We start from the raw sequence: 144,179 nt of genomic DNA, 5'->3' as shown, positions 1-144,179 counted from the left end.
GCACCCCTGAGACTAGGTGCTACAGGGTATTGTATTTTATGTATTTATATGTATTTTATAATGTCCGTACACCATGAGCAGGAAGGATTTAAAGCCTGGTAAGTTTCGTTTTTGCTCACACAGCCTCACACACACACGGACAGAGGGAACATTCCTTAGGTTGGGGCATGTGCAGGAGGGAGTTGCAAAACAGACAGTTTAGTTTCACTTTACTTCAGAACGCTTGGGAGACCAGAGAGAGTGGATGCAGTGACCAACTCATCTAAGAACTCTCTCAGGGAGGCAGAGCAGAGGAACTACCAGGTCCAGACCAGTTCATACACCCTTTCCTTACCTGGGACCGAGCGAGTGGATGGTTGAGAACCCCTAAGCTGAGAGAGATGCCAGTTAGGAGGCTCCAGGTCCATTAGCCGGCAGAGACTTGGAATGGGAGAGGTGGCTAGCCCGGAATGAGTTGAGAGCCTGGGACCGGTAGTCGTGTGGCATGGAGAAAAAGAGGGTTACAGAGCCCCGCAGCTTCGGGTGGCAGAGTAGTGGGTCCCAAGAGCTCCAGAGACCAAGAGGGGACCACTACACGAGTGCACAAAAAGGAGAAAGTCCACAGGCTGCTCTACCAGACTTTGACCTCTGCCGTGCCTGGGAACGACCGGAGTCATTGCAGTAAAGAAAAAACTGTGAGTAAACAAAATCTGAAACCCGCAACCCAGTGACTCTTACTCTGTTTGTCATCACCTTGTGATCAAGCGATTCCCAGTTCCCCATTCTCCCTCCTGGGGGATGCTTCGCCTGTGGGGGGCGATATCATCCCGGCTGCACTCCAACATCTCCCCCGGCAAGGTACCCTGCAGCGGCGGCCTTATCCCTGGCCGCACAACACAAGTGGCGAAGTCGACATCATCCGTTCCACTCCTGGAGGGGGAAAGGTTGGAGGAAGGGTCCGCAGTGGAGGAGGCAGGGACCCCAATCACCACTGTAACCGGTGATGACCTCTCCAGGGACAATCCTTGCTAACCCTTTTTTACTGTGCACCATGGGGCCACGGAACCGGGTCAGGCCACAACTTCTACAAAACACTGGCCCTGCGATGGGTATACAAGGTACGGACCATGGGGTGTCACAGCGGCCACATCCCCCTTTCTTAAAGGGCCAGAATACCCGGAAGTGCCTCTCAGGTCAGCTGAGAGCCTGCAGCTATTTAAGGTATTTTTTTCCTTCATAAAGTGCCTGGGCAACGAGTCCTATACGTTGCCAGTTCTCAGGTCCTCTAGCACTGTGCTGCTGCTGTTACATTGTCCCTAGTTTCTGTTGCTGGTTTATGTTTGTGTTCCAGTGTGCTGCTGCCGTTATCCCTAACCTTCAATGCTGGAGAGTCGTATTTGCAGTTCTAAACGCATCCTGTGGCAGAAATTGCTTTTGCCAAAGTTGCTTTTGACCCCAAAATCGCGGTAAATACACGTGCGTTTTTAACCGCGTTTTAGCCGCGTTTTAGCGCTTTTTACCCGCGTTTCCATTGCTTAAAGTCAGATGCGTTTTGATTACAAAGACACTACTAAATAAAGTTTTGACATACAAACACTATGAAAAAAGGGTAAAAAAAAATTACAAAAAATATAATTATTTAAATCATAACGAAAATAGTTATATTTAATATAATTATAGCGGTTTTATACTATTTATCGCTACAATGCCAATAAATTAATATTTTTCATTCATTTAATTGTCGGACTATGTGTGTGTGTAAAGGGACATATCATTCCATTATTTTGATGTCAGAAACACATGCGTTTATGTAGTTCAAAACGCATCTTTTCTGCAGCTAAAAAGCAGGTAAAACGCTGGAATTTTGATGTTTGTTGCTTTTTACAACTTCTTATTGTCTTCAATGTTAGCAAAACGCAGCCCAAATGGCAAAAACAATTGACATGCTGCTTCTTTGAACGCAGAGTTTTTGACCAAAATTATGCAAATTTAACGCAGCGTTTTGAACTGCAAAGTGCGGACAGGAAATCCCCATTTCCCATAGGCTTTGCTGGAAAAGCAAAACGCATGCATTTTGGCATGAAAATGCAAAGTGCGGACACAGCCAAACACGTAGACCTGTAAAATAAAGAAGAATTGATTAAATCAACAGTCCATTACTTCAGCAGCAGTGCGGTATTAACCCCGTTTCTCCTCTCCAGCATTGAAGTGTCACCTACCTGGGGCTGCAGCAGCCGCCATTATCTCAGGCCTGCATAGGGGTTGTGACTTACACAACCTCTTTAGGTGAGTGTCTCTTTATGTACATCTTCCTATAATATCTGGTAAGACCCTATTTGTGCTCTTTTTCCTTCAGCTGTCATTTGGTTATCCCTAACCTGACGTTGCTGTTACAAGCTGCTACGCCGGTCGCCAACCACGATATCCGCTGCCTCAAAGTATCCTCACTACCTAATGCCAAAAGCATTGCTGCGCAGGGAAACACAATAATAATAATAGAGTAACAATACTTTGCTATGTCTTTGGCACCTTGACCCTAGATATTGATAGAGGTCTTGGCAGTTGAACCCCTCCAATAGTAGGAAGACACCATAGTGAGACATAGCAGAATCGCTTTACTACACTTTAGACATTTTTCACAGATGGAAAAAAATATTTGTTTTTTTGGTCTATTACTTCGACAATGAGAAAGCTTTAAAACTAAAAAAAAAAACAATTTAACTATATGTTGTACTTAGGCATACAGCCAGTATGCATTATCTCCGATTGAGTTTATTCTGGTGTAAATGGCCAAATATAATGCTTTCTCAGAGTAGAATGAGCGATTGAGCGATAAACAACAAAATTATCATTTCTCATTCAAATTGATCTTGCTCCATGAAAAGTAATTGTTCTCATTTGTGTGATACAATCTAATTCTCTAATGTAAATTGTTGCCTTCGTATCCTTACCATTATATAAGTAATGTAAGATTTTAACACACAGAGGTGGAAATTTCTTAGGCAAAACTTTGTCATTACTTGCACTAGACACTAAACTATCTAAAGATGTGCCAATTTATCAAAACAGCATTGATCATTATGATAAATCTGGAGGATTTTAATATTGTCCCGTGTAAGCTTTAGGCCTCCGACACACATCCATGAAAAACACGCACGTGTGTTACGTTTTTCGGGTCCGTTTTCCGTTTTTAAGTCCGTGTTTATGGTACGTGTGGTATCCGTGTGAATTGCGTATGCTAGCCGTGTGTGCGTGTTGAATGTCCGTGTGTGCGTGAGATACGTAAGTGACATGTCCGTGTGTTGCCCGTGTGAAATGTTCCGTGTGTGATGCACAATGTCATTGATACATACCCGCTGACAGCAGACAGCGACGCGCGATGAGAATGAACTCGGGTGATCTTCACCCGACTTCATTGTAATAACGTGGCTTTGTCTGTGTCGCGTACTGATTAGCGGTCACCCGTGAAAGACTCACCGGTGACCGCTAATCCCCTGAGTGACTGAAGTGAGCAGCGCGATTAGCGCTGCCGTCACTCAGGTTACCCGCGGCTAGCTGGATCCTCCACCCGTGACCGCAACTCACCTGTGACTTCATCGCTGTCACTCGGGAGACTTGCTGTCACAGTTGGAGGATCCAGTGGTGGCCGCGAGTAACCTCAGTGACAGCACAGCTGATCGCGCGGCTCACCTCAGTTGCTGTGTGGAGCTGACAGGAGCGGCGGTGTTCTTCTGCAGCTCTTGTCACCTTCATGTTTCAGGGCTGGAAGCGACGCGGGACCTCCGTGAATTACACCGGACATGGATGGCTTTTTCGGGCTTAATAAAGTGGTGAACGAGGGTTTTGTTAGTGTTTATTATTCCAAATAAAGGATTTCTTCGGGTGTGTGTGTTTATTTACTGTAACTCACAGCTTAATCATGGAAGGTATCTCCTGGAGACGCCTGACATGATTAATCTTGGACTTAGTGGCAGCTATGGGCTGCTGCCATTAACTCCTTATTACCCCGATTGCCAACGCACCAGGGCAAATCGGGAAGAGCCAGGTAGAATCCCAGAACTGTCGCATCTAATGGATGCGGCTATTCTGGGCGGCTGCTGGCTGATATTGTTAGGCTGGGGAGCTCCCCATAATGTGGGGCTCCCCATCATGAGAATACCAGCCTTCAGCCGTTTGACTTTACCCTGGCTGGTATCAAAATGAGGGGAACCGCACGTCGTTTTTTGAAAATTAATTATTTATTTATTTTACTGCTTGATATTGACACACCCACCGGCGGCTGTGATTGGTTGCAGTGAGACAGCTGTCACTCAGCGTGGGGGGCGTGTCTCACTACAACCAATCATAGGCACCGGTGGGCGGGGAAAGCAGGGAATACGAGATTGATTAATGAGCGACCGGCTTTTTCAAAATAGTAAAAGCCGCCGGAGTTTTTTTAACAGGTGTGCAGCGCCACGCCGGTGATCGGGGAACGGTGAGTATGAGAGAGGGGGTAGACTGACCGACAGACTGAGAGAGGGACAGACAAGACAGAGAGACCGACCGACGGACTGAGAGAGATTGACCGACATACACAGAAAAAGAAAGAATGACCAACATCGCTAGAAAAAAGAACAAAACGTACACGGAGCATACGGAGATGCATCCGTGTCACGTACGTGTGCTCACGGACCCATAGACTTCCATTGGGTCCGTGTGTGCGTGTTCCGTGCAGAAAACGGACATGCTTCTGTGGAAAACGGATACACATACATATCACGGACACACGGACCGTATGGAATAACGCACATGTGACCTCAAACATAGCATAACATTGGTGCACGTTTGTCCGTGTCTCCGGTATATACGGAAACGGACCAAACACGCACGTGTTTCACGGATGTGTGTTTGAGGCCTTAGATAGTTAAAGGGAACCTGTCAGGTCCCATTTGCATTCTGAGCTATAAGCAGGGTGTTGTGTGGCCTAATAACCCCTTCCAATTCACCCCTGTTTTGTAATATTGCGGAATATGAAACTAATAAAAAAGTTTTATAACTTACATATTCCCTATGTAAATAAGCAGAGGGGCTAGTCCCATGGGCGTCACATTGCCCTGTAGGCGTTTGCATACTATGGATATACATGTGCGACGTCACCATCATTGTCTTCAGATCCCGCGCGTGCGCACTTGCCATTCCCACAGTCGTTATCTGGGTGCTCGTTTCTCTGCTTCAGATGCACTCTGCGCATGCTCAAAAGACTCCTGCGATTCGGACCATGCACAGAATGAATCTGAAGCAGAGAAGTGAGCACCCTAATAACAGCTGCGGGAATCGCAAGCGCGCACACGCGGGATCTGAAGATGCTAATGGTGATGCCGTACATGTAAATCCATGGTATCACGCACACAGGTGCGTGATACCACGGAAAGTATGCAAACGCCCACAGGGCGATGTGACGCCCATGGGGCTACAGCCTCTGATCATTTACATATGGAACATGTCAGTAATAAAACGTTTTTTATTACTGTCATATTCTATAATATTACAACACAGGGATGGGTAGGAAGGGGTTACTAGGCCACACAACACCCTGCTTGTAGCTCAGAATGCATATGGGACCTGACAGGACAGTATTCACATATACGCCCCACTGCTGATCCTTTTTTCAGAACAGTGCTGTAAAACCTTTTTTAAGTATCAAGTGACAATTTCATAAGCTCCTTTTCACGTTTTGTAGGTGGTTCTGTGTATGTAATGCATAGTTATGCATTTTCCTTTCAAGAATAATCACATAAAGTAGTGATTTTATTATTATTACGAGAAGGTGGCCCGATTCTACGCATCGGGTATTCTAGAATTTATGTATTGTGTAGTTAATGTATGATTTTTGTTATATATATAGATGTTGTTGTGTGTAGTTACCAAGTGTTTGTGTAGGACGCTGTACATGTTCTGGGTGTTGTCTGGGTGTGGGGGGGGTGAGAGCGGTGTTGTTTGTGTGTTGCGTTGTGTGTGTTGCGTTGTTTGTGGAGCGCTGTGTGTGTTGCGCGGTTTGTGTGGGTGTGGGATGTGTGTGTGTGTGTTTTGGTGGGAGGTATGTTTTGTGCAATGTGTGTGTTGTGCGGCATGTGCGTATATTTGTGTGTGCCGCGCTGTTTGTGTGTTGGGTGTCTGTGTAGGGCGGTGTTTGTGGTTCCCAGTGTGTGTGTGGTGTGTTGTGCAGTGCGTGTGTGGTGGTGTGTGTGTGTTTTAGGGGGAGGTGTGCACCCCTCATCGTGCTCCATCCCCCATGCTGCGCACCCCCCATCGTGCTCCATCCCCCATGCTGCGCACCCCCCCATCGTGCTCCATCCCCAATGCTGCGCACTCCCCATCGTGCTCCATCCCCCATGCTGTGCACTCCCCATCGTGCTCCATCCCCCATGCTGCGCACCCCCCCATCGTGCTCCATCCCCCATGCTGCGCACCCCCCATCGTGCTCCATCCCCCATGCTGCACACTCCCCATCGTTCTCCATCCCCCATGCTGCGCACTCCCCATCGTGCTCCATCCCCCATGCTGCTCACTCCCCATCGTGCTCCATCCCCTATGCTGCGCACCCCCCATCGTGCTCCATACCCCATGCTGCGCACCCCCCATCGTGCTCCATCCCCCATGCTGCCCACTCCCCATCGTGCTCCATCCCCCATGCTGCCCACCCCCCATCGTGCTCCATCCCCCATGCTGCGCACCCCCCATCATGCTCCATCCCCCATGCAGCACACTCCCCATCGTGCTCCATCCCCCATGCTGCACACTCCCCATCGTGCTCCATCCCCCATGCTGCGCACTCCCCATCGTGCTACATCCCCCATGCTGCGCACCCCCCATCGTGCTCCATCCCCCATGCTGCGCACCCCCATCGTGCTCCATCCCCCATGCTGCACACTCCCCATCATGCTCCATCCCCCATGCTGCGCATTCCCCATCGTGCTACATCCCCCATGCTGCGCACCCCCCATCGTGCTACATCCCCCATGCTGCGCACCCCATCCTGCTCCATCCCTCATGCTGCGCACTCCCCATCATGCTCCATCCCCCATGCTATAATAGTTCTCCTATTATACTCAGAGAGGAGTATAATAGGAGGACTATAATAGGAGGAGTAGTCCTGGGGGGAGAGGAGTATAATGCCGGCTCCCTGCACATGTATACCGGGAGCCGGTGGACGCTGGTAACTATGATACACATCGGGTAACTAAGGGACCTTAGTTACCCGATGTGTATAATGGTTACCAGCGTTCACCGGCTACGTCACGATCCCAGCATTGCAAGGGTATGTGTGGCGCTGCTGGGATCGTGACGGAGCCGGTGTACGCTGGTAACTATGATACACATCGGGTAACTAAGGGACCTTAGTTACCCGATGTGTATAATGGTTACCAGCATTCACCGGCTCCGTCACGATCCCAGCAGCGCAAGGTTATGTCTGGCGATGCGTGCGGAGGGCCGGGGCGAGCGGCCAATCCGTGCGGGGGGGCGGGGCCAGGCCGAGGCGAGCGACCAATCCGTGGGGGGGCGTGGCCAGGCTGAGCCAGCGGCCAATCAGACGGTTGTCACCGTAAGGACACAATTTTGGAGCAAGACAGACAGACAGAAAGACAGACAGACAGACAGAATAAGGCAATTATATATATAGACTAGAAGGTGGCCCGATTCTACGCATCGGGTATTCTAGAATTTACGTATTGTGTAGTTCATGTATGATTTTTGTTATATATATATATATATATAGATGTTGTTGTGTGTAGTTACCAAGTCTTTGTGTAGGGCGCTGTACATGTTCTGGGTGTTGTCTGGGTGTGATGGGGGGTGAGAGCAGTGTTGTTTGTGTGTTGCGTTGTTTGTGGAGCGCTGTGTGTGTAGCGTTGTGTGTGTGTGTTGCGCGGTTTGTGTGTGTGTGGTGTGTTTTGGGGGGAGGTATGTTTTGTGCAATGTGTGTGTTGTGCGGTATGTGTGTATATTTGTGTGTGCAGCATTGTCTGTGTGTGGGTGTCTGTGTAGGGCAGTTGTTTGTGGTTCCCAGTGTGTGTGTGTGGTGTGTTGTGCAGTGCGCGCGCGCGTGTGTGTGTGTGTTGGGGGGAGGTGTGCACTTCCCATCGTGCTCCATCCCCCATGCAGCGCACTCCCCATCGTGCTCCATCCCCCATGCAGCGCATTCCCTATCGTGCTCCATCCCCTATGCTGCGCACCCCCCATCATGCTCCATCTCCCATCCTGCGCACTCCCAAACGTGCTCCATCCGCCATGCTGCGCACTCCGAAACGTGCTCCATCCGCCATGCTGCGCACTCCCAAACGTGCTCCATCCGCCATGCTGCGCACTCCCCATCGTGCTCCATCTCCCATGCTGCGCACTCCCAAACGTGCTCCATCCGCCATGCTGCGCACTCCCAAACGTGCTCCATCCCCTATGCTGCGCACCCTCCATCGTGCTCCATCTCCCATCCTGCGCACTCCCAAACGTGCTCCATCCGCCATGCTGCGCACTCCCAAACGTGCTTCATCCGCCATACTCCGCACTCCCCATCGTACTCCATCCCCCATGCAGCGCACTCCCCATCGTGCTCCATCCCCTATGCTGCGCACCCCCCATCGTGCTCCATCTCCCATGCTGCGCACTCCCAAACGTGCTCCATCCGCCATACTCCGCACTCCCCATCGTGCTGAATCCCCCATGCTGCGCACTCCCAAACGTGCTCCATCCGCCATGCTGCGCACTCCCAAACATGCTCCATCCGCCATGCTGCGCACTCCCAAACGTGCTCCATCCGCCATGCTGCGCACTCCCAAACGTGCTCCATCCGCCATGCTGCGCACTCCCAAACGTGCTCCATCTGCCATGCTGCGCACTCCCAAACGTGCTCCATCCGCCATGCTGCGCACTTCCAAACGTGCTCCATCCGCCATGCTGCGCACTCCCAAACGTGCTCCATCCGCCATGCTGCGCCAGCATCAGCCTCTCTACCCGCAGCATCAGCCTCTCTGCCCGCAGCATCAGCCTCTCTGTCCCCAGCATCAGCCTCTCTGTCCCCAGCATCAGCCTCTCTGTCCCTAGCATCAGCCTCTCTGTCCCCAGCATCAGCCTCTCTGTCCCCAGCATCAGCCTCTCTGTCCCCAGCATCAGCCTCTCTTCTCCCAGCATCAGCCTCTCTCATCCCAGCATCAGCCTCTCTGTCCCCAGAATCAGCCTCTCTGTCCCCAGCATCAGCCTCTCTGTCCCCAGCATCAGCCTCTCCTCTCTGTCCCCAGCATCAGCCTCTCTCCTCCCAGCCTTCCCCAGCATCAGCCTCTCTCCTCCCAGCCTCCCCCAGCATCAGCCTCCCCCAGCATCAGCCTCTCTTCTTCCAGCCTCCCCCAGCATCAGCCTCTCTCCTTCCAGCCTCCCCCAGCATCAGCCTCCCTCTCCCAGCCTTCCCCAGCATCAGCTTTCCCCTCCCAGCCTCCCTCAGCATCAGCCTTCCCCAGCATCAGCCTCTCTCCTCCCAGCCTCAGCCTCTCTCCTTCCAGCCTCCCCCAGCATCAGCCTCCCCTTCCCAGCCTTCCCCAGGATCAGCCTCTCTCCTCCCAGCCTCATTCCTCCCAGCCTCCTCCTCCCAGCCTCCTTAAGCATCAGCCTTCCCCTCCCAGTCTCCCCCAGCATCAGCCTCCCCCTCCCAGCCTTCCCCAAGATCAGCCTCTCTGCTCCCAGCCTCCTCCAGCACGCCGTGCTCCTCTGCCGACACTCACACACACGATCGCATACACTCACACACACCCGATCCCGACACTCATATACACCCGATCCCGATACTCACACACACCCGATCGCATACACTCACACACACAGACACTGACAATATCGCACATACGCGCTCACAGTCACAACATCCGGAGATACCACATGCTTCTGGCCATGTGATCCTCCGTCAGGTCCTGGAAGGTCACAACAGCACAGTATCGAGGCCGAGAAGCAAGCGATATCGCCGGATGCTGTGAGTGTGTGGATGCGATGTGATGTGTGTGTGATGTGTGTGTGAGGTGTGTGTGTGAGAGTGAGTGTGATCTGATGTGTGTGTATGTGTGTGTGTGTGCTGTTATGTGTGTGCGTGTGGATCTTCCGCCGCTGCAGGACCTTGATGCGCTTGTAACCATGCCAACGTATCCCGTCCCCCGCTCGCACGGGAGCCCACACCACTCCCGTGCGAGCGGGGGATGGGGGACGGGGGGGGGAGTACAGTACTCACCTCCGTGACAGCCGTGTCAGTTCGGGGAATGCGCGGGGGGTAGAGGGGGGGGTGAGTACAGTACTCACCTCCGTGACAGCCGTGTCAGTTCGGGGAATGCGCGGGGGGAGGTGGGCGGGGCCAGAGCTAGCGTGCGTTGCGTGAGGGGGGCGGGGTGTGGCGTGGCCGAATTGCCAATGCCTGCAGGGTGCCGGGGCGAGAGGCCAATCTGTGGGGGGGGCGGAGCCTGGGCGAGCAACTGGCCAATCCGTGTGGGGGCGCAGCCTGGGCGAGCGGCCAATCGGTGTGGGGGGGGGGCGGGGCCATGGCGAGCCCAGCGGCCAATCAGCTTTGTGTCACCGTAAGGACACAATGTCACCGGAAGGACACAATTTTGAAGCATGACAGACAGACAGACAGACAGACAGAATAAGGCAATTATATATATAGATTATTATTCTTCACTTCTTCACAAGGAGGCACTTGCGCTTGATAGCTGCAAAGGCTCAGATTGGCAAACATCACCCAGGGCCAGGGGCGTTGTGATACTTCAGTGATCCACTAATGCGGGCGTCACACGATACGATCTATTGTGCGATCGCACGATAGATCATACCCGCCCCCGTCGTTTGTGCGTCACAAGTAATTAGTTGCCCATGCCGCACAAAGTCGTTAAACCGCCATCACACGTACTTACCTGCTGAGTGATGTCGCTGTGGGCGACGAACATCCACATCCTGAAGGGGGTGGGACGTTCAGCATCACAGCGACGTCACACAGCGGCCGGCCAATAGAAGCGGAGGGGCGGAGATGAGCGGGACGTAAACATCCCGCCCACCTCCTTCCTTCCGCATAGCCGGTGGGAGCCGCGGGACGCAGGTAAGCTGTGTTTGTCGTTCCCAGGGTGTCACACGGAGCGATGTGTGCTGCCCCGGGTTCGATGAACAACCAGCGCAAAGAAAAATAAATGACTTTTTAAAAATGAGCGATGTGTCAACGATACACGATTTGCAAACATTCTTCGTCGCTCGTAGGTGTCACGCGGGATGACATCGTAAACGATGCCGGAAGTGCGTCACGAAAACCGTGACCCCGACGACATATCGCACGATAGATCGTCTCGTGTGACGCCCGCATAACAGTCACGTTATGCCCATCCCTTAGTACCATTTTGAGTACTCGGGGAGGCTACCCTCTACATTCAGCATGATACACCTTTGAAGCATTCTTGGGGATGCACCAGACATTCCATATTTCTTCTCTAACCACTTCTGATGGTTCTCATGACTTCATAACTACCAGCTAAGAAATTTCCTACTAACCTGTGGCAGTGAGGGTGCACATTGTCGGATCTCATTTGCATTTGTATTCAGCCCCCCTGCGTCAATATTTTGCAGGAACACTTTTCACTGCAATTACTGCTGCAAGGTTGTTGTGGTATGTTTTTACCAACTTTGCACATCTAGAGACTGACATTTTTACCCATTCTTCTTTAGATCAGTGAGATTGGATGGAGGGCATCTGTGAGCAACAATTTTCAAGTCTTGTCACAGATTCTCAATGGGATTTAGGTTTGGACTGTGACTAGGCCATTCACACACATGAATATGCTTTGATCTAAACCATTTCATTGTAGCTCTGGCAGTATGTTTAGGGTTGATATCCTGCTGGAAGGTGAACTACAACCCAGTCTCAAGTCTCAAGCCACTTTCACGTTTTCCTCCAGAATTGCCCTGTATTTGGCTCCATCCATCTTCCCATCAACTTTTTTGCCATCTTCCCTGTGCCTGCTGAAGAAAAGCAGGCCCAAACCATGATGCTGTCACCACCATGTTTGACAGAGGGGATGGTGTTTTCAGGTTGATGTCCATTGTTAGTTTTACTTCATACACATCATTTTGCATTTAACCCCAAAAGTTCTACTTTGGTCTCATCAAAACAGAGCACCTTATTCCACTTGCTAGTAGTGTCTCCTACATAGCTTTTTGCAAACTGCAAAGAGACTTCTTAATGGCTTTCTTTTTGCCACTCAAATTTGTGGATTATATGACAAATAGCTGTCCTGTGGACAGATTCTCCCACCTGATCTATAGATCTCTGTAGCTTCTCCAAAGTGACCATGGGCCTATTTGTTTGTTCATCTAATAAGTGCTCTCCTTGCTTGCAGTTGTGTTGTGCAGAAGTCTGGTGGAATAGACTACTGAATAGACTGTTAGAATTTGTATTATGGCAAGAAAAAAGCAGCTAAGTAAAGAAAAATGAGTGGCCATCATTACTTTAAGAATGAAGGTCAGTCAGTCCGAAAAATTGGGAAAACTTTGAAAGTGTCCCCAAGTGCAGTGGCAAAAACCATCAAATGCTACATGCTCACATGAGGACCACCCCAGGAAAGGAAGACCAAGAGTCACCTCTGCTGTGGAGGATAAGCTTATCCGAGTCACCAGCCTCAGAAATCGCAGGTTAATAGCAGCTCAGATTAGAGACCAGGTCAATGCCACACAGAGTTCTAGCAGCAGACACATCTCTAGAACAACTGTTAAGAGGAGACTTTGTGCAGCAGGCCTTAATGGTAAAATAGATGCTAGGAAACCAGTGCTAAGGACAGGCAACAAGCAGAAGAGACTTGTTTGGGCTAAAGAACACAAGGAATGGACATTAGACCAGTTGAAATCTGTGCTTTGGTCTGATGACTCCAAATTTGAGATCTTTGGATCCAACCACCATGTCTTTGTGCGACGCAGAAAAAGTGAATGGATGGACTCTACATGCCTGGTTCCCACCGTGAAGCATGGAGGAGGAGGTGTGATGGTATGGGGGTGCTTTGCTGGTGACACTGTTGGGGATTTATTCAAAATTGAAGGCATACTGAACCAGCATGGCTACCACAGCATCTTGCAGTGGCATACTAGTCCATCCAGTTTGTGTTTAGTTGGACCATCATTTATTTTTCAAAAGGACAATGACCCCAAACACACCTCCAGGCTGTGTAAGGGCTATTTGACTAAGAAGGCGAGTGATTTGGTGCTACGCCCGATGACCTGGTCTCCACCGTCACCAGACCTGAACCCAATCGAGATGGTTTGGGGTGAGCTGGACCGCAGAGTGAAGACAAAAGGACCAACAAGTGCTAAGCATCTCTGGGAACTCCTTCAAGACTATTGGAAGACCATTTCCAGTGACTACCTCTTGAAGCTTATCAAGAGAATACCAAGAGTGTGAAAAACATTAATCAAAGCAAAAGGTGGTTACTTTGAAGAACCTAGAATATAAGACACATTTTCAGTTGTTTCACACTTTTTTGTTAAGTATTTCATTCCACATATATTAATTCATAGTTTTGATGCCTTCAATGTGAATCTACAATTTTCAGAGTCATGAAAATAAAGAAAACGCTTTGAATGAGAAGATAAGTCCAAACTTATCTTTTGGACATTTTATTGAGGACTAGCTGTACTACTAGATATACAGCATAAATGGAGAAGTAACATTTAATCAATATCTCACTGAATGCTAGAAAATTTCCAAAATTTTGAGAGGAGAGTTTCATAGAACATTTTTTAAATCCATAATGTGACAGTAAGGTTAGTGAATTATAACTTTCATTACAAAATCTTCAGTTTTACTCAGATTAGTTCATTCCAAAGTAAAAATCTACTACATCTAGTATTTTGTACATGACAGCTATGATTTTTGAGGGCAGCACAAAGTTTTCTAAGCATGGAATAAACAAATTGATCATATTGCAACATCTTTCTTTTTTCATTCTTCAAGAATGACCTCCACTGGATGGATAGTGATGTTCAACTGTCTGTTTAGAATTTCCCACAGATGTCCGAATGGGTTCAGGTCAGGAGACATGCTTGGCACTGAATCATGTTATCTTGTTCTTCATCATAAATGCAACAGTGGCCAAATAGGTGTGTTTTAGATGTTGGAATAGTTGTCATGTTGGAAAAGTTCAGATCTACCATGGGCACAGAGTGATGGTAGCATCTTGTCTTTCACTATAGAGTAGTACATTGGTGAATTCATGATAACATCAATGAAATGTAGCGCCGCAGCAGCAGCACACATACAGCCCCACATAAGGACACCTCCACCGCTGTGGGAACCATGCATTTTTCTTTGTGCTCCTTCGTTTGCAACACTATATAGTTTTCAAGCCATCAGTTCCAAAAACATTTGTTTTGGTCTCATTACCCCAGCGTATAGAGGTCCAGTAGCCATCATATTTTTCAGCATTGGCCCTGGCAAATAATAGGCATTTTTTTTGTGCATAGGCTTTAGGAGAGACTTGCTTCATGGACAACATCCATACATGCCATTACTCTGCAGTGTAGACCATATTATGTCCCAGGAAATACCTCGGTCTGGCTTTCTACTTCTTCAGCTAACTGCAGTGAACTTGCATGATAATTTTCTTAAACTCTTCTCATAAGAAGATCCCCATCACAGCCAGCCCGTTTTCACCTTCATGACCAGGGCAATTTTTTCCATTCTGACCCGTGTCATTTTATGTGTAATAACTCTGGAACGCTTCAAAGGTTCCCAGTGATTCTGAGATTGTTTTTTTTTTCATGCCATATTGTGCTTCATGTTAGTGGTAAAGTTAGGATAATATTTTTTGCATTCATTTGTAAAAATATCAGAAATTTGGCAAAAAGTTTGAAAATTTTGCAATTTTCAAACTTTGAATTTTTTTGCCCATAAACCCGAGAGTTATGTCACACAAAATAGTTACTGAATGATATTTACCACATGTCTACTTTACATCAGCACAATTTTTTGAAACATTCTTTTGTTAGGAAGTTAGAACGGTTAAATGTTCATCAACAATTTCTAATTTTTCCAACAAAATTTACAAAACCATTTTTTTAGGGACCACATCACATTTGAAGTGACTTTGAGAGACCTAGGTGACAGAAAATACCCAAAAGTGACACCATTCTGAAAACTGCACCCCTCAAACTGCTCAAAACCACATCCAAAAAGTTTATTAACCCTTTAGGTGCTTAACAGGAACTAAAGCAATGTAGAATAAAAAAATGAAAGTTACGTTTTTCCCACAAAAATGTTACTTTTGCACCAAATTTTGCTTTTTCACAAGGTTAACATGAGAAAATGCACGGTGCAAATGGTTGTTCAATTTCTCCTGAGTGCACAGAAACCCCTGTGTGATGGAAATATACTGTTTAGGTGCACGGCAGGGCTCAGAAATATTGGCGCATCATTTGAATTTAAGAGCGTTAAATTGTCTGGAATAGATAGGGGATGCCATGTTGCGTTTGGAGAGCCCCTGATGTACCTAAATGACAGAAACCCCCATCAAGTGACCCCATTTTGGAAACTAGATCCCTCAAGTAATTTATCTAGATGTTTGGTGAGTACCTTGAACCCCCAGGTGCTTCACAGAATTTATAACGGTGAGCCGTGAAATTGAACAGAAAATACATTTTTATCACAAGAATGTCACTTTAACCTCAAATCTTTCATTTTCACAAGGGCAACAGGAGAAAATGGATCATTCATTTTGCTGTGCAATAGCTCCTGAATACACCAATACTCATATGTGGTGGAAAACTACTGTTGGGTGCACAGCAGGGCTTAGTAAAGAGAACGCCATTTGACTTTTTAAACACAAAATTGTCGGGAATCGTTAGCGGACGCCATGTCGCGTTTGGAGATCCCCCTAATGTGGCTAAACAGTGGAGTTCCCCCACAAGTGACCCCATTTTGGAAACTAGACCCCTCAAAAAATGTGGTCTTTAATATTGTCTTCGGAAGTAATAAGTTATGTGCCAGACCTTTGTAGTGGCATAACTAAAGTTCGATGGGCCCCGATGCAAAATTTGGACCTGAACTCCCCCCATCCCCCTCACCTCCCCTCTTCCTCGGGGTACAGGATAGTTACACTGACACTTGGCTCTTTCCCTCAGCACCTAGCTTTTCCATAAACTATTATCCCTCTTTCCATGAGCACCAAGCTTTCCTATGTTCTGATATCTAGAGATGAGTGAACCTGAGGTTCGATGTTCTGAGTTCGGGTTCAGAAACAGACTTCCAAAAAACCAAACTTCGGGTTTGAAGTTTGAGTGAGTTATGAGTGTAAACCACTCAAGCGAGCAGTGCAGTGCTTGGGTGTGAGTGATGCTCAGCCCTGTGCGAGTTGCTTGCAGTGTTTGAACGGTTTGCATTTGGGGTAACATCAGATGCAGTGTGGACACACAAACAAAAACATTTTTTTTTTAAAAACCCCGTCCACTCTCTCCCGGAAGTGTTCTGCTTATGGCTGGCAGCATGTGGGTGGAGATATAAAATGCCCAAGTACTGATTTCCATTGAGGCTCAAAACAAGTCAGGGTGAAACTGAACTTTTTTAAGGTTGGAATATACCTGGCGAACCGAACTTCCAAAGGTTTGCTCATCTCTAATGCTATCCATCTTGTCCTCAGCACCAAGTTTTCCTATACTCTGCTATACCTCTTTCCCTCAACACCCAGCTTGACCTTGATATCACAGCATGACAAAGCTGGATCCTGAGGGAAAGATGTGTAGCAGAGCATGGGAAAGTTGGGTGCAGAGGCAAAGATGTATAGCAGAGCATGGAAACTCTGGGTGCTGAGGGAAAGGATATCAGAGCATGGAAAAATTGGGTGCTGATGGAAAGATGTATAGCAGAGCATTGAGGACAAGATCGATATCAGGACATAGGAAAGCTATGTGCTGAGGGAAAGAGGGATATCAGAGTATGGGAAAAATGGGTACTTAGAGAAAGATGTATGGCAGAACATGGAAAAGTTGAGTGCTGTGGGAAAGATTTATAGCAGAGCATGGGAAAGCTGGGTGCTGAGGGAAAGAGCCTTTCCTGGTCTCCTATTTCCATCCTTCTTACAGCAGCCGTTTTCCTGGTTGATAGGAACAACGTTCTGCTGTAGTGATCCTAGTACTGAGCTTGCATCCCTAATATCAGCCAAACAAGCATATTTACTAGGTTGGGCCAGGTCAGGTCTGGGCTCCCTGACACTTTTCCTTCAGCCCCTTCTTCAAGCTGTTATCCAGCTACCTAATTCTGGGTCCTGACCTTCCACACCTCCAACCACTCCCATATCACTGGCCCCAGCCAGAGCATGCTCAGTGAGCTCTAAACTCCTCTCCAGGTTTTCTATCCATTACCTAAGCTTCCAAATATGTAACATGCTCACATCGAGATAAGACATATTTACCCTCGAACGGCTGTTTGAGGCATGAATATATCCCACAAGATACACACTGGAAAAAGACTTTTCAGTGAGAACTGTCCCTTCCACAGACAACAAAGCATCCACTTCCAGGAAGAACTCTTTAAGGACCTCATACCTAATTAGCACGGGAGCAGAGAAAAAAGCTTATTTCAGGGAAAGAAATGCAGACTCGGCCTCCAGAGTCCAAACCTTTGGATTTGATCCCTTGTGGATCATAGCAAAAATTGGAGAGATCCGAGATGAAAAATGAGGTATGAACTGCCCATAGTAGTTAGCAAATCTAAAACTCACTGAATTGCAGACTATCGTACTGACATGATCACAGTAACCAGGAACCTAATTGCTCAGGCATCACCCTACATACGAAGGTGCCTTTAATACTCAGAGCCCCCAGCCTTCAGAGTGTGCGCGCTGCCCCTTTAAAGGTGAGGGAGCGCACATGCCCTATAGATGTTGCCAGGAGACCTTATGCGACATGCAGAAATTCTGAAACGTGGAGAACGTAGAGGGAGCAGGGAAATGAGCAGGGTTGCAAGGACAGTGGTGTGTCAGCATCTCTGGCAAGTGAAGGAAGCGGGACAGTTCAGGGATACCGGCATTACATAAACTAAAGATTATCTGACAAATCTGTTGTGGTGTATTTGTGGTGCCCCTGGGGCTTCAGTCGCCACAGGGCATTGCATTTCATTTGGGGTACAATGCTTGGACTCGGGTGATGAAGGAGTTAATCACTGGTGTTGTTTGTTTCACTTACACAAAGCATCTAGCTATGAGTCACCACTTATACAGGAAGCTGGACAGTCTGGGGAAATCCAGGTTACCAGGGCAACAGCCACTAAGAGTCATCCCAAGGGTGGGGGCAGGGAGTGAGTAAAGGCTGCTTTACACGCAGCAACATCGCTAGCGATGTCGCTCGTGAAAACACCCGCCCCCGTCATTTGTGCGTTACGGGAAAATCGCTGCCCGTGGCGCAGAATATTGTTAGTCCCCGTCACACGTACTTACCTGCCTCGCGACGTCGCTGTGGCTGGCGTACTGCCTCTTTTCTAAGGGGTCGGTTCGTGCGGCATCACAGCGACATCCCACAGCAGGCGGCCAATAGAAGCGGAGGGGCGGAGAGCAGCCAAAGGAAAGACACGCCCACCTATTTGCCGGAGGACGCAGGTACGGTGTTTGTCGTTCCTGGAGTGTCACACGTAGCGATGTGTGCTGCTTCAGGAACGACAAACAACCTGCGTCCTGCCCCAGCAACAATATTTGGGATTCGAACAACGTTTCAACGATCAACGATGTGGTGAGTATTTTTGATCGTTAGCGGTCGTTCACACGTTTCACACGCAACGACGTCGCTAACGAGGCCGGATGTGCGTCATGAATTCCGTGAGCCCAACGACATCACGTTAGCGATGTTGTTGCGTGTAAAGCCCCCTTAAGAGAAACACAAACCTTTTTGGCTTCAGGACAGTGTGAGACAGCAAAGGAACCACAGGTCCCCTGGGGGGAGTGCTACACTCAGCTTGCCTCAGGAGGACTGCCCGGGATGTGTGCTTAGGAGCTATCTCGGGGAAGGAGGAGAGAGTGCCAGAACATCATGGAACTTGTAGTACCACGGCTACTATAGAGACTGCTTCACAGAACATCTATAGCTATGACCGACCAGATTGGAAGAGAGAGAGACAGAGGCGACCGGTGGAGATGGTGAGACAGAGGAGACATGGCAGCTGGGGGAGAGCTTAACTGTTTCCACAGTGACAGCGCAGTCGGGTTGCAGAACACTCGGTTGGGGACACCTTCACGAACTCTAAAAAATCTGCAGGGGCTGGGGATTTCATGTCCCATCGCCCACCACCCACTTTCCTGGAGCACAGTGACATATAGGATCCAGGGTCCGGTTTACAGACAGGCCCACGGCGAGGACCCGCGTCACCCGCATACAGGACGGGACACTTAACACGGACAGCGGAGTCCTCAAGTTGCTTCAGGTCACGGGGAGCCACGAGTCAGCGCAAGGAGGAAGGTCTCACACATTTCCACAGACACTGGTGCTTGCCTCCGATTCACCCGGGACTGGCTGGAGACCATCCATGGCAGTGGAAAGCAGCACCTCCAGGGAACTTTAAGTAAAAAGAACTTTGAACCGCAGCCCCGGTGTTGTCCTTGTCATTGCTGGTGCATTGTTGTTCTTATCCTCCCTGGGGCTCGGGCTATCTATGGGGAGCTGGACTATCTGGGCTGCGTTAACATTGTTATGGACAAGATTATGAATTATTATGAGTATATAAGAGTTACATGGAGATATCCATAAAGAACAGGATTTAAGATGGTGTTTGAACTGTACCACACATCCTGCTGAACTTCTCCCTCTTCCAAGGGGGGAGTGTCCCACCTCTGACACCTTGGTGGAAGAGGTAGTCGACTCTGGCATAGCTAAAACTCTGGATTCGATACAGTGACGGATACGTCTTTGAACCCTGACTTAACCCCTTTGCGGATGGATCAAGATGTGCATCAAGAAGACGGTTCCACATGGGTATGGTGCTGGTAGCAGAAGACGCTGTGCTGATAGAGCAGTCGCTACCCGCATGCCTGTCTGTGAAGAAGCAGATGTATGTGCTCTCGCTGAAGCCTGCAAGATGCCAGCCAGCATCTACTCTGTATGGAGGACAAGAGACTTGATCACTGCCAATGGAACTGTAAACCGCCATGAGGCCATAGAAGAACGGATGGAAGCTTTGCTATTGCCAGACAGTCGCGGTGAGCAGGGTTGAGGCCTACATTGGAGGAGTCAAGGGAAGCAGTAAGAAGTGCCCTCACTGACAGAACATCCAAAGAAGCCCCAAGACCACTTACCAGAGAAACAGTCAGTCAATCTGTGCTTTTTGAATGACCCCGATGTGAAGAAGAAAGGAAAGATGGAAAGTCTTGAGAAAACGTTGTCCTGACCCTACAAGAGCAAGTCTCAGAAGAAGAAGAGGACTGAGATAGAGTGCAGCTGTGGGCTCCCGGAGACCATGCAAAGTGGCTAGTGACCTGCTTTCACTGCCAGCCAAAGAGATATGGCAGGCCTTAGACACAGAACTGACTCTACACACCCCATACCAGCCACAGAATAGAGGGAAGGTTGGGAGGATGGGGCAGTGTAGAAGGCAAGGGCATGAGAGTCTTCCCCTTGAATTGTTCAGTGTCAGACACACCCCAGCAGGGACCACTAGGTTGAGACCCTATGAAATCCTGTTTAGAAGTACTCCCAGATACTTCAACTAAGCTTGTTGTTTTTTTAAACATTTGCCTAATACACGTTTGAGTTTTCTCCTCCAGATCCAGCCAGATCTAGATTTTTTCTCTTTTCTCTTTCTCTCTCTCTCTCTCTTTCTCTCTCTTCCTCTCTTCTCTCTCTTCTCTCACTCTTTTTCTTTCAGACGAAGATCCATGCATTCCACTACAAAGAGATGTCGGACCTGCCTGAGACCAGGAGATGGCTGTCTTCCCTCTTCTACCCGATACTTTGTGCCAGGACGATGATATCTAAGCAGGTGGACCAGAAGACGACTGTGCATCCCACCTTTGATGATGTCCCACCATTACCCCCTGAGGACTGAGGAGCATGAGACTTCGAGTGAAACCAACCCTGATAAATATTAGCCAATTAGAGGACTACTGCCACGTTCCCCCTTCCTGAATAACGTGTGCCAGCGGAACATAGCCATGAGGACAGTCTAGAGAATACGGTCAGGATCTGGCTTCCTATGCATAGTCTGTTGGGTGGGAAGATTCATCCACAAGGGATGGGGTATCTCGTATGTGAGTGAGGTAACCATCGGCATTAGGACAGATCAATAGACCTGGAAAAGTAAGGAAAGACTTTTTGGCTATCTCCAAAGGGGGGACTGTTATGGACAAGATTATGAATTATTATGAGTATATAAGAGTTACATGGAGATATCCATAAAGAACAGGATTTAAGATGGTGTTTGAACTGTACCACACATATCTCTTGGCATAAGACTCAGACAGACAGTCTGGGCTATTCTTGTGACAAGTGAATCATGCTGACATTGCTTAATATAAATGAGGAACCAAGCACATTACAGTAAATTGTATATCACAGAATAAGCTGTTCTACTTTATCCAATAGGAGACGTGTTACATATTCTTGGCACCTAGCCAATAAGCCCGGTTATATATATCTGTACAAACTTCCGGAATAAAGAAGTCTTACTTTCTATTCATATCTGAGCACGTCTCTGGTGTGGGTGAAAGAGAGTGGAATGCATGCTACCACAAGTGACTCATAATTTGGACTGCAGACAGTTTAAGAGGGATGCATGACTGAATGGCATCAACCTAAATTAAGGCCTTATCAACATCAGCCCCGGAGGGGAGCAACATCTCGCGGCAGCGGCCGATTCCTGGCTGTGCACCACGGGTGGCGCTGCAAAGCATCCCCCATTCCCATTCAACATCGCTCCTGGAAGAGGAAAAGTCACAGGAAGGGTCCGTGGCAGAGGAGGCCGGGACCCCCGTCGCCATTGCAACCGGTGACACGCTTCCCAGGAACCCTTCACCCTCCTTCCACCCCCCTTTACGCCGGGCACCCGTTCGTCTGTCCTTTACTTGTAGTCGACAGAGCCACGGAGCCGGGTCAGGCCAGTCACAGCAACCCCACAAAACCACTGGCCCGGTGACGAGTAACCCCTGAGGCCCCGTGGGGCACTACATATTCATTCATGCTGAGCACTGTAATTATATATATATATATATATATATATATATATATATATATACATATATACTGTATATATATGGCTAGACCATACACGACAAGCACATGCTACATTTTGTTTCCCCTATTTCCTCATAAATTGTAAGCTTGCGAGCAGGGTTCTTACTCCTCTTGTTTGAATTGTTTACTAATTTATTCCTGTGTAATATCTTATATAGTTCATACTGTACAGTTCCCCTCTGATTTGTAAAGTGCTGTGGAATAAGTTAGCGCTATAGAAATAAAATGATTACTATTTATTTTGTCATGCACAAACAATGATAAGGATAAAAAAGATAGCAAAATGCACTGATTGTTCTTAAAGAAACCGTTGGAAGCATAGTTCTGAAAATAAAAATTTAAGGAACTCTGGCTACACTACATGGAAGTGAGAAAGAGGAAACTATCACTGGCTGCCATCAGATTCCAGAGGAGGCAGATGGTTAATAGCTCTCAAGTGACTGAAAAAAAGCCACAGTAAGATTTGGTGGCACTGAAGTTTCAGTTTGCACAGTGAGGCGCATATTAAATGGGGAGGATGTCCAATCCCAAACTCCAAAACATACATCTTTACTTGCCCAAATGCATGATTCGCCAATTCCAAAATACTGTATTAAATATCATAGAAATAAGCCACATTAGTTTTGGAATTCTATTATTTGGAGTAATGAAGCAAAATTGGAACTTTTGGGGCTTAAATGGAACCTGTCAGGTCCAATATGCAAGAAACCAAAAAAACTCAAAATTACCTAAAAACAATTTTTATTACATATATGCCACAAACAAGGTACACATATTAAAATAAGTGATGAGAAGAAAGGTGAGAATCAATGCACTCTACTCCTCACCCTTCCTGTCATACAGGGGTCGGCGTTCTAAAGTTTACTGACGCCCCCGTTCCTCGTCGGCTTGAGCCCTATACAGGCACTCCACTCACACTAAGAGAACACCGTGTGCCCTAATTTAGAAGTGGGTAAGATAAAACACCCAAGAACAGACCCATACGGACAGTATGTGACATTCAATTTCAGTCAACAATAACTTTCTGTCAATAGATGTCATAAATTTATGTATGGGGGAGGTTCTGACTCAGTCGACTATTGGTCAAGAGGAAAACAAAGGATCATAAAAACTATTGTTGCATTTGTCCAGGATGCACCCTACGCGTTTCGCCCTTTAAGTCAATAGGGCTCATCAGGGGTATGGCAGCATAGATCCTTGACATTTATAGCACAGCTACAACCTAGAACATAAACATAATATAGAATAAGCACACTGTTACCAACTCAGAAGGTCCATAGTTACATAAAATGAATATGGATACAGAACACGGACAATACTGACCAGTAGTAGTGGATCAATACCAAAGAATTTTACTGTCAGTAAAAAACCCTCCTCCAGGAATAAGACCAAGATAAATTATCTAATAATACAAACAATACAAAAATTATAAATATACATGCATACAAGCAGGAGGAATCAATAAACCCATCCCTTCAGGACATATAATCAGCCCAACATATCTAAGTAGACATATCTACCTGTTTTAGATAGGACCGAGGGTATGTGTATATCCCTCACCATATTTGGGGGCAATCCCGAGGTCCAAGCACAGTCATATATGCAGCTGAAGTCTACAAAAAAGTTCAACAAGGTGTATATATCAGGGCTGCATGCCCATTCTAAGAAGCAAAAACAATGCATATCCAAACAGGTACCTGGTGTAAATCAGGGTAGATGTCTTCACACCTGAGGACACATCCCGCAGTGCAGGCTCATTTGCATGTGTGATAATACATATGTCCACAGGAACAATATCCCTTTGAAAAAAAAAAATATATATATATATACACATATATGCATAGTATAAAAGTGACGCGGCTGGTGCCTAAATCTATCATATGGCATTCTGCATTGGATTCCAGCACACGCGCATAGTGACTGGATCGCGCGTGCGCAGTTATTATTAGCCTCCACTCTGTCTTACCGCTCTGTGAGTTGTGATTGAGGTTATGCGCATGCGCGACTTGCGCATGCGCAGTGACTAGGAACGTTCGGTCATGCGGAACTATTCTTCTCTGCCGCGTACCCGGGTGAAATTTTTCCTTGCCGCGATCCCCGGAAATGACGGTGGGGGAGTGGCTGAATAGCTGCATCGTTGGCGCGAAATTGGATATTTAAAAGCCGGCTGGGGCAGATAGTATTCAAGCAGACACCCGTACTGGATACACATCGCTACCCAGGTGATACCAACTAACCAGGTAATTTACAGGAAAGCGTTTTACTTGCCATGTTGTTGTGTTTAGCTATACATTGTTAATAGCTGATATTAGAGGATTGAGCCGGGCTATACCTCTCTCCTTAGGCATTGCGGAGGTGTTTTGCCTCTTCCAGGATCAGGATTTTCATGAGGTATGTGTGGCACTTGTGATGGGGTGTAAGGGTGTCTTCCTTACTGTGCTGATGGCCCCTGTTTTTTTGGGGCGGTGGTATTTATACACTTTTATACTATGCATATATGTGTATATATATATATATATATTTTTTCAAAGGGATATTGTTCCTGTGGACATATGTATTATCACACATGCAAATGAGCCTGCACTGCGGGATGTGTCCTCAGGTGTGAAGACATCTACCCTGATTTAGACCAGGTACCTGTTTGGATATGCATTGTTTTTGCTTCTTAGAATGGGCATGGAGCCCTGATATATACACCTTGTTGAACTTTTTTGTAGACTTCAGCTGCATATATGACTGTGCTTGGACCTCGGGATTGCCCCCAGATATGGTGAGGGATATACACATACCCTCGGTCCTATCTAAAACAGGTAGATATGTCTACTTAGATATGTTGGGCTGATTATATGTCCTGAAGGGATGGGTTTATTGATTCCTCCTGCTTGTATGCATGTATATTTATAATTTTTGTATTGTTTGTATTATTAGATAATTTATCTTGGTCTTATTCCTGGAGGAGGGTTTTTTACTGACAGTAAAATTCTTTGGTATTGATCCACTACTACTGGTCAGTATTGTCCGTGTTCTGTATCCATATTCATTTTATGTAACTATGGACCTTCTGAGTTGGTAACAGTGTGCTTATTCTATATTATGTTTATGTTCTAGGTTGTAGCTGTGCTATAAATGTCAAGGATCTATGCTGCCATACCCCTGATGAGCCCTATTGACTTAAAGGGCGAAACGCGTAGGGTGCATCCTGGACAAATGCAACAATAGTTTTTATGATCCTTTGTTTTCCTCTTGACCAATAGTCGACTGAGTCAGAACCTCCCCCATACATACATTTATGACATCTATTGACAGAAAGTTATTGTTGACTGAAATTGAATGTCACATACTGTCCGTATGGGTCTGTTCTTGGGTGTTTCACCTTACCCACTTCTAAATTAGGGCACACGGTGTTCTCTTAGTGTGAGTGGAGGGCCTGTATAGGGCTCAAGCCGACGAGGAACGGGGGCGTCAGTAAACTTTAGGACGCCGACCCCTGTATGACAGGAAGGGTGAGGAGTAGAGTTCATTTATTCTCACCTTTCTTCTCATCACTTATTTTAATATGTGTACCTTGTTTGTGGCATATATGTAATAAAAATTGTTTTTAGGTAATTTTGAGTTTTTTTGGTTTCTGGTTTAATATAATTACCTTGATATCATTTTCGGTGTTTGGTTAATTCCCTTGGTATGGCTGGATTTTTATCAGGGCCTATTAATGATCAGTCTTGGCTTGACGATGCACGTGAAGCCTTCTCAGAATTATCCACAGACGAATGTAGTAATCATCAACCCTCTCTTAAAACCAGATTTGAACAACTGTATGTAGCCTATAAAAATAATATTAAGTCGTGGTGGGAGGTTCAATCTTTAGAGAATTATATCAAGCAGAGGGTAGTCCCCAGGGGTTTACGTATACAAATCACCCCGGCCAGTAGGTGTAGATCACCAGAACTCTTAAAGAAGTGGGAAGAGGAATCTATTGCTTCCTCAGTCCGATTTATGACCATACTTAGGGACGAGGAAAAGGTAACACTGGAAAAAACTTCAGGGAAGCTACAGGAACTAAATGATGAGACACTGAAGTCGAAAAACGAAACTGACTTCAAAACGAGGGAGTTATCACTGAAGACCGCTGTGGAAAAGTTTAGAACCACGATTAAGGACAGAAAACATAAGAGGTTCATAAGAGACCTAGCGGACTTCCGTGATAAGCAGGCGTATGCGTTCCTGAATAAGGAACCTGTTGATATATCATCTACTGACGGAGAGACCTCTGACACAGAGGGTAGGGACAATAGTTTTCTTAAACAGAGAGAATATTATAAGAAGAAATGGAGGGGTCAAGGCAACTGGAGAAGGGGGAGGTACCAAGGATATCAAAATCAAGGGTACAGAACCCATGTGGAGACAGATACCCCAAAGTCCTCAGCATCATCATCATCGGCCTCATCTACCTCTTCCTCTTTTTTAGAACAAACAAATATGAATACATACAATCTGAGAAGTGGGGGAGAGCATCGAGTAAAAGAGAGATCAACAACACAGTAGATTATGACATGCAAATTATTAATTTATCTAAATATCAACTGTCTAAGATTGAGGAAAAGGTACTAAGAACAGGCCTGTCCTTTGTCCCTACGACAAAATTTGATGCCTTCAGTTGGGTTAAGGATATTAATTTATTTGTTAGGAAGTTAAAATGGAGGAAGTATTTTTCTATATCAGATAAGAAGAGATGTTTTGAACTTGGGGTCACACCTGATATGTTGGAAGATGTGGACATATTAGTGGAGCTTGAAAATGAGGGGACTAGAACTCAAGGCGAAGGCCCTTTTACGGACTTGAGAAGTAAAAGTAAAAAATCCCCCCCCCCATTGGAGATTATACGGCCATTGATATCTTTTGTAAAATGGTGACGGACAAGATTAGGAATATCCATCCTAAGAGAAATGCTTCCTTACCAAACTTGACTGAACAAGAGAGAAAAGCTTTACAGTCCCTTGAATCAAACAAATCGGTGATAATTAAACCCTCCGATAAAGGAGGAAATGTGGTGCTTATGGACCACGATATGTACACAGGAATGTGTGAGAGCCTGATTAAGGATAGGTCTAGCTATGAATGTTTGAGGGACAATCCAACTGTTGTTTATCAAAAACAACTGAAAGAAATTTTGTCCAGGGCCAAGGACAATAAAATAATTTCCTTAACTGAATTTGAATTCCTCTATCCCAGATTCCCAAAGATAGCAACGTTTTATGCTCTACCTAAAGTCCACAAGGGGACGAACCCGATTAAGGGGAGACCAATTGTGTCGGGTATCGACTCCCTTACCCAGAATTGTAGCACGTACGTGGACCGCGTCCTTAGATCCTTTGTTACCTCGTTACCCTTGTATACTAGGGATACTTTGGATCTCTTAACTAAACTGGAAGGGATTGTACTCGATAACGATATGATTCTTACGTCTATTGACGTTGAATCTCTATACACCAGTATTCCGCATTCTGCCGGATTACATGCAGTAGAGTACTTCCTGAAAACACGAGGGAACCAGTTTGAAGCCCATAATAAGTTTGTATTGGAGCTTATGGAATTTATTCTTACTAGGAACATCTTCCTCTTTGGATCCAAATTCTACCACCAGCTGAGGGGCACAGCAATGGGGAGCCCTTGTGCCCCCACTTACGCTAACTTGCTCCTGGGCTGGTGGGAGAATACGGTAGTTTTTGGTGATGAGGTAACTGAGCGGTCCCCCCGGATAGTGTTCTGGGGGAGATACATCAACGATGTATTTATCATCTGGTCTGGAAGTGCTCAGTCTTTTGAAGACTTTGTGAGACGACTCAATATTAACAATCTGGGGTTAAAATTTACATGTGAAGTTGGTATTGACAAAATATCCTTTTTGGACATCTTTATAAAAAAGGGGACAAATGGCCTGCTGGATACCACACTTTTTAGGAAGCCAAGTGCCACCAATAGTTTTTTGAGATGGGAAAGCCATCATCCCTTAAATTTGAGAAAAGGGATCCCGAAGGGACAATTTTTGCGTATACGCAGAAATTGTTCGAATGAGGAGGAATTCAATAGACAAGCAGTACAACTTGGTAAGCGTTTTTCTGATCAGGGATACCCGAAAAAAACTATTGATTTAGTCTTTTCCCAAGCAGCCCAGACTGAGAGACATAGTCTATTAAATATGACTAAAAATAAGGAGGCAGAGAACAAGACTCGCCTCATTGCAACGTATGATGATCAGCACTCTGAAATAATGAGGATCCTAAGGAATCATTGGGGTATCCTCAGACAAGATAAAGAATTAGAAGATACAATTCATTCTTTTCCCTCGGTGACATTTAGGAGGGGTTGCAACATTCGGGACTGTTTGGTTAAAAGCCACTATGTTCCTCCAGACATGGGTGGGACTAGTTGGCTGATACAAAGAGAGCATGGTACTTTTAAGTGCCGCTCTTGCAAATTCTGTAACTATATCGATCCATCTAAGGAGTTTAAAAGTGTGACAACTGGCAGGGTATACAGGAATCATACTTTTGCGAATTGTCGTACCCAGGGGGTCATATACCTCTTTACCTGTAGCTGCCCGAAAAATTATGTGGGTAAAACGAAACGACAACTGCGAGTTAGAATAGGAGAGCATTTGGGGGATATTAGTAATAAAAGGGATACGCCAATAGCTAGGCACATGAATGAGGAGCATAATGGCAGATATGATGATGTGAGGTTTAAATCTATTGAATCTGTCCCAGAACCAGAGAGGAAAGGTGACTGGGACAAGATTTTGTTACAGAGAGAGGCTAGGTGGATTTTTTGGATGGAGTCCGTGTATCCGGATGGCCTGAATGAACATATTAGCTACACTTGCTTCATTTAATTTGATAAAAGTATTTCCTACCATACCTTAAAATACATCTGGCCCGTAGTAGGCCTGGATTGAATTCATTGCCCACCATAATTTTGGAGATTGGACAGTACTATCGATGGTTATAAAATATGACACAATCAGGTAGCCTGTGTTTAACTGTGACTATCTTTGATTGTTGCTTCTGGGTGTAGAGCACTGTTACCTTCTTTTTGGTCTATGACTGCGTGGTATGGACATGGTTAATTAACTTATATTTTTTCTGTAATGCCCCAAAAATTATGGCTATATTATCAGTCCCTTTCTATTTAGATAGTGATGAGTACCTGGTCAATATGATGGTTTGCTTTTTGCTTACATATGCCTTGTTTATATACGTCAGGTTCTGTATATCCTCTCCCACCTGTGGGATCGTATGCCCCCTGGATACTAGTAGGACGCGGCTGGTGCCTAAATCTATCATATGGCATTCTGCATTGGATTCCAGCACACGCGCATAGTGACTGGATCGCGCGTGCGCAGTTATTATTAGCCTCCGCTCTGTCTTACCGCTCTGTGAGTTGTGATTGAGGTTATGCGCATGCGCGACTTGCGCATGCGCAGTGACTAGGAACGTTCGGTCATGCGGAACTATTCTTCTCTGCCGCGTACCCGGGTGAAATTTTTCCTTGCCGCGATCCCCGGAAATGACGGTGGGGGAGTGGCTGAATAGCTGCATCGTTGGCGCGAAATTGGATATTTAAAAGCCGGCTGGGGCAGATAGTATTCAAGCAGACACCCATACTGGATACACATCGCTACCCAGGTGATACCAACTAACCAGGTAATTTACAGGAAAGCGTTTTACTTGCCATGTTGTTGTGTTTAGCTATACATTGTTAATAGCTGATATTAGAGGATTGAGCCGGGCTATACCTCTCTCCTTAGGCATTGCGGAGGTGTTTTGCCTCTTCCAGGATCAGGATTTTCATGAGGTATGTGTGGCACTTGTGATGGGGTGTAAGGGTGTCTTCCTTACTGTGCTGATGGCCCCTGTTTTTTTGGGGCGGTGGTATTTATACACTTTTATACTATGCATATATGTGTATATATATATATATTTTCAAAGGGATATTGTTCCTGTGGACATATGAATTATCACACATGCAAATGAGCCTGCACTGCGGGATGTGTCCTCAGGTGTGAAGACATCTACCCTGATTTAGACCAGGTACCTGTTTGGATATGCATTGTTTTTGCTTCTTAGAATGGGCATGGAGCCCTGATATATACACCTTGTTGAACTTTTTTGTAGACTTCAGCTGCATATATGACTGTGCTTGGACCTCGGGATTGCCCCCAGATATGGTGAGGGACATACACATACCCTCGGTCCTATCTAAAACAAGTAGATATGTCTACTTAGATATGTTGGGCTGATTATATGTCCTGAAGGGATGGGTTTATTGATTCCTCCTGCTTGTATGCATGTATATTTATAATTTTTGTATTGTTTGTATTATTAGATAATTTATCTTGGTCTTATTCCTGGAGGAGGGTTTTTTACTGACTGTAAAATTCTTTGGTATTGATCCACTACTACTGGTCAGTATTGTCCGTGTTCTGTATCCATATTCATTTTATGTAACTATGGACCTTCTGAGTTGGTAACAGTGTGCTTATTCTATATTATGTTTATGTTCTAGGTTGTAGCTGTGCTATAAATGTCAAGGATCTATGCTGCCATACCCCTGATGAGCCCTATTGACTTAAAGGGCGAAACGCGTAGGGTGCATCCTGGACAAATGCAACAATAGTTTTTATGATCCTTTGTTTTCCTCTTGACCAATAGTCGACTGAGTCAGAACCTCCCCATACATAAATTTATGACATCTATTGACAGAAAGTTATTGTTGACTGAAATTGAATGTCACATACTGTCCGTATGGGTCTGTTCTTGGGTGTTTCACCTTACCCACTTCTAAATTAGGGCACATGGTGTTCTCTTAGTGTGAGTGGAGGGCCTGTATAGGGCTCAAGCCGACGAGGAACGGGGGCGTCAGTAAACTTTAGGACGCCGACCCCTGTATGACAGGAAGGGTGAGGAGTAAAGTGCATTGATTCTCACCTTTCTTCTCATCACTTATTTTAATATGTGTACCTTGTTTGTGACATATATGTAATAAAAATTGTTTTTAGGTAATTTTGAGTTTTTTTGGTTTCTGGTTTAATATAATTACCTTGATATCATTTTCGGTGTTTGGTCAGGTCCAATATGCACCCAGAACCACGAGCAGTTCTGGGTGATATTGCCATTCCGCGCCTAACCGTCCCTGTATCTACTGTAGTGGCATAGATAAAGAGATTGAACCTGACAGGTTCCCTTTAAATATTAGCGGGATGCAAATGAAGCATACCCTGAAAAGAATCTGCTTACAGTGAAGCATGGCTGTGGCTTGGTGATGCTCTGTGGCTGTTTTGTTTCGTCTGGCAGTGGACACTTGTGGTTTGTGAAGAGTAGCATGTATTCAATTAATTATAAAGAAATCTTAGGAGAAAACGTCATGCCTTTTATGAAGAATCTGAACATTTGGCATCATTAGGCCTTCCAACAGGTCAAGGAGCCCAAGAATACCTCAAAGTTCTACAAGGCTTGGTTTTAGATGAAATCCTGGAAAGATTCTGGAGTGCCTGTCAAAGTCAGGTACCTTAAACCTCATAGAACATGTTCAGCAAGACTTGAAGAAGGTGGTTGCAGAACACAAAGTCAAGAATATTAAAGAACTATAGGCCTTTGCTCGTGAACAATGAATGAAAGATTCCTCTGCGAGAAGCTGGTGTTTGACTATGCATCACGCTTGCATCAGTAGCAAAGATTAGTCTCGCTCACTGTCTTCTAATATGAGTGCTTAGAAGAAAAAATATCTGTCACGCTGCACTCTAAGATGTACAATAGCAGTACAGCGCAGTAATGTGGGACTGAGAGGATTCCTGAAACTACCTGAGAAGGTAGTTAGCTGGTAAAACACTAGGGGGCGTAAAAGTGGAGGAAACGTATGAGCAGGGAATTCCCTAGCAGAGGTAATACTAGTCAAGCCCACCAGATGGCATTAGAATCGTCAGAAAGCCGTGTCACAACATGAGGTCTTGTAAATACACAAGGGCAAAGTCTAAACATAGTCAGAGGGAAGCAAATAGTCAGTAGCCGGAAATCAGAGCCTAGAAGCGAGGGGGAGTGGGAAGACAAGACAGAATTAAGGTAAACAGATAAGGAACAAACAGGGAGACAGCGGGAGAGACACTGATGGAAACAGACAACGGAGGAGGTTAACAGGTCAGGTGAACACGGAGGTCAGGAGGGGGCAAGGCAGACAACAGGTCACTCAAGAGCAGAACACAGCAGAGCCAGAAGTATCACTGGCGAAGTCCACGAGAAACAGTGCCCTAATAAAGCAGCCTGACCTCCAGAATGAGGCAGAAAGGATTAACCCCTAACGTGACTTGAATCAAAAGTGAAACTAAAAAAAAGGCTCAGCTCCAGCTGAGCCAGGAGTCAATCATGGCAATATCACTAGAATATATAGAGTAATTCTGGCACTCCAAATAAGAAAAAAGGGGAAATACTGTGCATTCCAAAGATTCTTATTTATTACTCAATGACTCAAAAAGAAAATAGACATCCAATGTTTTGGGAACTTGTGCCTTTCTCAAGGTAAGTCTAGGGCAGCTGAGTCATGGTATATGAGCACATAATTCAAAGGTTTGATGAAACAATATACTGTTAGACCAAGGTAAATATGGCAGAGGTGTGCGCACCATGAACGCTATGGCGCCTGTATCAAGCGTGCCAGGAGGAAAGGGAGACCGTACTGCAACGTTGGATGTCTATTTTCTTTTTGAGTCATTGACTAATCAATAAAAGAATCTTTGGAATGCACAGTATTTTCCCCTTTTTTGTTATTTGAAGTGCCAGAGTTATTTATTCTATATATTCACGCTTGCATCAGGTCATAACAGTAAGGCTATGTTCACATTTCCGTTTTTTTGCATCAGTCACCTGCGTTGTTTGACGCTTGTGACTAATGCACTGTACAACGCGTGACAAGAATTGTCATGAGAAAGCGGATTCCGTTGGTGAAATGCTTTCAGTATAAAAAAAGAGAGCCGGCCGCCAGGAGATCAGCTGATCGCTCTCAAAAGCAGGAGGCCGGCTATTGTGAACGATTAGCTGATCTCCCGGCGGCCGGCTTTTGAGAGCGATCAGCTAATCTCCCGGCAGCCGGCTTTTATGAGAGTGATCGTTCACAATAGCTGGCCGCCGGGCGATTAGCTGATCGCTCACAGAAGCCGGCCGCCGGGCGATCAGCTGATCATTCACAGAAGCCAGCTGATCGTTCAGAGAAGCCAGCCGCCGGAAGATCAGCTGATCGTTCGGCCGCCGAGAGAGAGACATTGGTTTGAATGATTAAACACAAGATCTGAGCATGCGCAGTGAAAACAAAAGGATTACGCTGCTCAAAAAACGTTACATACTGCGTTCCTGTCGCCCGAAGGTCAGTCGTTCCACGAGTGATCAGTCAGGCGGCGGATGCAATGCAAGGGTATCAGTCGCAATCCGCCACTCATACAAGTCTATGGGAACAACGGAATCTGCTAAACAGATAGTGTTGGTTATCAGAGCGGCGGATTGTGACTGATCATAAACAACGGAAATGTGAACATAGCCTAAAGCAGTTAAGAAATGTTCTATTTTGTACTAAAGACGCTTGTCACCAAGGGTTTGGATGATTCTGTGACTAGAGTAGTTAATAAAACTGCCACTTTGTGTTGAATTTGGAGAAAGCACTCGTTATATTACAACCACAATTTTAAAATTTGGAACTCTGTGTAAACTGGGAAAGTAATGATTATTAAATCTCTTTATCCATATATTATTTAAACTATGGACCAAAATGTCACCACGTGGGCCATTAAAGTCCTATATTATTTTTGGAGTGCTGCTTCCATTTTTTGTTTCTACTATTCAGGTTAGGCTTATGCCTATTTCTTTTTTTATATACAACTGGAGCCGCTTTTTTTTTACTTTTTCCATGTATTATTCATAACAGAAAATATAAATCACATATCTGAAAGTTAGATATGTTTATGAAATTATCTTTAAACCCATGAGCAATAATAAAAATAAAGATCCTGTGATATGCCAATATGTAAGGAGATCACATTGGTGGAATCTATGATCTGAACCACTCATGAGTAGAGATGAGCGAACCAGCCGCGGTTCGGCTCGAGCTCGGTTCACCGAACCAAGGTCCCGTTCGAGTTTGGTTCGGCGAACGTTCAACGAACCGAACTCGAACCAATAGGAAATAATGGGAGGCAATCACAAACACATAAAAAGGCATTATAAATGTACACATACAGTTAATAAACATTGCCATAACACTTACCGGTGCCCGCGCTGCATCCTGCACTCTGTCTCCTGTCACTATTCCTTCCGATGATCGCTGCGTCCTCCCGATAACCAGCACTGACAGGACCTTCCGTGACATCGTTAAAATAGCCATGTGACCAGTCACGTGGCTATTATCTCATTGGCTACAGACTGGTCACATGGCTTTGACGTCATGTCCTGTCCTAGGTCCTGTCATTGCACTCTCCGGTACACGGTGCACATTTGTGTATCGCCGTGTACCGGCGACATGCTCTAGCAAACGGTCGACTCCCCGCTCCGTTAGGGACCGGCTGACACAGCCGGTCATTAACGGAGATCACCGTTGCCATAGCAACGCAGTTAGCGGTGACGTCACCGCTAACCGCGGCTCCGGGAATCACATGATCGGAGCACCGTTGCTATGGTAACGCGTCTGTCAGTGTTACCGCTGTTACCGCTAACAGCCAGCAGCACTGATCTCTCACGGAGTGAAGGCTGCACGGGAAGCAGCGTCTTCCCCCATGCAGCAGTGATGGAGCAGAGCTGCATTTGTTGAACGAGAAAGACAGAAGACCATGGATCGTGGAGGGCTGACAAGGAGTAATAAAGATGGAGTCTCTAATGTGTCTGTGTATTTATTTCTATTAAAGTATTTTTTCTCTGTGTGGTGTCTTTTTTTTAACCCTTTATTGGAGATTCTTAATGGCCGGGTCAAACGTGCCTGACATTAAGAATCTCTGGCTTAATACTAGCTAGTAAAACAAAGCTAGTATTAACTCATTATTACCCAGCAAGCCACCCGGCTTCAGGGCTGTTGGAAGAGTTGGATACAGTGCCAGATGATGGCGCTTCTATGAAAGCGCCATTTTCTGGGGCGGCTGCGGACTGAAATTCGCAGCAGAGGCGCCCAAAAACCTCGGGCTAACCTGTGCTGCAGATTCCAATCCCCAGCTGCCTAGTTGTACCTGGCTGGACACAAAAATGGGGCGAAGCCCACGTCATTAGTTTTTTAATTATTTCATGAAATAAGTGAAATAATTAAAAAAAACGGGCTTCCCTATATTTTTGGTTCCCAGCCGGGTACAAATAGGCAACTGGGGGTTGGAGGCAGCCCGTGGCTGCCTGCTGTACCTGGCTAGCATACAAAAATATGGCGAAGCCCACGTCATTTTTTTGGTGGGCAAAAAACTTCTGCATACAGTCCTGGATGGAGTATGCTGAGCCTTGTAGTTCTGCAGCTGCTGTCTGCTCTTCTCCATACAGACAGACAACAGCTGCAGAACTACAAGGCTCAGCATACTCCATCCAGGACTGTATGCAGAAGTTTTTTGCCCCCTGAAAAAATTATGTGGGCTTCGCCATATTTTTGTATGCTAGCCAGGTACAGCAGGCAGGTATGGCTGCCCCCAACCCCCAGTTGCCTATTTGTACCCGGCTGGGAACCAAAAATAAAGGGAAGCCCTTTTTTTATTATTTCATGAATTTCATGAAATAATTAGAAAACAAATGACGTAGGCTTCGCCCCATTTTTGTGTCCAGCCAGGTACAACTAGGCAGCTGGGGATTGGAATCCGCAGCACAGGTTGGCCTGAGCTTTCTGGGCCCCACTGCTGCGAATTGCAGTCTGCAGCCGCCTCAGAAAATGGCACTTTCATAGAAGCGCCATCTTCTGGCGCTGTATCCAACTCTTCCAGCACCTGCCTGCTATACCTGGCTAGCATACAAAAATATGGCGAAGCTCACGTTCTTTTTTTGTAGTTTTTTGGCAAAAAAAATAAAAAATGCTTCCCTGGATTTTCCATTGCCAGTGAAGGTAACACCAAGCAGTGGGGGTTAGCAGCCAGTAGCTGCTTGGAATACCCTTAGCTAGCAATACAAAAAATGCAGCGGGAGCCCATATATTTTTTTTTTTAATTATTTATTTAAATAACTAAAAACAAAATGGGCTTCCCTGTATTTTGATTGCTGGACATCACAGTGCTGTAAAAATAAATCTTTAAAAAAAATGACGTAGCGCTCCGCGGTATTTTTGATTCTCAGCGCAGATAAAGCAGACAGCTATGGATTGCCACCCCTATCTGCCTGCCGTTACCTCGGTTGGCAATCAAAATACAGGGAAGCCCATTAATTTTTTCTATTTAAAAAATAGTTAAAAAAAAATGACGTTGGGTCCCCCCATTTTTGATAGCCAGCTAGGGTAAAGCAGACGGCTGTAGCCTGAAAACCACAGCTGGCAGCTTTACCGTGGTTGGGGATCCAATGTGGAGGCCCCCCCAGGCTCTTTTTTTATAATTATTTTATAAATATTAATAATTACACAAAAAAAGTAGGGTCCCCCCCAAATTGGATCACCAGCCAAGGTAAAGCGGACAGCTGTGGTCTGGTATTTTCAGGGTGGGAAGGTCCATAGTTATTGGGCCTTCACAGCCTAAAAATAGCAGGCCGCAGGCACCCCAGACGTGGCGCATCCACTAGATGCGCCAATCCTGGCGCTTCACCCCAGCTCATCCCGTGCCCTGGTGCAGTGGCAAACGGGGTAATAAATCGGGTTGATACTAGCTGTAAAGTCACCTGAGATCAAGCCCAGCAGTTTGTGATGTCATGGCGTCTATTATATACCCAACATCATAAACTGTCAGTACTAACAAAAAAAAAATCGACAAAAGAAATTTATTTGAAAAAACAGTCCCCAAAACATTCCCTCTTTCACCAATTTATTGTAAGAAAAAAAATAAAGGGGTCCCACGACGACTCTGGACCGTCTAGAATATGGGGGGGAGACACTCAGGGAACGTATCCCCCATTTTCTAGGAGTGCAGACCCATCATGTGAGGAGTGTGGGTGCAATGAATCTGCACTCACTCTCCCCGGGTCCACAGCAGCAGAGTCCATGTCGTAATGGTTGCTACCAAAGCTACAATGCCCTGCTCATGAGGTAAGGGCATGCCTAATCAGGAGAACTATTCTACATTTCCAAATATTGGTATTTGCTGATATTATTGCTATTCAACCTACTATATATTGGGGATAGGATCTTGGAGATGGAATACCCCTTTAAGTCCAGTTATCCAGCTGAATGAATACTTAACAACAGAGCTCGCTATTTAGATGTGTTTTCTTGTGGCGTATAACGGACTCTCATGTTTGGTAGTCGTTCAGCAGGGAAACTATAAAAGCAAATCCCTCCATTTGGAAATGTAGTATATAGCTCTCTTGATCAATTATGTTCCTTACCTCATGAGCAGGGCATTGCAGTAATAATAATAATTTATTCATTTATATAGCGTTATTAATTTCATAGCGCTGTATGTCTTTGGAGTGTGGGAGGAAACCCACGCAAACACGGGGAGAACATACAAACTCCTTGCAGATGGTGTCCTTGGTGGGAATTGAACCCAGGACCTCAGCGCTCCAAGACTGCAGTGCTAACCACTGAGCCACCGTGCCGCCCATTTAGCTTACAGATGCATAACCACCACTCACTGTGTCTGAACACAGGAAGCTGAGCTGACAGCCGCTCTGTGCATGCGGCAGCGTCTATTGTGAAGGAGAGGGCTGTGGGGGGATCAACGCTGCACAGGTACCGTGGGACACCGGGGAACACCGGTGGGGTTATAGGGGGTGACCTGGCAGGGCCTGGGGAGGAGTTTTCTGTCGCATGTGTCATGGCACATGTGACAGAAATCAGAGGAGTAGGGTGAATGCGGCCGGCACGCTGCTGTGCACGCGGCCATCTTGGATTTCTGGGAGGGCATCAGGGGGGGCACTTTGGCGACACCGGGGGACCGGAGGGGACCGGGTAGGAGATTTATCATGTTTGTTCATGCCAGATGGGAGATAAATAATTTTTTACCGACACTGTCATTTACTGTAACGTGATCATCGGTATACGGTGTATACCTGTGATCACGTGAGCGGGGACAGGAAAAACCGTCCTGAATCATGATCTCAAGGGTCTCAGCTAGCCCTGAAACCCCGGAGATTTTCTGACGCTGGGGGGCGTTATTCACTTATTTCTGCCTGCTGTTTATAAACGGCAGATCAGAATAAGGCTACATTAACACGACCGATCCATTTTTGTGGTCTGCAAAAAACAGTCCGCTTTTTTTTCACGGGTGCATCCGTGTGGCATCCGTTTCCGTTCTGTAGACGGTCCGTATGTCATCTGTTTGTCATCCGTGTGCCTTCCGTTTTTTTTGTGTACTGCAAAAAAACTGAAGGAGGGAAAATACATAAATTTACCCAGGATCCATAGCTTCAACCTACATGAGACGGTCACATGTTCACTCCACTGCCATTTTCTACTGCTTTTCACAGCGTAGAGCGCTCTGGTGATTTTCCTGTGCTTGTACACTTCATATCAGTCTTTTCTGTCATTATAATGGCAGAAAGACACATAATGTCCCACTCTCCTGCATTTTGTAATTTTGCACCCTTTGGTGCCTTTCATGTGGCACTAAGGGGTGCTTAGCTTTGTATTTAGCCAAAAAAATGAAAAAAAAATGACGTGGGGTTTCCCCTATTTTTGTAGCCAGCTAGGGTAAAGCAGACAGCTGCAGCCTGCAGACCACAGCTGGCAGCCTCACTTTGGCTGGTAATCCAAAACTGAGGGCACCCCACGCTGTTATTTTAAATTAAATAATTAAGAAAAAAAAACACGTAGGGGTCCCCCCAAAATTGGATCACCAGCCAAGGTAAAGCAGACAGCTGGGGTCTGATATTCTCAGACTAGGGAGGTCCATGGTTATTGGACTCTCCCCAGCCTAAAAATAGCAGGTCGCAGCCGCCCCAGAAATGGCGCATCTATTAGATGCGCCAATCCTGGTGCTTCGCCCCAGCTCATCCCGTGCCCTGGTGCGGTGGCAAACGGGGTAATATATGGTGTTAATACCAGATGTGTAATGTCACCTGGCATCAAGCCCTGGGGTTGGTGAGGTCAGGCGTCTATCAGATACCCGACATCACCAACCCAGTCAGTAATAAAAAAAAATAGACGACAAACACATTTTTATTTGAAAAAACACTCCCCAATGCATTCCCTCTTTAACCAATTTATTAGAAAGAAAAACAAATCCAGGTCTGGTGTAATCCAAGGGGTTGCCATGACGATCCACACTGTCCCAGTCAATGAAGAGCAGGATGTTCCCCATTGGCTGGGAGAGCAATGCAGTGACTTCAGCTAACATCAATGGGTCAGCCCAGGTCACTGCAGGGGATGACAAGTGCTGCTGTCAGCGAGGTACATTACCTGCACTGGTCTCCTGCATTGCTGACAGCACCTGTCACTGAGTTCAATGACCGCCGCCTTCACAGCCAAGTATCTCGAGAGGCCCGTGACGTCACCGCTAGTCAGTCTCGGGTCGGAAGCGAGAGAAGGTGATGTGACAAGCGGCGGCCATGGAGGGCAGTGACAGCGCTGAGGTCGGGACTTCATCACCGCAGGTAAGCCGAGCGGGACCATGTGTGCAGAGTGCCAGGTGGGCGGAGCCTAGCGGGTTAAAGTGTGCAGAGTGCCAGGTGGGCGGAGCCTAGCGGGGTAATGTGTGCAGAGTGCCAGGTGGGCGGAGCCTAGCGGAACCATGTGTGCAGAGTGCCAGGTGGGCGGAGCCTAGCGGGACCATGTGTGCAGAGTGCCAGGTGGGCGGAGCCTAGCGGGGTAATGTGTGCAGAGTGCCAGGTGGGCGGAGCCTAGCGGGACCATGTGTGCAGAGTGCCAGGTGGGCGGAGCCTAGCGTTGTAATGTGTGCAGAGTGCCAGGTGGGCGGAGCCTAGCGGGACCATGTGTGCAGAGTGTCAGGTGGGCGGAGCCTAGCGGGACCATGTGTGCAGAGTGCCAGGTGGGCGGAGCCATGTGTGCTGACGGTGGAGTGCGAAGTGGGTGGAGCCTAGCGGGGTCATGTGGCTCTGAGGACGTCAGTGTCGTGGACTGCATGGCTGGGGACAGGTGAGTGTGAGTGTGTGTGTGTGTGTGTGTGTGTGTGTATGTATGTGTACATGCCGCGTGCAGGAGGGGGGCGGAGCGAGCTGAGCGGGGAAGTGTCGGCTTCCTGCACACGTAACTAGGATAAATATCGGGTTACTAACCAAAGCGCTTTGCTTGGATACCCGATGTTTATCTTGGTTACCAGCTTCTGGCAGACTGCCAGCAATGGCTCCTGCACACTGTAGCTGTAAAAAGCCCTGCTTTTTGCTGCTAGAACCGTTCTCGAACGTAACTAGAACTATCGAACTTTAGCAAAAAGCTCGAGTTCTAGTTCGATCTAGAACAGCCCCCAAAATCACTCGAACCGCGAACTGGAGAACCACGAACCGCGAACCGCGCTCAACTCTACTCATGAGTTCCAGAGGTAAAGGACTCTCTATAGCTCTTTAAGGCACTTTCCCAGATGATATTTGCCTATAGACTGGAAACGTGTAAGCAAACTGCAATTCATCTAATGGTCCTTTTCTTAAAGTGATGTTGAGGGAGGTTAAGAGCTCTTCAGGGATTTTATGTTCTGAAAATCAGTCCGATATAGGCTTTTATACTTGTCTGAATGGCATACAGTATGATTAACATATAAATATATCCTTATCTCATGCATATCATACAATGGTTACAAATAGCACACGAAAAAACATTTGCCCAGTGTTTAAGGGAATGATATGCTTTCCATTAAAGTCAATAGAAATCCTTTTATGCTCTTTTGATCAAAATAGTGTTAACTAAGTACCCTGTTTTTTATATGTATTAATACCACTTACTGCAGACTATCTATTCATTGTTTTCATTCTAGGTTTTGTCCTTTAATGGCCACAGTGTGAATATGAACCTAAAAGGAATGCTGGTGTAGCGCCCCTGAAGCCATCAGGGAGCTACAAGGTTCTGCATCCTCACCAGGATGCAGGGCCTACCCCCTAGGGTCTGGAAGACAAGTGCCGGTCATACACAAACTCTCCAGGTAATCCCAGTTTTCCCCAACAATCCCCCATACAATGGTGCAAAGCTAGGGCCAAACCAATGGATGGCCACCTAGAGGTGGAGCCAGTCCAGTCTACTAGTTGACCAGGTGGGAGGGGCAGACAGTGGACAGTGAGTCAGACGGAGTCGAGCAGTGAAGGTGGACAGGAGAAGACGCACTGACCAGGAGTTGACAGTAACCTGGTGCCCAGGAGGGTAGCTGCCGGTGGAGTACGGTGGAGTACTCCCGGAACTACGCACCAATGGGGTACAGGACCCTAGGACAGGCGGAAGCTCCAGGCAGGCCTGTTAACACCTGCACAGCGAGGGGACTATCAAGGACCTCGCTGACCCTAAAAAAAATCCGAGACTCAGTAGCAAAGAGAGAACCGGCAACAGGACCAGAGACTCCAACCCCACCGGGTTCATGCTACCGTCAGGCAGACATCAGTGGAAAAATCACCGGACGGGGACACCTAGTTGCTCTACGCCACAGGGACCCACCAACCAGAGACAGGTGCAGGGGAAGAAGGTACCAGATTACTAAACTGGCACTGGAACAAAGGGGACCTGAAGGTGAAACCAGCCGGCCTCGGGTGACCAGTTAGCACCAGCAGAAGTGAATAAAAACCCAGTTGCACTAATCCTTTGTGTGGACTGACTTCTTCCGACACCCTTCATTTCACCTACCCTCTGGGGCCCGGCCCTGCTTGTGGAGCCTACCATCCAGGCTGCAATTAATACCATCCCCAGTAGTGGACATTGTGCAGTGGCGGCTCCATCCATATAGCCGCAACACCGCAAGTGGCGTCATGTGTGAACACTATTCAATAACTAACCCTGTAAATACTTCCCCTTAACAAAAAGGGCCCAGGCCACGGAACCGGGCAATGGCCACCAAAGTGACATTCCCCAGATATACACCTCCCGGAACCGAGTACCCCATAACCCTGGGCGACACACTGGCTCATGGTTTTAGTTCAATAGAAATCCTTATAGTTCCGATGTGACTGCAGGACAGGAAGGGACAGGGGGCTCCTATACTGTCCCTCACGCTAGAGGACCCTAGGCTATTCCTGACCTCTGGATTACCCCTGAAGGTGGAGATGCCGGAGTCCCGTGCCTTACTATTCTAAAGACCAGATCTAATCTGTTACTTCAGCCAGGAAAGTGAGAGGCAGGAGTGTAATGGAAGCACAGATTAAGACAGAAAGAGGAAAACACAACTCAGACACAAATCAGACACACTGCAAACTCACAGAAATAAACAATAAGGGAATGTGCGCATGTTGCGTTTTTTCATGCATTTCCGCAGCGTTTTGAACTGCAGCGTTTCAATGCCAAAAAGCTTGCGTTTTGATTTCCAAGCAAAGTCTATGGGAATTTAGCAAAATTCGTGTGCACGATGCTTTTTTAAATGCAGCGTTTTGTGTGACAAAATTTTGTCAAAATCTCTGCGTTTATAAAAGCAGCATGTCACTTCTTTTTTTGCGTTTTGGCAGCGTTTAGCTAACATTGAAGTCAATGACAGTTTTGAAAACGCATCCAAAATCAAAATCCAAGCGTTTTACATGCATTTTTGATGCTAAACGCCTGCTTTTTTGTCAAAATTGAAGCATGCGTTTTTGGCATTATAGTGAGGTCAAGAGGTTTTCTTTTGCCCTCACATCCAGCCCGACTAAAAAAAAAGAGTCAAACAATAAGTTAAATGTATTTTTAACATAAATATTAAATCTCAATAATCATTTTATGAAAATTATCATTATAGTGTATGATTTAAAGCATTTTTTTTTTCACTTTTTTCCTAGTGTTTGAATGTTGAAACTTTATTTATTAGTGCCTTTGTATTGAAAACGCATCCCATTTTTAAGCACTGAAAATGCATGTAAAACGAGGTCAAAACGCGGCAAATACGCTAGAAAACGCATGCGTATTTCCTGTGCTTATGTGGTCAAAACCAAATTTGACAATGACAAATTCTGCCAGAGGATGCGTTCATTTCTGCAAGTTACAGAGCGCAACGTGCGCACATGGCCTAAGAGAAAAGAAAGAGCAGGAAGACAGCAACAAAAAGACAAAAAGGGTTAACACCACAACCACTCACAGCAATAATGCATAACAACCACCAGTAAGTCTGGATCACAACACTTCACCAGACCAGTATAGGTAAGCTATAGCTGTCATTAATGGAATAGTCCAGCCAGCATACTGTATATAGGAGGGGAGTGAATGTGACTGACTCCCGCACAGCATGTGATCAAAGAGACTAAGGCGGGCTTTACATACTACGACATCGCAGGTGCGATGTCGGTGGGGTCAAATTGAAAATGACGTACTTCCGGCATCGCATGCGACATCGTAGTATGTAAAAGCTCGATGATACGATTAACGAGCGCAAAAGCATCGTAATCGTATCATCGGTGCAGCGTCGGCGTAATCCATAATTACGCTGACGCGACGGTCCGATGTTTTTCCTCGTTCCTGCAGCAGCACACATCGCTGTGTGTGAAGTCGCAGGAGCAAGGAACATCTCCTACCGGCGTCACCGCGGCTTCCATAGAATATGTGGAAGGAAGGAGGTGGGCGGGATGTTTACATCCCACTCATCTCCGCCCCTCCACTCCGATTGGCCGCCTGCCGTGTGACGTCGCAGTGACGCTGCACGACCCGCCCCCTTAACAAGGAGGCGGGTCGCCGGCCAGAGCGACGGTCGCAGGGCAGGTGAGTGCATGTGAAGCTGGCGTAGCGATAATTTTCACTACGCCAGCTATCGCAACATATCGTACCTGCGACTAGGGGCGGGGACTATCACGTGCAACATCGCAGCATCGGCTTGCGATGTCGCAACGTGCAAAGCCCGCCCAACAGAGATTAACTCTTGCTAGCCTGCCTAAGTCTGTGGGTTGGCACCTGCGTCTCCCTGCAGTGATCACAGACATCAGGGAAGTTAGTGGGCAGAGTGCCAGAATTTAGTTTCCACAGATCCTGATGCCACCATGACAGTTGGCGATCCCTGCAAAAATCTCCTGCTGACACTTCTATGGCCCAATATTCTCCTCTTTGGAATCCTATGACAGGGTCACATCAAGGTTTCAAATATCTTTCACCTTCTGATGAACCGTTGAGGAATTGTCTTATAAACATTTTACTTTTGTATGACAGTTCCAGCTAAGTTGCATTGTGCAACAAGTCATTGCCTAAATAAGCAATCCAGCTGTCAGATATAACATGTAGCTAATGAAATAATGGTCTCTATGACGCATTACTTTTTATATGGTCCAATAGCTGGGCCAGGACTTCTTCAGCTGCATATAGTAATGGGTCGATCTGTCCCAGGAGCACAGCCTTATTTAGTAAGGATGACTATAGAAATCCTGACCCCGACACCGGAGTGATTATTCTGCTATTTAATAAGCAATGGATAGATGTGGTGGTTACGTCATTTGGAGATGCATTTTAGGACACTGAGATAGTAACCCATGTGTGAGCTGCTGTAATTGTGACCCTACTGGTCATCACCGAGCTTTCCTGGGAACATTGAACAAGGCTCCTTGTACAGCAATCTTGTAAAATCTTCTCTTGAGAATTCCCCTTTAAAAACATTCATAAGTATGAAAATTATCCCTATCCATGGGATAAGGAATAACTTCCCCATCGCTTGGGGTTCGACCGCTGGGACCCCCACTGATACTCAATTCATTAATAGAACCGCCAGGGATAGCTGAGTGCTGTGCTTGGCTGGCCTTTGGTACTTCCATAAGAATGAATGGAACGGCAGTGAGCGTGATCGACCACCTCTCCATTCACACAGGGCTGTTCAGAGCCCAGTTCTCGGGATCAGTGGGGATTGTAGTGGTCGGGAAGTTATCCCCTATCCCATCAATACATTTCAGGCTTGAGGATATCCCTTTAAATCAAAGGAGGATCACATTTTGACATAAAAGGAAAGCAATCTAAAAGGGGAGTTGATCCTATTTATAAGACAGAAGATAGATCTCACCTACATAGGCCTCAATTCATAATTTGAGTTTGTCAATCTTTTTTCCCTTCCGTGCTGGTGAGCACAATGCTTGGTGAATTGGCACAATGTCAAAGATGCTTATATTTTTGGCTTGGCTCATTTGTCATCAGATTACAATTCGATCAACAAACTTTAAACCCTTCACCACTTGGCGATAACTTTAAAGCCTGCTTTACACGTTACAATTAATCGTGCGATCGCACCCGCCCCCATCGTTTGTGCGGCACTGGCAATTTCTTGCTTGTGTCGCACAATGCTGTAACCCCTCGTCACACGTACTTACCTTCCAAACGACCTCGCTGTGGGTGGTGAACATCCACTTCCTGAAGAGGGAGGGACGTTCGGTGTCACAGCGACGTCACACAGCGGCCGGCTAATAGAAGCGGAGGGACGATGATGAGCGGGACGTAAACATCCCACCCACCTCCTTCCTTCAGCATAGCCAGCGGCCACAGGTAAGCGGCAGTTCATCGTTCCCCGGGTGTCACACGGAGCGATGTGTGCTGCCCCGAGTACGATGAACAACAGGACGTGCGATTTTTAGAAAATGAGCGTCGTGTCAGCGATGAACGAGAAGGTGAGTATTTCTGCTCCTTCATAGCTGTCACACGCTACGATATCACTAACGATGCCGGATGTGCGTCACTTACGACGTGACCCCGCCGACATCTCGTTAGATATATCGTAGCGTGTAAAGCCCGCTTTAGATTTTTCTGTCAACATAGCTCTATGAGGGTGCTTTATGCGGGTCGAGTTGCACTTTTGAAGGACACCATTCATCTTACCATATAGTGTACTGGAAAAAAGGTAAAAAATCGTGGTAAAATTGCAAAAAACAAAAAGTGCAATTCCACAATTTATTTTATTCTTTAGCATGTTCTGACCTGGTAATATGATTCTCCAGGTCAGTATGAGTATGTAGATACCATATATATATATATATATATATATATATATATATATATATATATATATATATATATATATATATATATAGTGCCTACAAGTAGTATTCAACCCCCTGCAGATTTAGCAGGCTTGATAAGATGCAAATAAGTTAGAGCCTGCAAGCTTCAAACAAGAGCAGGATTTATTAACAGAAGCATAAATCTTACAAACCAACAAGTTATGTTGCTCAGTTAAATTTTAATACATTTTCAACATAAAAGTGTGGGTCAATTATTATTCAACCCCTAGGTTTAATATTTTGTGGAATAACCCTTGTTTGCAATTACAGCTAATAATCGTCTTTTATAAGACCTGATCAGGCCGGCACAGGTCTCTGGAGTTATCTTGGCCCACTCCTCCATGCAGATCTTCTCCAAGTTATCTAGGTTCTTTGGGTGTCTCATGTGGACTTTAATCTTGAGCTCCTTCCACAAGTTTTCAATTGGGTTAAGGTCAGGAGACTGACTAGGCCACTGCAACACCTTGATTTTTTCCCTCTTGAACCAGGCCTTGGTTTTCTTGGCTGTGTGCTTTGGGTCGTTGTCTTGTTGGAAGATGAAATGACGACCCATCTTAAGATCCTTGATGGAGGAGCGGAGGTTCTTGGCCAAAATCTCCAGGTAGGCCGTGCTATCCATCTTCCCATGGATGCGGACCAGATGGCCAGGCCCCTTGGCTGAGAAACAGCCCCACAGCATGATGCTGCCACCACCATGCTTGACTGTAGGGATTGTATTCTTGGGGTCGTATGCAGTGCCATCCAGTCTCCAAATGTCACGTGTGTGGTTGGCACCAAAGATCTCGATCTTGGTCTCATCAGACCAGAGAACCTTGAACCAGTCTGTCTCAGAGTCCTCCAAGTGATCATGAGCAAACTGTAGACGAGCCTTGACATGACGCTTTGAAAGTAAAGGTACCTTACGGGCTCGTTTGGAACGGAGACCATTGCGGTGGAGTACGTTACTTATGGTATTGACTGAAACCAATGTCCCCACTGCCATGAGATCTTCCCGGAGCTCCTTCCTTGTTGTCCTTGGGTTAGCCTTGACTCTTCGGACAAGTCTGGCCTCGGCACGGGTGGAAACTTTCAAAGGCTGTCCAGGCCGTGGAAGGCTAACAGTAGTTCCATAAGCCTTCCACTTCCGGATGATGCTCCCAACAGTGGAGACAGATAGGCCCAACTCCTTGGAAAGGGTTTTGTACCCCTTGCCAGCCTTGTGACCATCCAGGATCTTGTCTCTGATGGTCTTGGAATGCTCCTTTGTCTTTCCCATGTTGACCAAGTATGAGTGCTGTTCACAAGTTTGGGGAGGGTCTTAATTAGTCAGAAAAGGCTGAAAAAAGAGATAATTAATCCAAACATGTGAAGCTCATTGTTCTTTGTGCCTGAAATACTTCTTAATACTTTAGGGGAACCAAACAGAATTCTGGTGGTTTGAGGGGTTGAATAATAAATGACCCTCTGAATAAACTTTTCACAATTTAAAAAAAAAAAAATAAAAAAAGAAATAACACTCTTTTTTGCTGCAGTGCATTTCACACTTCCAGGCTGATCTACAGTCCAAATGTCACAATGCCAAGTTAATTCCGAATGTGTAAACCTGCTAAATCTGCAGGGGGTTGAATACTACTTGTAGGCACTGTATGTATATATATATATATATATATATATATATATAATTTTTTTTATTTTTTTATTTTGCATTTTTATTTAATATAAAATTCTCATTTTTCAGAATCTGGGGTGTGATGGCTTATTTTTTCCACCTAAAGATTTAATTTTAACTGATACTATTTTGGGGTATAGATGATGTTTTAATCACCACCTATTTTATTTTATTGCAATGTTGTGGTGGTGAATAAAAACATAATTCTGGTGCTTTTAATTTTTGTTTTCATTACGTTGTTTACCGATTGGATTAATTTATTTCATATTTTGATAGATTGGACATTTTTGAATGCAGTGATATAAAAAATGTGTATTTTTCATTGTTTTAAATTGATTTATCTTCATTGGGGCAAAAGGGGGGTGATTTAAACTTGTGGGTGGTGGGGGATTTCCATATTTTTTTAAAACTTTTGTTTAAAAGCTTTCTATAGTATTTACTAAGGGACTTGAAGCTGCAATTGTCCGATTGCTTGTGCTGTACAGGGCAGTTCCTCAGTACTGCTGCCCTGTATAGCTGAAATACAGAGTTCCTATGAACACTGGCTTGCAGGCAGCGTTCACAGGAGGATAGTAATGGCAGAGATCAAGGTTATCAGCTGACCCCTGGCTGTCATGAAAATCCATCGGCACGCCGCGATCACGTCATGGACACAAAGATTTGGCGCGGAGAATGATTAGCTCCCCGCCGGCACATGTTAAATTCCACTGTCAGAGATTGACAGCTGCATATAACTGTTTAACTGTCATGGGAGGATCTCTGATTACATTAGCCATCATATGCAGGGGAAGATGCGGACTCAGCGTGTGAACTCGCATCAAAGCAAGGGACACGGCGCATGATGTAAATATACATCATATGTCGTGAAGGGGTTAAAAAACTAGATAATAAAAATAACATGTTAGACTTCAACTGCGCAAAACAAGCAAATAGATTTTCCACTCCACCAGGGTACTGGAGTACAACTATGCAAAAATTTTGCAACTCATCAAAGTTGCAAATGACAAATTAGTCTAAAGTGGGCTTTACACGCAGCGATATCGCTAGCGTGGGTACCCGCCCCCATCGGTTGTGCGTCATGGGCAAATCGCTGCCTGTGGCGCACAACATCGCTGTGAAGATGTAATTTACCCTCTAACTGTATATGCTGTGATACTATGTCATGATATGTATATTTCCCTGGTTGTATTAGTTGTAATTCATGTATTTTCTTGGGGGAGCTACTGGTCTCAATGTGTCTCTCTCATACAATTGTAGTCTTGGCATCTAATGTGATTATGTAAATAGCCTGTCATCTTCTATCCAGAGTTGTGTATCTAGTCTGTAATTGCATTGGCCAGTGAAGGAATAGTCATTGTTCTGCACAGCAGGGGATCCCTTCATCTACTGTGGCTGGCAGACATATCAGAGCCCTGTGATGGACCAAACCATTGATGATAGGATGTGTGACCCCCACCCACTGAACATGGTGGGCTGGTCAAGGAGCACAGACAATGCATTTCCCTTTTTGTAACTTCGGAGTGAGCTGAAACTTGGAAAGAGAAGGAGCCCCAGCCTGGGTGGCTGTGGACACGGACGGAGCTAGGCCTGTGTGGCGGCCCGTGGGATTGTGTGGAACTCTTTGGACTACTGTAAGGACGATTGCTTTGTTATCCGGTCCGAGGATTGTCGGGAAGGGCCTCCGAATCTGTTTTACGTGGACTAATCGTGTGCTGTTCCTGTATTCCTGTTAATAAACCTGTTGGATCGTCCCTCGGCCTCGTCCATCCTTTGCTCTGTTGTACACTCCCATCACAAACTGGTTGGCAGCGCTGGGATCAGAGCAGAAGGAATGGAGGACAATGGCTCAACATCAGGAACCAGCACTGCAGAGTACAAGACCTGGACTTTGGGGAGCCCTCAATCAAAGGCCCGTGAAGTAGGAGTTCGTTTCAAAGGACTCTCCAAGGAGCAGCTGATTGAGGCGCTAGAAGGAGTCTGCTCGCAAAATGACGTGGAGGAAGGATCCTCACAGCAAACGGAAGAAAGACGGCAGCCGGAGGTAAATACCCAAAAAAGTCAGTGGGTTGTGTGGTACGAGGAAGAGATGGCCTTGCTGGGAGAGGAGACCACCATAGAATATAAGATGGAGGTCATGCGTGGAGCTAAAGAGAAGGAGCGCAGGATGGAGGAGATGGCACTGCTGGATAAGCAGCTCGCTGTGGAAGCCGCGAGAGGTTCCAGACAGACTGTAACCCCAGCACCCAACATGAGGGAACTTCCCAGGGTGTCCCGCAAAGACTTTAAGCCGTTTAATGAGGCTGCAGGCGACATTGAGGGCTTCTTCCAGGACTTTGAGCATCAGTGTCGATTAATGGAAGTCCCGGACAGGGAGCGTGTCCGGCATCTGGTTGGGCTCCTAGAGGGGGGAGCTGCTGAAGCCTATAGAGCTATGGACCCTCGGTGGAACTGTGAGTATGCGGATATTAAACAGACTATTCTAGAACATTATGCTGTAACGCCAGACACTTACAGGACTCAGTTCCGTGCTTTAGCCTGTGATGGGGAAGTGTCTTTTAAGATATATGCTCAGAGACTCAAACAAATTTGTAATCGCTGGCTGGAGGCAGAGGAGGCCTTATCTTGGGAGACCTTCCTGCAGGTCATCCTAAAAGAACAATTCTTTGCCCAGTGCCCCGCTGAGATCCGGGAATGGGTGCGTGAGAGAAAGCCGTCAACTGTGGAACAAGCTGCTGCTCTAGCTGATGAGGTGCTCACCATCAAGCCTCAGTGGAGGGTTCTGTTGGAGGATGGAGAGACGCCTAACAGCTCCACAACACCGGATGCCCCCAGTTATTCTGTCCCCATTGTTCCCCGTTCCTCTAAGCCACCACATGTTGATACCCGTGTTAATGTTCTTCCAGTTGCTTCTACTGCACTTTCTGGAATACGCCGGGGAGAGGAAGTAACAGAGCGCAGGTGTTATGTTTGTAGGCATCCCGGGCATTTGCAGGCCTCATGCCCAGCCAGCCCATGGAGGAATCATCCTCAAACCCCTACAGCACCTTCAGGTGGGAGCCGGCCTCCAAGTTCCCCTACCCCTTACCCAAGAGGACGCCTTGGATGGAGGGAGACCCAGCTCAGATGCTATCAATGTGGACAGCCAGGGCATCGGCAAGTCTCCTGCCCAGCTGTTCAAATGAGGACTGATCCTGCACCCAATCGGATTGTTAATTATTTACAGCCCAGTGCCATGGAGGAAGATGGGGCACTGCTAAGTGAGGACTGGCCTAGTGACTCAGCCCCCCATGTTGCACCACCAGGAGTTTACGGGGTGCGACCCGCAGTTATGACGACTTCTGCTCATCAAGGTAAGCACTTGCAGGAGGTTGTACTGGATGGACAGACACTTGTTGGATTTTGTGACTCGGGTGCTTTCCTCACACTGGCTGATCCTCGAGTGGTTCGGCCTGAGGCAATCCATAGAGGACCTGGGATTGTCATTGAACTGGCTGGTGGACAATGGAGGACTATTCCCACAGCCACTGTGGATCTGAACTTTGGTTTTGGGGTCAGGCGATGTGTGGTTGGGGTGATGGGTGGTCTGCCTGTAGCTGTTCTCCTGGGCAATGATGTGGGAGAGCTACGATGCCAATTCGTGGCTGCATGAAGCCATATGTAAGTAACGCTCTGCCAGTGTGTACTTAACCAGTGACCTGTAGAGGTCCCTAGTACGTACAGAAGTTGGGAGGGGGAGGGATTGTGAAGATGTAATTTACCCTCTAACTGTATATGCTGTGATACTATGTCATGATATGTATATTTCCCTGTCATTTATTTTGTATAATATGTCATGATATGTATATTTCCCTGGTTGTATTAGTTGTAATTCATGTATTTTCTTGGGGGAGCTACTGGTCTCAATGTGTCTCTCTCATACAATTGTAGTCTTGGCATCTAATGTGATTATGTAAATAGCCTGTCATCTTCTATCCAGAGTTGTGTATCTAGTCTGTAATTGCATTGGCCAGTGAAGGAATAGTCATTGTTCTGCACAGCAGGGGATCCCTTCATCTACTGTGGCTGGCAGACATATCAGAGCCCTGTGATGGACCAAACCATTGATGATAGGATGTGTGACCCCCACCCACTGAACATGGTGGGCTGGTCAAGGAGCACAGACAATGCATTTCCCTTTTTGTAACTTCGGAGTGAGCTGAAACTTGGAAAGAGAAGGAGCCCCAGCCTGGGTGGCTGTGGACACGGACGGAGCTAGGCCTGTGTGGCGGCCCGTGGGATTGTGTGGAACTCTTTGGACTACTGTAAGGACGATTGCTTTGTTATCCGGTCCGAGGATTGTCGGGAAGGGCCTCCGAATCTGTTTTACGTGGACTAATCGTGTGCTGTTCCTGTATTCCTGTTAATAAACCTGTTGGATCGTCCCTCGGCCTCGTCCATCCTTTGCTCTGTTGTACACTCCCGTCACAATCGCTAACACCCGTCACACTATACTTAACTGCCTAGCGACGTCGCTGTGGCCGGCGAACCGCCTCCTTTCTAAGGGGGCGGTTTGTTCGGCGTCACAGCGGCTGCCCAATAGAAGCGTAGGGGCGAAGATGAGCGGGACGAACATCCCGCCCATCTCCTTCCTTCCTTCCTCATTGCATGCCGCAGGTACGATGTTGTTTCTCGTGCCTGCGGTGTCACACGTAGCGATGTGTGCTGCCGCAGGAACGACGAACAACATCGTACCTATGTGACGCCCTGGACCCCAGGGATCACAGGTAACAACACCTACCACATAACACACACACCCCCACCCCCTGTGAGGACACACAACAGTCACCCGAAAGGGAGACCTGATGCCTCCCTCAGGGCCAGTAGGGCACACCAGGTGGGCGGAGTCAGGCGGAAAGACACGCCCACCAAGGAGACTACTGTCCTGAGGCAGGAAGTTCAAACAGAACAGTTCTAGAGTTGATAGTGAGTGGGAGTAGAGCAGCTGTCAGGGACCCGGGTAGGAGCCTGGGACCCTTGAAATGTCAGGCAGGCAGACGGTGGTGGCCGTCTGCAGGAGTACCGGTACAGCAACCGGCGGAACCGTAGGGACCGGGCCTGAGTTGGAGCCCGCCGGTCCTGAACGGGGAGTCAACCGTATACTGGAGCACCAGAAACCGGGTACTCAGACCCCGTCCTAGCTTAGATGCCACTGAGTTTAGGCAAATTGACTGATTGCTGGCTGGACCTCACGGGTTTATCCACACCCAAAGTCCCGAAAGAAGGCAAAAGCCCACCGATACCGGGTGAGTGCCACCGCCAAGGGCCAAACACCCGATGGGCCAGCGCCTGCGGGCAACTGAGGGCTCCTCCGGCAGCTCAACGCCGGGGAGCGGGCTACCACTGTCCAGGCAGGGGAGCCAAAAAACCACAACAAGAGGTGCAAGGGAAAGGGGCCACCATCAGCCTCACAGGGGACATCAGCAGCCGGCTGCGGGACCCGACCATACCCGAACTTTGGTTTACCAGTGACTCTGAGTGTGAATTAATCGTGAGTACACCAGTGCCATCCGGGCACAACACTGCACCGCAGCACAGCACCCTGCACCCTGACAACATCAGCGCTCCAGTCCCCTCACCACCGGGCCCCGGGACACACCACCCCTACCCACGGAGGGGCTAACATCTAGGCTGCAGCCGCAACACCGATCCCGGACGAGCCCCCCTTCTCCCTCCAGCCGCAGCGGTGGTGCATCCCGTCACCACGACCCGTGGGTGGCGTCACGACCCGTTAGACAACCGCGCGGCCCTCCCCGGATGCGCGCCTCGTCCCACCTCACCACCCCCACTGCCTCCCCTTTAACAGAGCGGCGTGGCCCCCGGTCCGGAGGCGATCGTGCCACCGACAACCCGGGCCCGGACCTCGAGCGGCTCGGCCCAAGCAGCGGAGAAGCGGCCGGGCCCCTCTCAGGGCGGTACACCTGCAGCAGCAACGATAATCGGGACAGGAACGACTGGACAACGATCAACGATATGGTGAGTATTTTTGATTGCTACCGGTCATTCCTGCGGTGTCACACGCAACGACGTCGCTAACGAGGCCGGATGTGCGTCACGAACTCTGTGACCCCACCGACATCTCGTTAGCGATGTCATTGCGTGTAAAGCCCGCTTAATACATCGGAATAACCAAAACCACTCTCGAGATGCTGAACACAAAAAAATACAAAACCAAGTAAAGTTATAGTAAACAAAATATAAACACGCAAATAAAAAAGTCAACATAAAAACCATTTTTATTACAAATAAAAGGCGCAAATACTGTGATGGAGCGGCCCCGTAATGTACAAGCAGCCTAAGCAGAATGAGAAATGAAGCAACTCTAGAGGAAATACACTAGGAGATCGGATTCATCAGGAAGCTGATGGCACCAAAATGAGGACAAAGGTTGATCATAAAAGAAACCCACACACCTGCTATTGTTCCATCAGCGCCCTCTAATAAGGGACACGTGAACCCACTTTGGCAAATCATAGCAACATTATTAAGGACAGAGGATCGGGCCACCTTTATACCTATGTGGCCTTGTAGAAGGCAGAGGCGTAACCTGAAGCTCATGGGCCCCAATGCAAAAGCTTCATTGGGCCCCAATGGGCAAAGGGACTTTCTGGGCTTTTTAGGCTCCAAGGCACGGGTGGGATTGCAGCCCCTGCACCTATTGTAGTTACACCTCTGGTAGAGGCTACAAAAGTCACCATGAAGCTGACCTAGGAAACAAGCCACAGCTCACTTTGTTCCTATTGAGCCCGCTCCTCTTTCTGTTATTAAATGTTATTAAACATTCAAAGAGTTGGTCCACTACACTGTATAGTGGCCACATTGACTAAAAGCTGAAAAAGAAGGCTGTTCCAAATACCTTCTGTTGACAATTATGACTGTCCCCATTATGTGACCCGAGCTGCTGCAGCCTCTTATGTCCAGTGATGTCACATCAAGTTCCAGAATTGGAAGTTGACCCAGCATCACCAAGGCGGGATCCAGTCTCCCTAAGTGAATGGGCTGTGGGCAGAGTTTCACCGTACGTCTCAGTCCAGCATTGTGCATGCTTGCAACGCTCTGTTAATGAACGCAGATTGTGCACGATGCTGGGCTGTGACATGCAGTGAACCTCTGCGTTTGGCTGCAGAAAATGCTCCCTGACTTTCTATTATTCTTGCTATTGGTATTCAGTGTACTAGGTATCTCCTCTGCTGAGTTTTCATCCTTTTCCCTTTAGAACTCTGCAGAGCTTCTTTTCCCTTCATCTGCTAATTTTATTTATTTCCCCTTGGGTTTAAATACTCTCAATTTCCATGGTCTTGTGCTGGTGATATTCAGTTCCTTCACAAGCTCTGGATGCAAGCAGGCGGCTTGCACTCATCTTTAGGATTGTTGCCACCCTTTGCTGAACTTTCTGGGCTATCTGGAGATAAGTTATTCATGCGCTTTTCCATGTGTGTGCTCCCAGTATCTTCTTTAGAGTTTAGTGGGGTTGATGAAGAGCTCATCCCAACAGTTTCCTATTTTGGGCCCAGCTCTAGGGTCATCCTAGGGTCAGTTATCCAGCTTGGCGTACCTATCTAGGGTGGTGACAGACCCCAAGAGCCAGCGGTAGGTTTGTCAGGGGTAACCATCTCCTCCTTCCCTAGATGCAGGATTTCCCTTCCCTTTTGCCATTCGCTTGGTACTCTCCTTTACCTAGTATGACACTATCACCAAAACCTAAAAAAACCTGACACACTTTTTTTTTTAATGTTTGTTTTGTTTTCATGGATCCCTGTCTTGGCTGAGCAGCTGTAGGGTCTGTCCCTGGAGGTAGCAGACCTTCAGACAGCTGTTCAGCAGCAACAGCGGTCGCAGACTCCTAATGTTGGGGATTCTACGGGTAGGTAGCCCAAAATTGCTCTCCCAGACAGGTTTGCAGGGGGTAGAGACACATTTTTTTGTATTTAAAGAAGCCTGTAAACTGTACTTTAGGCTTCGGCCTTACTCCTCTAGAGAAGAGGAACATCGAGTGGGGATTGTGATTTCACTGTTGCAAGGGGATCCACAATCCTTGGCTTTCTCTTTGCCACATGGCTTTGGTTGACTCAGGTAGGTGGATGAATTTTTTGAGGCATTGGGACTTATCTATGGCTGAGTCCAGGTTGCATCGCCCCCAGCAGGGGGATCAGTCAGTGGAGACTTATTGTTCAGAATTTCGTAAATGGGCAACTGACACCAAGTGGAATGACCCGGTTCTTAGAAGCCAATTCTGTCTGGGCCTTTCAGAGAGGTTGAAAGATGCCTTGATGATTTATGAAACTCCGAAGTCCCTAGAGGCTGCTTGTCCTTGGCAATACGTGAGGACAGACGCCTGAGATAGACTGGTTAGACCACTTTCCCCTGAGACCCATTCTCGGGGCAGTACCCCATTTCTGGGGGGGGGCAATCTGGCGGCTTGGGTTTGGAAGAGCCCATGGAGCTAGGGGAAGCCACTACTTTACATGTTTCTACTAAAATCTGCAAAAAGAAGGGGCTTTGTTTTTTTGTGGTAAAGATGGTCATTTTATTGGAGTCTGTCCCTCAGTTCCTAAGCAAAAAGGAACGTCTGGAACTCTGCATACCCTTGGTTTTGTGGGAATGGACAATCAGATTGTGTGTTTGTCTTCCACATGTAATTATCGCTTTGTCCTGACAGCAATGGACAGTGGAGCACGAGTCAGCATTGTGGCGTGGGGAAACTACTGCTTTGAATTGATTTGATAATCTCACTGCAGTCTCTACAGTGACCTTACCTGCATTTTTGTCTGGGGTTGAGGATGTATTTTCGGAGAGGGGGTGTCAGGATTTGCCTACCCATCGTGTTTATGACTGTCCCATTAATCTGCTTCCTGGAGGAAAACTTGCCAAGTCCAGATTGTATAATCTTTCTGGCCCAGAGAGACAGGCCATGAAAGATTGCATTGCTGAGAGTCTGCAGAAAGGACACATCAGACACATCTTTGCCTGTGGCGGCAGGGTGCTTCTTCATTAAGAAGAAAGACGGGGGTCTCCGCCCTAGTTTGGATTTTCGGGAATTAAATCAGATTACCGTCAGAGACCTTTAAGGCCGCTTTACACGCTGCGACATCGCTAGCCGATGCTAGCGATGTCGAGCGTGATAGCACCCGCCCCCGTCATACGGGCGATATGTGGTGATCGCTGCCGTAGCGAACATTATCTATACGGCAGCGTCACACACACATACCTGCTCTGCGACGTTGCTGTGACCGGCGAACCGCCTCCTTTCTAAGGGGGCGGTTGGTTCAGCGTCACAGCGACGTCACTAAGCGGCTGCCCAATCAAAGCGGAGGGGCGGAGATGAGCGGGACGAACATCTCGCCCACCTCCTTCCTTCCTCATTGCTGGCGGGATGCAGGTAAGGTGAGGTTCCTCGTTCCTGCGGTGTCACACATAGCGATGTGTGCTGCCGCAGAAACGAGGAACAACATCATTACTGCAGCAGCAACGATATTTGGGAAGAGGCGGGCATGTCACCGATTAGCGATTTTGAAAGTTTTTGCAATGATTTAAGATCGCTAATAGGTGTCACACGCAACGACATCGCTAAAGCGGACGGATGTGCGTCACAAATTCCGTGACCCCAACGAGATCACTTTAGCAATCTCGTAGCGTGTAAAGCCATCTTTATCCTCTCCCTCTGATTCCGGATTTATTCAACCAGATTGTGGGAGCTAAATGGTTCACCAAGTTGGACTTAAGGGGGGCTACAATCTGGTCAGAATCAGAGAAGGGGCTGAATGGAAAACGGCTTCCAATGCACCTGATGGTCACTTCGAAAGCCTGGTTATATTTAGTTTCACTAATGCCCCCGTCGTTTTCCAGCATTTTCTGAATATTTTTCACCATTTGATGTGCAGGCTTGTGGTGGTTTATTTGGACGAACGTATCTTGATCTATTGATATTAAACAGTTATTGCAGTTACTGAGCGATAACAATTCTATACCAAACTGGAGAAGTGTGATTGCACTGTCCAAAAAGTGCAATTGTTGGGATACCTGTTGTCTGCTTCAGGTTTTCGGATGGATCCAGAGAAGGACGTGTGGTACTCAACTGGGATCGTGCAGACAACCTGAAAGCGTGATAGCACTTTCTTGGGTTTACCAAGTTTTAATAGAAGTTTATTCAAAACTATTCGGTAATTGTAAAGCCTCTCACTGACATGACAAAAAAAGGGTCAGATTTTTCAAAATGGTCAGACTCTACCCAGCAGGCTTTTTCCTCTTTAAAAAGATGTTTTTCCACAGCACCTATACTCAGTCAGCCTGATGTATTGCAGCCTTTTATTGTGGAGGTCGATTCATCTGAGGTGGGGGTTGGAGCTGTGTTGTCACAAGGTTGGTCTCCTGGTAAATGACATCCATGTGCTTTCTTTTCCAAGAAATTGTCCTCGGATGAGAGAAACTATGAAGTTGGCAATTAAGTTACCCTTTGAGGAATGGCACCATTGGCTGGAGTGGGCAGTCTCATTACGACAATCACAGATGCAGGGTTTCCCTTCCCTTTCGCTTGGTACTACTCCATACCTAGCGTGACAATATAATGGGTATTTATGAGTGATCTGGATACAGATATGCCCCCAGTACTATAGAACTGATTGTTGTGTATATTATGGGTATTTCTGAGTGATCTAGATATACATGTGCTTTCCAATACTATAGGGCTGATTGTTCTGTATGTTATAGGTATTTATGAGTGATCTGGATACATGTGCCCCCCAGTACTATAGCACTGATTGTAGTGTATATTATCAGTGTGTATGAGTGATCTAGATATATATGTGCCCCCAGTGCTATAAGGCTATTTGCCCATGGGACAACGTACCCGCGGATCTTGCTGCAGAAAACCTGCGGATTTATCTTGATTTTTCAGATAAATCCGCAGGTTTAAAGGCCCTGTCACACGCTACGATATATCTAACGATAAGTCATCGGGGTCACGGAATTCGTGACGCACATTTTGCATCGTTAGAGATGTCGTAGCGTGTGACACGTCCGAACAACTGTTAACGAGCAAAAATACTCACCTTATTGTTGCTCGTTGACACGTCGTTCATTTTCATAATGTCGTTCCTCCTTCTGCGCCCCAGTTGTTCGTTGTTCCTGAGGCAGCACACATCGCTCTGTGTGACACCCCGGAAACGACGACCACAGCTTACCTGCGTCCCGCCGGCAATGAAGGAGGAAGGAGGTGGGCGGGATGTTTACGTCCCGCTCATCTCCGCCCCTCCGCTTCTATTGGGCGGCCGCTGTGTGACATCGCTGTGACGCCGAACGTCCCACCCCCTTCAGAAAGAGGATGTTAGCCACTCACAGTGACGTCATTAGAGAGGTAAGTACGTGTGATGGGGGTTAACAACATTGTGCGCCACGGGTAACAAATTGCCCGTGGCGCCAAACGACGCGGGCAGGTGCGATCGCTCATGCGATCGCGTAATATATATCGTAGCATGTAACGCCGCCTTAAGCAAGTACAGACACTTCCCATGTTACCCTATGGGATTTGGGGAGTGTCTTTTTCCATGCTGCGGTATGTGCGGCTGCGGAATATGCTGTGATGTCCCGCAGCCGCACATAACTGCATGTCAATAATTCATGCGGAAATATCTGCAGAATTCCCACTCCTCCACTCTGGAGATAGAGGGATTTCTGCACTTGTCCCTCAGGTTTACCAATGTAAAGCTGCAGATTCCAGGGAACAGCTGCGGGAAACCTGCAGGAAAGTCCGCGTGTACATTGTCCCGTGAGCAAATAGCCTTAGACTGATTGTAGTGTATATTATGGGTATTTATGAGTGATCTGCATATATATATGTGCCCCCAGTACTATAGGGCTGATCGTAGTGTATATTATGGGTATTTATGAGTGATCTGGATACATATGTGCCCCCAGTACTATAGGGCTGATTGTAGTGTATATTATGGGTATTTATGAGTGATCCGGATACATATGTGCCCCCCAGTACTATGGGGCTGATTGTAGTGTATATTATGGGTATTTATGAGTGATCCGGATACATATGGTCTGTGTGATTTCATAAGTGGGATTTTCTAAGTGGGCAAACAGAAATATTCCAGAAATGTCCCAGAAGTGACCAGAAGGTGACCGTTGCCTCTATTACTGTGTGTCTGTCGCTTGCATTTTTTCCTCTACACTTTTTTTATATTCCCATATGTAACCCTTATCCTCACCATGTTCACCTATGCCCTCACAGTCTTTGCTCCACTCCTTCTCACTCTCCTTCGCTATCCCCAAACGCCAGCACTCACCAAACAAATATTCATCTCCCCTTCCCTCTTACCTCCCCACCTGTCCTCATCTGCTGACCTGCTCCTAAATCTCAGATCTCTTCTAATAACACGCAGACCATGCCGTCCACTCTCCTTCTCCCACCTGCTCTCCCTTTCTCTACTTCTCCTCACTGCTGGTGACAGATCTCCCAATCCTGGACCCCCCCAGATGGGACACTCCTCTCTACCACCCCCCTATCGCTCCACACTTACTAGTAACTACCGCAACCTCTCCAATATAAAACCCATTCCCCTCTCACCCATTCCGCCGCCCACTGGAGCGCTGTGGAATGCCCGTTCGGTCTGTAACAAACTGCACATCATTCACGACCTCTTTACCTCTAGCAACCCATCCTTTCTGGGCATCACTGAAACATGGCTGACACCATCCAACACTGCCTCCCCTGCTGCACTATGCTACGGTGGCCTTCACTTCACCCACACTCCTCACCCTGGCAATAGACAAGGTGGAGGAGTGGGCCTCTTCTTTCTAACAACTGCAGCTTTAATCCAATCCCACCTCTACACTCCCTTGTCCTGCCTTCCTTTGAAGTGCACTCTGTCCGCATCTATTCTCCTTCCAACCTCCAAGTGGCCATCATATACAGACCCCCAGGCCCTACCACTTCCTTTATCGACCAGTTCTCTGCCTGGCTTCTACACTTTCTCTCTGCTGACATTCCCACTATCATCATGGGTGACTTCAACATCCCCACTGACACCCGCCAGTCAGCAGCCTCCAAACTACTCTCCCTTCCTTCATCTTTTGGTCTATCTCAGTGGTCCACCTCTGCCACCCATAAAGATGGACACACATTAGACCTTATCTTCACCCGTCTCTGCTCTCTATCTAACCTCACTACCTCCCCTCTCCCCTTATCTGACCACCATCTATTGACCTTCTCTGCTCTGTCCTCCTCACCTGCCCCTCCTGTCCAGCACGTATCCCACCCTCGCAGAAACCTGGCACACGTCAACATACACACCCTTTCTGACTCTATCCTACCACTGTCCTCCATATCTTCAGTCTACGACACAAACAGTGCCACCACTTTCTACAACGCCACTCTCACATCAGCTATTGATTCAGTTGCTCCTCTTGTGCATGGCAGAGTGAGACAAATCAATAGACAACCCTGGCACAACAGCCTCACTAAAAAACTGCGGCAAGTGTCTAGGGCTGCAGAGCGGCGCTGGAAGAAAACGCACTCCCAGGAAGACTTCAACACATTCAAAAATGCAATTCACACATTTCGCTTGGCCCTTACCTCGGCTAAACAGGAATACTTCAGAAACCTCATATCCTCTTTAACACACAACCCCAAACAGTTATTCAATACTTTCAACTCCCTCCTTCGCCCACCACTGCCCCCTCCAACCTCCCTCATTTCCGCAGAAGAATTTTCCACATATTTCAAAGAAAAGATCGACCAAACCAGACAAGTCTTTTCTGCTCAACCACCACAACCCCTTCATATAACAGACCACTGCTCCTCCCCCATAAACTTCCTCTCCACTATCACCGAAGAAGAGCTTGCACATCTTCTCTCAAAAGCGCACCTCACCACCTGCGCACTTGATCCGATCCCAACCCACCTCCTCCCCAACCTCACCACTATCCTAATTCCAGCCTTAACCCATCTCTTCAACCTATCTTTAACAACTGGTACCTTCCCTTCTGCCTTTAAACATGCAACAGTCACACCCATCCTAAAGAAACCTTCCCTCGACCCAACCTCTACTACCAGCTATCGCCCCATATCGCTACTCCCATTCGCCTCAAAACTCCTGGAACAGCACGTCCATGCTGAACTTTCCTCCCACCTCTCCTCTAACTCTCACTTTGACAACCTACAGTCCGGATTCCGTCCACATCATTCCACTGAAACTGCCCTGACTAAAATCACAAATGACTTACTTACTGCCAAAGCTAACAACCACTTCTCTATACTTCTACTCCTAGACCTATCCTCAGCCTTTGACACTGTTGACCACTCCCTCCTACTACAAATCCTCTCTTCCCTTGGTGTCAAAGACCTCGCCCTCTCTTGGATCTCTTCATACCTCTCCAACCGCACTTTTAGTGTCTTCCACTCCCACACCACCTCTTCATCCCGTCCTCTCTCTGTTGGTGTCCCTCAAGGCTCTGTCCTGGGACCATTACTTTTTTCTATCTATACATTTGGCCTGGGACAACTCATAAAGTCCCATGGCTTCCAGTACCACCTATATGCCGACGACACTCAGATCTACCTCTCTGGCCCAGATGTCACATCTCTGCTGTCCAGAATCCCAGAGTGCCTATCTGCTATATCTTCCTTCTTCTCCTCTCGCTTCCTAAAGCTCAATGTGGCCAAAACTGAACTGATCATCTTTCCTCCATCTCCCCTACACTCTCTACCTGATCTATCTATTACAATAAATAACACCACGCTCTCCCCAGCACCCAAAGTTCACTGCCTTGGAGTGACCTTTGACTCTGCCTTGTCCTTCATACCACACATCCAATCCCTCACCACCTCCTGTCGTCTTCAACTCAAAAATATTTTCAGAATCCGTCCCTTCCTCAATTCTCAATCTACAAAAATGCTAGTGCATGCCCTAATAATCTCCCGCCTCGACTACTGCAACATCCTCCTCTGTGGTCTCCCTGCTAACACGCTCGCCCCTCTCCAGTCCATCCTTAATTCTGCTGCCCGACTGATCCACCTCTTGCCTCACTACCACCCCGCTTCTCCTCTCTGCAAGTCCCTCCACTGGCTCCCAATCTTCCATCGTATCCAATTCAAACTACTAACCCTGACCTACAAAGCTATCCACAAATTGTCTCCTCCATATATCTCTGAACTAATCTCTCGCTACACTCCAAAACGTCACCTCCGGTGCTCCCAAGATCTCCTTCTCTCCTCCTCTCTCATTCGCTCCTCATGTAACTGCCTCCAAGACTTCTCCCGAGCATCCCCAGTCTTCTGGAACTTGCTGCCTCAACACGTCAGATTATCTACTACACTTGCAAACTTCAAACGGAACCTAAAGACTCATCTGTTCAGAAATGCCTATAACCTTCAATGACCTCACTGCTTCACCACCGTGCGGAGCTGCCGCCCCACCACCCCACCCCACCTACTGTCTCCTCCCCAAAATCCTTTAGAATGTAAGCCCGCAAGGGCAGGGTCTTCTTCCTTCTGTACTAGTCTGTCTATTGTAACTTGTATATGTATTCTGTATGTAACCTCTTCTCATGTACAGCACCATGGAATTAATGGTGCTCTATAAATAAATAATAATAAAAATAATATGTGCCCCCCTGTACTATAGGACTGATTGTAGTGTATATTATGGGTATTTATGAGAGATCTGGATACATATGTGCCCCCAGTACTATAGGACTGATTGTAGTGTATATTATGGGTATTTATGAGAGATCTGGATACATATGTGACCCCAGTACTATAGGACTGATTGTAGTGTATATTATGGGTATTTATGAGAGATCTGGATACATATGTGACCCCAGTACTATAGGACTGATTGTAGTGTATATTATGGGTATTTATGAGTGATCCGGATACATATGTGCCCCCAGTACTATAGGGCTGATTGTAGTGTATATTATGTGTATTTATGAGGGATCCGGATACATATGTGCCCCCCAGTACTATAGGACTGATTGTAGTGTATATTATGGGTATTTATGAGGGATCTGGATACATATGTGCCCCCAGTACTATAGGACTGATTGTAGTGTATATTATGGGTATTTATGAGTGATCTGGATACATATGTGACCCCAGTACTATAGGGCTGATTGTAGTGTATATTATGGGTATTTATGAGGGATCCGGATACATATGTGCCCCCCAGTACTATAGGACTGATTGTAGTGTATATTATGGGTATTTATGAGTGATCTGGATACATATGTGCCCCCAGTACTATAGGACTGATTGTAGTGTATATTATGGGTATTTATGAGGGATCTGGATACATATGTGCCCCCAGTACTATAGGGCTTATTGTAGTGTATATTATGGGTATTTATGAGGGATCTGGATACATATGTGCCCCCCAGTACTATAGGGCTGATTGTAGTGTATATTATGGGTATTTATGAGTGATCTGGATACATATGTGCCCCCAGTACTATAGGGCTGATTGTAGTGTATATTATGGGTATTTATGAGGGATCTGGATACATATGTGCCCCCCAGTACTATAGGACTGATTGTAGTGTATATTATGGGTATTTATGAGGGATCTGGATACATATATGCCCCCCAGTACTATAGGGCTGATTGTAGTGTATATTATGGGTATTTATGAGTGGTCTGGATACATGTGTGCCCCCAGTACTATAGGACTGATTGTAGTGTATATTATGGGTATTTATGAGTGATCTGGATACATGTGTGCCCCCCAGTACTATAGGGCTGATTGTAGTGTATATTATGGGTATTTATGAGTGGTCTGGATACATGTGTGCCCCCAGTACTATAGGACTGATTGTAGTGTATATTATGGGTATTTATGAGTGATCTGGATACATATGTGACCCCAGTACTATAGGACTGATTGTAGTGTATATTATGGGTATTTATGAGTGATCTGGATACATGTGTGCCCCCAGTACTATAGGGCTGATTGTAGTGTATATTATGGGTATTTATGAGTGATCTGGATACAGATGTGACCCCAGTACTATAGGACTGATTGTAGTGTATATTATGGGTATTTATGAGGGATCTGGATACATATGTGCCCCCAGTACTATAGGGCTGATTGTAGTGTATATTATGGGTATTTATGAGTGATCTGGATACAGATGTGACCCCAGTACTATAGGGCTGATTGTAGTGTATATTATGGGTATTTATGAGTGATCTGGATACATATGTGCCCCCAGTACTATAGGGCTGATTGTAGTGTATATTATGGGTATTTATGAGTGATCTGGATACATGTGTGCCCCCAGTACTATGGGGCTGATTGTAGTGTATATTATGGGTATTTATGAGTGATCTGGATACAGATGTGACCCCAGTACTATAGGGCTGATTGTAGTGTATATTATGGGTATTTATGAGTGATCTGGATACATATGTGCCCCCCAGTACTATAGGGCTGATTGTAGTGTATATTATGGGTATTTATGAGTGATCTGGATACATATGTGCCCCCAGTACTATAGGGCTGATTGTAGTGTATATTATGGGTATTTATGAGTGATCTGGATACATATGTGCCCCCAGTACTATAGGACTGATTGTAGTGTATATTATGGGTATTTATGAGTGATCCGGGTACATATGTGCCCCCCAGTACTATAGGGCTGATTGTAGTGTATATTATGGGTATTTATGAGTGATCTGGATACATATGTGCCCCCCAGTACTATAGGGCTGATTGTAGTGTATATTATGGGTATTTATGAGTGATCTGGATACATATGTGCCCCCAGTACTATAGGGCTGATTGTAGTGTATATTATGGGTATTTATGAGTGATCTGGATACATATGTGCCCCCCAGTACTATAGGGCTGATTGTAGTGTATATTATGGGTATTTATGAGTGATCTGGATACATATGTGCCCCCAGTACTATAGGGCTGATTGTAGTGTATATTATGGGTATTTATGAGTGATCTGGATACATGTGTGACCCCAGTACTATAGGGCTGATTGTAGTGTATATTATGGGTATTTGGGAGTGATCCGGATGCATATGTGCCCCCCAGTACTATAGGGCTGATTGTAGTGTATATTATGGGTATTTGGGAGTGATCCGGATGCATATGTGCCCCCCAGCACTATAGGGCTGATTGTAGTGTATATTATGGGTATTTGGGAGTGATCCGGATGCATATGTGCCCCCCAGTACTATAGGGCTGATTGTAGTGTATATTATGGGTATTTGGGAGTGATCCGGATGCATATGTGCCCCCCAGTACTATAGGGCTGATTGTAATGTATATAATGGGTATTTGGGAGTGATCCGGATACATATGTGCCCCCAGTACTATAGGACTGATTGATCTCTATATTCTAGGTAAGTGATCTGGATATATATCTGCCCCCAATAGTTTATCACACATAGCACTGGTGTATATTGGGGTCTCCCCGCAGATAACCCTGTCGCTCCCGGGTCTCCGGCCGCTCTGAGCACATTGTGGTGTTTGGGTGGGGGAGGATATTACATCTGGTCGCCCTCCTCCTCCTCCTCCTCGCTGCAGGCTGCTGTGTGATCTCGCTATGTCGGATGACGATTCCAGGGCCAGCACCAGCTCCTCTTCCTCCAGCGCCTCCAGCCAGCACATAGACCGGGAGCCGGGCAGCCAGCACCACAGCGCCAGGAAGAAGGACAGCAAAGTCAGCATGAGCAAGAACTCCAAACTCCTGTCCACCAGCGCCAAGAGGTGAGGCTGCGGCAGCGTCCATGAGCGCAGGCAGCAGGATGGCAGCGGGTGATGTGCCAGGCCGCACCGGTGAGCCTCCTGCTAACAAAGGCAGAGCGCCGCTCCTCGGCCACACGGCGCCGGGCCGACGGGGACAATGGCCCCGGACCCACTGCTGCTTATTATCACGGGAGCAAAAAGTGCGGCCCCTTTAAGTCTCGCTTTATTGTCAACAATCCTCGTTAACCCTTTTCTCTCCCCCCCACAACCGGCAAGGAAGGGGTGGCGGCTTATTTGCATTCCAGGGTGCCACCCACGACGCCTCATTTGCATGTTAGCTTTTGGGGGTGACTCTATAAGGTTGAACCGGATTTTATAGGGGGTCTCAGCACTGGGGAATCACAAAAGCCCTGGAGCTTTAGTGGGGACTGGGTAGGGAAGGAGCGAGTTGTCGGGGAGGGAGGACAAGGGCTGAGACGGCCATGATGTGCCCCCTGCTGGGTCTGTGGGGAGACATGGCCTGGATTGTGCCCCCTGGGGGGTCTGTGGGAAGACATGGCCTAGATTGTGCCTCCTGGGGGGTCTGTGGGGAGACATGGCCTAGATTGTGCCTCCTGGGGGGTCTGTGGGTAGACATAGCCTAGATTGTGCCCCCTGTGGGGTCTGTGGGTAGACATGGCCTAGATTGTGCCCCCTGGGGGGTCTGTGGGGAGACATGGCCTGGATTGTGCCCCCTGGGGGGTCTGTGGGGAGACATGGCCTAGATTGTGGCCCCTGGGGGGTCTGTAGGGAGACATGTCCTGAATACTGCCCCCTTGGGGGTCTGTAGGGAGACATGTCCTGAATATTGCCCCCTTGGGGGTCTGTAGGGAGACATGTCCTGAATATTGCCCCCTTGGGGGTCTGTAGGTAGACATGTCCTGGATTGTGCCCCCTAGAGGGGTCTGTGGGGGATCATGTCCTAGATTGTGCCCCCTGGAGGGGTCTGTTGGGGATCATGTCCTGGATTGTGCCCCATGAGGGATCTGTGGGGGATCATGTCCTGGATTTTGCCCCCTAAGGGGTCTGTGGGGCTCATTTCCTGGATTGTGCCCCCTGAGGGATCTGTGGGGGCTCATGTCCTGGATTGTGCCCCCTGAGGGGTCTGTGGAGAGACGTGTCCTGGATATTGCCCCCATGGGGGTCTGTAGGGACACATGGCCTGGATTGTGCTGTCTGGGGGGTCTGTGGGGAGACATGTTTTAGATTGTGCCCTCTGGAGAGTCTGTGGGGAGACATGGTCTGGATTGTGCCCCTTGGGGGGGTGTCTGCGGGGGATCATGGCCTGGATTGTGCCCCCTGGGGGTCTGTAGGGACACATGGCCTGGATTGTGCCCCCTGGAGGGTCTGTAGAGACACATGGCCTGGATTGTGCCCCCTGAGGGGTTTGTGGGGAGACATGGCCTGGATTGTGCCACCTGGGGGGTCTGTGGGGAGACATGTTTTGGATTGTGCCCTCTGGAGAGTCTGTGGGGATCATGGCCTGGATAGTGCCCCTAGGAGGGGGTGTCTGCGGGGGGATCATGGCCTGGATAGTGCCCTTGGAGGGTCTGTGGGATGACATGGCCTGGATTGTGTCCCCTGGGGATGTCTGTGGGGATACATGGCCTGGATTGTGCCACCTGGGGGGGTGTAGGGAGGCACAGTCTGGATTTTGCCCCCTGAGGGGTCTGTGGGGAGACATGACCAGGATTATAACCCGCATGTGCAGGGGTGATGATATACCCCCTGAGGGGTCTCTCAGAAAATCTCTTCTGGATTATGCCCCACCTCCCCCATGCACAGAGGTGATGATGTGCCCACTGCGGGTCCTACGGGGAGCCGGACTGGATTGTGCTTCCCATGTGCAGAGGTGTTGATTTTGCCCTCTGTGGGGAAGCATGGCTTGGTTTGTGCCCCCCATGTGTCGGGGGGTGGGGGATGTGTTATCCAGGCAGACAATGCCTCTGGCCGATCACATTGGTAACGATAATCATTTGTGGGAAGGTGGGGATAATGTAATAATGGGGTAATGATATGATAGGTGTAATAATGGGCACTGCTGCCTGGCATCACATCGGGCACAAACAGCAGACACTTATGCACAGATTTCTGCCTGGAGATTGGCCACATTCTGGCTATCGGGCGTTATCAGAGGTGGCAGATGCCTTCATATAATGGGATCAGTCTATGATTTCATTCCTCCACGCTGTAGATGCTGGTCATCTAGTAGATGCCATGATGGCAGTGGAGACCTTGTCATTATAGACAGTGATCGGGGTCTTGGATCGGATTGATCTGTGCTGCCCGTACACAACATCCCCACCATATAACCTCTGCTTCTATGTCCAGGCTCACTCTTATGAATTTCTTAAAGGGCAACCCCAGCATTATAACACATGGGGGAGATGGAGTATTGTCGTGAGCGCAGACCAGGCAGAGTACATCCAATGGTGGAGTAATAACATATATTCATGTAGCCGCGTGTTGGACTATCTTCACGCCTCCTCTTGGTTGGTTTCTAATACACTAAAAGTTTGTTGCATGTCACAAATAAATGTAGCACAATGAAAAGTATTAACATTTATAGGTGTTTCTCATAGGATAGGGGGGTAATTGTTGATCGGTGAGGGTCCACTATAAATTGAGCCATTGGCATACATGTACACAACTACCCCATCATTGTCTGGGGGATTGCCGTAAAAAGCCAAAAGCTGCGCTCCACTATCTCAATGGCCTTGCAGAGAATGAATGGAGAACAGATCTGATGGGAAAGCCCACTTTATATACCGTACATATGTATACGGCAGCTCTGCGGATGGGATACCTGTCATAGGTCCAGAGCCCACCCGAGTAGTGAGCTCCATCAGCGAGCAGGCATGTGACACAGTCCTGGTGAACAACCTAAAAGAATGGGGGACGCTGACTGGCTGATGAGTACGAAGACTGGTGTCTGCTTCATAAATAGATAATATAATCTAACAGCCCCATACACGATGGATAGCGATCCTTTGGCCAATAGCTATCTCCCCCGAGCCCCCCCTTGTGTAGTGTGAGTGCTCCTGTGTTCTCTATGAGAGCCATTTACTCAACCATCTTTGAGAACAAAAGGATCGACCGTCTGAACTGGACTTTCCAGATTCTTCTCTTGCTCCATTTCTCACCTCTTAGTGATATTGTCCATGTGTAGATCAGAACCATGGAAATCCTAGAAGATTGTGTACCAGGGCCAGACAAGTCTTGAGTAGTGATGAGCGCTCACTCCCATGCTCGGGTGCTCATTACTCGTTAAGAGCAGTTGACGCTCGGATGGGTCAGACTCGAGTACCCGAGTATAATGGAAATCAGTGGGGGACTCAAGCATTTTTCTGGTCCCCCATTGACTTCCGTTATGCTCGAACTGAGCCCGGCTGAGTATTAAGTGCTTGTTACAAGTCCTGAGCACCCGAGCATGGTAGTGCTTGGCCATCACTTGTCTTCAGACATACCAGCTTACATCCCGTGCTCTTTTAGACTTTCCTTTAGCCATTCTCAGGCTTTAGTAGGAGGTTTACTAGTCTGAGGGTCACTCGTCCCCTCTGCTCTGAGCACTGAAATATTTTATGATACAGAAAGTGAAGAATGTTTTCATCAACATAAATGACACTGATTATGGCTGTATAGGGTGGAAGGGGCTGTGACCTCCATCTGGACGTGTGACCCCCTGCAAGAGGAGCTGCAGACTTTACATGCTTGCATATAGAGAATGACGATAATTCTACAGTAATGAGCTGTTAAGGTTCACATTGAGTTATATTTTCATGGAAATGATGACCCAGTATGAGCATGCTCTACATTTATTGATGCCTGAGCTCCGCGACTGGAGCTGTATGTGCTACTGGGTCAACACCAGAGGACCACAGTAATGGGAGAACGTATGGTGCCTCAGTGGTTAGCACTGTAGCCTTGCAGCGCTGGTGTCCTGGGTTCAAATCCCACTAAGGACACCATCTGCAAGGAGTTTGTATGTCCTCCCCGTATTTGCGTGGGTTTCCTCCAGGTTCTTCGGTTTCCTCCCACACTCCAAAGACATACAGATAGGGACTCTAGATTGTGAGCCCCAATGGTGATAGTGTTGCCAATGTATGTAAAGTGCTATGGAATTAATAGCGCTATATAAATGAATAAAATTATTATTAATTATTATTAACGTAGCCTATGCCTGTAAGGCCCAGTGATGGAGCGTGCTAGACTAGTGGTCACAGAGGCCCAATAGGTTATTTCTCATTTACTTTTAGGTCTTGTGTCACACATTAAAAATGGCAGAAGTGAACAGTAAATTTGGCTCCACTCTCACAGACTCGTTGAGCAGACCTGTCCTGCATATTTTTTTTTTTTAATAAATCTGTTGCATGGAGCAAGATTAAAACTAGTGCAACTTTTTCATAAATGATGCGGTTTTCCATCATGCCCTACTCCACTTTTCCAGTACAGTTCATTTGATAAATATGCTTGTTGTTTACACGTAAAAATAAAATGTACTATCGTCTACATACATTAATTCTCTTATATTAGGGCACTTTTACTTTCAGAGGTTGTCTGAGTGTCTAAGTCTGCAGTCGCTTTATGCGACTACAAACGTCTGACTCCTGACAGCATGCAGTGCGCACACTGTCAGGATTCACCAGTATGGCTGCTGAGATAGTTTTGGTCACTTGATGGTAAGTATCTAATTTGCATAGATGGGGTCACATACCAACTAGAAGTGTTTGGCTTCTCTCACAGATCACATGACCACTGGCAGCATCGGAGTATCCTGACAGCGTGTTGCTTTTGGAGAGAAATGTATGAATTCTCTGCATGTAATTTAACTGGCCGTTTTTTCAGAGTCTTCTCTGGGGCCGTGAGCGTTCATCCATTCCTCTTGGACACTGACAATCACAGTTCTGTAGAGTCTGAGATTGATAGTCTGCTATATAAGCTGCCAAGCTATGATTGGCAGCGGCTGGGCGTGTTCTAGACTCCTAATTACCCTGTGAGCCACGCCCCCTTGTAAAGAATTAGCTCTCTCTCTCTCTCTCTCTGTATATATATATATATATATATATATATATATATATATATATATATATATATATATATATGTCTATATCTCCGGATTCGTGGATTATTCAGAGGGGCAGAGGGAATAAAGCTGGCCACTTTTACCTGGTGACAAGTACTTATTTTCCAGGCACAACATATTGATTACCTATCCATAGGATATCATTGGGGGTCTGACAACCTGCACCCTCACCAGCCACCACCAATCAGCTGTTTTGTTCTAATGGATTCTGTGTGTAAACCCCTTGCAGCTCCATTGGCTGTCCCGAGTATGGCAGCTCCACTCCTATTCTTTTGATAGCGACTCGAGCAGCGGCCACTACACTTTAAACATCTGTGCTTTGCAGCTCCATTGAAAGGGCTGACTCACCATGCGTGATTTATTCAAGTCCCCTTTATTTTTTGCCTTGTATTCGCTGACCTTTTGTGCCACACACTCCTCAAAATGGAGCACACAATTCATGAATTTAGCGCAAAATCTTTTTTTTGCGACTTGGCACCAAAAGCAGCAAATCTTTTAGAAAGGAAGTTGCAAAAAGGTGTCAAATCGAAAACCCTTGTAGAAATCTTACACTGGGGAGAAAAATGGAGTGAGATGCTCCAAAAATGCATAAAGTTATATTTTCTAAATATGGTTAAAACATTTGGAAAAGCAAAGCCGTCTAGAAAAAAAAATGTAAAAAAGAAAGACTACTTAAAAAGTGGCAAAAAAAAGCATATAGGGTATAAGATGCAAATACTAAAGCCACTAAAAAGGAGAAACAGCAATGATGAATTGGGGCCAAAGTGGCCCTCGAAAGCAAATAATACCTGATCGGTGGTGGGGGTGTGGGACGCTCACCTATCTGATATTGATGAGCGATCCTATGGGCAGGTCATCAGTATGTATAACCGCTTTAACTTCTCACACAAAGGATGTAAAAACAGCTGATAATACCAGTCACTCACATTCTGTAAAGCTCCTTTCACACTGCGTTTTGCCTTACGTTCACAGGTCCCGTCGGGGCATCCGTTTGAACCGCCCCTCCCCCACCCTGCAAAACGTGTTTCGGGCGCATGCGCCGACAGGGCCATTGCCTGTAATGGAGCACACTACGTTAGCGTGTGCTCTGTTTTGTACGTAGTCGACTACGTTCGGGTGTTCGCCTGCAGAAAACGTATATACACGAAAATGGTACAAAACAGAGCACACGCTAACGTCGTAGTCTGCTCCATTACAGTCAATGGCCCTGTCGGCGCATGCGCCCGAAACACGTTTTGCAGGGTGGAGGAGGGGCGGTTCAAACGGATGCTCCAACGGGACCTGTGAACGTAAGGCAAAACGCAGTGTGAAAGGAGCCTTAATGTTTGCCAAACTTCTAGGCAATGTAGCCATGTTACTTGGTGTTCATTTGGCAGACGCTTTGCTGCACTTTGTCAGTCATCTAATTGAAGAATATTAAAGTCAGTCTTTGCTCCTAAGGCTTCCGTCTCCAGTATGTGGGGTGTCAGTTTTCACACGTACCTGAGACGCGTTCATACGCATACCAATAAAAATCTATGGGGATCGTCACACCTCCATGTTTTCTCACTTACCTTGTGTCCCTGTGATCCACACTTATACATGTCCATTTTTAACTGGCAGCATGGACACACAAACCCATACAAGTCCTTGAAGAACGCGTAGACCTCACGAATTACATCCTTGTGACATCTGTGTGTTGTCCGTGTGCTATACATGTTTAAAGGGAACATGCCACCAGTTTTTTACCCTATAAGCTGCGGCCACCACCAGTGAGCTCTTATATACAGCATTCTAACATGCTGTATATAAGAGCCCAGGCCGCTGTGTAGAACATAAAAAACACTTTATAATACTCACCTAAATTGGTCGCTGTCGTGGATGTGGCTCATGTGGGCGTCTTCATCCTCTGGTGCCGGCGTTGCCTCTTTCGGCCATCTTCGTCCTCCTTCTGAAGCCGCGGTGCATGACGCATCTACGCCATACACACTCGCCGGTCCCGCGCATGCACACTACAATACTATGATCTCCCCTGCTCAGGGCAGATAAAAGTGCACCTGCTCAGGACCTGATTGCTGGTGAGTGTGGATGACGTCGGATGCGGCTTCAGAAGGACGACAGATTGCCGAAAGAGGAGGCGCCGGCACCAGAGGACGAAGACGCCCATCTGAGCCACATCCACCGCAGCGACCAGTTTAGGTGAGTATTATAAAGTGTTTTTACGTTCTATACAGCAGCCTGGGCTCTTATATACAACATGTTAGACTGCTGTATACAAGAGCCCGATGGTAGTGGCCGCAGCTTATAGGGCAAAAAACTGGTGACGACAGGTTCCCTTTAACATTGCAAAATGTAAAAGCTTTGTAATTTCATTCTTCCTTTAACCATACTGGAAAACAAGGATGACTGATGGACAAACGGACCGTGCAACACGTGTGGTTGTTTTAAACGAACATGTGAAAGGGGCCTTAAAGGGTTTGTCCAGGAATAATATTACTTGAATAATAGTTGATCTGCAGTACCCTGGAGCGGCCAATACACAGTCTACATAGCTGTGCTGATGGACAGCCCCTTTAAAGGGACCTGTTAGGCGCCATATGCACCCAGAACCACGAGCAGTTCTGGGTGCATGTTGCTAATCCCTGCCTAACCGTCCCTGTATACACTAGCATATATAAAGAGATCTTTAGAAAAAGTATTTCTAAAGATCTTTTACAGTATGCTAATGAGCTCGGGGACTAGTCCCTGGGCGTTACTTCCCCTGGCTAGTCGGCTCCATCGTCATGCCCCTGTGTGCGTGCTAACATGCTAATGAATGCGCAGCATCAGACGATGATCTCACTCACCTCTCCGCCGCCATCGCCACCCGACGGGGGATTTCGGCTCAGTGCGCATGATCCTGGAGTTTGGGTCATGCGCACTATGAAGCTGAGTGTGCACGTCCTGGCTTCATACTGAAGTAGTGCGCATGACAAAAACTCCGTGGTCATTCTTTACATTACTTTACATTTTTTACATTAGTATTTTATATTCATTTTATATTAATTTCTTATGGTTTTTAGTATTAAACACTATCTTTATTCTCTGTAAAATGTGTTTTTGGACTGTGTTTTAGAGAGTGTCTAGAAGAAATTACGGTAATTGAATTTACATTGATTCCTATGGAAACAATTGTTTTGGTTTTCATTGATAACCGAGGTATCACTGTATAGATAATGTTGATTTCTATAGTGCAGACATATACAGTATATCTACATGCTATGCGTCCTTACAACCTTCTCACATAAGTCAGCTCAATAAAACATGTTTTCTAGACGGTTACAAAATAAGGATGAATGATTCGTGTAGGTGCCAAATGATTAGTGCCATGTGTGGATACGTGAGAAGCGACCTATGGACTGAGACGTATTAGTGCCAGGCAAACCTCTATAAACCCTCATTACAGTTCATTGCAATATTTCTTTAACTTTCCCACGGCTTGTGTTCAATTTGACAACATAAACCGGCTCCTGAATCATTTCTAAAGTTTGGCCATACAAGCTGCTAGACTAAAACCATTATCTGGCAAGTGGCCCAGAACTGTAGCGGAAATATGCTTGATACGACTTCCATATTGAATAATAGTCCCTTTAACAAGTTACGTTATTGGAAACATTTCAGGCAGCAGCTTCTGAGCCGGGGATATGATCAGAGGAAGAAAACTGGCTGCAAAGCATCTCGGGGGGCGGGCGAGTGTCCTCTGCTTCGCCATGTCCTCCCTGTCTCCGGAATGATAGGCTCCGCTCATTGTCTGATTCCACTACATTAACCTTCGTCAGGCTGCATAATTTTACAACGTTACCCGCGACCCCTTATCTCGGAAGGGGGTGGAGATATTTTATTGAAATGTGGCCAATATATTCTGGACCAAAACTGCTGAGATGTCACGAAATGTCAGCCCTCTACGGCTTTTGGAAAAAAAAATGTATTGCAATTTTAAAACAGAATAGTTACAATTGTACCTATTCAGCCGGACAAAGGTTAATGGGGATCTCTACAAGGCTGTGTGCACACGTTGGGATTTTGTCGCTTTTTTGATGCGTATTTTCAGTGCAGATTTGTCACAAAACCTGAAGGATTTCCTGATGCCAGCAAAGTGAGTGAGAATCCTGAAGTCTCATGCACACGTTGCTTATTTTCTCCTTGCAGATTTGGTGCAGATTTAAATCTTCAGCAGGTCGATTCTTTCAGCCTTTTTGTTGCAAATTTCACTCTTTTTTTTTTTCACTGTTTTATTTTCACTCAGATTTCACTAATGAGTGAGAAAAATAGGCACTACAAAAAAATGTGTAAAAAATATAGCGACAATGCATCAAAAGGCGCCTTTTTGCGATGCATTTTTAAGACTACCATTTTCCTGAAATTTCTGCACCAAATATTTAACGTGTGCACATAGCCTTACGGTTAAAAAAATAACCACCATAAAATCCATATGATATCTCAACATTCAATCAGCATACAAATTGAAACAATGGAAGTGAGTCATTAATAAAATAAACCAAATTTTTATTAAAGGATAATATTAAAAACATACAACAATATAGCAGACAGTGCTTCAAACCGTTGGAAAATATATATCTCTAAAGGGACACGGACCAATATCTCCACTAGTACGCTGCATACAAGATTCCTATATTGCAGCTATAAGGAGAGTTATGAAACCGAGTAAGAGCATATAAAGAGAAAATTCATGTAAAATACATATCCAAGCCACCAACTAAAGGACATCACCAATACGCTGGGGTAATAGGATGGACACCAATTAGTCAATGCAAAAAACTCCTTATTAACCTACAGGTTATATAATAAAGCCTGTGGTGGCGGAATCATAAGGTGGAAGTATAAACAAAGCTCATAATTACCTCTGTACACATAAGCTAGACTGAGCAGCTCGCGTCCCTTCACCCCACACGTTTCGCCTTAGCTTCATCTGGGGGCATGTGCCCATCTTGTACCAATGTTCCCCATCCCGGACACGTCTTGAAGTGATGTCCTCCATCCCGGTTCCTGTCTTGTAGTGATGTCCTCCATCCCGGTTCCTGTCTTGTAGTGATGTCCTCCATCCCGGTTCCCGTCTTGTAGTGATGTCCTCCATCCCGGTCCCCGTCTTGTAGTGATGTCCTCCATCCCGGTCCCCGTCTTGTAGTGATGTCCTATAATTCCAGTCTCCATTTTGTAGTGACTTCCCCCATCATGATGACGTCCCCCATCCTGATGACGTCCCCCATCCTGGTCCCTGTCTTGTAATGACGTCCTTGTCTTGTAGTGAAGTCACTGTCTTGTAGTGATGTCCCCCATCGTGATGACTTCACCCATCTTTGTCCTGTCTGTAGCGATGTTCTCCATCCTTGTCCCTGTCATCTAATCATGTCCCCCATCCTGGTCCCCATCTTGTAGCTAAGTCCCCCATTCTACCTCTCTTCACATATACATTACAACAAAAAAAAAAAGATACTTCTCATCTATCTTCATTCCCATGGCAAACAATGTGCTCTTGGCCTCCACAGCTGGGTCAGCGAATGGCAATGACGTCATATGCTGCCCATGACAGCATGCAGGTGTCAGCTGCTGGACTCTGGCTGGTATTGGAGGTGCAGAGAGCCGATCTCTGCTCCACAATACATTTCAATTAAATGTTTGTCCGGGGATGCACATCCAGCTTAAAAGAAGTGCTGGTGTCGGTGCCCCCTCGAGTCCGTGCAGCGATAGTATAGTCTCTGGAGCCCCTGTGCTGAGAAAGACCCCTGAATTAGGCTGGAGTGACACTTGCGTGGGACGTGCTTGAGAATTGAATCGCAGCCCCTATGGACGGCCTGCCGATCTCCGCACAGGAGCGTGCAGCTGCATGTATTTCTATGCAGCAGCACACTCCTGTTCAAAGAGCGGCAGGCCGTGGCGGGTGATGCAACTCGATTCTCGCGCACGTCCCATGCAAGTATGACTCCGGCCTTAGATGGTCGCTCCAGATTACATGATGTGATTCTGTTAAAGGCCTCAGTCACACTTCAGTGTTTACACACATATGTGATGAAATAGCACCGGTGTCATCCAGGTTCTGGATCAGTGTGTCATCAATGTGCGTAACTGCATGCAATACGCACACGTGGGCACAGAGCCTTAAATACAGACAGCACAAGGATAATACTGTACGTGATGTGAACAGCCCCATAGACTGTAATTGGTAAATGTTGTGTCCGTGAAAAACATGGACATAAAAGTGAGGCCTAAACCTGAGACCTGTATGTAAATGCCGTAAACTGCACCCCACACCCCGGTGCAGGCGGAAGGCCCTCCGTGCAGCATTTCTAACTGTTGCTTTTTTCTTTGATGCAGGATTCAGAAGGAACTGGCAGATATCACTCTGGACCCTCCCCCCAACTGCAGGTTAGTGGCTGCGAACATTACTCTTCCCCCTCTAAATAACATTGTCCTGTGTGACATTGCTGACTTGCAGAGCTGCTTGTGGTAAGACAAGAGAACGCTGCTCCTGAAGGTGATGAATTGTTCCTCTTCCTTTTGCTATGAATGGACCGGGAAGAAATCATTTAGACTTGCAGCTGCTCGGGTGCATTAAATTATGGTGACAAGCTATAATAATAATATTAACGTGTGTACTTATGTATAGCAATATATAGCAGTGTGTGTGTATGTGTGTGTGTGTATATATATATATATATATATATATTTATTTTTATTTTTGGCAATGCACTCTTCTATTCCTCCGCTCTTTCTCCCATTGTTCTCCCATTGTTCTAGCATGTCAGTCTGCACTGCAGCGCTTCCATTTCATTCGTGAAACTGGAAGATCAGGGTGACTGTAGCTCTCATTCAGGGAAACTGTACATTATATTGTTTTCTATGGACTTGTAGGAAAAATGGTTGAATGGTGAAAATAACTTGAATAGTTTTAGTAGATTAGAATTAAAGTCCACAGTACATAAGACCTATGTCTTCTAACAAGCAGCATGGATGTGCGGACCACCAAGCAAAATTTAAAGGGAGCCTGTCATAAATGGTTTGAGGGAGTAGAGAATTATATGTATGTGCATTATTAGATTAAAAGATAAGCAAGTTGATTTCTTTATGACCCGAAAGCAATGCTTCAACAGCAAGAAATAGAGTTTTGAAGTTCTGAATGTCTCCAAATGCATTGGATGTCATGATGCACTTACAGCTCCTTGCCGTACGCTGTATTCCCTGCCTTGTGTCGGTCTCCTCTGGTGATTGACAAGTCATGTGCTCCCATACACAGCAGGGAACACAGTGTTAGGCCGGGGTCACACTGGCATATAGCATCCAGTGCAATCTGCTAATGACACTTGGCTCAGGCTCTGCTGCCAGCGTGATCCAGTGTCATTCTACTGTGATCCAGTTCTCTCGCATGCAAGAATCAGAGTACAGGTAAGAAGATGGAGAGATTAGCCACTCCTTCTCCATTGCCTGTCTCTGCATATTGGACTGCACTCAGATGTCATCAGAGTGATGTCCCATGTTTCACATGCTCCCATAGACTTTTATGGGTACCCTTGATTCGATTTGTGGAAACACTGCATGCTGCCTATGTTTCTCTGTCACGACTAGGCGAGAGTCCAGTGTGAGCCAAAAAAAAAACAAACAAAAAACACAGAACAATAGGCGTATCGCCACAACAAACAAGGGGTATACCGTGGGATACTTTAACAATGGCTAGTGAGAGGAAAGATGGACACCACCTCCCACTTACCTGCCACTGCACCCGGCACTCCTCGACAGTCCCTATACAGGTTCCTCACCTGTCACCTAGCAGGAACCTGAAGCCCTGAAAAGTCCCTACAGTAGTCCCTGGCTAGAGAGTGGGCAGGTGAAGGACGCTAGCCCCACCGCCGCATTAAAACAACACACTGGAAAAGGAAGACAGACAGAGGGGACACAACAACAGGTAACTGCAGCCAGCACCAAGACTGCAGCCACCACAGCAACTTCAGCAGAGGGTTTCAAACAGCTCCTTCCAGCTCCAAGGTCAGCATCCCAATGGCAATGAGAATAACCAGCACCCTCTGCTGGAAGTAGAGGGTATACAAAGGGACTGGGTGTGGTTCCAAACCAGAAACACCTGGCTAAGGCAATGGCATGCTTGCTGTCAAGAAACACTGACATTAACCCTCTGACTGCTGAAAGAAAGGAAACTACATTTAAGGCCGGGTACACACATCCGGCTTTTCGCCGGTTTGACGGATGCGGCGCACGCCAGTACAGTAAGATACAGTACAGTGGCAGTGCCGCAAGTTCCGGGTCACATGCTTCGGTCACATGACAGCATGTGACCGGCGCTTGTTGCGCTGCCAGTGTACTGTATACACTGTACTGGCGTGCGCCGCATCCGTCAAACCGGTGAAAAGCCGGATATGTTTACCCGGCCTAAATGTGCAGAGTGTCAGCAGGTAAAGTGCGACTGATCCAGAACCTGTCACTCATCTCATGTAGCAGAGAACCGACTGTGACATTCTCATGCCAAATTTACGATATAACATTGTATAGCAATCGTTCATGTTAGGGTACTTTCACACTTGCGTTATTTTCCTTCCGTTACAATCCGCCCTTTTGGGAAACAGCGGAATCCGTTAACGGATTCCGCTGTTTCCCATAAACTTGTATGGTTGACGGATTGTACCAAAAGGAGCTGCGTTGCTTCCGCTGGGCGACGCTCCGTTGCTTCCGCCCAGCGGGAGGAACGCAGCATGTAACGTTATTTTGAGCAGCGGAATCCTCTGGATTTCACTGCGCATGCTCTTTTTTTTTTTTTTTTTTTTTTTTTTTAAATCAAACTTTATTTTGGCTCGCGGTGGCCGAACGTTCAGCTGAGCGCCCGGCCGTCGGCAAGCGACAGCGCTCAGCTGAATGACCGGCCACCAGCATGCCCGGCCGCCGGCAAGTCACAGCGCTCAGCTGAGCGCCCGCCCGCCGGCATGCCCGGGCGCCGGCAAGTGACAGCGATCAGCTGATCACCCGGCGGCCGGCTGCAGGGAGCGATCAGCTGATCACCCGGCGGCCGGGAGCGATCAGCTGATCACCCGGCAGCCGGCTGCAGGGAGCGATCAGCTGATCACCCGGCAGCCGGGAGCGATCAGCTGATCACCCGGCGGGCGGGAGCGATCAGCTGATCACCCGGCGGCCGGCTACTGGGAGCAATCAGCTGATCACCCAGCGGCCGGCTGCAGGGAGCGATCAGCTGATCACCCGGCGGCCGGGAGCGATCAGCTGATCACCCGGCAGCCGGCTGCAGGGAGCGATCAGCTGATCACCCGGCGGCCGGCTGCAGGGAGCGATCAGCTGATCACCCGGCGGTCGGCTGCAGGGAGCGATCAGCTGATCACCCGGCGGCCGGCTGCAGGGAGCGATCAGCTGATCACCCGGCGGCCGGCTGCAGGGAGCGATCAGCTGATCACCCGGCGGCCGGGAGCGATCAGCTGATCACCCGGCGGCCGGGAGCGATCAGCTGATCACCCGGCGGCCGGCTACTGGGAGCAATCAGCTGATCACCCAGCGGCCGGCTGCAGGGAACGATCAGCTGATCGTTCACTATAGTCTGCCGCTGGTAAAACCGGGAAAAAAAAAAAAAAATCAAAACGAATTGCGTTGTTTTGCAGCATCCGTTGCATCCGTTGTGTCACTATATGCAACACATCCGTTGCATCCGTTACACAACGCAATGCAACGGATACCGTTCAACGCAAGTGTGAAAGTAGCCTTATATGGTAATGTGAGTGAGCTTTTAGGCTGAGGCACTGTGAGTGCATCCTCACACCTCAGTGGACTTGCAAACACATAGCGAGAACTTCAAAACCCTATTTCTTTGGGATCATAAAGGGATCAACTTGCTTATCTTTTAACGAGCTACACAGTCCCAAAGGCTATGTGCTCACTAGAAAATGGACTTTTGTTAAGAAAAATCCGCACCCTCTGGCAGAATACCGCACCCGCGTTTTTTCTGCAGTTTGCCACGGTTTTGCCGTGGTTTTTCCGGGGGTTGGTCCCTCCGGGTTTTTACTATTATCTATGGCAAAAACCACAGGTACCTGCAGAAAAGAAGTGACATGCTCATTCTTTTGGCTGCTGAAATTCTGCAGCAAAACCTGTAGGGAAAAAAACCACAGTGTGCGCACATCATTTTTTTTACCATAGGTTTTGCTGGTGAAGGACTGCAGAAAGGTTATAAACATTTTCTGCAGCAATTCATGCAGCAAATCCACGGCAAAAACCGCAGCATGCGCACAGGGCCTTACATTGTTTTGCTGTAAGATGAGGTCGCAAAACCTGTTGAGATTCCTTTTAAGGATTCTTATTGAATGACAGCAAGCATTTGTGAAGACTTGCTACATAAGTGATACTGTTTTGCAGTATATGTTATAATTTTTCAAAAATGTAATTTATTTACTGAGACACATAATGGATACATATGAAGTTTTACATGTGGATTTGTAGTTTAGACCATCTGCAGTGTATTACAGTAGCAGCAAAATGAATGAGATTATAAGAAATCTGCAGAAATTTATATGCAGCGTCGATTTTACATCAATTGCATATTTTCTTTAATGCATAGGGTGAAAATTATACAACAGTCAGCAGGTATAACATGGATTTTGAAACTCAAGCCTCAATGTTTTTTTTTATTATTATTATTATTATTATTAGTTTTATTTTTTCCCCCATCCATATTGCAGTATGTATACCCTGTGTATAAGCCCATACATTACAGTCCAGTAAGGTGCCCATGCACATCACATAGGAGCAACATTGTCTGAACTTGCCAGGACTGAACAACTATTCAGTCGTGATGTAAAAGAAAAAATGAATAAGGCTTGTTTAATTGCAACTTGACTGATCCTTTTATTCTCAGTTATTTGTCAAAAGCTTATTTGCTTCTTTAACCACTTCAGGACCTCCCATAGACTTGAAATGTCCAGACAGTTTGCAAACTACTCTGCAGTGACATTGTATAATGTCACTGAAGTGTTGAACAGCTGCGGGAGTCGGCTGTCAGACACATCCAAGCTCCCCATAAAAAAGGCAGATATGGTACTGTACAGTAAGGCTAAGTTCACACACTGCGTTTTTTAGACGCTGCGTTTTTGTGCGTCTTTTCCCGCAAAAAACGCACACAAACGCAGCATCCAAAAAAAAGCCTGCAAAAATTGCATGCCTGTTTGTGCGTTTTTGGCTGCGTTTTGCTGCGTTTTTTAATCAGTGAACAATGCCATTAAAGATAGTTGAAAAAAAAAAAAAAAAAGATCTGATGTCATTTCCTTCTTCAATATGTTCTTCATTCTCCACTAGTGTATGCAGGAGAGCAGACAGCTGCAGAACTACAAGGCTCACTATCCTCCATCCAGGACTGTATGCTGGAGGGAGAGGCAGGGGGAGCAGAACTACAAGGCTCAGCATACTCCATCCACTAGTGTATGCAGGAGAGCAAACAGCAGCTGCAAAACTTCAAGGCTCAGCATCCTCCATCCAGGACTGTATGTAGGAGTTTTTTGCACCTCCAAAAAAATGATGCGGGCTTCGCCATATTTTTGTATGCTAGCCAGGTACAGCAGGCAAGTACGGGCTGCCCCCAGCTGCCTATATGTACTCGGCTGGGAACCAAAAATATAGGGAAGCCCTTTTTTTTTGCTTTTTATTATTTCATGAATTAAAAATGACGTGGGCTTCACCCAATTTTTTAGTCCAGCCAGGTACAACTAGGCAGCTGGGGATTGGAATCCGCAGTGCAGGGTGCCCAAGCTTTCTGGGCACCCCCGCTGCAAATTGCAGTCCGCAGCCACCCCAGAAAATGGCGCTTTCATAGAAGCGCCATCTTCTGGCGCTGTATCCAACTCTTCCAGCTGCCCTGATGCCGGGTAGCTCGCTGGGTAATAATGGGGTTAGTGCTAGCTGTGTATTATCAGCTGACGCTAAGCCCCAAATTCATGGTGTCACGCCAATATTAGACATGGCCACCATGAATTTCTAGTAAAGATAAAAAAAAAAAATCACAACACACAGAAAAATATTTTTATTAGAAATAAAACACAACACAATTAGTGACTCCATCTTTATTGAAATAAAGAACCCCCCTCTGCAGTAATCCTGGGTCAAGGGTCCTGCGCCGTCCAATTCAGATCTAATATCATCTGATTGGTTTGCTGGAAGGCAAAGCGATCAGATGATGTGTCAGGTTCAAGGACGTGAATCACATCACGCATCAGCTGATTGTATAAACTGCTTTTATACAATCAGCTGATGCATCAGTGAAAAAAAATAAATAAATACACACCTCTGTGCAGACTCTTGATCGCTGCAGGACCCGGCGTTAATCAGCTGATGAAGTCTCCTGACCGCATCAGCTGATAGTTTAAGCCGACCGGGCGGTAAAATGCCGGCTTCACAGCGAGACTTATACTATCAGCTGATGTGTCAGGTGACCGCATCAGCTGATCAGCGGCAGGTCCTGCAGCCATCGGACATGCCCGGGAGTCTGCACACAGTCGGAGCAGGGGTGGCGGTACCGGGAAGAGGAGCTGGGAGCGGACATGTACCAGGAGTCTGCAGACAGGTGAGTATGACATTTTTTTTTTTCTACTGTTCACTTTTGATTTCGCAGCTGCTTCCACCTCCCGTCCGGACATGGCGCCACACGGGAGCGTACATAGCGCCAGACAGGAGGTGAAAGCAGCGGTGGTGGTACCGGGAGGATTCACACTTCTGTGTTTACCAACCGAAGGAATCCTCTTCCTGTACATGTCACTGTACTACCCACCCCTTGCGTTTATAGCTGCTTTTTTAGTCATAGAAACTAATAAAACGCAGCTATATTTGCAATTTGCGTTTTTCATTGCATTTTTGAACATCTCATTGAACTCAATGGGTGGAAAACGCAGTGAAAAACGCAAAAATAATTGACATGCTGCGTTTTTGTGGGCACCACAAAAACGCAGCTAAAAAAAACCCGCTGTGTGCAGATAGCAAAAATGAAAACCCATAGACTTTGCTGGGGAAGCAATGTCACAGCGTTTTCTGAGCAAAAACGCACCCGAAAAACGCGCAAAAACGCACTGTGTGAACTTACACTAATAGGAAAAGCTAACTGCAGTCCCTACCTCTGACCCAGCGGTCATGTGATCAACGGGTGTAGGGAGGGAGCCGACGCTGCTTCGTTCAAGGATATATAGTCAGTTCTGCTATGCAGCCAGGAGACATTAGCCATTGTAACTTGGGCTAATATACAATCTTCAATTACAGGGAAAATTGGATTATAAAAATATATTTAAATGTTGAAAAGCCCCCCAAAGATCTTTTATACGTGAAATATATGAATGAAAAGTGTATATAAAGTAAGTAAATATTAAAAAGCCACTACCAATCCAAATTGCTGTTACTAGTCCTAACCCTGACGGAAAACAAAACAAGTCCAATGTATAAATATAATTTTTACAGAAAGGGGAATGCATATCCTTTTTTTATCCTATTTATAATGCCTGACAACAGGAAAAAAAAAAAGTACGAAAATAACATAACAATTAAGCCTCACATATCACAAAAAAGATGCAAAAATTATTTAGATATCCAAATGGGAACAAGAAAAATGATACAGCTTCTTAACCCGTAACAAACCAGAAGGTATGCGTGGTCAGGGACTAGTTAAATTATGAATCTAGCAGAAAAGGATATGGATGTTGATGGGCAGACTGGGAGGGATTGCTGTCAGCTGATCACTATAAGGTGTGATGACTATCAAAGTGGGGGTTGGGTTCTTATCAGCAATCAGCTAAATGAAGGATGGCACATCAGACGGCTGATCAGCGGGGTTCCCTTAGGCCTCTTTCACACGTCAGTTTTTTTACATCAGTCACAATCCATTTTGGGACGGATACGTTGCAAATTGTGGTAAAACAAAAGCAACAGATCCTGTAAAAAAAAGTATCCGTCGTACCATTTTTTCCTGACCAGCAGTGATTTTACAACATCTCTGGGCATGCTCGGTTATAAAAAACGGAATCCGATGACTGATCCGTCATTTGACGGATGACAACAGATCCTGTGCCCATAGGCTTCCATTACAACTAACGACAGATGGCGACGGATCTGTCGCCGTCAATTTTTTTCAACGCACACAAAAAAACGTTACTATATACGTTGTTTCTGTCACATTTATCGATGGATCCATCGTACGACGGATGTAACGTGAGGCTATCCATTGTTAATACAAGTCAAGGAGAAAAAAATAGATCCGTTTTTTCACATTTCAACGGATTGTGACTGATGGCAAAAAACTGATGTGTGAAAGGGGCCTAATAATATTACAATTTCCTTTTTAATATTTTTTTTTCCTTTTAAAGCAGCCTATTCCTGCCATAGCGGTGTCATAGAGGCTAGCACATTTGTAAAATGGCTAGTGAGCGTCACAGTTAAACAATAGCTGATGCATTCCCTTTAGACCATGTTTGCTAGCGAGGTCACGCAGCCTGCCCCTTTTTCCCGGACTTGTGATCTTCTGACAATCCACTAGTCGGCTTCATGTTTCTGATGATAGAAGCGCACACAAGTGTTTTATTAGTGCGCTCAGCAGTTCATGACCTGTATGACAATTGTGCTTCCTACCTACATAGTCTACGCCTTTCTGTGTGGTTAACTGATTGTGTCCCACTGGTTATACGGAAGAAGAGTAAGCCTGTAAGGGCTCGCTCACACAGGTGTATAAATCGTACAAGTGCAATGCGAGAAAACAATTGCATTCCACTTTGACCCATGTTTTTTAATGAGGGAGTGCTGATTTGTTTTTATTTTTCTCAGCTGTATTCGGCATGGGTAAACAATCGCAACATGCTGTGAATGGATTTGTAAATCAAATAGGAGTCACCTATTCAAGGCTATGGGTGTGAGAAAAGAATGGATGCCACACAGACTATCCTAGTGGAATCCGTTATTTTACGGATACATTACCATTCTGTAGCATAGAACACTGTAAATGGTCCTGCAAATGATTGTTGAATAATGGCTGCTAAGAGAAAAAAACTGATTGCATAAGGATACTACGCGAGAAAAAAAATCTGACACTCTTATTACATATGAAATACCAAATGGATTTCACCTGTCCCACTTTTCTCTAATCCCCTCCACGGCAGCATCACAGGAGGTTGCCTCCCCATTCTAATTGGGGAGAGGAAACGCCCTTCCCTCCATCCTCAGTGGGGCATGAAGAGGTTTCCTGGGGTGCTGTGACCCATGAACTGTCACTCCAGCAGTTTTACCTTTTGATAGCCAGACAGGCGATCAGGGGTCGATCACTCTGCCTACTTTTTCTGTATGCTGCTCCCATTCCTACCGGAGTGAGACTACACCATTCCTCTACGCCCCGGGAAAATGCTGAATGGTGTCAAGCTGGGGTCTTCCCGTAGCTCCTCGGCCCGCATCACTCTGCTCCTTCCGGCTGTCTCCGGTGTGCTACGCTTGCACATAAAGTGACAAAAGCCGACAATGTCCTGTAGCACAATGTCACTTCTGGTGTGTTCCAGGGTGGAACATACAGTATTATTTGATGTGAAATTGAATTGCGGACCGCCTATGCTGCAACTAGGCGCTCAATCATAATAGAGGAGGAGAAGTCTCATCTTATTGGATGACAGCAGGCTGAGTCTCGGTCTCTGGACTATATCTGACCTTGGCTGAAGACACCTTAAGGTAGAACCGAGGTTCTACTATGAAGAAGATGTCTTAGAGATGCATCTCCAGAGCCCAGCGCAAACTCAGGCCGATTGAGTATTGCTGATATGCAGGGGAGTAATGATAGCGGTTGCAGAGATCATGACTGCTAGGGTTAGGTGCCTGACGCCCACCCTGCAGAGAAGCAGCCAGCTCCTCTCTGTGAGAGAGGAGCTGCGCTGTTCACAGTTCAGTGGCAGATCACGCGGCTGCTATGGAGCCCGTGAGCCAGAGGGGCCCGGTGCCAGTGGCGACACTGGGCCCCCCTCATCCGCGGGCCCTCGCATAAAGTAATGATGAAGGATAGAGCGCTCTGCTTCATCCATCATTCTCCACCTGTGCCTGTGCTCGACGTCTCAGTACAGCAGAGCACAGTGACGTCACTACTGCGCGACTGCTGTGTTGAGACATGCAGAGAGCAGGATGGGAGGACGCTCTGACCGGAGCAGCGGGGGAACGAGGCGAGGACTTGTTTATTTATTTATTTATTTTAATCAGTGAGTACACAGCGGCCAAAGGCTTATGGGGGTGCATTAAACGGTATGTATGCTGCATAAGGACACCTTATACATGGACTATGAGGGCACAATAAGAGGAAAAATTACCAGCTCACCCACCTGGAGAACTACCAAAAGGAACAGTGCAGGGATCAGGAAACAGCCAGACCAGGCTGCAGGAAATCACTGAACTTGAAGAGAAAAAAAGGGATCCAGCCTCCAAGTTCCAATTGAATTAAACGTTTCTTTTCTTTATTCAACAAAGATAAGGGTTCTTCCATAATAAAATCCAATTTACATGGCAGGGTAGAAAAAACGGAACGCGTTTCGGATTAACAACTCCTTACTCTGAACGATTCAGAGTAAGGAGTTGTCACTCCGAAACGTGTTCCGTTTTTTACTACCTGCATAATATAATATGAAGTACACCATATACATGGACTATGGGGGTGCATTATATTACATGGAGGTCTAAGGTATGGGGGCTGCATAAATCAATATAAAGGACTATGGGGGCTGCATTATAATATATGAATGGTTATGTGGGATCCATGATACTATATGGAAGGCTATGTGGGGGTCATTATAGTATTTGGAGAGCTACGGTATATACGAGGGGGGACAAAGATAAAAGCAGGGGATGGGAAAGTTTTGTGCTGAAGGAAAGAGGCTCTTTTCCATGCTCTGCTATACATCCTTTCCTCAGCACTCAGCATTCCCATGCTCTGATATCATGGGAAAGCTGCCTGCTGAGGGAAAGATGTTTAGTAGACCATGGGGAAGGTGTGTGCTGAGGACAAGATGGATATTAGAACATAGGAAAGCTTGGTGCTGATAGAGAGATTTCAGATCATGGGAAACATGAGTACTGAGGAAGGAGCCAAGTGTCAGTGACACTATCCTGTTCTCCAAGTGTCGGCGTCATTATTCCGTACACTGAGTGTCTGTGCACGGTTGGCATGGGGGGCCAGGTCCAAACTTTGCACCGGGTTCCATCTAACTCTAGTTACGCCACTGCTGGTATGGCTAGGTGCCACTTTGGTGCAGGATCTATTCTCATGTCATCTCCCCTTTTAGGGGGACAAGGATCCTGCACCAAAGTTAAGACTACAAATCGCAAATGTACCATTTGTAATAAAAACCTGACATCTTCCCCTACCTGTAAAAAGCCTTTAAGTCAGGGATGTATGGAAAAAAAATGTATTAAAGAGGAATGGTGCGTCATAAGATTCAATCTTCCATAGCCTCCTGTTTTCCATCTTTGACTATGGTGTCATCAGGAGCAAAAAAGAAGTGCAATCCTAGGGGCAGTTCAGATTCTGAAACAGGGGTATCTGTCCCTGAGGAATGGCTGGAAGAAGTGGAGCTTAACCTGACTCGCAGTTCAGACCAAGGGGATAAAAAAAAAAAATCTATTTTTCATCACATGACATGGAGGAGCTCAGCGACAGTAAGAGATATAATGGGAGTAGAAGAAGAAAAAAACATACAATCCAGGATGAAATGTTTAGAGGTTTAAGATCAAGAAGGAAGATAGTGTTCCCTATTCATTATAATGTAGAGAGTTTAATTCTGGATGAGTGGGAGTTCCCAGAGAAACTTGTAAATATCCCATGAGAACTAAAGAATAGTTCCCATTAGATGAGGATATAGTCAAATGTTGGATGGAGATTCCTAAAGTGGATATCTCGGTGACTAAAGTAGCAAAAAAAGCGAAGTTACCGTTTAATGATTCCTCGGTTATAAGCGCTGGAAGAGACAGTAAGCGCAAATAGGGTCTATTCCTAAAACACTGTTAGCAAAGGTCCTGTAAGGGAAGACTCACATGGTGTAGTTGTGAGAGTCACAACCACTGTAATGGCGTAAATACGGCTGCAGCAGAACCCACATGGAGATGCAGTTCACATTTGGAGAGAAAAGGGTTATTAAACCGTGCTGCCGTAGAAAAGAGGATACATGTAGAAGAAATGATCATATCCTGATTTGTCCTGAGGAAGAAGTCATAAAGCTTTGAAACGCGTAGACAAATAAAATCATTCCTTCTACATGAATCCTCCTTTCTACGGCAGCGCGGTTTATTAACCCTTTTCTCTCCATATTTGAACTGTTTGATGATTCCTCTCAGATCAAGGATCTGCTGGATTGAAAGATGGATAGACTGTTGAGGAAGCCTTGGGAGACAGCTGCATCATCTCTGAATACTAATGTTGTTTCCACCTGTATAACAAAAGCCAGGTTCCGTTGGTTGCAGTAACTGGAAGATTATCTCTGTTGTGGCACCCCTAGAGAAGACCTTCTGGCCTCATTGCCTCTCCTTCAAAGGGCGATGGGATTCCTAGCAGATGCTTCAGCAGAATCGGTGAGGATAGCAGCAAGATCCTTAGTCAAATACAACATGGAGAGCTTTCTGGTTGAAAATGTGGAGCGTGGATGTTGTTTCTTAAGTTGAAACTTTGCTCTATCCCATTCAGGGGAGAATATGTGTTTGGTTCAGCTCTAGATTATCTGTTGGATAAAGTTTCGTATAAGAAGTTGCTTTCTGAACCGAAAATCTGCAAAAGAAGAAAGTTTCAGAATTGATGTCAAAGCTGAAAAATAAGGAGCGCTGATAGTGTAATACCAACAGATCAGTGAGGTAGATCAGGAAAAATACACTCACCTGAAATGGTTGTGATAGTCACAACCACTGATAGAGCATAGGATGATGGCGTCTGCTGCAGCCCCACGTGGATGTGCATACAAATCAGAGTGAAAAGGGGGTTAATGCCGCACATCAGCCAAAATGAAAATGTAGCACGTTGATGTTATAAACGTATTCTTTTATTCCATCGGTCTACGCGTTTCGAGGATATACCAGTGCATCAACATAGTAACATAGTAGAATTGATGTCAAGAAAGACAATGACGTCAAACAAGTAGGAGGGAGAATTTAAAGTTTTCTAATGGTTTATCTAGAAATAGACCTTTTTGCAAGTCATCAAAATGTGAAAGTAGATCTATATTTCTCCCTGAATCCAAACGATTCCTCTACGAAGGTAGATGCATTCGCCCACCCTTGGAAGTTCAGGCTGGCCTATGCGTTTCCTTCCATTCTCTTGCTACAAAGGACATTTCAAAAACTCAGAAAAGAAAAGGTCGAAACTATTCTGATAGCACATCTGTGGCCAAACAGGAACTGGTTCGAAGCTTTAAACGTCTTGAAGGTGTAGAATCTTCATATCCTTCCTCCAGACCACGGCCTTCTACACCCAGGTCCGATATATCATAGACCTCAGAGCCTGGCTTTTGAAGCCTCAATTCTGAAAACTAGAGGCCTTACAGCTACCGTCATACATACCCTGTAAAAAGGCAGAAAACTTATTAAAAATGCCATCTACTGTTAAATATGGAAAACTTTCACTTTATGGTGTCTGTCTACTATGCTGGATCCATTTCATCCAGACAGAGCTAGAATGGACTCATTGCACTATGGTCTGACAAAACAATTAAAACCTAGCACCCTTAGGCGGGCTTTGCACACTACGACATCGCAGGTGCGATGTCGGTGGGGTCAAATCGAAAGTGACGCACATCCGGCGTCACTTGCGATGTCGTAGTGTGTAAATCCTAGATGATACGATGAACGAGCGCAAAATCGTCGTCATCGTATCATCGCTGCAGCCTCCGACATTTCCATAATGCCGGGGGAGCGACAGGTACGATGTAGTTCCTCGTTCCTGCGGCCGCACACATCGCTGTGTGTGAAGCCGCAGGAGCGAGGAACTTCACCTTACCTGCCTCCCGGCTGCAATGAGAAGGACGGAGGTGGGCGGGATGTTTACATCCTGCTCATCTCCGCCCCTCCACTTCAATTGGCCGCCTGCCGTGTGACGTCACTGTGACGCCGCACGACCCGCCCCCTAAGGAAGGAGGCGGGTCGCCGGCCAGAGGGACGTCGCACGGCAGGTATGTGCGTGTAAAGCTGCCGTAGCGATAATAATCGCTACGGCAGCTTTCACTATATATCGAACGTGCGACGGGGGCGGGACTATCGCTGCAGCATCGGTAACACATTGTTACCGATGTTGCAACGTGCAAAGCCCGCCTTAAGGTCCAGCTGTCAGCCTTAAGTTCCTTTTTTACCAAAACATGGTGGATCATCAGTGGATAAAAAGATTCATGATAACAGTTTCTAGAATGACCCAAGAAGATCTAATGTATTTCCATCTTGGGACCTGAATGTGATACTCAAAGATCTGACTATGCTACTTTTCCAACCAATATACCAAATTTAGATTGACAGATTATCCTGGAAAGCGTCTTTCTTGGTAGCCATAACACCAGCAAGGAGAGTTGGGAGATCCAAATCCTGTCTGAGAATCCTGGGAGATAGGGTAGTACTCCGCCTAGACTCATTCTTCCTGCCCAAAGTAGCAGAAGATTTCCATATCTCCCAATAAATAATCCTCCCTTTCTTTTATCAAGACCCAACAGGCAGCAGAGAAGAGGAATTTCATTCATTGAATGCCAGAGGTCTATTCTCTACTAACTGGACAGAACAGAGTCTTTGGGAAAGGATCATCATAACCTTATTGTCCAGTTCTGTGGATTGAATAAGGAGAAGAAAGCTTCAAGAAGCACTCTGGCAAATTGGATAAGGAAAGCAATCATGAATCATATAGAACTCAAGATCGGTTTCCTCCGATATCACTAAAAGTTCATTCTGCCAGAGCTATGTCTTTCTCCTGGACTAAAAGGGCTACTGCATCCAATGAGCAATTCTGCAGAGCCTCCGCCTAGTCCTTGGTCCATACCTTTGCCAAGTACTATAGATTAGATCTGATGTCTAATAAAAGATTTAGCTTTTCAGAGGAAAGTCCTCCAGGCTATTGTCCCTCCCTAGCTTTATTCTTTGGTATTTCTCCTGTGGTGCTGTTATGGAGTGGATTAGAGAAAAAAGAATTACAAATACTAGTAATTCGGTTTCTAAGAACCCTCCACGACAGTATGGGTAGATTTCCCTCTGTTTGTTCATTATGGTTAGTTGATTCCTTATTGTTAAATATTGTAAGCATTCATACCAGTGTGGTCCTTTAGAAAAACACTGAAGATGGAGGGAAGGAAGGCACTATTTAACCTCTTTGTGTTTCCTGTTCTTAATTAGAATCAGGAGGCAACCACCTCTGGTACTGTCGTGGATGGTTCGTAGAAACCGAATTAACAGTAAAGGCTACTTTACACACTGCGATATCAGTCCCGATATCGCTAGTGTGGGTACCCACCCCCATCTGTTGCGCGACACGGGCAAATCGCTGCCCGTGTCGCACAACAGCCGTCACACATACATACCTGTCCGGCGATGTCGCTGTGACGGGCGAACCGCCTCCTTTCTAAGGGGGCGGTCCGTGCGGCGTCACAGCGACGTCACTGAACCGCCGCCCAATAGCAGCGGAGGGGCGGAGCTGAGCGGGACGTAACATCCCACCCACCTCCTTCCTTCCTCATAGCGGCCGGGAGGCAGGTAAGGGGAGCTTCCTCGTTCCTGCGGCGTCACACGCAGCGATGTGTGCTGCCGCAGGAACGAGGAACAACCTCGTTACTGCTGCAGTAACGAGATTTGAGAATGGACCCCCATGTCGCCGATTAGCGATTTTGCACGTTTTTGCAACGATGCAAAATCGCTTATCGGTGTCACACGCAACGGCATCGCTAATGCGGCCGGATGTGCGTCACGAATTCCGTGACCCCAACGACTCCGCATTAGCGATGTCGCAGCGTGTAAAGCCCGCTTAAGGGCTCTTTTCCACTCACGATTTCCTGGTGCGAGTGCGATCCGATAAAAAATCAGATTGCACTCGCACCAGTGTAAATCAGTGAGACAGTTTCCTCTGTCCCGTTTTTTTCTACACACGAATTGTGCTCTCAGTGCAATCGCAGCATGCTGTGTTTTGCACCGAGTCTCGGCTCACTTGTGTGTAAAATCGCACTGCACTCGCATGTTATGCGACTGCGGTGCACGCAGAGACAGACAGAGGAGATGGGAGAAAGTGCTCCCTCCCTTTTCTCCGTATCTGTGATGCGATGTGATACGATCTCAAGATCGCAACACAGTCGCATGACCCTCGGCTGACACTCGCAGCAGAGGGTCATTAGCATATTGCTCCCGTTGCTCCCGCATCAGAAGCGGTACGTAAGTGAAGAAGAGCCTTAAGTCTAATTCTATTTTCTGGATGAGAATGGGACCGTTTTTGTTTTTTATACGCCAGTGTGAGCGAACCCTAACTAGGACTCTCGTGTTGCTATCGGTTAAAACATTTCATGGAACTTTATGTAGACATAAAAAAAAAACTAAAATGATCTTCTGATCTGTCATATATATCTATCCTCCAAACATCACATTGTAGGAGTCACTGGGCTCATACCACTACCAGCTTCCAGAACAAAGAGCACTTCTTAGATTTATACCCACACTGCCATAGCTAGTTCTCCATTAGTAGAAATCTCTGACTTTTGTGTTCGGTTTCCAGTAACGAAGATTAAATTGGTGCCAATGGGCTATGGGTGCAACTCTTTGGGTGCATGTGATATTCTGACATGTTTCTATGATTCTTCGGGGCAGCCAAAAAGTAGAAAGTTAGAAACTTGATATTGGTTAACCTTTTTTTTAGAATTTCCCATGAATTTTCTTTTATCATTTTATGCATTTTAACTCTAAATATTTGAGATTTAGATGTTTGTGTAATGGGCACACATCCTTTTATTGGTTCGGGGGACACCTTGTCAGATTGAACCAACACCATGGACCTGAATTAAATATAAGAACGTAAATATCTAATAGATGTCGATTCCATCTTTAGGACTCCCCAGCTATCAGGAGGCTAGAAGTTGTCTTCTCTTCTGTTTGCAATCCAGAAAGGAAAAGGCCATGCACTCAGCTTTTTCCATTGTAGTTTATATGAAATGCCGACAGTCAAATGTTTCCCTTCTTCCATAAAATACAATGATTAAGCCAGTCCTCATGTATGGCTACTTCTTTATATCATCTACACATTACCTAGATTACATACAGTCACAGACAGGGCCACTATTGTCACTCACCACTACGGTGCTACCTGACACTCCTTTACTCCCTAACATGGAAAATACACGATTAAGCTCCAGTGTCGGGCTTGTCTGTGATATGATATAATTCAGGGCCACACAGAAAGGAGTCTAGAGCTGCATGGGGTACTTAGGCCGCAGGTTGTGCACCTCTCATGTAATGTTTCCATTGTTACAAAAGCTATAAAATCCAGAGTAAGTTATTGTAGTACACAGAAATGGTAATTACTCCCTTCTGGATTACACTATTGGACACGGGCATTCTTACATATTTGATAACCATCCAGGAACTATTTTAATTCATTACATTTCCCAATCTAGAACTAGTTTTAATTGGACTGTTGCCATAGCTTTAAAGCATATTGCTCCCTAATTGCTTGTGGCTACCATAACCCGATGCGTAACCTCTGAGATCCATGCTGCTTCTTACTCCTGGCTTGCTGACCTCTTAACAATGGAGAGTTAAGAGAGTCTGACCTCTGTACCCAAATTGTCTCTCCAGTAAAGGAGACAAACTCTAGCACAGCGCCACCTATTGGAAGTAGCGATCCTAAAAGTCACAAGTGGATTTTTGACAATCCTTTGCAATATGACTCAGGATATATAAGCCAGATCAGAATCCCAATTTGCAGACACGGTGTTTCGGGGTGCTTGCCCCTCGTCAGTGCAAAGTATGGGGGTGTCTGATCTGGCTCATGAGAAAGCTATGTGGGGACCACGGGGGAACACTATTCTCCTTAAGGAGACTTTGCAAGCCAGTCTGGCTGCCAGGTAAGGGGACTTATAGCTGCAATGCCCCTAAAATTCCACGGGGGAACACTATTCTCTGTACCGTATCCCATTACTGGCTGCTCTCCTGTGATGACCGTGCAGCAGGGTCCCGGAGGCTCCTTCAGGCGTTGCTGAGTGTTGTTCTAGAGGTGTATAGAAAAGGTTATGGGCTCACTGGTTCAGGTGTTGGGTGACTTACTACTTTATTGATAGAACAGTTTGAGTATTACAGAGTTATATTAGCCTGCTTTAGTTCCCAGCTTCACTAGTTCCTATAAACCAGAAGTCCAAATAAAATGTCTGAAGACTTTGGATTTACTTGATCTCAGGCTTCTGAACCATTTCACATGGTTGTATAGGATTTTTCCATATTGAATGACAATGTTTAGTTCTTTAGTGGCAGTCACCATCACCGCAGTGGTTTGTCAGATACTTTTTACCTCCGGACTATACTGGAGGCTTTTCAGGTTTAGCAGGTCTACAACTGTGCATTGGATCTTGGCTGGCTGCACCTTGTCAATTAGATGTTCTCTGAAACAACCAGTCTGCCAACTTTGTGTGTTTTTTTTGGCCTAGAGAGAGTAGTGAATTGCAGGTGGAGCTATGGGCTGTACCTGTACCCCGAATCTATTCCAGATGATCATGACTATTCATAGAATTATCAATTAGCAGACAATGTAAGGCACGTCATAGTGTGTCAGTCTGTGAGCTGTAATAGGAAAGGGGCTTTCCAGGGGATTCAAATATGACGTAGGTTTTATTAAAATTAACTATATATATATAATAATCTGGGCGTAACTGTACAAGGGATTTTCAAGTAACTTACAGTCTGGATGTACAGTAACCTCCTTCTGTGGGAAGGGTTAAAGGAGTTCCCAACATTAAAGGGAACCTGTCAGGTCCAATATGTACCCAGAACCACGAGCAGTTCTGGGTGCATATTGCTAATCCCTGCCTAACCGTTCCTCTATACACTAGCATAGATAAAGAGATCTTTAGAGAAAGTTTTTCTAAAGATCTTTTACCATATGTTAATGAGCGAGGGCACTAGTCCCCTGGATGTTAGTTCCCCTGGCTAGTCGCCCCCATTAGCATATTAGTATGTCCCTGTGGGCATGCTATCATGCTAATGAATATGCAGCGTCAGAGGATGATCTCACTCACCTCTGCTGCCATCGCGTCTGACGCTGGATTTTGGCTCAGTGCGCATGACCCCGGAGTTTGGGTCATGCACACTACTTCAATTGGAAGCCAGGACGCGTATAGTCCTTCATAGTGCGCATGAACCAAACTTTGGGATCATGCGCAGCGCACTGAGCAAAAATCCAGTGTCGGGTGGCGATAGCAGCGGAGAGGTGAGTGAGATTATCCTTTGACGCTGCACATGCACATTCATTAGCATGATAGCACACCCACAGGGGCGTACTAACATGCTAATGAGGCCAACTAGCAAGGGGAACTAACACCCAGGGGACTAGTCCCCTCGCTCATTAGCATGCGATAGAAGATCTTTAGAAATACTTTTCTAAAGATCTCTTTATCTAGGCTAGTGTATACAGGGACAGTTAGGCAGGGACTAGCAATATGTACCCAGAACTGCTCGTGGTTCTGAGTGCATATTGGACCTGACAGATTTCCTTTAATATTATTGGCAATCAGACAAGTCGTATTGTGCGTTGTGCTTTACATAAATGGATTTTCTTAAAGGGTACCCCCAATGATCACACATTGGTGTCCTGCACTAATCATGTTATCAGTGTTTGTATCCTGGAAAGATGAGAATAGACGTGGTCTTGGTGGAAAGACAATATTTCACTGCTATGATGTATTGCATCTTGTACCGTGTAATGATTTTATGCTATTGAATTTTCCCTGCATAGCTTACAACATGCAGAACTCAGCCAGGGCTTAGTATGGCTGGCCATATACATTAGATGGCGTTCGGCCAAGAGCTATTTCTGCTAAACCCCCTTTATACAAATGAACTCTTGGATGACTATACGTGCAAGTGCTGTGTATGGCTGCGACAGCTTATCTCCAGCGAGTACAAAAGAATCATGAGAACAAGTGCAAAATGCCCATCCCTTCTCATTAAATTAGCACCAGTCTCAATGAAATGGACATGTTTGCCCACTATTCACAAAGGTTAGCTAATACTCTTGTTGAACCTACATAAGAAATTCCATTGTTAAGTTTGCTCACTTTATTGGGCCCTATCCACACTGCATTACTGCAGGGCATTCGGGTGTTCCACCTAAAAGGGTTATGCAGACAAACCCCTGGTGGGGCCATAGTGGATTATTTCCATGTTACATAATAGACTGCAAATACACAAACTATGTTCAAATCAACTCTGCAAAAATGCAGTGTGAATAGCGCCTTAGATTGACCTCTAGTGGGTGAGGAGGGCGATATTCTACTAGGTTGGATTCAGGAAGGGCCTGACATCTCGCTATGTAGTTCACATTTACAGCTCCCAAACATGCATTCGGCCATAAAGGACACCATCTTCCCCGTTGGCTGCTATAATGGATTTCAGTCTTCAGAGAAGAGGATTACTACCGTATATTTTCTATTGTGGCTGAGTGGATTGTATATTATGAGCAAGATGCTTTCTATCCATTAATATGTCCAGCCATCTACACAACTGCTTAACTATCCCCCTGCACAAATTATGGAAAAAGAGCCGCAATCGATTATTCACCACCACTGTACAGTGGGTACCACAGACACAGCCAGGAAGCGTTGCACTAGTATCCAGCATACCTGCCCCAAGGTGGTAAAGATCTCCCCGGGAATATGTTTCCATTGTTTCATCAAAATAATAATGTTTGGTGCTGGAGAGGAGAAGCAGGGTTAATGCCGCACTACCACCAAATGAAGAAATTTGTTAATTATTAATATTTTCTTTTATTTCATAGGTCTACACGTTTCAGGGATCCAGTCCCCTTCTTCAGGACAAACAGAAGAATCTACAATTGTTATTGTTGATTCTTCTTTTTGTCCTGAAGAAGGAGACTGGATCCCTGAAACGCGTAGACCTATGAAATAAAATCATTTTATTAATAATCAACAATTTTCTTCATTTGATGGTAGTGTGACATTAACCCCGCTTGTCCTCTCAAGCACCGAATATTAATCCACATGGGGCTGCAGCAGCCGCAATTATCTTTCAAGCCTTCATAGGGGTTGTGACTCTCTGTGAGTGTAATTTTCTATACACCACTATTTTTAATCTGGTAAGGCCTTATTTGTGCTCTCTTTCCTCAGTTTTGTATCAAAATGATAATGTGATTTACACATCTCCAGTCATCACTTAGAACTGCGCAGACCTGTTCCACGCCCTTAGTGGTCAAGTTTGGCGGGCCTTGTCTGCAGCAGTGAATGTGATGCCATATTTGTGGACACGGACTTGGAATGAAAGGGGTTTTTCCATAAACAAAGTTAATTTAATCAATAGATCTTGGAATAATAATAATTTCCACGATTGGATGTGTTTAAAAAAAATGTTCCTGTGCTGAGATAATCTTATACTGTATATGTTCCCCTGCTGTGTACTGTGTAATGGCCGTGTCTGACCGTACAAGGATATAGTCTGATCATACCACAGCTCCTGGGCAAGGGAGGATGCAAAAGAAAGTATACAGACATTACAGCAGGGGATCGCAAATAATGATTTCTTTGAGGTAAAATAATGTTTTGTGAAATTAAACAGGCAGGGAAATGTTTTACTTTACAAAAAGAATCATCTATGATCCTGTGCTATAATGTTTGTATTCTCTTTTGCGTCCTCCCCTGCGCAGATGTGGGATGATGAGACCATGTCCTTGTACGGTCAGACACAACCATTAGGCCGGGGTCACATGGGGACTAATGCGATCCTCGCATGACACTCGGCTCGCGCTGGCAGCACAGCAAGAGCCAAGTGTCATGCAAGTGTCACTGCGACTGAGGTCCGATCATGCGATTGGACCTCAGCTGCAGGGGTCGGGCCGACACTGAGGAGGGGCGGGCCAGCTCTGAGGAGGGGCGGGTCGGCACAGAGGAGGGGATGGAGGGATTTATCTCCCGCTCTCCTCCGTTGCCAGCTATTGCCATTTTCGCTCTACACTCGCATTACACCGGTGTACCACGAGTGCAGTGCAATTTTTCTCTCACCCCATACACTTGAATGGGTGCGAGAGAAAGAGTGTCACATTACAGTTGCAGCATGCTGCGATTGTTTTCTCGGTCCGATTAGGGCTGAGAAAATAATCGCTCATGTGTGCTGACACACAGGCTAATATTGGTCCAAGTGGAAGGCGATGTTTTATCGCACTCCACTCGCTCTGATTTTCATGCCGTGTGTCTTAGACCTTACACAGTACATAGCAAGGACAAGTTTATAAGATTATCTCAGCACAGGAACATTTTTTTTTACACACATCTAATTGTGGAACTTATTACTATTCCAAGATCTATTGATTAAAATAAACTTTGTTTGTGGCAAAACCCCTTTTAAGTCCCCTGACTCACCTATGTACAAGAACGCTCAGCTTGACCCACCATTCATGTGTTTTTAACGGGAAGGTAGGGGAAAACAGTTACCCGATGCTTCGGTATTCTCTACCCCAACATCATGTATAGTGTGGGGGGGTCCCCATACACAACAGATGGTCAGCAGGCTCAACTGCGTTTCAGCTAACTGTTTTATGGACATTAGTTTCTCACCATCTTTTGGTTGATATAAATTATTTAAATTTTTTACGCCAAGAGTTTTGTGCAAATTGTTACATTTTAAGTTACACCCATTTTCAAAAGTGTCAAGTATATCTAAAACCTTTTGTAGTTTTTACCCCAAATTTATGATAAATGTAGCAAAAAATAAAAGTTGTGCCTAAATTTTGGTGCAAGTTACGTACTCTAATAAAGTGACACGTCTCCATTAGTATCCACGATTTGCTCTCAAAATTACCATAGGCACCTGCCTTTAAGCAGGCTTTACACACTGCGATATCGGTCCCGATATCGCTAGTGTGTGTTCCCGCCCCCATCTGTTGTGCGACATGGGCAAATCGCTACCCGTGCCGTACAACATCGCCCAGACCCGTCACACATACATACCTGTCCGGTGACGTCGCTGTGACCTGCGAACCGCCTCCTTTCTAAGGGGGCGGTCCGTGCGGCGTCACAGCGACGTCACTGAGTGGCCGCCCAATAGCAGTGGAGGGGCGGAGCTGAGTGGGACGTAACATCCCGCCCACCTCCTTCCTTCCGCATTGTGGCCGGGAGGCAGGTAAGGAGAGCTTCCTCGTTCCTGCGGTGTCACACGGAGCGATGTGTGCTGCCGCAGGAACGAGGAACAACCTCGTTACTGCTGCAGTAACGATTTTTGAGAATGGACCCCCATGTCACCGATGAGCGATTTTGCACGTTTTTGCAACGATGCAAAATCGCTCATCGGTGTCACACGCAACAGCATCGCTAATGCGGCCGGATGTGCGTCACCAATTCCGTGACCACAACGAGTTCGCATTAGCGATGTCGTAGCGTGTAATGCCCCCTTTACACATCGACAGAACTAATGACATCAGAAACCTAAAATTCATGGTAGCCATATATACAGTGACTGCACCAGCTTGTGTGCATGTTAGACTGACCATACATAAATAAAAAGTAGCTGTCAGGATGTTCACTTAATCGACAGACTTCTCCCCTGCCATCCCCATAAACACTCGGCTTTACTGAGATTGCCCTTTTATTACACAATTTGTTTTTTTAAAGCCTATTTTATTGTTTCTCTATAAACCTACATAGCTTTATGCTTGATTTTAAGCTTCCAATATTAATAATTGTGGCTAAAATTTCCAAACACATTTTTTGTGTTTGTATAAATGCTGTGTTCTTCCTGGTAATGTAGAAACAATAGAATGTCGTAATTCTTCAATTGTTTTGTTAATATTTGTCTGCTCGTGTTACTATCTTAGATTTTAGGGACATTCATTCACCTTTTAAAAATATTTTGCTATTACTTAAAACCACACATCTGACTTGGAATAAAAAAAAAATATTTTTTAATTAACTAAATGTAAAGTTTCAGTCTGCAATCTTTCTTTCATTCATTTTCAAATCCCCTGATGTTCAGTCGACAGCCTGATCCAAGCTTAAGATTTTTCTCTTATAGGATTTTCCCTCCCTGTAATGTAGGCTAGAAGTGAGGTCTGTGTGTATCTAGGTTGTTCTGCCTTCATTAGGTCCTATATCAGCACAGCTTCTATCCTGCACTCAATTCTTCATTTTTCCTCCTTATTTGTAGTCTATTTTCTTTGAGACAGTAGATGCTTTCTCCCCTCTCCACACTGTGGTGATCTCTCTACAGTTACCTCCTTCTCCCTGCAAGCCCCCTTCATACGTCTGTGTTTCCAGTACTTGTGTTGTCCCTTTTCACTCATACCGAAGACACGTTTACATACTATGCATACTAATTTAAATTAACGGGGATCTTCACACCACCGTGCTTTCACATGGTTTGTGTGTCCATGTGAATCATGTGTATGTCCGTATTATCCACACGGAGACATGTCAGTTTTTTCTCGGAAGCACGGATAAAATACGGATTTCTTTAAAAGTTATTACAAAGTTTCTTACTTTTTTTCGGTGGGGGGGTTCAGATATCAAAAGTTATTCCCATACCCAGGATCCTATCATAATATGTAGTAGGTGTAATAATAGCAAATACCTCCAATTAGAAATGTAGTATAATTCTACTGATTACCTATGTGCAGGACATTACAGGACCTTAGGTATCCATGGTTACAACCATACATTTAGTGCCAGTTAGTTGCTAGTGCTCGTAACCATGGATACCTAAGGTTCTGCAATGCCCTGCACATGAGGTAAGTGACATAGTGAATCAGCAGAACTATACTACATTTCTAATTGGAGGTATTTGCTAATATTATTATTATTGGACCTACTACATATAGAGATTGGATCTTAGAGATAGGAATACCCCTTTAAGGTTATTTTTTGGAGGTCAGAATTCGGCATTTGTTTTATAGCTTCTGGAATCGACTATATACTGAAAAACAAAATAGATTTTGTTAATAAATATTGAAGTTAAAAATAACTATAAATGGGTAATTGCGTGTATATAGTATGTGTAAAGTACATGTGGTTGTAAGGAAACACATGCTATTGCTGTGACCACAAGTCCTGAGCTCAGAGCAGGTAGTGGTTAGGTGGTAAAATATTAATTTATCTCCCTTTCATGTAAGGTTTGTTTCCTCATGTACAGCCGAAAATCCAAAAAGTTCTGTTTGTATGGTGTATGTTATTCCCCGTTCAGCCTTGCACTCGTTCCCTGAGGTTAGGTGTGGATTCCTGCGTTGTGTGAGTGTCCGCACTGGCAGTGTGCTCCTGCCTTGTGTTATGGCCTTTGCCCCAGGGACTCCTGCCGTGGTGTCATTACTGGAGTTACTGTCATTGTTATTGCCACGTTGAGTGCCAGACTGAAGATCAACAGCAAATTAACAGCCATGTATATCCTTCAAATGTGATTTGTAATGAAACCTAAGGGGACACTAGACAGAGCAGTCTCCATGTTCTCTCGCCTCAACACCGTTCTACAAATAATTACCAAGCCATTTCCGTTATTTGGGAAGGAGGTCATTCCACCAGCTCTTAATCAACATGCCTCATGTTATCACATTTACACTTGATTATGGCAACAGATATTGATGGGCTGTGCGCAGCGTCCGCAGCATGTACTCGCTCTTGGGTAATAATTTCACCCTTCATTTCCCAGGATAGGTCGATTTTGCGGTTTTGTGATTTCGGTTGAATTTATTTTGGATTTTCGGTAGGTAGAGGACGATAGTGATTATATGGATTTGTACAATAGCAGCAATATCTGCAGCCTCTGATATGCAGGCAGGAAGTTATTGAGGAGATGATCGCCATGATTATATATCGTTCTTTTATGGAAAAAGTTACAGTAAATCGCACATTTTATTCATTGAAATCCCTGGTATTTGTACAAAAAGAAATCCAGTGTGGGCAGTGCTGTTGAGTGATTGACAGTCTTCTCTGTATGACTGCGTGCAGAGATCGGTGAAGTACAAAAAAATGGAGATTCCAGCACCGCTCAGTAAACTTTGAAACATAGCAAAATAGGTATAAAAGTTAAAAGCCATGTAAAATAACATCCATTTAGCTCCATAAGTAGACTAGGAAAGTGTCTGCATCCCCGCGTTTCAGGCACAACCTGCCTTTAATCATGACCAAAGGCAGGTTGTGCCTGAAACACGTAGATGCAGACACTTCCCTGGTCTACGTATGGAGCTAAATGATGGTTTTTTACATGGCTTTTAACTTTTATATCTAACTAGCTGTATTACCTGGCATTGCCCGGGATAGTAAACTGTTTCTTTGTCTCTTTCCCAGTCTCTTAGCCTGTCATTCTCTCTCTGACTGTCTCTTTCCCTGTCTGCTTTTGTCTGTCCCTCTGTCTGTCTGTTACTTTCCCTGTGTGTCTCTGTATCTCTTTGTTTGTCTGTCTCTCTCTGTCTCTTTCCCTGTCTGTCTCTATCTCTCTGCCTCTTACTGTCTGTTTCTCTCTCTATCTCTCTCTATCCGTCTCTCTACCGATATATTATTTCACACTGAAGCTTATTATACTAACCATTTCCTTTGTTCCTATAGCAACCACTCACAGCTGCTATTAATAACCTGTAGTTCCCAGCTCCTTTCACTATAATGGAGGCAGGGTTTTTGGAGAGAAACTGTAATGCGCGGGGTTAAATTTTCCCATCAAAACTTCTCGAGGTTGCAAATTTCATAGCAAAAAAAAAAAGTTTATTTTTTTTCATTGGAAAGTAATCCCTGGGAGCCAGGTTTGGATTTTAGCGTGGATGGTTAAGCTCCATGAAGGATACCCTGATCGCAGCTTGTGATTTGTGAGACTTGTGACTTGGCACATTGTCGTGAAGCAGCAGCACACCTGCTGATGCATGGCACTGGGAAGACACCCAGGGACAGCACCACCCACTGATGACGCTTTGTTTCTGAGAGGGGTAGTTGTTGTACCAGTGATAGCAGCCTCTGCCACCTAATGACCCTTTAAATAGCTGACCCTTTAAAAGAATGTGCATGTCACTTCTTTTCTGCAGGTACCTGCATTTTTTGCCATAGATAATGGTAAAATAACACCGGGACCAACTTGCTGAAAAACGCACCAAAAATGCGTAAAAAACGCATGCGTTATTGGTGCGTTTTTTAACGCAAGTGCGCTAATCTTTCACTCAAGAAATTTCTTGAGAAATTTCTTAAGAAAAATCCTTTTTCTAGTGCGCACAGGGCCTAATAGAGGAGGGTGAAATACCTATCCGTTGTGCTTACCTGAGTAAGCTGTATGAGACACATGACTGTACGGCCCTGTGCACACGCTGTGGTTTTGGATGCGGTTTTTGATGCGTTTTTTTTGTTTGTTTGTTTGTTTTTTTTTAAATCTGCATGACTCTCCTAAAGCCAGCAAAGTCAATGGTTTTTTGATTTGCTGTGCACACACTGCGTTTTTTTCCGTGTGGTTTTTGATGCAGAAAAAAAAAATCTACAGCATGGCAATTATTGGTGCGGTTTAGCAGCGTTTTTCACCCATCGACTCCAATGTTGTGATGAAATAATTCTCTCTCTTTGTAATCAAATCACATTTTTGCAGTGCTTTGGGGTTTTATTGCAAAAATTGTTACAAAACCTACATGATTTTATTTCATGATTTGACTGCCATGTTTTGTCGGATAGCACTCAGCACAATGTTATACTATGGGGCAGTGCCGAACTGCGCCTTTTTTCTCATACAGATTCGGCATGAGAAAAATATTGTTGCTTGCTTTGAGCGCATGTGTGAACTTATCCTTAAAAGAGTGGTCTTATAATGATTTGCATATGTTTTCTTTATTTTTGCTAATATAACTTTTTGTTAAATATGAGCACAACATGGTAGATCACCCTCCAAAGATTGCCCCGCAGAGGCAGGGAACCTTTTTTTCTGCCAAGTGTCATCTGAACATTTAGGCTGGGGCCACACGAGCATTAATGCGAGAGCATCGCATGACACTTGAGTCCCGCTCTGCTGGCGTGTAAGCAGAGTGTCATGCCACTGTGATATGATCCTTCGATCGGAGCACAGCTGCGGAGGAGAGGGAGGGATTAATCTCCCCATCTCCTCCATTGTCAGACTGTGTGTATATCGCACTGCACTCCGGTGTAATGCAAGTGCAGTGCAATGTTTCTCTCGCACCCATAGACTTGTATGGGTACGAGAGGAAAATAATCAGATTCCACCCGCAGCATGCTACGACTGTTTTCTCTGTCCGATTAGGGCCAAGAATAAATTTGCTCATTGGAGTGACTCCATAGAGTAATAGGGGTCAAAGTGGAATGCGTTTTTTTTTTAAACAGCATTTTACTCAGTCCATTTTACTCGTCATGTGTCCTTAGCCTTAACATAATTTGCTGGCCATAAAAAATTATCAACTTGAAAATTATCCTGCTATATTTGGGCAAACAATTATTTACCCCACCCCCAAATATGATAGCTGGAACTATTTCTTTTTGATGCAGCAGTAATCGAACGTTGTTTTGATAATGGTACGTCTCGTACCTGCTTTTCCAGGTTTGAGTTGATCTGGAGAGCAGTGAAATCTTTTGTAAATAATTGAGTTGTACTGTACACAGATGCATATTACACAGCAGGACTGGTTCATACATTACATATGATGTAGTGTGGCAGGTGTATAAACATCACATAGGAGATGGTGGCGCTGGTGTTTATACATTACATAGAGGCTTCCTTCTGGGACGACAGCCATGCAGATCACTTTGATGCAGTGTATAGTCTGAGCACAGATAAGCTAAACCCCCCCCCCCCTTGTAACCTCTGCAGCAATTCTTGCAATACTTTTAGGCTAAGTTCACACACTGCGTTTTTTTGACGCTGCGTTTTTGTGCGTTTTTGGCTGCTAAAAACACACAAAAATGCACCCGTGGCAAAAAAATGCATGCGTTTTTACCATGATTTGGTGCGTTTTTGGCTGCGTTTTGCTGCGTTTTTGATCTCTGCGTTTTTCCAATGCATTGCATGGGGGGAAAACGCAGAAAAACGCAGGAAAGAATTGACATGTCCATTTTTTTTTAAGCTCAAAAACGCAGCTTAAAAAAAAAAGTTGTGTGCGGACAGCAAAATTGAAAACTCATAGACTTTGCTGGGGAAGCAAAGTCATGCAGTTTTGAGGCCAAAAACGCACCCGAAAAACGCGCAAAAACGCCGCGAAAAACGCACTGTGCGCACATAGCCTTACGTCTATTTTGAAAAAACAACCTCTGGATATCATGCAGAGCACATGCACTCAACTTGTTTGGTTGACCATGGCGAGGCATGCTTTGAGTAGAATCTATCTTAACTGCTGTATGGTCTTGGCCACCGTGCTGTAGCTCAGCTTCAGGGTGTTGACAATCTTCTTATAGCCTAGGCCATCTTTATGTAGAGCAACAATAGTTTTTTTTTCAGATCCTCAAAAAATTCTTTACCATGATGTGCCATGATGAATTCTATAGTATTTCTAGATGAGAATGATCCGGACAGAAATCCCAAAAAATAATTCACAATTATGTAGATAGTACTGAGAAGCTTTTAGTCAATGAAAATGCATCTAACAGATAATATAGATCCTAATATTTACATGTTTTCCTTTTTCCCCATCAGCGCTGGTCCAAAAGGAGACAATATCTATGAATGGAGATCTACTATCCTGGGTCCTCCTGGCTCGGTCTATGAAGGCGGTGTATTTTTCCTTGACATCACATTTACTCCCGAATACCCTTTTAAACCTCCAAAGGTATGTGGATTATTGGCAAGTATATTGAGTCCGCTCTACCTCTAGTGCTACACTGGCATCTTCAGTGTGAGAAGGTAACATCAGGTTGTTTAATTTGTGTAATATTTATCCATAGACATCAGATATGTCCGAAACACTGAAGAGGCACAAACCTTTCTATCATGCCTTTCCCAGTTCCACTCCTGGTTTTCTGACTTGTAAATATTGATGCAAAATACTGATCAATGCACTCCTTTGTGAAGTGGCCTTAGGTAGTGCTTCACACTATTAGGCTATGTGCTCACGGGAGCTTGCTCCTGCGGATTTTGCCGCTGAAAACCTGCGGATTTATCTGGATTTTCCAGATAAATCCGCAGGTTTCAGCATGTACAGACACTCCCCATGTTATCCTATGGGACATGGGGAGTGTCTGTGTCCATGCTGCGGTATGTGCGGCTGCGGAATATGTTGTGGATGTCCCGCAGCCGCACATAACTACATGTCAATTATTCCTGAGGAAATCCCGCCTCTCCGCTATGGAGATAGAGGCCGGGACTTCCGCAGGTAAGTCGCACGAATGGCCGCAGGTTTTCCGCAGATATTTAGCTGGAATCCCGCAGCTATGTATAGCTGCGGATTCTGGGGAGCTGCTGCAGGAAACCTGTGGACGTACCTGCGGATCAGCACACACAGCGAGTAATACGGAGCGAGTGGAATATGATATAAAAAAAAAAAAAAAAAAATCACATTCTACTCAAACCAATATTACTCTATGTGCCCGCTCCCATGAGTGATTGTTTTCTCAGCCCTAATTGGACCAAGAAAACAGTTGCAGCATGCTGTGGGTTGAATGTGATCCTGTTTCACTCGCACCCATTTAAGTCTATGGGGCAAGAGAAACATCGTATTGCTCTCGCGTTACACCAGTGTTACGTGAGTGCAGTGTGATTCTCGCATCAGCCAGCAACTGAGAAGATAGGGAGATAAATCCCTCCTTCCCCTCCGCAGCTGTGGTCTGATCGCACGATCGGACCACAGTCGCATGACTGTCGGCTACCGCTGTGCTGCGAGCGTGAGCTGAGTGTCATTCGAGCACTTGCAGTAATCCCCGTTTGGCATCAGCCTTAGTCTATGTTCATACTGGGAAGATATGCTGCAGTTTTTTTCTGGGCGGAAAATCTTCAGTAGCACCAAACCTTCTCCATATGGCATAAATCGAGTTTTATTACGCACCATGTGGATTTTATTTTGTGCATAACCTAAAGTATTTCCCCATTGTGTTCAATAAGGAAGGTAACATTTGCAAGGATCTCGGTGTTTAGCGGATTCTGATGTGAGTTACCCATGAATCTATAGGAAAATCTGCTACTCCTGGAAAATAAATCACACACGTTGCAAAGCTTAAAATGAAGAAAACAAACCCAACACAAACTTGCCATGCACTTTCTCTTGTGCTTCCATGGCTTCCTTGCCTGGTCCAATTAAACTATGTGAATGCAGCCTTAATTGTACAATTGTTGTCAAAAGCTGCTAAATTGTATCAGTAATTACTAATAAGCCAATCCGTCTTCTGTTATATAGTCATTGAGATATGAGCGTATAACATGGCTGAGTGCTATCCCATGTTTTGTCGGATAGCACCCACCACAATGTTATACTTTGGGGCAGTGTTGATCCATGTTTTTTTTTATTTTTTCTCATGCTGATTCGGCATGAGAAAAATATTGCTGCATGCTGTGAGGGCATCCGAGAATAGGATACAAGTCTATGGGGGTGTGGAAATCAAAAGTATACCAATCGATAACCATAATAGGGAAAAATTATTATAGCGTAACCAAAACAGTTCCCATAAAATATTATTTTATTAAATCAATTTAAGAACAGTATAATAATATAGGTGCAAAAAATGGCAACACTGGCTAGCAAATGTGAAAGGATATTGCCATTCCCCAGGCCTAAAATTAGCCTATCATGGCCCTATCCCCAATATCACCTTCCTATCAACAGAGGAAGTTCGCCCTAATTTTCAATGATGCCTCCGTTCCACGGTGGCTGACCGTCCCTAAACTTCTAGTCCCTAAGTAAAATACAGGGGAAGGGGAGAAGGAAAACACAGCAATTTACAGGCAGTTTACTTACGTACATACAAACATACATACATACATACATACATACATACATACATTATACACACACATATACACACCCACACATGTGTGAGTGTAACTGCCACCACGGATGTGGAATAATGGAATAAAGCAGCGGCCATGTTCCATGCCTTGTCAGTAGGATCGGGCTCATGGTCACTGTGGGAGCTAATATCAAAGGTCGGATGCATATTACAGGGCATTTGCTTGTAGAATATAAATATACAAATCTGTATGAGCAAGGGGTTAACACCGTATTCACTTTACGCTAGAGTAATAATTGGGTGATATTGGTCATTTTGTGATGGCAGCAATCCATGGCAGGAGATGTGGGGTTGTTGTCTTTTGTTAAATTACCTGAATAGTAGCAAATTGCATCTAAATGCGAGTTCATTATCCTCATAATGCAGTGTAATATGAAGCGGTCGCGTCCTTCCCACCGCACACCGCGATCTCCTTGTATACACATACTGACTAGTGAAGCGTTTCATAGCACATTTACAAGTTATTGGATTTTTTGCTGCAAGCTAAAAACTACTTTCGATCGCTGACATTTCATATTCCTGTTTACTCAGATTTATTCCTAGTTTTTTCTTTTCATAAAAAAAAAAAATCAACATTTTTGCAGTTGAATTAACAGGATATTTTTTGTACTTTAGTAGAGCACCGTTGCCTGTTATGACCTGATGCATATATAGCCAGATTCTGACAAATGTTATCCCATTCCTGATGGGCCATGACCTCCATTTCTCTAATATTTACATGGCCAGTTTCTCCATTACTGAGAAATCAGCGTTTGAATCGACATGGAAATGGCTATGGGAGATCAGAAGCCTCTGTCACTCCAGCTCTATTTCTCACACAGTGCTGCCTCCTGGTTGCGTGACATCTTATACAGTGTAACTTCAGAAAAAGGAGTCCGTAACGCAGGAGGAGGCAGTGCTGGTGCGGGGAATAGAGCTGGAGTGACAGGTGCTTCAGATCTACCATATTTCTTCAGCCTCATTTTTATATCAATTCAAACACCGATTTCTCAGTAACGGAAAAAGGACTGGCCATTAGTGATGAGCGAGTATGCTTGTCACTACTTGGTACTCGCACGAGTATCACTGTACTCGGGCTACTCGGCGGGGACCGAGTAATTTCGCGATACTCGTGCTGTACTCATGGTCTTCATGTTGGCGCTCTTTTTAGAGCCAGCCCTTATGCAGGGATTGGCTGGCAGACCACTGCAATGCCACAGCCCTGTTACTTGTGGAATTGCAGTGATTGGCCGGCCTGCACAGCGTGACCGTGCCTTTAGCCCGACACTTCCCCGCTCGGCTACGGCCCCTCCCGCACTCCACTCCGCGTGTATATATATATATGCACGCTTACACACACATGCACGTTTTTTTTTTTTAATTTACAGTTTTATGGTTTCTACATGCTGCCGGGGGTCATTTCAGAATAATACTCGGGTCTCCCATAGGATAACATTGGGCTCGGTGCTCGGGCCGAGTACACGAGTATTTTGGGATGCTCGGCCCGAGCCTCGAGCACCCGAGCATTTTAGTACTCGCTCATCACTACTGGCCATGTAAAGGTACTGAAGGACTTTTCTTTGAAAAAGCATATATAAATAGTTTGGGGGGGAGGAGATTTTGCTGACAGATTGGGCTATCTATATAGTTTCTGTTTCACTGATTGTTGCAAACAGAAGTTTATACATTTTAAGAATAAATTGGATTTCCAGTCTGGGTTAAATAATTAAGATTTACCTTATACAAAATACCGTTACAGTCAAAAAGAATGGCTTCTATTCCGTTCAGACCAGTCCACCGCCACTCCCTGGTCAGCTTCTCTTAGCGGTGCTAATGGGAAATGACAGGTCCCATAACTAGAGATCTGTCAGTCATCTGGAGTGGTGCTGGGTGACTCTGGCTAGTGATGTTGCCGGACTAATCTCGCCTCTGCCTATGGTCCCTGGCCGGACCTTTAAAATATATTCTCTCTGAAACGCCAGCGCGTTTCATGGAAACCTGTAATTGTACAACCAGTACTCTTGGTTTGGGCAGCATTAATCAGGTGACAGGTTCCCTTTAAGACCGGGTTGTCCAAGTAGTGGACATCTCATTTCAGTGACAGCTCAGCTGGTCACCTGCCGAAAATGGAACAAGTCAGCAGGAAATGAACACTTGTTTGTTCGGCAGGATTTTCACAAGTGTCCGTCTGCAGGATTTCCTGCATGACCCAAAAATAAACATTTATCCTTGTACTTTGAGCGTACTTTCTTGTATTCTCACTCACATAACTACTTTTTAGGTTTACAGCCCTGCAATCAATGTTCTCCTTCTAAGGCCGGCGTCACACTTGCGATTGACTCGCACGAGTGCAATGTGAGAAAATCTCGCATTGCACTCGAACCAATGTTAAGCAATGAGGCAGCTCCCATCTGCTTTTTTTTCTCAGCTCAATTCGGACGGAGAAAAAAAAAATTGGAGCATGCTGCGATTTTGAGTTTCTCGCGCGAGTCTCTCCAATGCAAGTCTATAGGTGCGAGAAAAAAAACGGATGTCACACGGAAGGCGCACACACCATCCTAGTGACATGCTTTTTTCTAAATACATTTATCGCATGTAGCAGAGAACACTGTAAATGAATGAGGTCTGTAGATGTCGGTCAATCTCTCTCTCTCTCTCGGTCTCTCCTCCTCTCTCTTTCCTACTCACTGATCACGGGCGCGGCGCTGCACGGCTGTCACAAAGCTCCGGCGGCTTTTCCTCTTTTGAAAATGCCGGCCGCTCATTATTCCATCTCGTATTCACTGCTTTCCCTGCCCACCGGCGCCTATGATTGGTTGCAGTGAGACACACCCCCACGCTGAGTGACAGCTGTCTCACTGCAACCAATCACAGCTGCCGGTGGGTGGGTCTATATCGTGTAGTAAAAATAAATAATAATTAAAAAAAAAAAATGCGTGCGGTCCCCCCCCAATTTTGATACCATCCAAGGTAAAGCCATACGGCTGGAGGCTGGTATTGTCAGGATGGGGAGCGCCACATTATTGGGAGCCCCCCCACCCTAAAAATATCAGCTAGCAGCCGCCCGGAATTGACCTATACCTGAAATTAGTGGCAAAATCTGCAGCAAATTCATATTTCAGAAGTTAAAGGGAACCTGTCGCCAGAATTTTCACCACCACCAGTGAGCTCTTATATACCGCATTCTAGAATACTGTATATAACAGCCCAGGCCGCTTTGTAGAACATAAAATACACCTTTATGATACTCCCCTGCTGGTGATCCGGTCCGATGGGTGTCGCTGCTCTCAGTCCGGCACCTCCTCCATCTTGTGCAGTTGCCGTCCTCCTTCCCAGCTCCGTGTGGCTGACGCGTCCTATATCATCCATGAGGCCGCCATTGCGCTCCTTCACATGTGCACTATGATCTGCCCTGCTGAAGGCAGAGCAAAGTACTGTAATATGCAGGCGTGAGGAAAGGTCAAAGACCGCCCACCCATGTGCACTACAATACTTTCATCTGCTTTCAGATCAAATTGCGCATGCGCAGGAGTTCAGTGGAGGCTTATGTGTGGATGACGTAGGACACATAATCAACATGGGGCTTGGAGGAGGACTATGATCACACAAGATGGAGGGAGGCATCGGACCCGAGAGCAGCGACAACAATTGGACCCGACCACCCCTTAGGTGAGTATAAAAAAATGTTTTTTTACCTTGTACAGAGCAGCCTGAGCTCTTATATACAGTATCCTACAATGCTGTATATAAGGACTCCCTGGTGGTGGTGACCGTTTTAAAAAGGGACAAATCTGGTGACAGGTTCCCTTTAACGATGGCTTCTCGTCATATTGCACATTGTATGTACTCCCGGCCATTGAACCTCCAGCACACATACAGACCTGATCCAACGCCTGACATCACATTTCGGCAGGCCACGTATGAAGCAGATTCAGGCAAGTGCTGGCTTTATTATACAGCTGACCACAATTGCTTTATTAATTGCTGGGATCGGACTTAACTGTGATCCTGGTAATTTAACCCCTGAGAAGCGATGGTTATCAGCGACTGCAGTATATAAGGGGTTAGGCTATGTGCGCACGTTGCATAAATACATGCAGTTACGCTGCGCTTTGTAGCGCAGCGTAACTGCATGCGTCCTGCGTCCCCTGCACAGTCTATGGAGATTGTGCAGGGGCCGTGCGCACGTGGCGTCTTGGAGCGCAGCGCTTTCGGCTGCTGCCCGAAGAGCTGCGTTCAAGAAGTGACATGTCACTTCTTCCGTGCGTTTTGCCGGCAGCTCCTGCTCTGTCTATGGGAGGAGCTGCAGGCAGAGCGCATGGAATCGGCTTTTTTTTTTTTTTTCTACGGACATTTTCTGCAGCGATATGAAGCGCACATGTGCTCTTCAGATCGCTGCAGAAAATTCTGCAGTGACTGTACGCAACGTGCGCACATAGCCTTAGGCTGCTTTCACACATCCGGTTTTTGCAGTGCGGTTCAATCCAACTCAAAAACCTATGCAACGGATGCGGTGAAAAAAACTGATCCATTGCATAAGTTTTTCCATGCGGCCCGTCCGTTTTTTGACTGATGCGGCTTGATACTGAGCATGCGCAGTGCAAAAAACCGCATCCGGCGTCCATAGGCTTGCATTCGGCGCGATGCCGTTTATTCGCAGCAGACAAAAATGTTCACTTGAATGTTTCATCCGGCTGCCGCATCGGCTAAATATGCCGCATCCGGCAAAAACCGGACTCAACGCAAGGCCATGTGGCACAATCCAGCGCTAATAAAAGTCTATGTGGAAAAACCGCACCCGGCGGCAAAAAAAAAACAACGGATGCGGTTTTCCCGCAAAGCGCCATATTGTGCCGCATAGCAAAAAACGGATGTGTGAAAGCAGCCTTAGACAGAGACGGCCCCCTTTGTAACCCCACCGCCCACTCACAACAGAATTGCATGCGCTGATCACTTGTAAAAGCAGGGTTCTTGCAGTGAATTATGCCAACACATGTCCAAGCTCCTCTTTGGAGTTAAAAAAAAAACCAAAAACTCAAAAGGAAATAATGTATCTTTTGAATCACCTCTATTCCATCTGTTACATTTAAAACGTTAGCAATAAAAGAAAGATAAAAAAAAGATAATTGGTATGGCTACAATCATAATGATCTAAGCTACTTAAAAAGTAATTTTTCATTTCATAGATCAATACACGTAAAACTGTGTAATATTTCTTATCAGAGAGAGCGGCTTCTTTCTTCTGGACTAATCCTTCACTTTTCATGGGTAAAACTTGCATCAAGTGAGGGCAAACTTTACATTAGTGACGTGGGAAGGAGCTGGACGCCCAAAGATATTCTGCTACAACTTCTGAAGCCACGTTCCAATTCTCCATAGAACTTTATGATCACCAACTGCCATCTCCTATCTCAGTAATGGGAAAATCTGCGTTCACTTAAAGGGGTTATCCGGCTTCTTTTGACTTTTTTTTATTATTTCCCTATTGGGCTACATTGGGGCAGGTAAGTAGATAGAGACCACTTTACCTGCCCTGCTGTCAGCCCCTCTCCCCAGGCTCAGAGTGGTCATGTGACCGCTCCTGCCGTGACTTTACTGCTTCTGGTCATTTCATGTCAACATGGGCAGGACCATGTTGACATGCAAATCTGGGAACAGCATGTTGCCGCCCTGCTGGGCGGGTACAGTGCGTGGAGTCCCCGCCCCCCTTCCCTGCACCCTCCCACACATTCCCCCGCAACCCATACTCTCCCCGCAACCTTCCCCGGAACTGCTGTGGGACCCGTGAGCTGAGGGGAGGGGCCTGGTGGCGGCTGCCCACTGTGTCACCGCCAGCACCGGGCCCCCTGCTCAGGATCGCACATTCAAATGCATCAGCATCTGTGATGCTGATACATTTGAAAGCACTGATGAGAGGGAGCGCAGCGCTTCTTCTCATCACTGACCCGCTGTCTGTGTCTGACAGATCAGGACAGCGGTGACGTCACTACTGTGCTGATATGTCCAGACCAGACAGCGGACGAACGTGCAGGAGCGGCGGGGACTGAGGAGGAGTAAGTATGTATTCCCTACATGTGTTCCCTATGGGAGTAGAGGGGGTCGGTGCAGAACGATGGTGGGGGGGGGCGGTACAGAGCGGGGGGTGGAGGGGGAGGGTTGCAGAGCCCGATGTGGTGTGCGGTGCAGAGCCCTATGTGTGTGTGCGGTGCAGAGCCCTACGTGTGTGTGGGGGGTGCAGAGCCCTATGTGGGGCTGTTATTAACAATACTAGAGTGATAACAGGTCAGTGATGGGGCAGAATACTGACATGGAATGTGTGTGCAGGGGGCAGGCAGGGGGAGGGGCTGGACACTGAGGCCGGGCGGTGCCAGCTGTGACTGGGGGGGTTTAGCACAGGAAGAGGTCAGTTTGCTGGAGCTGAAGGTAAACAAAGAGCTGCAGAGAATGAAGGGATAATTCAAGAGAAACAAAAGTTAGAAAACAAAAAATAACAATGTAGGGGTGTTTTATATGACAATACAGCACAGATTAGCTTACCAAACATTTTTGAGTCTATGTTGGACAACTCCTTTAAGACAGATTTTACCCATGAATTAAGAATTTTGAAAATTGAAAGTCCAGGAAAAGACAGAAGTGGATTTCCTTCAAAAGACTTATTACTAAATATCTTATTTTCATGTGCAGTATTGATTTATGGGGAAACAAAATAATCGACAATTACCATTAAATATTCCATTCATCCCACATGGTGAATGCTGTATTAAGAATAATAGCATAATAGTGCTAGAATTACTTTTTTTTGGGTTGTTTTTTTTGAGGCTGGCGTTAGTCATCATCTGGCATCCAAAAAAAGGAATATGGTAGACAAATCGTATGTATGAAATAATTGTACCAATGATTTCTCTCACACGGCTGCAATCTGTGGAAACATTAAAAAAAAAAAGTTATGGGACTCAAAATCTGGTGGCAAACAATATAATACATATTTTGCATTGCTTTAATTGTACTGACTTACAAAATCTGTGTAATGCCATTTGTACTGCACAGTGAACACCTTAAAAATATTCCAAGAATTTTTTTTTTCTTTTTTACATATCCCAATACAAAGAAAAAAAAAAAATCCAAACTTGTCTCTTAAAGAACAAACCATTTGTATGGCTTTGTCATCTGATAATCCTGTCTTCCAAAAGCCATAACTTTAAGTAAATGGCGGTGGGGAGAGGAAAGTAAAGAAAGTGGCTGTGCCAGGAATGGGTTAAAGCTACACTTTATCCAAATCTAGAATGTCATTGTAATCTGAACCTACTCTCTAAAGATCTTTGATTTGTAAGCATTTTATAGGAAATTTCTAATGCAAACTGCATGTAGTGAACGAGAGGTCTGCAATTAATAGAATTCACCACAAGAGGTCGCCAGACTAATGCAAAACCAGCATTTATCTTCCTTGAAGGCTGTGTAATCCCGTGTAATCTGTACGGTGATTTGCAATTTATCTTGGTCATGATGTTATTTTTCATAAATTATTTGTGTTCCTACTAAAAAAATGTTTTTTTTATTTTAAGGTGACGTTTCGGACAAGAATCTACCACTGCAACATTAACAGCCAAGGTGTCATCTGCCTTGATATCTTGAAAGACAACTGGAGCCCAGCACTAACCATTTCTAAAGTTCTCCTCTCCATCTGCTCTCTGCTCACAGACTGCAACCCTGGTAAGTGTCTTCTGGGCAGAGACCTGTGCTACACAAAAGAATTGTGGTCTGCAGCAGAATATGTATGACTGATAGAGATGAGCGGGCTCTTGGAAGTTCGGGTTCAGCCAGACTTCAGAAAACGTTCAGTGTTAGACCTGGACATGATTCCGGAGCCTGAACCCCATTGGAAGCCACAGGATTTATGCTGTTTAGAGGGATGCTAAAGCATTGTTCTGATCAGCAGAAGCGATTGAACAGTACAGGCTGAAAGTCCCCTAAGAGGACTATTAAAATCAATAAAAAAAATAGTTCTTAACCCCTTCACCCCAGGCAATTTTCCATTTCGTTTTTTGGGGGGTTTTTTTGCTCCCCTACTTCCGAGAACCGTAACTTTTGTATTTTTCCGTCAATCTTGCCATTTGAGTTCTTGGTTTTTGCGGGATGAGTTGTACTTTTTAAATGAAACCATAAGTTTCAGAAACTGCAAAAAAGTGCAATCGCACAATAGTTTTTGGAATATTTTATTCACAGTGTTCACTATATGGTAAAACTGATGTGTCAGTGTGATGTCATAGGTCGGTACAAGTTCATAGACGCCAAACATGTATCAGTTTACTTTTAACTAAGAGGTTAAAAAAAAAAATCACAAGTTTGTCCAAAAAAAGTGACTCACTTTTTGCACCATTTTCCAAAACCTGTAAGGTTCTCATTTTTCAGGATCTATGGATCAGTGATGGTTTAATTTTTTGCGTCACGAGCGGACGTTTTTTAATGGTACCATTTTTGTGCAGATGCTACATTTTGATTGCCTGTTATTGAATTGTGTGCAAAATTTGTGGCAACCAAAAAACGTATTTTTGGTGTTTGGAAATTTTTTTGTCGCTACACCATACACCATTTACTGATCAGATTTATTGATTTTATATATTTTTATACATCGGGCAATTCTGAACGCGGCGATACCAAATGTATATATTTTTTTTAACCCTTCAGCCAAACTGGGGTGTGGGGGGGGTAGTTATTTGAATTTTTAGGTTTTATATTTTTAAATCTTTTAAAACTTTTATTTTATTTTACTAATCTTCCTAGGGGCTACAAGGATCAGCAGTCTGATCGCTCTTCCATTTCTCCAGATCACAGCTGAGATCTGGAGAAAAGTTGCTTTACTCTCACACAGGGCAGTGAGAAAAAGTGACTCATGATAGCTACAGGAGTCATCATGACCCTGTGCTACCATGGCAACCACCAGAAGTCACGTGATCATATCACATGACTTCCGATGGCGCTGGGTAAGTGAATGCTTACCGTAGCACGCTGTTAAAGCTCGCTGTCAGATTTTGACAGCGAGATGTAAGGGGTTAATAGGCGCAGGTGGAACGCAATTCTACTTGCGCCTGGCTGGCACATGTCAGCTGTTGAAATCAGCGGATATGTGCGTGGATCACTGCGGACTACCCATGGCAGGTTTTAACCTCACACAATCCATGACGTGCCCAGTACGTCATGTGTCGTGAAGAGGTTAAAAATATGAAGAAAAAAAAAAAACAACCTAAAAGTTTAAAATCGCCCCCCTTTTTGCCCCATTGAAAATGAAACAATAAAAAAATACACATTTGTTATCGCCACTTTCAGCAATCTCCAATCTATGAAAATATAAAATCAATTCATGGGATCTGTAAAGGGCGTAGTGAGAAAAAAAAAAAAAATCAAAAAACGCCAGAATTATGTTTTGGTTTGTTTGGTCGCCTTAACATTACATTAAAATGGTGTTAGGCTGGTTTCACACTTGCGTTGTTTTGCATCTGTCACAGTGCGTTGTGTGACGGATGTAACTGATGCATTGTAAAGAGTGCGATAATAAAGGTAATGGATTCCCGTGACAAAACGTTTTCAGTTTGTTTTTTTTTTATTTCCGGGGAAGAGGAGGGGGAGAGGGGGAGGAGGAGGGGGAGAGAAGAAGAGGGAGGGAAGGAGGGGAGGGAGGGAAGGAGGAGAGGGAGGGAAGGAGGAGAGGGAGGGGAGGAGGAGAGGGAGGGGAGGAGGAGAGGGAGGGAAGGAGGAGAGGGAGGGAAGGAGAGGGAGGGGAGGAGGAGAGGAGAGGGAGGGGAGGAGGAGAGGAGAGGGAGGGGAGGAGGAGAGGAGAGGGAGGGGAGGAGGAGAGGAGAGGGAGGGGAGGAGGAGAGGAGAGGGAGGGGAGGAGAGGGAGGGGAGGAGGAGAGGAGAGGGAGGGGAGGAGAGGGAGGGGAGGAGGAGAGGAGAGGGAGGGGAGGAGGAGAGGAGAGGGAGGGGAGGAGGAGAGGAGAGGGAGGGGAGGAGGAGAGGAGAGGGAGGGGAGGAGGAGAGGGAGGGGAGGAGGAGAGGGAGGGGAGGAGGAGAGGGAGGGCAGGAGGAGAGGGAGGGCAGGAGGAGAGGGAGAAAGAGAAAAGACCGTGTGTGTGTCCAGGAGTGCTTTTACACGATATAGAACGTTCTGGGCATGCTCAGTAGAAAGTGATGGAATCCTGCACTGGAATCAGTCGTGTGACACATGACAACGGAATCCAGCACCATAGACATTCATGATGCCTCTTGACGGATTCAGACGGAATCCCGTGGAGTGCTTTTTTTTCACAGCAACAAAAAACGTTACATTTTGCATTCCTCCTGCCCGACGGGCAGTCACAAAACGACTGATGCGCCACGGGGTGGATGCAAAGCGAGACCTTCAGTTGCAATCTGCCCTTAATAGAAGTCTATGAGGCATAAACGGATTCCTGTAAAATATTTTGCCGGTTACCGTAATTCCTCAAGGCGATGGATTGCAACTGATGCAAAACAACGCAAGTGTGAAAGCAGCCTAATTAAAAACGTCAGCTCAAGATGCAGAAAAGGAGAATGCTATGAGTCTCGGAAAATGGCGACAAAAGCACTTTTTTTTTTAAAAAACAAACTTCAGAATTTTTTTCACCACTTAGATAAAAGTAAAACTTAACATGTTTGGTATCTACGAACTCGTACTGACCTGGGGAATCATATCAAAGGTCAGTGTTACCATATAGTGAACACAGTAAATAAAAAAAAAAACAATCGTGAAATTGCACTTTTTTTTCCAATTTCACCGCACTTGAAATTTTTTTTCCATTTTCCAGTACAATATGGGGCAGAATAAATGGAGCCATTCAAAAGTACAACTTGTTCCGCAAAAAAACGAGCCCCATATGGCTTTGACAGAAAAAGTAAAGGAAAAGGGGAGGAAAAACAGAAAATCACCTGAGGTGAAGGGGTTAATATTGCCCATATTTTGGGATTATAAACTGAAGTGTGGCACATCTGGTTACTCAACCTTAAATGTAATTAAATATCTCCTTAAATCAACACACCAGTCCAAATGGTAAACTGACCGTGTATAGCAGATCAGTCCCGTGCCCACCTTCTGCTGCCATACCGGCTCCACCATTTGAAAGTATTGCAACATGGCTGCTGTTAGGGTGAAATGCCGCTTTCAGTGCCAACCTTATGAGGTCTGGGAAGGATGGGTCATGTCTGTCACTTCTAAGAATGCTCTCCATAGAGGCACCATACACGGTGGTAGCTTTCTTTGGAAGATGCGAATAGAGCTTCACTGTGGATGAACAGGAACAAATCCTTTAAAGGGAACCTGTCATCAGAAATTTTGCTTTAAACCTAAATGTTTCCCCTTCTGCAGCTCCTGGGCTGCATTCTAGCAAGGTTCCTGTTGGTTTTTTGCTCCCTTTTAGACCAAATATAATACTTTATAAAGGTGTACCTTTTGGGATGCAAATTTTCTAAATCGTCCATGGGGGCGGGCTCTCTGGTGTCCGTTATGTCCCTCCTGCCGATTTACGCCGTCCCCCAACGCAGCATTTCATACTTCCAGGATGCCGCCCAGTGAGCCCGTGGTCCGGCGCATGCGCAGTGCCACTGTAGCGGGACTGTGCACTGCGTGCACAGTGTGACCGCTGGTGACATTTGCGCAGGCACGAGAATGGGCGGCGCTGTGTTGTCATCGCAAGTGCCCGCGCTTTCCCCTCTGCCTCCAGCGTTCTGCGCAAGCGCTGGCCAGATGACCGCACGTCCCCTCTTTCCCATCTTTCCCTGTAGCGGGAAATAGATGGGAGGATCGGAGCAGGACACCACCGGTTACGGCCAGCGCTTGCGCAGAACGCTGGAGGCAGAGAGGAAAGCGCGTGCACTAGATTATGGGTGGGCACTTGCAATGATAATCACAGCGCCGCCCATAATCTCGTTGGGGGACGTCATAAATCGGCAGGATGGACATAACGGACACCAGAGAGCCCGCCCCCATGGATGATTTAGAAAATTTGCATCCCTAAAGGTACACCTTTATAAAGTATTACATTTGGTCTAAAGGGGAGCAAAAAACCAACAGGAACCTTGCTAGAATGCAGCCCAGGAGCTGCAGAAGGGGAAACATTTAGGTTTAAAGCAAAATTTCTGATGACAGGTTCCCTTTAAGAGAAGGGGACTTGTTATATTTACTACACATTTGACATTTTGTAATTAGAGTGGTAAATCACTGGGACTCGGCAGCTATCGCATGGTAAATGTCCTCAACTAGATGGATACAGGTAGTTGTACTGCATCTGTGTCTGTTGTACATGGGGCTTAATGAAGAAAGAACTCCTAATGTATCCGCCATCCGATGAGAACTGCACAGTACTTCAGTCAGTTTTTCCTTAGGCCTGATTCACATGTTTGTCTTACACAGGGACAGGTCCAATTTTGTTCCGATTTGCTATCCTTGTGTTCTCCATGTCTCACTGTCTAATGAGTAGAAGCTGGGAAACCCTTTTATTCCTTTTTAATTTTGCGTAAGGCTATGTGCGCATGTAGCGTTTGTCCCTGCAGAAATTTCTGCAGCGATTTGAACAGCACACGTGCGCTTCAAATCGCTGCAGAAAGAGTCCGTATGAAAAAAAAAAAGCCGATTCCATGCGCTCTGACTGCAGCCCCTCCCATAGACAGAGCGGGGGCTGCATGCAGAGCGCACGGAATAAGTGGCATGTCACTTTTTAGAACGCGCGCTTCAGGCAGCAGCCGAAGCGCTGCACTCTAATACGGCACGTGCGCACGGCTGCTGCATAATCTTCATAGATTGTGCTGGGGACGCAGGACGCATGCAGTTACGCTGCGGTGCAGATCGCTGCGTAACTGCATGCAAATACGCAACGTGCGCACATAGCCTAAGAGAGAAACTAATGTTGCACTGATGGTAAAATAAAATGGCTGCACAGATCCAAAAACTGATAAAAATGTATATGTATATTGTACTTGGCAGTTTTCTTGAATGCAAGAAAAAGAATACATGTGTATCTGACCTAAGAGTAAGACTTTAAAAGAGAATCTATCAGCAGGTTATTTTTTTCATATGTAATGTGACAGCACAATAAGCACGTTGTAGCAGAAGAGAGCATGATTCCAGTGATGTCACTTACTGTGTTTTGATGTTTCAATACAATCAGTGTTTTATCAAGAGAAGATTATAACTGCAGGACAAGCTGCCTGTGCCTCCTAGTCAAACCTTGCCACTGATTAGCAGCTGTCAGTAACTATACAATGTACACAGAATTCTACTAATCAGTGGTCTGGGCGAGTTATACAAGGCTCAGCATTCCAAGCTCTGGTAGATCTGCATCAGAAAACTAATTGTATCATAACTGCTGCACACAGTAATCTAAGTGATACAGCGCTGGAACTGGGATCTTTCTCCCTACATCATGCTGTCAGTGTACAAAAAACCTGTTGAGAGATTCCCTTTAAAACAAATACAGTAAGAAACTACACAAAGCAGGCAGTCTTTAAAAGGGTTGTCGTACAAAGTTAATTTTAATCAATAGATCTTGTAATAATAATAAGTTCCACAATTGGAGGTGTTTAAAAAAAAAAAAATTCTTTTTCGCTCTATTGGGAGACCCAGACAATTGGGGTGTATAGGCTATGCCTCCGGAGGCAGCACAAAGTATTACACTCAAAAGTGTTAAGCCCCTCCCCTTCTGCCTATACACCCCCCGTGCTCCCACGGGCTCCTCAGTTTTTATGCTTTGTGCGAAGGAGGCAGACATGCAAGCACAGCTCCACAGATTAGTCAGCAGCAGCTGCTGACTAGGTCGGATGGAAGAAAAGTGGGCCCATATAGGGCCCCCAGCATGCTCCCTTCTCACCCCACTCTTGTCGGCGGTGTTGTTAAGGTTGAGGTATCCATTGCGGGTACGGAGGCTGGAGCCCACATGCTGTTTTCCTTCCCCATCCCCCTTAGGGCTCTGGGTGAAGTGGGATCTTATCGGTCTCCAGGCACTGAGACCGGGCTTCATCCACAACTCCTGTGGAGCCTGATGGATAGGAGCCGATACCGTTCAGGGACATGGCCCTGCATCTTAGAGGTACTCTGTATCCCTATGGGGACCGCGCACGGCATCACCTCAGCTTTGCTGGGTGTGCTAGTGCACCGGGGACCGCGGCGCTGACCGGGTCTATATGTGCCATTACACACTCAGCGTCGCTGAGTGTGTTTATATGTAAGGGCTACCGCACTGACCGCCGTTGCCACGGGACACTGCGGCGCGGCTGGGACTTGTAGTTCGCCGGGGACTTTCACGCGACCGCGCTTTTACGGCGGCCGCGTTTATTACTACAGTCCCCGGCTTCATTGCGGCCTAGTTTCCCTTTTTTTTTCTCCCGCCCTCAGCCCTGACAGGCAAGGGAAGGGCGGGACGCTGCACGGAGCGAGCAGCAATGAGGGCTGGAGTATGATTTACATGCTCCACTCCCCTCACTGTGCACAGTGTGAGCGCCCGTTTCGCGCTCTTTCTAGGCCACGCCCACAGCTTCCTCAGCTCGTCAGGACGCCGCAGCCATTCCTGTCAGCTCCACCGACGCTGCAGAGAGGGACATATTCATGGGAGACCCAGACACGGTTTCTGGTGGCCTCACAACCGCTTAGGCGGCTGGTAAGCAGCACATGTGGTGCTAGCCCCATGGTGCTGTATTGTATTGGTACATTATTTGTGTACTGTATATAATTTACACTGTATGAGCACAGTTCTTTCTGGCTATATACCCTATTGTGTCACTCAGGGAAAACTATAGCATGGCGCCCACAAAAGGCAGGGGTGCCAAAACACAGGCTTATTATGTTGCCTGCACCGCATGTAAGACCCAGCTACCGGCAGGTTCCACTGACCCTCATTGTGTACAGTGTTCGACCCCTGTGACACTTCCTCAGCCGGATCCTCTGCTAAGAGGGGCCCAGGGGGAGCCACCTGTTGACACTGTCCAGGTGACGGGGACTGAGTTTGCAGCCTTTAAGGATCAACTCTCTGAGACTATGGCTAAGATATTAGAAGCCTTGCAGTCCAGACCGGTATCTCAGCAAAGGGACTCTGTTGAATCATTGTTCCCTGACCCCCCTCAGTTGGACCAACAATGTCCTCACGGGGTATCTCATACATCCCAGACGGAGGGTTCGGACTTAGAACCTAGCCCCAGATCGTCTAAGCGGGCCCGCTTAGAATTTCCCTCGACATCATATTGTTTAGGGTCTCAGCGGGGGGATTCTCTGGTTGATGATGCGGAGACAGCTGATCAGGATTCTGATCCTGGGAGCGCTCTCAATCTTAATTCTCCAGACGGGGACGCCATAGTGAATGATCTTATTGCATCCATTCATCAGTTGCTGGATATTCTTCCCTCAGCCCCTCCGGCGGAGGAGTCAGATTCTCAGCAGGAGAAATTTCGCTTCAGGTTCCCCAAGCGTACACAGAGTATGTTTCTAGACCACTCTGATTTCAGAGAGGCAATCCAGAATCACCATGCTTGTCCGGATAAGCGTTTCTCTAAGCGCCTTAAGGATACACGTTATCCTTTTCCCCCGGAAGTGGTTAAAGGTTGGATTCAATGTCCCAAAGTGGATCCTCCAATCTCCAGACTGGCGGCTAGATCCATACTTGCAGTGGAAGATGGGGCCTCGCTTAAAGATGCCACTGACAGGCAGATGGAGCTCTGGATGAAATCCATCTATGAAGCTATCGGAGCTTCTTTTGCCCCAGCATTCGCAGCCGTATGGGCGCTACAAGCTATATCAGCAGGTCAAGCGAAAATTGAAGCGGCCGCGCCACAAGTGGCTTCCATTACCTCCCAGACCTCGGCAATTGCGTCTTACGCTATGAATGCTGTCCTGGACTCTGTGAGCCGTACGGCAGTTGCGACCGCCAATTCGGTAGTAGTCCGCAGGGCCTTGTGGCTACGGGAGTGGAAGGCAGATTCCGCTTCCAAAAAGCGTTTAACCGGTTTGCCAATTTCTGGCGACAGGCTCTTTGGCGAGCGCCTGGATGAAATCATCAAACAATCCAAGGGAAAGGATACATCCTTACCCCAGCCCAAGCAGAACCTCTCCCAACAGAGGAGAGGGCAGTCGAGGTTTCGGTCCTTTCGGGGCGCGGGCAGGTCCCAATTCTCCTCGTCCAAAAGGTCTCAGAAAGAACAAAGGAACTCTGATGCATGGCGGTCTAAGTCACGTCCTAAAAAGGCCATTGGGAGCACCGCTAACAAAGCGGCTGCCTCATGACTTTCTACCTCCTCTAGTAGCATCCTCGGTCGGTGGCAGGCTCTCCCGCTTTTGCGACACCTGGCTGCCACAAATAAAAGACCGCTGGGTGAGAGACATTCTCTCTCACGGTTACAAGATAGAGTTCATCTCTCGTCCCCCGACTCGATTCTTCCGGTCCTCTCCGCCTCCCGAGCGAGCCGAGGCTCTTCGGCAGGCGCTGGGCACCCTGAAGGCAGAAGGAGTGGTGGTCCCTGTTCCTCTTCAGCAACAGGGCCACAGTTTTTACTCCAACTTGTTTGTGGTCCCAAAGAAGGACGGGTCCTTCCGTCCTGTCCTGGACCTGAAACTTCTCAACAAACACGTAAAGACCAGGCGGTTCCGGATGGAATCCCTCCGTTCCGTCATCGCCTCAATGTCCCAGGGAGATTTCCTTGCATCGATCGATATCAAAGATGCTTATCTCCACGTTCCGATTGCCCCAGAGCACCAACGCTTCTTGCGCTTCGCCATGGAAAACGAACACCTGCAGTTCGTGGCACTACCATTCGGCCTGGCAACAGCCCCACGGGTTTTCACCAAGGTTATGGCTACTGTAGTAGCGGTCCTCCATTCTCAGGGTCATTCTGTGATCCCGTACTTGGACGATCTGTTGATCAAGGCACCCTCTCAAGAGGCATGCCAACACAGCCTCGACGTTACCCTGGAGACTCTCCAGAGTTTCGGGTGGATCATCAATTTTCCAAAGTCAAATCTGACACCGGCCCAATCGCTGACGTACCTTGGCATGGAGTTTCATACCCTCTCAGCGATAGTGAAGCTTCCGCTGATCAAACAGCAGTCACTACAGAAAGGGGTACAGTCTCTCCTTCAAGGCCAGTCACACCCCTTGAGGCGCCTCATGCACTTCTTGGGGAAGATGGTGGCAGCAATGGAAGCAGTCCCTTTCGCGCAGTTTCACCTGCGTCCCCTTCAATGGGACATCCTACGCAAATGGGACAGGAAGCCGACGTCCCTCGACAGGACAGTCTCCCTCTCTCAGGCGACCAAAGCCTCCCTTCGGTGGTGGCTTCTTCCCACTTCATTATCGAAGGGGAAATCCTTCCTTCCCCCATCCTGGGAAGTAGTCACGACAGACGCGAGTCTGTCAGGATGGGGAGCGGTTTTTCTCCACCACAGGACTCAGGGTACGTGGACCCGGCAAGAGTCCTCGCTTCAGATCAATGTTCTGGAAATTCGGGCAGTGTATCTTGCCCTGAAAGCGTTCCAGCAGTGGCTGGCAGGCAAGCAGATCCGAATTCAGTCGGACAATTCCACAGCGGTGGCATACATCAATCACCAAGGCGGCACACGCAGTCGTCAAGCCTTCCAGGAAGTCCGGCGGATCTTGATGTGGGTGGAAGCCACGTCCTCCACCATATCCGCAGTTCACATCCCAGGCGTGGAAAACTGGGAAGCAGATTATCTCAGTCGCCAGGGCATGGACGCAGGGGAATGGTCCCTTCACCCGGACGTGTTTCAGGAGATCTGTTGCCGCTGGGGGGTGCCGGACGTCGACCTCATGGCGTCCCGGCACAACAACAAGGTACCAATGTTCATGGCACGGTCTCAAGACCCCAGAGCTCTGGCGGCAGACGCCTTAGTTCAGGATTGGTCGCAGTTTCAGCTCCCGTATGTGTTTCCTCCGCTGGCACTGTTGCCCAGAGTGTTACGCAAGATCAGGGCCGACTGCCGCCGCGCCATCCTCGTCGCTCCAGACTGGCCGAGGAGGTCGTGGTACCCGGATCTGTGGCATCTCACGGTCGGCCAACCGTGGGCACTACCAGACCGAACAGACTTGCTGTCTCAAGGGCCGTTTTTCCATCTGAATTCTGCGGCCCTCAACCTGACTGCGTGGCCATTGAGTCCTGGATCCTAGCGTCTTCAGGATTATCTCAGGATGTCATTGCCACTATGAGACAGGCTAGGAAACCAACGTCCGCCAAGATCTATCACAGGACGTGGAAAATTTTTCTGTCATGGTGCTCTGCTCAGGGTTTTTCTCCCTGGCCATTTGCATTACCTACTTTTCTGTCCTTCCTTCAATCTGGACTGGAAAAGGGTTTGTCGCTTGGCTCCCTTAAGGGACAAGTTTCTGCGCTCTCGGTGTTTTTCCAGAAGCGCCTAGCTAGACTTCCACAGGTACGCACGTTCCTGCAGGGAGTTTGTCACATCGTTCCACCTTACAAGCGGTCGTTAGAACCCTGGGATCTGAACAGGGTGCTGATGGTTCTTCAGAAACCACCATTCGAGCCAATGAGAGATATCTCTCTCTCACGCCTTTCGCAGAAGGTGGTCTTCCTAGTAGCAGTCACCTCTCTTCGGAGAGTGTCTGAGCTAGCAGCGTTGTCATGCAAAGCCCCTTTTCTGGTGTTTCACCAGGACAAGGTGGTTCTACGTCCGGTTCCGGAATTTCTCCCTAAGGTTGTATCCCCCTTTCATCTCAATCAGGATATCTCCTTACCTTCTTTTTATCCTCATCCAGTTCACCAATGTGAAAAGGATTTGCACTTGTTAGATCTGGTGAGAGCATTCAGATTCTACATTTCTCGTACGGCGCCCCTGCGCCGCTCGGATGCACTCTTTGTCCTTGTCGCTGGCCAGCGTAAAGGGTCACAGGCTTCCAAATCAACCCTGGCTCGGTGGATCAAGGAGCCAATTATCGAAGCTTACCGTTCGGCTGGGCTTCCGGTTCCCTCAGGGCTGAAGGCCCATTCTACCAGAGCCGTGGGCGCGTCCTGGGCTTTGAGGCACCAGGCTACGGCTCAGCAGGTGTGTCAGGCGGCTACCTGGTCGAGCCTGCACACTTTCACGAAACACTATCAGGTGCATACCTATGCTGCGGCGGATGCCAGCCTAGGTAGACGAGTCCTTCAGGCGGCGGTTGCCCACCTGTAGGAAAGGGCCGTTTTACGGCTCTCTTACGAGGTATTATTTTACCCACCCAGGGACTGCTTTTGGACGTCCCAATTGTCTGGGTCTCCCAATAGAGCGAAAAAGAAGAACGGAATTTTGTTTACTTACCGTAAATTCCTTTTCTTCTAGCTCTAATTGGGAGACCCAGCACCCGCCCCTGTTTTTTTGTGTACACATGTTGTTCATGTTGAATGGTTTCAGTTCTCCGATGTTCCTTCGGATTGAAGTTACTTTAAACTAGTTTGTAATTATATTTCCTCCTTCTTGCTTTTGCACCAAAACTGAGGAGCCCGTGGGAGCACGGGGGGTGTATAGGCAGAAGGGGAGGGGCTTAACACTTTTGAGTGTAATACTTTGTGCTGCCTCCGGAGGCATAGCCTATACACCCTAATTGTCTGGGTCTCCCAATTAGAGCTAGAAGAAAAGGAATTTACGGTAAGTAAACAAAATTCCGTTCTCCTTTGCTGAGATAATCTTATATATGTGCCCCTGCTCTGTGCTGTGTAATGGCCGTGTCTGACCATACAGGGACATGGTCTGATCATACCACAGGTCATGGTCCGGGAAGGATGGAAAAGAGAATATACAGACAGAATCTGCTTCATTCCCTGCCTGTTCTTTCTGTAAGGTATAGGGATTCCACTTTTTTGCAGCAATTTCAGGTGGGCACAGGTAAGGCTGCTTTCACACTACGTTTTTTTAACATGCGTCATGAACGTTTTTTTAACGCAAAAACGGAGCCAGTGCAAATGCGTTTTCATTTCAATGCATTTGCAATGGACTCGCGTCAACATGCGTTCACATGCGTTTACGTGCGTTATAGTGAGGATCTAGCGACTTGCAGTTTAACTTTTTTCAAAAACGCTACTTGTAGCGTTTTTGAGCTGGGTCCAAATACTGTTTTTCACTGGATCCTGACTATAATGCATGCAAACGCATGTGAACGCTGGCATGCTGATAGACAGGATCCTGCTTGCTCTACTGAGCATGACCAGAAACCAGCCTGGCGTGATCAGTCTCTCTTTCTCCCTCCCTTTCTTCCCTCTCTCTCCCCCGCCTGAGAGCGGCGGACACTCGTAATCAAGGTATATATCGGGTAACCAAGCAAAGCGCTTCGCTTAGTTACCCGATGTTTACCTTGGTTACGTGTGCAGAGAGCAGGCAGCCCGGCTCCTAGCAGCTACGGACGCTCGTAACCAAGGTAAATATCGGGTATCCAAGCAAAGCACTTTCTATTAGTTACCCGATGTTTACCTTGGTTACCAGCATCTGCAGCTGTCAGATGCCGACTCCCAGTCTATCACGTTCAGTTCCCCTCACTCCCGATCACATGACTTCAATGCCCCACCCATAAACTTCAAGTGACAGGATCCTGCAAAATAATACATGCGTTTGCACGCGTTTTTCTTTGTAAAAACAGGATCAACTTTTACAGCAAAAAAACGTTCATGACGCATGTTAAAAAAAAAAACGTAGTGTGAAAGCAGCCTTATAGGTCTCTGTCATAAACGAGATATTTATTTTGGTACATAAATTCCTCCTACATAAACTAGCCTATGCTATGTGATAGAAAACAAAGAGTGGGTATTAATGGTGTATAGGGTTACTAGTGGGGTGCCACAGGGGTCTGTATTGGGCCCCCTACAATTTAATATATTTATTAATGATCTGATGGATGGTTTACAGAGTAAAATATCAGTATTTGCAGATGATACAAAACTATGTAAGGTAGTTAACACAATGCAATGGAGGACAGTTTGCAACTACAGATGGATTTGAGTAAATTGGAGAATTGGGCAGAAAAATGGCAAAAATAGGTATAACACAGATAAGTGTAAGGTTATGCACATGGGAAGGAGAAACAGATGCTACGATTACTTACTAAATGGGAAACTGCTGGGGAAATCAGACATGGAAAAAGACTAAAGGCTGCTTTACACGCAACGACAGCGCTAACGACATATCGCTGGGGTCACGAGAGGAATGGATGTTTTTCTTTATAGCAACAATATAGAAGGTTATGAATAGCATAACATTAGATGTAGATCGTTGACCCAGCTTAGGAGTTGGGAAATATTTTTTTTTTCCCTATGAAGAAAATTGGCTTCTACTCTGTGGGTTTTTGCCTTCTACAGGTTCAACACTGCAGAACAGCGGCACTAAAACAGACTGAACTAGATGGACATAAGGTCTTCCTTCAGCCTTAGAAACTATGTTACTATGTTACTATGCTAGGGACAAACTAACAAAATAAATAAAATAGTCTATATAACTGAAAACAAGCTTCACAAGCCTTGTCAGCCACTTGTAGAGCCGATTCATACACCAGTGGTGTTTCCACCTCAACTCCCAGCTCTTTAGCCATTCGTAAAATTCGGGCCCGTAAAAAACAAAAAACCTCTCAGCCCTATGTGTTGGAGCTTGCTTCTCTGGGTTATACATCACAGAGACTTGCCACCTCAATGATGCATACTTCCCATTTAGGACTTATCCAGCTGCCATCTTACAAAGGCAAAGCATTTCCCTGCCCGTTTTATCACAGGAGTGAGTGTTTCTGCAGAGTCTCCAGTCCTCTGAGCTCATCATAAATCAAGCCAGTGTGATATATAACCTCAGCGGTAGCTGGAGCTCCTAACTCACTGATTTGATTTATGATGAGCTCATGGAACTGGAGATGCTACAGAAACACTCACTCTGACAAAACAGGCAGGGAAATGTTTTACCTCACAGAAAGCAGCAGCTGCAGGCAACTGCTATGTTGTTTATATAATAAGTTATGCTCCCCCCACACCACCCCCCCGGCTAAGAGATGTGGTATGATCAGACCATGTCCTGGTACGGTCAGACACGGCCATTACACAGTACATAGCAGGGGCACATATATAAGATAATCTCAGCACAGGAACATTTTATATAACATCCAATTTGGAACTTATTATTATTTCTAGATCTATTGATTAAAATGTACTTTGTTGGTGGGACAATGACAAGCTTATTTAGTGCATTCAGTCACATTTACCAGTGATTTAGGTGGGAGCACCCGGCATCTGTAATGTAAATGTACTCCTTTTTTGCAGCGGATCCTCTCGTTGGAAGTATCGCCACTCAATACATGACCAACAGAGCCGAGCATGACCGAATGGCCAGACAGTGGACCAAGAGATACGCTACATAGATGCCCCGCTATGTCCGTGATGGCGAGAGCTGCTTGTTCATTGGGCAATGGAGGGTGGGAATCTGCAAAGAATAGGTTATTTCTATAACAGATTTTATTCAGTCTTTTATTTCCAGAGAATTTTGTTATTGTAACTTAAGGTATGTTTCTGCAGTAATCGACTGTAGCGCGTCACAACACAAGTACAAAATGTTACCTTGTGAGGATTACCAGGAATGGAAATATATGTTTCCCCCCATTTTTGTTCTGCGTTCATGTAAGCGATCGAAGCAATTTAATTTTGTACAGTTACACTGCTTATACGGTAAATGTCTGTGTTATGTTCTGCTGAGGGATTGAATGAGTAATTTGTGTATGAGAGATGAGCTGCAGCGAGTGTGTAACATAACCACGTCTCCACCGCCAGGGAATCTGAGGAACCTCTGTATAATGGAAAACATTTTACACTTTATATAATTTTCTTCCTTTTTGTATATCGGCAAACTCGGCTGAGACAAACTTTAACGAAATCTGTAGTGAAATACCTTAAGCTGTTTAAATGTAAAAGTGAATAAGAATTACTCCGTGGATTGGTTATATGTTGTAGGCTGAAGAAGTCTGCATTTGTTACTGTGCTAATAAAAGTGGGAAAAAAAACCTGTGAGCGTTGTATATGTTCATTCACAAAGATCCGCTAAATCTCTCGGCGGTAACACAAATCAGATGTACAGTTAATGCTACTTTTTTTTTTTTGTTTGGTCTTTCTGGAGATTTTAGCCTAAAGGGTGCTTTATACGCTGCGACATCACTAGCAATGTTGCGAGCGTTAGTACCCGCCCCCGTCGTTGGTGCGATATGTGGTGATCGCTACCATAGCGAACAATATCGCTACTACAGTGTCACACGCACATACCTTGTCAGCGACGTCGCTGTGACCGCCGAACAATCCCTCCTTCAAGGGGGAGTTGCGTTCGGCGTCATAGCGACGTCACTGAGGCGTCATTAAGTGGCCGGCCAATAGAAGCGGAGGGGCGGAGATGAGCGGGACGTAACATCCCGCCCACCTCCTTCTTTCCTCATTGCCGGTGGACGCAGGTAAGGAGATGTTTGTCGTTCCTGCGGTGTCACAAATAGCGATGTGTGCTGCCGCAGGAACGACAAAGGACATCATACCTGCAGCAGCAACGATATTAAGAAAAGGAGCGACGTGTCAACGGTCACAGTTTTTGCGATTGTTGATAGTCGCTCCTTGGTGTCACATGCTGCGATGTCGCTACGGGATGTGCGTCACTAACGACGTGACCCCAACGATATATCGGTAGCGATGTCGCAGCGTGTAAAGTACCATTAAGACAGGCTCCAATATTACCATTATTTGTTATATCTGCAATAAGGCTGGGACTACACAGTGACAGATCACCCGACACAAGAAATAGTAGTGTTGCATATGTAACACTATGATGTTGCGTTGCATTCTGCAACACATACTTTTCCAAATATGTTGGATTTTGTCTCTGGTCACAAACTGCGCACTACTCAATTGCCATAGACCTCATGCAATTCGGATGCAACTTATTTGTTATTTGCCAATTTTTTAGTAGCAAAATCACGTTTTAGCTCAGATATTTTTGGTCACGTGACACGGTGTGTAGCCTCAGCAGTCTTTCCTTCCTCCTGGCAGCTTGTGTTACATTGGCAGGTCTCTGCTAATGTTCACTGTGGCTTTTTTAAAGATTTTTTTTCTTTCCTCGTACAGAAACTGTTCCAGGACACTTTCCTTATTTGTGGAGTTTTTGGAGAGCTCTTCTTTTCCCGACCCGGCTAGCTTTTGCCTGAAATGTTCTTTACAGCCTTTTGAAGGCAGTATAGTGAAACCTTGGATTACGAGCATACTTCGTTCCGGGACTGTGCTCTTAAACCAAGTTACTCTATATCAAAGCAAATTTTACCATAGGAAATAATTGAAACGCAGACAATTTGTTCCACAACCCAAAAATATTTACTGTATTTATAAAACTTATTACAGTAATACAAAATAATTTACTGTATTCATATAAAATTACAGTACACTGATACAAGATACTGTATAGTAAAAGACAAAGCAAATTAAACTGCACGTTAGCTTACAATAGAATTGTTGGTGTGAGAGAGGTACAATATAAGCAAAGTGCTGTATAGCAGAAAAAGTACAGTACTGTATCTATAAATGAAAATTGGTAGACATGCTGTATAGTATATACTGTACAATGGTATACTGTGTACAGTATACAGTACGTATGTACAGAAATTTCTCAACAATGCGTCAGAGCACAGTGAAAGTACGGAACCGAACGTGTGATCGGTATTTGCTCTTATTGCAAAGCATTGCTCTTAAACCAAGTTACAAAATTTTAGAAAACTTTGCTTGTCTTGCAAAACCCTCTCAAACCAAGCTACTCTTAATCCAAGGTTCCACTGTACTTAGTTTGAAGCTAATCCTGATGGAAACCTCTCCAAAGTAGCGAGATGCATCCTATTTCTTCCACCAGGGAGTTTTCAAATCTTTAAAAAAAATTACTCCAAAAATGCCTTTAAGGATACGTACACACAGAATCTTGTAACCACCAAGTTTTCCAAAGTGAAGATGGTTTAAGAAAACACCAACTGTGTTTATGTTCGTTAACATCTTCTTTGGAACTTTCTTTTATAATTAACAAAAGTTGAAAAGTTCCCAGAGAATGAACAGCATATGTTTAACCATTTCTCAGTTTTCAAAGCCTGAAGTGGATAAAAGAAGTGACAGAGGACAATATAGGCACAGCAAGTCGTTTTAACATCGCTGTACATTCATTCATTTTGCTGGCAGGTCTCAAGCAGAATGTACCAAACAAGGGACCCCAAAAATCAACAGAGTGCACAGCAATGTAAGAATGACATTACTGTGCACTAGAGTTGAGCGCGGTTCGTGGTTCTCCAGTTCTAGGCTCGAGTGATTTTGGGGCATGTTCTAGATCGAACTAGAACTCGAGCTTTTTGCAAAAGCTCGATAGTTCTAGAAACGTTCGAGAACGGTTCTAGCAGCCAAAAAACAGCTAAATCTTAGCTTGGTTTCTGCTGTAATAGTGTAAGTCACTCTGTGAATCACACTATTATGACATTTCAGTGTATAGTGTGCGTGAACAGCGCCTTCAGATCACTGCTGTTTCTATAATGGCGATCGCCATTTTTTTTTTTTTTTTCTTGTCTTCCTTCCCTAAGCGCGCGCGTCTTGTGGGGCTGGCCAGCATGTCAGCCAATCACAGACACACACACACCTAAGTGGACTTTGAGGCAGAGAAGCAACGGCATGTGTGATAGGATCTGCATGTCACATGTCCCTGCATTATAAAACCGGACATTTTCTTCACGATCGCTATTATCTGCCTTCTGCGTCTTTGGTGTCAGACATCACTGTCGCAGTTCCGTCCTTTGTCCTATCGCCGATACAGCTGTATGCGCTGCATACACAGCGTTAGACAGCTTAGGGAGAGCACATTCTAGCAGTCCTTTTAAGGGCTCGTACCGGCAGGGTCAGAGAGCCATAGGTGACAGGTCCTGCAAACAGCAACAGCGTCTGTGTAGCCCAGGTCAGGGATTTCCTCCCTGCATTTCACCATTAGGAGGGAATAGAAAGGCAGGCTTCCATTCCTCTACCCAGAGCACCACAATCCTGCCACTGTACCCTCTTGTCCTCTGCACACTCCAACTCATTCTAAGTAAGCCATTATACTAGCAAACACTCAGTGTACCTAGTGGCATCCTATCTGTGGCTATTGGACTTTGCTATAGTCCCACTAGTGCAAAGACATTTGCAGAGCACATCTGCCTGCATTGCACACTCCAAGTTTTTTAAACTCAGCCATTATACTAGCAAACACTCAGTGTACCTAGTGGCATCCTATACGTGGCTATTGGACTTTGCTATAGTCCCACTAGGGCCAAGACATTTGCAGAGCGCATCTGCCTGCGTTGCACACTCCAACAAATTATAACGAAGCCATTATACTAGCAAACACTCAGTGTACCTAGTGGCATCCTATACGTGGCTATTGGACTTTGCTATAGTCCCACTAGTGCCAAGACATTTGCAGCACGTCTGCCTGCGTTGCACACTCCAACGAATTATAACTAAGCCATTATACTAGCACACACTCAGTGTACCTAGTGGCATCCTATACGTGGCTATTGGACTTTGCTATAGTCCCACTAGTGCAAAGACATTAGCAGAGCACATCTGCCTGCATTGCACACTCCAACTAATTATAACGAAGCCATTATACTAGCAAACACTCAGTGTACCTAGTGGCATCCTATACGTGGCTATTGGACTTTGCTATAGTCCCACTAGTGCCAAGACATTTGCAGAGCGCATCTGCCTGCGTTGCACACTCCAACAAATTATAACGAAGCCATTATACTAGCAAACACTCAGTGTACCTAGTGGCATCCTATACGTGGCTATTGGACTTTGCTATAGTCCCACTAGTGCCAAGACATTTGCAGAGCGCATCTGCCTGCGTTGCACACTCCAACTAATTATAACGAAGCCATTATACTAGCAAACACTCAGTGTACCTAGTGGCATCCTATACGTGGCTATTGGACTTTGCTATAGTCCCACTAGTGCCAAGACATTTGCAGCACGTCTGCCTGCGTTGCACACTCCAACGAATTATAACTAAGCCATTATACTAGCACACACTCAGTGTACCTAGTGGCATCCTATACGTGGCTATTGGACTTTGCTATAGTCCCACTAGTGCAAAGACATTAGCAGAGCACATCTGCCTGCATTGCACACTCCAACTAATTATAACGAAGCCATTATACTAGCAAACACTCAGTGTACCTAGTGGCATCCTATACGTGGCTATTGGACTTTGCTATAGTCCCACTAGTGCCAAGACATTTGCAGAGCGCATCTGCCTGCGTTGCACACTCCAACAAATTATAACGAAGCCATTATACTAGCAAACACTCAGTGTACCTAGTGGCATCCTATACGTGGCTATTGGACTTTGCTATAGTCCCACTAGTGCCAAGACATTTGCAGAGCGCATCTGCCTGCGTTGCACACTCCAACAAATTATAACGAAGCCATTATACTAGCAAACACTCAGTGTACCTAGTGGCATCCTATACGTGGCTATTGGACTTTGCTATAGTCCCACTAGTGCCAAGACATTTGCAGAGCGCATCTGCCTGCGTTGCACACTCCAACAAATTATAACGAAGCCATTATACTAGCAAACACTCAGTGTACCTAGTGGCATCCTATACGTGGCTATTGGACTTTGCTATAGTCCCACTAGTGCCAAGACATTTGCAGAGCGCATCTGCCTGCGTTGCACACTCCAACTCATTATAACTAAGCCATTATACTAGCAAACACTCAGTGTACCTAGTGGCATCCTATACGTGGCTATTGGACTTTGCTATAGTCCCACTAGTGCCAAGACATTTGCAGAGCGCATCTGCCTGCGTTGCACACTCCAACTCATTATAACTAAGCCATTATACTAGCAAACACTCAGTGTACCTAGTGGCATCCTATACGTGGCTATTGGACTTTGCTATAGTCCCACTAGGGCCAAGACATTTGCAGAGCGCATCTGCCTGCGTTGCACACTCCAACTAATTATAACGAAGCCATTATACTAGCAAACACTCAGTGTACCTAGTGGCATCCTATACGTGGCTATTGGACTTTGCTATAGTCCCACTAGTGCCAAGACATTTGCAGAGCGCATCTGCCTGCGTTGCACACTCCAACTAATTATAACGAAGCCATTATACTAGCAAACACTCAGTGTACCTAGTGGCATCCTATACGTGGCTATTGGACTTTGCTATAGTCCCACTAGTGCCAAGACATTTGCAGAGCGCATCTGCCTGCATTGCACACTCCAAGTTTTTTAAACTCAGCCATTATACTAGCAAACAGTCAGTGTACCTAGTGGCATCCTAAACGTGGCTATTGTACTTTTGTCAATTCACAGTATTGGAACGTTATTTGCAGCACGTCTGCCTGCATTGCACACTCTAACTTTTTTAAACTCAGCCATTATACTAGCAAACACTCACTGTACCTAGTGGCATCCTAAACGTGGCTATTGTACTTTTGTCAATTCACAGTATTGGAACGTTATTTGCAGCACGTCTGCCTGCATTGCACACTCTAACTTTTTTAAACTCAGCCATTATACTAGCAAACAGTCAGTGTACCTAGTGGCATCCTATACGTGGCTATTGTACTTTTGTCAATTCACAGTATTGGAACGTTATTTGCAGCACGTCTGCCTGCATTGCACACTCTAACTTTTTTAAACTCAGCCATTATACTAGCAAACAGTCAGTGTACCTAGTGGCATCCTATACGTGGCTATTGGACTTTGCTATAGTCCCACTAGTGCCAAGACATTTGCAGAGCGCATCTGCCTGCGTTGCACACTCCAACAAATTATAACGAAGCCATTATACTAGCACACACTCAGTGTACCTAGTGGCATCCTATACGTGGCTATTGGACTTTGCTATAGTCCCACTAGTGCAAAGACATTTGCATAGCACATCTGCCTGCATTGCACACTACAACTTTTTTAAACTAAGCAATTTTACTAGCAAACACTCACTGTACCTAGTTGTATCCTAAACGTGGCTATTGTACTTTTGTCAATTCACACTACTGCAAATCTATGTGCAGCACCTCTGCATGACAACCTCGTGCTCTGTTTTTAATAAGCTATAATGATAGCACAAAATACTGCCATTTTGTGGCATCATAGAACTGGCTGTTGTATTCCATTAGTGCCCCACTGGTGACAAGCTATTTCTAGCACCTCTACATCACACCCTCATGCACATTTTGCTACGCTAATGTTATAGCAAACTCATGGAATTCATTGCTGCATTTCAGGTAAGGGGACTTATAGCTGCAATGCCCCTAAAATTCCACGGGGGAACACTATTCTCCTTAAGGAGACTTTGCAAGCCAGTCTGGCTGCCAGGTAAGGGGACTTATAGCTGCAATGCCCCTCTGGGAAATATTCAAATTGTCTCTCCAGTAAAGGAGACAAACTCTAGCACAGCGCCACCTATTGGAAGTAGCGATCCTAAAAGTCACAAGTGGATTTTCGACAATCCTTTGCAATATGACTCAGGATATATAAGCCAGATCAGAATCCCAATTTGCAGACACGGTGTTTCGGGGTGCTTGCCCCTCGTCAGTGCAAAGTATGGGGGTGTCTGATCTGGCTCATGAGAAAGCTATGTGGGGACCACGGGGGAACACTATTCTCCTTAAGGAGACTTTGCAAGCCAGTCTGGCTGCCAGGTAAGGGGACTTATAGCTGCAATGCCCCTAAAATTCCACGGGGGAACACTATTCTCCTTAAGGAGACTTTGCAAGCCAGTCTGGCTGCCAGGTAAGGGGACTTATAGCTGCAATGCCCCTCTGGGAAATATTCAAATTGTCTCTCCAGTAAAGGAGACAAACTCTAGCACAGCGCCACCTATTGGAAGTAGCGATCCTAAAAGTCACAAGTGGATTTTCGACAATCCTTTGCAATATGACTCAGGATATATAAGCCAGATCAGAATCCCAATTTGCAGACACGGTGTTTCGGGGTGCTTGCCCCTCGTCAGTGCAAAGTATGGGGGTGTCTGATCTGGCTCATGAGAAAGCTATGTGGGGACCACGGGGGAACACTATTCTCCTTAAGGAGACTTTGCAAGCCAGTCTGGCTGCCAGGTAAGGGGACTTATAGCTGCAATGCCCCTAAAATTCCACGGGGGAACACTATTCTCCTTAAGGAGACTTTGCAAGCCAGTCTGGCTGCCAGGTAAGGGGACTTATAGCTGCAATGCCCCTCTGGGAAATATTCAAATTGTCTCTCCAGTAAAGGAGACAAACTCTAGCACAGCGCCACCTATTGGAAGTAGCGATCCTAAAAGTCACAAGTGGATTTTCGACAATCCTTTGCAATATGACTCAGGATATATAAGCCAGATCAGAATCCCAATTTGCAGACACGGTGTTTCGGGGTGCTTGCCCCTCGTCAGTGCAAAGTATGGGGGTGTCTGATCTGGCTCATGAGAAAGCTATGTGGGGACCACGGGGGAACACTATTCTCCTTAAGGAGACTTTGCAAGCCAGTCTGGCAGCCAGACTGGCTTGCAAAGTCTCCTTAAGGAGAATAGTGTTCCCCCGTGGTCCCCACATAGCTTTCTCATGAGCCAGATCAGACACCCCCATACTTTGCACTGACGAGGGGCAAGCACCCCGAAACACCGTGTCTGCAAATTGGGATTCTGATCTGGCTTATATATCCTGAGTCATATTGCAAAGGATTGTCGAAAAGCCACTTGTGACTTTTAGGATCGCTACTTCCAATAGGTGGCGCTGTGCTAGAGTTTGTCTCCTTTACTGGAGAGACAATTTGAATATTTCCCAGAGGGGCATTGCAGCTATAAGTCCCCTTACCTGGCAGCCAGACTGGCTTGCAAAGTCTCCTTAAGGAGAATAGTGTTCCCCCGTGGAATTTTAGGGGCATTGCAGCTATAAGTCCCCTTACCTGGCAGCCAGACTGGCTTGCAAAGTCTCCTTAAGGAGAATAGTGTTCCCCCGTGGTCCCCACATAGCTTTCTCATGAGCCAGATCAGACACCCCCATACTTTGCACTGACGAGGGGCAAGCACCCCGAAACACCGTGTCTGCAAATTGGGATTCTGATCTGGCTTATATATCCTGAGTCATATTGCAAAGGATTGTCGAAAATCCACTTGTGACTTTTAGGATCGCTACTTCCAATAGGTGGCGCTGTGCTAGAGTTTGTCTCCTTTACTGGAGAGACAATTTGAATATTTCCCAGAGGGGCATTGCAGCTATAAGTCCCCTTACCTGGCAGCCAGACTGGCTTGCAAAGTCTCCTTAAGGAGAATAGTGTTCCCCCGTGGAATTTTAGGGGCATTGCAGCTATAAGTCCCCTTACCTGGCAGCCAGACTGGCTTGCAAAGTCTCCTTAAGGAGAATAGTGTTCCCCCGTGGTCCCCACATAGCTTTCTCATGAGCCAGATCAGACACCCCCATACTTTGCACTGACGAGGGGCAAGCACCCCGAAACACCGTGTCTGCAAATTGGGATTCTGATCTGGCTTATATATCCTGAGTCATATTGCAAAGGATTGTCGAAAATCCACTTGTGACTTTTAGGATCGCTACTTCCAATAGGTGGCGCTGTGCTAGAGTTTGTCTCCTTTACTGGAGAGACAATTTGCTGCATTTCATAATTCGGAGGGATAGAAAGTCAGGCTTCCTTTAGCTTTTCCTTCTGTTCATAGACAGCATCTCCAAGACAAATTTCCCCTCCACGTCTAAGTGTGGAGAGGCAGCTAGTGCGCATGCGTGTGCCGATGTACCCCAGCTGCAGCATAATTACAGTGTTTCGCCTAGTGAGTATGCTCAGCCTGACTGTGCCATTCCTGACGCTAAGTTTTCATTTCGGGATACAGCGCATGCTCCCACACTAAGTGTGAAAAGCCTCTTTGCACAGGTGCTTGCATTCCGTGCCGGGTCTAAGTCCTGTTTTGGGCATAGACACCATGCTAAAGCTGATAGTCTTTTTTCAGAGACTGTATTTCATGCTACTGAGCATGCTCAGGCACTTCCTGCATCAGAGACTAGGTCCGGTAATGAACTCTTTGGCCCTGGCCCTGATGTGGGGGTCCCATATAGACCACAGGGCATCAGGTGTCCTCCCAAATGGCTTGCAGAGGCCCACACCTATGACTTGTCACCGCATTATTGATGCTCAGACGATGACTGGTGAGGTGTTTGGGTCATGGCAGCCATGAGGTCATCATTGAAGTTGCGTTTCCAAATAGGACGCTAGTTATGCCACTCATGACGTGTCACTCTACTTTTGTCTCCAGGAGGTGCATTGTGGTTCACCCTGGTTTGGGGCGGACCCAGGTTATAAAAGGGGCTGGAGCCAACAAGGAGGTGCGCAGTCTTCTATTATGCTCCGAAAGAGCACACCTCCATGTGTTGAACCCATTGCGGCTTTAGGCCAGAGGTAGGCAGGGATCGGGTGGTGGATGCAGGCCACCACCACAGTTGGTAACGCAGAACGGTTAAGACCAGCTCCTGTCCTAACAGTCCTGCTTGTGCAGCCCAGTGGCATTAACAGGCCTGCTGCTGCTGATGCGCCTGCTGTCCACAGGTGTGGCCCCTACGCACACGGTCAGCGTACTCAATGGCCCCTGTGTTGTTAACAGGGAGTTCCTGGGCTGGGTGGGCATGTGGACCCTGTGACGCTAACAGGGCTCACAGTCTCCAGATCCGAATGGCGTCTAACTCGGTTCAGGCTACTATTAGTTTCATAGCCACACAGCTCTGTATCCTCCACCAAACCTTCAAGTTGCCAACCTCTCCTTTTCCAACTGGGAGCACGGTGGACACTGACTGCTGATGGGGATATATACCTTTCTCTTTCTTTTCTTATTAATTTTCGTTATATAGCGGTCACAGATTATATACCACTTTATCCAAATCTGCCAGTCCCACTGTAACAGATGTTGTTTCTTCAGCAAATGTTACAGTTGCTTAACCACCAAATCCACGGACCAAAACTTTTTTCCCCTTTCCAACACACCTGTTCCCCTTTCCAACAGCATCTGTCCTTTTTCAACTCATTTTGGGATATGACCAAAAGTGCAACTGTGCAGGGACACCGTACTCAACGCCATCTCAGCACAGCAGCCATCCCTCGGTCCCTCCGATGTGGACAAGTAAAAGACCATTTCCTCCTATCCATGACAAAGCGTTGAGATTCACTCTGTGCAGCACTGGTGTTTAGTGGACAAGTAGATCTAAGATTGCGTACCACATTCTGCAGATACTCCTGTATACGTGCGTCTATTTCTATGGCAGGAATTAGTTCGCCAAATTTTGTCTTGTACCGGGGATCTAACAGTGTGGCAACCCAGTATTCAGGATTAGTTCAAATTCATACAATCCGAGGGTCATGTAGGTAGTGCAGCAAGAAGGCGCTCATGTGTCTTGTGCATCCAGGAGGACCAAGTCCTTGGTGTGTTGGTGGCAGAGAGGTGAGAATCGTGCATCCTTCCTCTGCCCTCTACCCACAACCTCGCACAACCGAAATGTGAGCAAGCTCTCACTCATCTGCTGAGTCTTCCATGCCCATCGCCAGTTCGTCCTCCATTTCTTCATGGGCTCCTGCACTTTCATCAACACTTTTTGCTGATACTATGCGCCCTTGTTAATCCCTCTCCCTCACCATGAATGCCGCATAGGTGCCGCTGACCATCTGGACCTCGTAGATCTTGTTATCCCTTCCGCATATGACTCCTCCTGTACTTCCTCCCCTTCCTCTTGTCCCAACACCTGACTCAGAATAATAATTACAGTGTGCTCCATCATGTAGATGACCAGAATTGTCACGCTGAGAATGACATTGCCAGTGCTAAACATCTTCGTCGACATTTCAAAACTGTGTAGCAGGGTGCATAGGTCCTTGATCTGACACCACTCCAGCAGCGTGATCTGCACCACCTCTGGATCAAGTTATCCCAGGCTATATGTCTTACCGTATTTCAGCAGGGCTCTGCGGTGCTGCCACACACGCTGCAACATGTGCAGATTCCAATTCCTGCGTGTCGAAACATCGCATTTACGGCGTTTAACTGCCAGACCCTAAGACTTCCGGAGTGATGA

The 144,179-nt window shown here is 46.1% G+C and overlaps 1 protein-coding gene across 1 annotated transcript; it reads left to right on the top strand.

The window, feature by feature from the left end:
* Nucleotides 1-66,641: 66,641 nt before the first annotated feature.
* UBE2E1 (ubiquitin conjugating enzyme E2 E1) lies at nt 66,642-133,088 on the top strand. The gene is made up of 5 exons (XM_075316657.1): nt 66,642-66,851; nt 78,304-78,354; nt 107,782-107,914; nt 117,626-117,773; nt 132,351-133,088. The coding sequence occupies exons 1-5, from the start codon at nt 66,688-66,690 to the stop codon at nt 132,446-132,448; spliced, it is 594 nt and encodes a 197-aa protein (XP_075172772.1). The 5' UTR covers nt 66,642-66,687; the 3' UTR covers nt 132,449-133,088.
* The last annotated feature ends 11,091 nt before the right edge of the window (nt 133,089-144,179 follow it).

Source organism: Anomaloglossus baeobatrachus, chromosome 6, assembly GCF_048569485.1.
Source record: "Anomaloglossus baeobatrachus isolate aAnoBae1 chromosome 6, aAnoBae1.hap1, whole genome shotgun sequence".
NCBI classification, from domain to species: domain Eukaryota; kingdom Metazoa; phylum Chordata; class Amphibia; order Anura; family Aromobatidae; genus Anomaloglossus; species Anomaloglossus baeobatrachus.
Note: the sequence above shows the minus strand (reverse complement) of the source record. Positions and strands in the feature narration are given on the sequence as shown.

Coding starts and splice junctions, on each gene's coding strand:
- UBE2E1 (XM_075316657.1), top strand. CDS start 66,688: ATGTCGGATGACGATTCCAGGGCCAGCACCAGCTCCTCTTCCTCCAGC. Junction 78,355..107,781: donor GACCCTCCCCCCAACTGCAG/GTTAGTGGCTGC, acceptor TTTCCCCATCAG/CGCTGGTCCAAAAGGAGACA. Junction 107,915..117,625: donor ACCCTTTTAAACCTCCAAAG/GTATGTGGATTA, acceptor TTTTATTTTAAG/GTGACGTTTCGGACAAGAAT.